General features: G+C 32.0%; 16 protein-coding genes and 2 pseudogenes across 21 annotated transcripts; 10 read left to right on the top strand and 8 right to left on the bottom strand.

Moving 5' to 3' along the window:
* Window positions 1-4344: 4344 nt before the first annotated feature.
* LOC123881896 (pyrophosphate-energized vacuolar membrane proton pump) lies at window positions 4345-8944 on the top strand. Its single transcript, XM_045930651.1, has 8 exons — window positions 4345-4816; window positions 5952-6526; window positions 6626-7005; window positions 7123-7209; window positions 7299-7629; window positions 7708-8118; window positions 8235-8294; window positions 8441-8944. The coding sequence occupies exons 1-8, from the start codon at window positions 4567-4569 to the stop codon at window positions 8648-8650; spliced, it is 2304 nt and encodes a 767-aa protein (XP_045786607.1). The 5' UTR covers window positions 4345-4566; the 3' UTR covers window positions 8651-8944.
* Window positions 8945-16167: 7223 nt separating this feature from the next.
* Window positions 16168-18982, top strand: LOC123881895 (arogenate dehydrogenase 1, chloroplastic). The gene is made up of 2 exons (XM_045930650.1): window positions 16168-17431; window positions 17687-18982. Exons 1-2 carry the CDS (start codon window positions 16317-16319, stop codon window positions 18645-18647), a joined length of 2076 nt encoding a protein of 691 aa, XP_045786606.1. The 5' UTR covers window positions 16168-16316; the 3' UTR covers window positions 18648-18982.
* Window positions 18983-21521: 2539 nt separating this feature from the next.
* LOC123881892 lies at window positions 21522-23850 on the bottom strand (annotated as a pseudogene).
* Window positions 23851-24260: 410 nt separating this feature from the next.
* On the bottom strand, window positions 24261-27628 carry LOC123881894 (protein SRG1-like). The gene is made up of 4 exons (XM_045930649.1): window positions 27225-27628; window positions 26636-26883; window positions 25883-26210; window positions 24261-25588 (listed from the first exon to the last, which is right to left on the bottom strand). The coding sequence occupies exons 1-4, from the start codon at window positions 27456-27458 to the stop codon at window positions 25346-25348; spliced, it is 1053 nt and encodes a 350-aa protein (XP_045786605.1). The 5' UTR covers window positions 27459-27628; the 3' UTR covers window positions 24261-25345.
* A 445-nt stretch (window positions 27629-28073) lies between these two features.
* LOC123922697 lies at window positions 28074-33064 on the bottom strand (annotated as a pseudogene).
* LOC123881891 (probable anion transporter 6, chloroplastic) lies at window positions 32948-39865 on the top strand. Its single transcript, XM_045930648.1, has 15 exons — window positions 32948-33550; window positions 33675-33820; window positions 34877-34976; window positions 35409-35461; window positions 36147-36221; window positions 36332-36412; window positions 36547-36608; window positions 36849-36913; window positions 37367-37482; window positions 37841-37877; window positions 38377-38472; window positions 38839-38980; window positions 39089-39141; window positions 39259-39345; window positions 39434-39865. The coding sequence occupies exons 1-15, from the start codon at window positions 33185-33187 to the stop codon at window positions 39533-39535; spliced, it is 1581 nt and encodes a 526-aa protein (XP_045786604.1). The 5' UTR covers window positions 32948-33184; the 3' UTR covers window positions 39536-39865.
* Window positions 39866-42261: 2396 nt separating this feature from the next.
* On the bottom strand, window positions 42262-45315 carry LOC123881890 (heparanase-like protein 3). Of its 2 annotated transcripts, none has more exons than XM_045930647.1 (9): window positions 44837-45315; window positions 44611-44647; window positions 44310-44493; window positions 44049-44194; window positions 43723-43959; window positions 43445-43634; window positions 43238-43363; window positions 42881-42980; window positions 42262-42798 (listed from the first exon to the last, which is right to left on the bottom strand). In XM_045930647.1, the coding sequence occupies exons 1-9, from the start codon at window positions 45080-45082 to the stop codon at window positions 42487-42489; spliced, it is 1578 nt and encodes a 525-aa protein (XP_045786603.1). In that variant the 5' UTR covers window positions 45083-45315; the 3' UTR covers window positions 42262-42486. The 2 variants fall into 2 exon arrangements, with proteins under 2 accessions (XP_045786603.1, XP_045786602.1); XM_045930646.1 differs by having other exon boundaries at window positions 42262-42801; window positions 44837-45314.
* A 7685-nt stretch (window positions 45316-53000) lies between these two features.
* LOC123881889 (prostatic spermine-binding protein-like) lies at window positions 53001-55276 on the bottom strand. Its single transcript, XM_045930645.1, has 3 exons — window positions 54994-55276; window positions 53621-53673; window positions 53001-53518 (listed from the first exon to the last, which is right to left on the bottom strand). Exons 1-3 carry the CDS (start codon window positions 55195-55197, stop codon window positions 53191-53193), a joined length of 585 nt encoding a protein of 194 aa, XP_045786601.1. The 5' UTR covers window positions 55198-55276; the 3' UTR covers window positions 53001-53190.
* Window positions 55277-59012: 3736 nt separating this feature from the next.
* Window positions 59013-60057, top strand: LOC123881888 (triphosphate tunnel metalloenzyme 3). The gene has a single exon (XM_045930644.1). The coding sequence runs from the start codon at window positions 59269-59271 to the stop codon at window positions 59872-59874; it is 606 nt and encodes a 201-aa protein (XP_045786600.1). The 5' UTR covers window positions 59013-59268; the 3' UTR covers window positions 59875-60057.
* Window positions 60058-64859: 4802 nt separating this feature from the next.
* LOC123881887 (triphosphate tunnel metalloenzyme 3-like) lies at window positions 64860-71091 on the top strand. 3 transcript variants are annotated; one of them, XM_045930643.1, is made up of 3 exons: window positions 64860-65617; window positions 70154-70294; window positions 70793-71088. In XM_045930643.1, the coding sequence occupies exons 1-3, from the start codon at window positions 65013-65015 to the stop codon at window positions 70812-70814; spliced, it is 768 nt and encodes a 255-aa protein (XP_045786599.1). In that variant the 5' UTR covers window positions 64860-65012; the 3' UTR covers window positions 70815-71088. The 3 variants fall into 3 exon arrangements, 2 of the variants coding, with proteins under 2 accessions (XP_045786599.1, XP_045786597.1); XM_045930641.1 differs by having other exon boundaries at window positions 70154-71091; XR_006799632.1 differs by lacking the exons at window positions 64860-65617; window positions 70793-71088 and adding an exon at window positions 69619-69877.
* A 6504-nt stretch (window positions 71092-77595) lies between these two features.
* LOC123881886 (protein S-acyltransferase 24) lies at window positions 77596-85878 on the top strand. 2 transcript variants are annotated; one of them, XM_045930639.1, is made up of 13 exons: window positions 77596-78248; window positions 79064-79204; window positions 79349-79461; window positions 81187-81266; window positions 81389-81552; window positions 82305-82443; window positions 82534-82633; window positions 83705-83759; window positions 83951-84028; window positions 84180-84278; window positions 84894-84972; window positions 85057-85205; window positions 85302-85878. In XM_045930639.1, exons 1-13 carry the CDS (start codon window positions 77982-77984, stop codon window positions 85770-85772), a joined length of 1935 nt encoding a protein of 644 aa, XP_045786595.1. In that variant the 5' UTR covers window positions 77596-77981; the 3' UTR covers window positions 85773-85878. The 2 variants fall into 2 exon arrangements, with proteins under 2 accessions (XP_045786595.1, XP_045786596.1); XM_045930640.1 differs by having other exon boundaries at window positions 78126-78260.
* A 2476-nt stretch (window positions 85879-88354) lies between these two features.
* Window positions 88355-97171, top strand: LOC123881884 (F-box/LRR-repeat protein 14-like). 2 transcript variants are annotated; one of them, XM_045930637.1, is made up of 16 exons: window positions 88355-88626; window positions 89025-89348; window positions 89459-89587; window positions 89696-89903; window positions 90170-90316; window positions 91145-91219; window positions 91535-91606; window positions 92145-92216; window positions 92471-92542; window positions 92666-92737; window positions 92940-93011; window positions 93469-93540; window positions 94031-94174; window positions 95520-95591; window positions 96071-96217; window positions 96663-97171. In XM_045930637.1, exons 2-16 carry the CDS (start codon window positions 89154-89156, stop codon window positions 96845-96847), a joined length of 1734 nt encoding a protein of 577 aa, XP_045786593.1. In that variant the 5' UTR covers window positions 88355-88626; window positions 89025-89153; the 3' UTR covers window positions 96848-97171. The 2 variants fall into 2 exon arrangements, with proteins under 2 accessions (XP_045786593.1, XP_045786594.1); XM_045930638.1 differs by lacking the exon at window positions 96071-96217 and having other exon boundaries at window positions 88364-88626.
* Window positions 97172-98306: 1135 nt separating this feature from the next.
* Window positions 98307-99516, top strand: LOC123922696. Its single transcript, XM_045975395.1, has 4 exons — window positions 98307-98520; window positions 98613-98774; window positions 98870-99129; window positions 99349-99516. Exons 1-4 carry the CDS (start codon window positions 98385-98387, stop codon window positions 99514-99516), a joined length of 726 nt encoding a protein of 241 aa, XP_045831351.1. The 5' UTR covers window positions 98307-98384.
* Window positions 99517-104236: 4720 nt separating this feature from the next.
* LOC123922695 (protein ALP1-like) lies at window positions 104237-105505 on the top strand. Its single transcript, XM_045975394.1, has one exon. It carries the CDS (start codon window positions 104237-104239, stop codon window positions 105503-105505), a length of 1269 nt encoding a protein of 422 aa, XP_045831350.1.
* Window positions 105506-106084: 579 nt separating this feature from the next.
* On the bottom strand, window positions 106085-109278 carry LOC123881883 (calcium uptake protein, mitochondrial-like). Its single transcript, XM_045930636.1, has 7 exons — window positions 108782-109278; window positions 108106-108173; window positions 107762-107985; window positions 107587-107670; window positions 107258-107465; window positions 106793-107089; window positions 106085-106706 (listed from the first exon to the last, which is right to left on the bottom strand). The coding sequence occupies exons 1-7, from the start codon at window positions 109125-109127 to the stop codon at window positions 106515-106517; spliced, it is 1419 nt and encodes a 472-aa protein (XP_045786592.1). The 5' UTR covers window positions 109128-109278; the 3' UTR covers window positions 106085-106514.
* Window positions 109279-114923: 5645 nt separating this feature from the next.
* On the top strand, window positions 114924-116177 carry LOC123881882. Its single transcript, XM_045930635.1, has one exon. The coding sequence runs from the start codon at window positions 115181-115183 to the stop codon at window positions 115958-115960; it is 780 nt and encodes a 259-aa protein (XP_045786591.1). The 5' UTR covers window positions 114924-115180; the 3' UTR covers window positions 115961-116177.
* Window positions 116178-121899: 5722 nt separating this feature from the next.
* On the bottom strand, window positions 121900-125918 carry LOC123881881 (protein NUCLEAR FUSION DEFECTIVE 4). The gene is made up of 3 exons (XM_045930634.1): window positions 125172-125918; window positions 123438-124321; window positions 121900-122922 (listed from the first exon to the last, which is right to left on the bottom strand). Exons 1-3 carry the CDS (start codon window positions 125493-125495, stop codon window positions 122436-122438), a joined length of 1695 nt encoding a protein of 564 aa, XP_045786590.1. The 5' UTR covers window positions 125496-125918; the 3' UTR covers window positions 121900-122435.
* A 6914-nt stretch (window positions 125919-132832) lies between these two features.
* On the bottom strand, window positions 132833-134801 carry LOC123881880 (uncharacterized serine-rich protein C215.13-like). The gene is made up of 2 exons (XM_045930633.1): window positions 134072-134801; window positions 132833-133449 (listed from the first exon to the last, which is right to left on the bottom strand). Exon 1 carries the CDS (start codon window positions 134691-134693, stop codon window positions 134097-134099), a length of 597 nt encoding a protein of 198 aa, XP_045786589.1. The 5' UTR covers window positions 134694-134801; the 3' UTR covers window positions 132833-133449; window positions 134072-134096.
* Between the last annotated feature and the right edge of the window lie 1477 nt (window positions 134802-136278).

Here is a 136278-nt window from a genome sequence, read left to right as displayed (position 1 = left end):
ATTTCATATTTATATTATCGTAACAAAATAAAATATTCATAAAAAAGTTATTACCTCTTCATTTATATTATTTTAAAAATCTAAAGTTTAAAAAGAATATTTCTATTAATGACTTATTATATTAAATATTGTTAAAATTATATTAGTATAAGAACATTTAAAACTAGTATATAAAAATATATCCAATTATCTCTCATGAAAAAGGGATAAAAAATTATTTTAATAAAAGATATATAAATATGCCACAAAAGGCCCCAATATATTTTTATATGCTCCATCTGCCCCAAAATATAAGGGAAAATTGGTCAAACAAAGTTGATGTATCTAGTCCAAATTTTTAATCAAATACATCAACTTTATCTGACCAATTTTTCCCTATATCTTGGGACGGAGGGAATATAATAATAATAATAAATGATTAGTCAAAATGTTCAAGAAAAATGTTTAGTCAAAATAATAATAAATAGTTGGTCAAAATAATAATAATAATAATATTTTTACCAAACTATTATTATAATTATTATTATACCTAATTAACTAGCAATAGACCCGTGGTATCGCATGAGTCATAACGTTACGATATTTTTTCAAGTTATAGTTTTATAATCAAAATTAGAAGCAAATGTTTTTTAAAATTAGATGTAGTTAATAAGTATCTAGAATTTTGTTGAAAATATGCAGACAAATATATTTTTTGCAAAGTGTTAATTATGAATTTTGATTAGTTTTAAAGGCAGACATATCTGAGCATTGGAAAACGAAGTTAGAACTTATCCCGCATAAAATAAGTTTTTTGAAATTTTTTAATTTAGAACTTATCTCATATATGATAATTATTTTGAAATTTTTATAAGTTAGAATTTGTCCCATATATAATAATTAATTTTAAATTTACATAAGTTCGAAATTATTCACTATAAAGTAGTTTTTTTTTTAAAAAATTATAATTAACTTGTCTCACGTTAATAAATATTTCTCAATTTTTATCAGTTAGAATTTGTCCTGCAGATATAGTTAATTTGGAATTTATAATTTAGAACTTGTCTCACATATGATAATTATTTTGAAATCTTTATAAGGTAAAATTTGTCCCGTATATGATAATTAATTTGAAATTTATATAAGTTATAATTTATCCCGTATAAAATAGTTTTTTTTTTTGAAATTTTTATAATTTAGAACTTGTCTCATATATGATAATTCTTTTGAAATTTTTATCAGTTAGAAATTGTCTCGTATATGATAGTTATTTGAAATTTATATAAGTTAGAACTTATCCCGTATAAGATTTTTTTTTTAAATTGTAATTTGTTATAACTTTCTCACATTTGATAATTATTTTAAATGTTTTACCAATTAGAATTTGTCCCATATATCATAGTTAGTTTGAAATTTAAATAAGTTAGAACTTATCTCGTATAAAATGGTTTTTTTGAAATTTTTATTACTTGTAACTTGTGTAACATGTGATAATCATTTTGAATTTTTTATCGTTGATAATTTATCCTGTATTCAATAGTTAAACAAAAAAGAAGAAGATGAATGCTATAAAAAATGCAAATTAGAAAGAAAAAAAATGTGATAGAAAGCAGAGAGAAATGAAAGATATGAAAATGAATGAAGATATATAGAATTTTGAATAAGTGATGAGGGGAAAAAAGTTTGAATTTGAAATTTGGTGAGACATTGAAATAAGTGAAAAGATGTCACATGTGTTTGTGGCTTAAATGACTTAGTTAGAAAAAACACTTTTCCACTCAAAATGAGACAAATGGCTCATGTGGCTTGGTTAGAATGTAAATGTTGGTTTGATATAGCACTTTTCCACCCACAATGCATCAAATGACTCATATGGCTTGGTAGGATTAGAAATTGTGTGTACTTTTAGTTCAGTTATCAAATTTTTTGACATCAATTATCCTCATTTGGGACACATGGCAGCAACTTACGTAAGGGTAGTTTGGACTTATCCAGAACAATTAACTTTTTTATATAGATTAGATGTTATTAGAATAAGCAACACTAAGTCCCCATGAGCTTAACTCGGTTGGTAGGAACATCATTCTATATGTGCAAGAGCCCACTTATTTACCTTTAAGGTGAGTTTTTTAGTCACTAAACTACTTGAAAAAAATAAAATAAAATAGACAACACTAATTAGTAATTAGTATTTTATTCAATTTTTTCTCACATGGGTCACAAATGTGGAACTTTTTATTCGAGACATTGTCGTACATTAATAGTCTGTTTGGTTGAGTGGAAAGAAAGAGGTAGGAATTTTTTTATAGAAATCAATTAATGAATTTTGACTGCTACCAATTGTAATATTTCGTAATTAATAACGATGTCTCCGTGAGCATAACTTAGTTGGAAGATGCATTGCATATTATTGTAGGGACCGGAGTGGGAGCCATAGTGCTCCCACATATTCATGTTCAAAAAAATGTGAAATTCCAATCACTAGACTATTTTACCACAAAAAAAAAAGGCTTATAATTATGCAGAAAATTCAACAGGGAGGGGAAAATCTAACTTGTGTGCTCCACATGTTTCTCGACAGAATCATCACCAACGAAAGTGAAAACTCCGTACCAATATAATGGTAAAAAAACGATAATTTGTTTTTGGTGCAAGTCAGATGCAAAATAGTTTTTTTTTTTACGAAAACAATTATTATTTTTATTTACACTAGCGGGCCACTGCGTCTGCCTGTGTCTAACTTATGTCTAAAAAAAATATGCCTTATGTTATGGTCAATTTGTTAATAAAAAAATTTTGGTGCTATAAATAAATGTTTCTTAACAAAAATCAAGGGTATTGTTAATATTATGAAAAGTGCACGCGAAAACTCATGTATTCTCTTTATATACTACTCCATGATAGTATATAAGCAAAAATCAACTTAGGTTAATTGTATAAATGTATCTGTCTTATAATATAGACCAGATACATTATATGCAATGAATCTAAAAATATGACTTTTGCTTATATATTGTTACGGAAGATGTATAATATAGATATAGATAATTTTACGTTTATATACCTAATTTTTTTTTTTGTTTTTATTTTACTAAACCTATATAAATATTTAAAGTAACACTTAATATGAATCGTAGACCAATCCTATTTGCGATATGAATCGTTTATAGATGATTTTTTGATTTTAAGCTCAACCTTGTTGATTAAATCGAATCATCATAAATGTAATAAGTGTAAAGTAAATCTCAATGCCTAATTACCAGTATCATTAAATTCATTTATTACGGAAAAGAGCCGTCCACGCAAGCAATTTATCTGATCAAATCAAATACCCAAATAAAAACATTTTGTTATTCACACACACACAAAAAAAAAATTATAGTTAATTTAGATCACTACTATATAAGGTAAATATTCTGTACACATCTTATTTAGATATGTATCGATATACTACTAATTTGGATGATCATGATTTTACAATTAATATTTTATATAAAGAAATTAATAAACACTATTTATGAACTTATTATAATTGTCAATGTGTACCCATAATTTACCATAAAAAAATATATCCTTTGACCAATTTTTTTTTTAATAAAATCATTTTTTTTGAATCAATAAATAAAATCATTTTTAAATTGAAAGAAAAACAAAAAAAAAGTGTCAAAATATAATTCACTAATAATATCAATATTATTAAACTAAACAAATATTTTTATTAAGATTTGAATATAAGACTTCGTGATTCTACGAAGTTTTATGTATTACTTATATGTCTACGAGCAAAAAACCAGTACACGGTAAAGTGAAAAATACCGAAAATTAAACTAATCGATGATTAATAGATGACTTAAAACCAATACTTTAGAAAATTCCTAAACCTTTTTCTATAGAGTTAACAAAATAATAAAAAAAATCAGTCGATACTAAAAAAAATTAGAAGAAGCAATAATGAAAAATGCACCTAAGCAATAGCATAGGAGTAATAAAATTGACAAAATTATTAGGAAAATACTAAATAGTGCCCTCGAGACATTGGTTAAGGGTGCAAAAATAGTAATTTGGCATTGAAGTTTGTGCAGTCAACTCCTCGAAAGTTTAAAAAGTGTTATTTTCTTTTCAAAACTTTCTGTTTTTGGTTTCATTAACCAGTGCCCCTGGGCACCGGTTAGCATGACCCAAATTATTATGCTGTCAATTTTAAAATTGACAAAATTATTATTTTTGTCATAAAAAATTAAAAAAATGTCAATTCTTTTTTTTTTTTAGATAAACATAATTGTCAAAAATATTACGAGACACATTCCAATCGTCCATTCCCATCAATTAGTAAAATTAAATAAATTAAATTTATTTAACAATAATAATAATTTTATAATCTCAACCACACACAAATACACACACTCTCTCTCTCTCTCACCCGTCATCATTCCAACCCTATCTTCTCTCTCTCTCCTATTCCTTCACATATATAAAACCCTCATCACCCCTTATACCAATTCTCACTCTCACCCTCTTCTTCCTTCGTTTCCGTTCATTTCGTTTTCTTTCTCTCCCCCAAACCCTTTTCTCCGCCGTTTTGTAACCATGGGAGCTGTAATTCTCCCAGATCTCGGTACTGAGATTTTGATTCCTGCTTGTGCTCTCATTGGAATTCTTTTTGCTCTTTTTCAGTGGCTTCTTGTTTCTAAAGTTAAGCTCACTGCTGGTATTGATTCTGCTTCTGAACCTGCTCCTAAGAATGGTTATAATGATTCACTTATTGAAGAAGAAGAAGGTATCAATGACCATAACGTTGTTCTTAAATGTGCTGAAATCCAGAACGCTATCTCCGAAGGTATAATAAATCACTTTCTCATACCCTAATTTTTTTTTTAAGATCTAGAGCTTATGATTTTTGTTTCTTGAATCTGTGAAGATGAAATTGTTTGTTGAGTGTGGATTTGAATTTTGTCGGTTAGATCTTGTTATCTATCTGTTGTAGATCTGAGTTTTCACTGTGAAATCTGGTGATTTTTATTTTAATTTTTAAGTGATTTTTTGTTTTTCAGTTTGTAAAATAGGTTTTTTTTTCACTGTGAAATCTGGTGATATTTTTTTTTCATTTTTATTTTGGTTTGTTCTGATGAAATCTTAGATATTATTATTAAACGTGCTAGATTATATTGTCTGCTCTAGAACATGATTTGAACAGTTCATGATTTATTGATTATTAAAAGGTGACTGGTTGTTGAATTTGGACCCACACGTCCAAATCTTATACTTAATTATAGTAATTTTGCAATCGAAATTGATTTTTGGCTTAATTTTGGTGCCGCTTTGTTTTACTTTACCTTTGTTATTATATTCATTTTTACCTCACGTTAAATATTTATTATTATAAGTAAAATATTTACTATTATAATTGAAAATTCATACTAGAGACCTAATTTATATTGTTTGATAATGTAGTGTTGTGATTTTTTGCATTATGTATGTATTTGGCTCCGATCTTTTGTTTTTGAGCAGTTTGTGTTTTATTTATTTATTTAACTATTTATCTGTCTGTTGATACATTGAAGAAGACCGAGTGATTTCCGACTGATGTGTGTATTTGATTTTGATGCTCTGTTGTTTTTATTCGCTGTACATTTGTGAGATTTATCATATGTTAAATCTAAATTGCAACTTAAAATTTGAATTGATTATCAAATGTCAATTTTATCCCCTAAAACCCTAGTCTTTCAGTTTTAAGTTAATTTGCTTTTAGTATTAATTGAATGAAAATGATTTACAGAGCCAATTTTTTTTTGGATGAAAATGAGTTACAAACTCAATTTTTTTTATTGAAAATGAGTTACAGATCCTTTGTTTTTAATGAAAATGAGTTATTACCATTGCTTGGTTATGTTTCTACCTTTTTCTCTATGTTTAATGTTTTGAATATTTTATATAGAAATGCTCAGTTATTTTTGGTGTTTGATTCTTTACAGGATCAACCTCCTTCCTTTTCACCATGTACAAGTATGTTGGAATCTTCATGGTGGCTTTTGCCATTTTGATATTCCTTTTCCTTGGTTCCGTGGAAGGATTCAGTACCAGCCACCAGCCTTGCACTTACGATGAAACTAAGATGTGCAAGCCAGCTCTTGCCACAGCCCTTTTCAGCACCATATCATTTGTGCTTGGTGGCATTACATCAGTTATTTCTGGTTTCCTTGGAATGAAGATTGCAACTTATGCCAATGCAAGAACTACCTTGGAGGCAAGAAAGGGTGTTGGGAAGGCTTTCATTACCGCATTCAGATCAGGTGCAGTTATGGGATTTCTCCTTGCTGCAAATGGTCTCTTGGTTCTTTTCATTACCATCAACCTGTTCAAGATTTACTATGGTGATGACTGGGGTGGTCTTTTTGAGGCCATCACTGGTTATGGTCTTGGTGGATCATCTATGGCTTTGTTTGGAAGAGTTGGTGGAGGTATCTATACCAAGGCTGCTGATGTTGGTGCTGATCTTGTTGGCAAGGTTGAAAGAAACATTCCTGAGGATGATCCAAGAAATCCAGCTGTGAGCAACTACATCCTGAAACTAGTACTCTTATCTGTATTATAAACATTTTTTGTTTTCATTATTGGCTTATGTCTGTTTGAATCTTTGTGTATTCAGGTCATTGCTGATAATGTTGGTGACAATGTTGGGGATATTGCTGGTATGGGATCCGATCTATTTGGTTCATACGCAGAGGCATCTTGTGCTGCCCTTGTTGTTGCTTCCATCTCTTCTTTTGGAGTGAATCATGAGTTCACTCCCATGTTGTTCCCTCTCATCATCAGTTCCGTGGGCCTCCTTGTTTGTTTGCTCACCACCTTATTTGCAACTGACTTTTTTGAGATCAAACTTGTAAAGGAAATTGAGCCAGCATTGAAAAAACAGCTTGTTATTTCAACAGCACTAATGACTATTGGAATTGCAGTTGTTAGTTGGATTGCACTCCCATCTACATTCACCATCTTCAATTTTGGAGAGCAGAAAGTTGTCAGGAACTGGTAAGTTTCTTAATCTATTCTTAGGGGTCACTTATTTGGTTAAGTAATCAGATGAGTTCTAGTATATATTAATAAATGAAATGACGAGTACTCACTGGATTGATTTTTACTTCGCAGGCAATTATTCTTGTGTGTCGCTGTTGGTCTTTGGGCAGGGCTCATCATTGGATTCGTTACTGAATACTATACCAGCAATGCATACAGGTAAGCAATTATGGATTATATTTTGCATTTTCATCGTCATTCATGTAATTGATTAGATGCTAACTAGACTTTCTTACTGTTTTTTGCAGTCCTGTGCAAGATGTTGCCGACTCCTGCAGGACTGGTGCTGCTACCAATGTTATATTTGGCCTTGCCTTGGGATACAAGTCCGTTATCATTCCAATTTTTGCCATTGCAGTTAGTATTTTTGTTAGTTTCAGTTTTGCTGCCATGTACGGTGTTGCTGTTGCTGCACTTGGAATGTTGAGTACCATCGCTACCGGATTAGCCATCGATGCATACGGTCCAATCAGTGACAATGCCGGAGGTATTGCTGAGATGGCTGGAATGAGTCACAGAATTCGTGAGAGAACCGATGCCCTTGATGCTGCAGGAAACACAACTGCCGCCATTGGAAAGGTTTGGTTTTCCTCTTCTCTTTACCTAGTTCAATCTATTTCATTCATGTTCCTGATGTATAATGTTACTCTGTTATAGGGATTTGCTATTGGTTCTGCCGCTCTCGTGTCTCTTGCCCTCTTCGGTGCCTTTGTGAGCCGAGCTGGTATTACTACAGTTGATGTGCTAACCCCCAAGGTTTTCATTGGTTTGCTCGTGGGTGCCATGCTCCCTTACTGGTTTTCCGCCATGACAATGAAGAGTGTTGGAAGTGCAGCCCTTAAGATGGTTGAGGAAGTTCGTAGGCAATTCAACACCATTCCCGGTTTGATGGAGGGAACTGCCAAGCCTGACTATGCAACATGTGTTACTATCTCCACCGACGCATCTATCAAAGAAATGATCCCACCTGGTGCCCTAGTTATGCTAACACCCCTTATTGTTGGGATCTTTTTCGGTGTTGAAACACTGTCTGGTGTCCTTGCTGGATCTTTGGTTTCTGGTGTACAGGTAATTAATGTTTGGTACCCACTTCCTTTTATTATTGTCTGCTGCTTCTAATACAATCAATCTATTTATTTGTTTATTTATTTATTTCCTCACTGTGGTTGTTGTGTTGATTACAGATTGCCATCTCTGCATCAAACACTGGCGGTGCTTGGGATAACGCCAAGAAGTACATTGAGGTACATATTTTATTGAATTGCTTGAGCTGTAGGATTCATCAAATGTGATACTATAAGATATGATGTTATTTTATTATTATGATTATGATTATGATGAATGATGATTAATATAATAGATACTCATCCATTTGGTGTTTTAATAACAGGCTGGTGCCTCAGAGCATGCAAGAAGCCTTGGTCCAAAGGGGTCAGATCCACACAAGGCAGCAGTTATTGGTGACACCATTGGGGACCCATTGAAGGATACATCCGGACCATCACTCAACATTCTGATCAAGCTGATGGCCGTCGAGTCTCTGGTGTTTGCTCCTTTCTTTGCAACCCACGGCGGTCTCCTCTTCAAAATTTGGTCATAGAGAAAACAAAGAGAAGAGCATCGTCTGTCCATCATCGGTCGTCTCCCTTCTAGCCTAGCAACCATGACCCGTGGCCTCTCTTTTTTGTTAGTTTGATGGCAATTTCTTTTCTATTTTTTCTTTTCAATTTTATTTCATCCCCTCTCCCCTCCCCCTCCCCCCCCCCCCCCCCTCTCTTTAGATCTGAGATACTTAATTAGGCCGAATCTTTTCCGCGTGGTCATTTTCTGTAAAAGACAAGGTTGATGATGACGATCATATTTTACTGTCTTTGCCCTCGTGGTCATTTTTCAATATTCCTTTTCATATCTCCAATTTCACATTCCTTCTTTTATTCATTATCGATTAGAATTATAATATTCTTGCTATTCACATATGGTCATTTTTTAATGCTACGTGCATATATTTACATTTTCTATATTCAATTATTAAAGTATATTTTAAAATGGTCAGATTCTTACAAACAACGTTTTTATATAAAATAATATTTGTGGCAGCTGTATGTATCTTACCTTTTCTTAATGCGTAATGCGTAATGCGTAATGCGTGATGCGTGATCTCTCCATAAAAATTAGACAAAGTTTGTATATTTTTAGTATACTTAAAAATTGCCTTGGACAAAAGCCAAAACCCCTTAACCATAAATTCAAATCCTAGTTTTCGTTACGTTGAACAAAAAAACAAATCCCTAGTACACAATAATTCAAGGTATTTGGTTTGTGTATTGGTGCTCCGAGAATGCTCCAAGATTCTTCCTTTCCTCTTCGTCACATTCAACCTTCATATTCCTCTCATTGAGTTGTTTTTTGTTGTTATCTCCTTTATGGATGAGTAGGGATCTTCATCTTCACCTCTGATTACCAAATGCTGCACCTCACCTTTTCTGTATTTTTTAACTAATTTTCAAATGTTTTAAATGTTCAATTTCACTTATGTTCTTATTTATTATGGGAGAGAATTTAAAAAAAGTTAGTTAAATAAGGGTGCGCGAGAAAATAAAGAGTAATTAAATAAGTATATACATGAAAAAAATTTAAATTTATAAGAGTATTAAATGTAAATAACTATGTTAAATGTGCTTCATTGGTTTGTGTAATTTTTTCAAAGTGCTTCTTATAAAAAGGACCGGAGGAAGTATAAATTAGATTTTATGCTATTTTATAAGCTCATACTAGTCAAAATTGTATTTTTATAAGCTATTTTATTATAAACTACTTTTATAAACTTATAATAATATATAAAAATTACACTGAAAAATAAACTGGTCCAAATGGACCCTGAACATACCCATACTAAAAATATATAGGGGGTGTTTGTTTCAAGGTTAGGAATAATATTCCTGGGAATATATGGGTTGAAATAAATATACCCATGTTTGTTATAAGGTTGACATGAAATTATTCCTGGATATGAAGTTTCCTTGGAATAAAATAACTTCCAATAACTTCTCTTATTCCCAAGGAAATGGGTGGGAAAGAAAAGTTCCCATGAAAATGGGAATACATTTTAAATAACTTCCAATAACTTCTCTTTTACCCACTTTTATCAATAATTCCTAGGAATGTAGTTAATATGAACCAAACATGTTTTTTTAAAAATACCTGGGAATAAAGTTCCCATTATTATTTCCTGGGAATATGATTTCTGGGAGTAAAATTAACAACCTTGAAACAAACGCCCCCATAGGCTTAATTAGTCTTTTGGTCCCTTAAAGATATTTTAGGTTTCACAATGGTTCCTTAAAGAAAAAAAGGTTCGGATTGGTCCCGTAAACTTAAAGACACATTTGTTTCTCAATTGGTCCTTTCTGTCAATTTTTTACCAAAAAACGTTAGTTTTAATTGACTGAATTGTGGATGTCATTAAGTGTAAGTGGTTCACCAAAAACCTTATTAATTTTTAAAATTTTAACCATTTGAATTTTTCGTTATATTTGGAGTTAAAATTTAACGGAAAGGACCAATATGGCAAACATATATGTCTTTAAGGGACCAATCCAGACATTTTTTTCTTTAAGAGAACATTGTGAAACCTAAAATATCTTTAAGGGACCAATAGACTAATTAAGTCAAATATATAATACTTGTCGATTAGCAAAGGAAGAAATACAAAATGCTGAGTTGAGATCCTCTCCATTTCTTATGTTTTCCATTTCTTTCATTATCAAAGTTTTTAAATATTTTGGGGTGTATAAATGACATTTGGACCCACTTGATGTCATATTTTTGCATTTATATTCTCAAAACTATATAATAATGGAGGAAATAGAAAGAATTGAAAATGGAGAGGATGCTACTCCAAAATGCTTATGAGCTTATCCTATCTTTTTTACACAATGCCCAAAAATTTAAATACACTTTATACAACACAAAACAAGTGGATCCTAGCTCCATAACACAGATCTAAGATCTAGCGACTACGTAACTGAAATAAATAACAATCAAAGTCATAAACGCTAGCTGCTATGGCACTCATTCTGTCGGTTAGATTAAAATGATCACTTTTTTGATCACTCAATATTTTTTGTTACATTGTTGATCACTCAATTTAATTTAAACAAAAATAGACTATTTGACAATAGTGGATACCTTACAAAAAAAACGAATAATTTGGGAATGAGTTCCCCAATATCTTTATTTATTTTAAAGCCACATGCGTCCAAAATGGCCCCATGCATATCGTATGGCCATATGAAATCATGAGATACTAGCGGTCCAGTGGCTATGGAACAATCAATGTAAAGTCTATTGACACAAATAACTGCATATCCAAAACTTGCACTATTCAGATCTCACACACACTCATATCACTGTTGTTTGAGAGAGTAATATGCAACTAGCTGCTTATCCCAACAAACTTTCACTTTCACCTATATAGTTCAACTATTTATCATGCACAGTGAGTAATAATCCAGATAATTTCTTACCACTAATCACTCATTTGTTGATTAATTTTGTTTTTTCCAACAAAAAAAGTTTATCCTTAAAACAAAAACTCAAAAAAGTTTATGTATTTATTCATTTTTTAATGACTTATCTTCAAACTAATTTTGTCTTACTATTGTCTCGTCCTTATATTAGGGTCCGGCATAAGACATACATAACCCGACCTAATTATTCATTTTGGGTGTGTGTGATCTGTTAAAGGGTAAATATTGAACAAAACAGTACAAAACAGAATAGCACAACACATGGCAGAACAACACAGAACAAACTTTTGGGATATTAAACATTTTTTTTGTCTTATACGATATTTTGTTAATAAAATGATATTTTGGCATTTTAGACAACTTGTACCGCGAACAAAAAATTGTGTTGTAGTTTAGTGAGGGACAAAAAAATTTGTTTTTGTCCTGTCCATTGCCTCCCAGTTTGTCCAGTTCTTGAAATAGTTTTAAAATCAAACACAGTATAACTACAGTTGTTCTGTCCAGTCCCTTATGTTTTAGCAGATTGACGGATATTACTTTCACTCACAACTTTTTATTTTGATAACTCTCAATTAAGTGTTAATGAGTATATTTTAATTACCGATAATTTTTTTTTTTTTTTATAAAAAATCATGTACTACCATTTACTCTATATAAAATTTGTGCGGAGGATATGTTTGATTTAAAAAAAAATGCAAAAAATAGGCCTAAAGCTATTGAGGAGTCTAAGGTGCCTTGCCTTATCCACGGCTCACTAACTACCACAAGACTTATTTTTTAAACTGTTGACAACCATCACATAGAGACATTACGCAGCCTAAAAATTTAGACAAACCACAATTTTCTTTTATGACCCTATCTATTTTCTCGTGTGCCATATGAATTTATTATCAAAATATTTCCCTCGAAAAATAACATATCTTTATAACGTCTGCTACTTAGCGAAAGGATAAAATAAAAAAGATATAAGACGTGTGAGAAACTCTTAGAATAACAAAAGAAAATCTCTCATCATTAAACCTCAAGAGCCCACCAAAAAAAGAAACAATCGACTATTTAGAAAATCCACCAAATTAGCGTCAATTCAATTCGCCAAATCATAATCAAAGAAAATGTCCCTTTGAACGATCGAAACCACATTACTCCAAAGACAATGTGAACTTCCTAAATTTATCTTACTTATACAAAAATTAGTAAGCCCCTAATTCTTTCGGATGTATTAAAATTTAAACTGTAAAGGTTAAGCCATAACTCTAACTCCTACAAAAATACTGTACAAAATCAACAAACAATAAAGATTTAATATGAGCCTAACACAAACATTGCTTATTAAAAATCTACTTAGATCCTTCTTTACAGAAGAAGCCAAAATATCCACACAATCACACATTTATAGTAAGCCATTAGTCTTACTAGAATATCGCGTGTCTAGTAAATTTAACATTAGAGATAACTCATCAAATAAGAGATGAATCATAAATGTGTCTTATACATTATACATTTATACAACAATAATTACAAAAATTTGTAAACTAAGCTCGGTCTAGTGGTGAGAGGTTTAGATGATATGTTAGAGGTCCTAGATTTGATTCTCAATTTAATTTAAACAAACTTTCACTTTCACCTATATAGTTCAACTTTTATCATGCACAGTGAGTAATAATCCAGATAATTTCTTACCACTAATCACTCATTTGTTGATTATTTTTGTTTTTTCCAACAAAAAAAGTTTATCCTTAAAACAAAAACTCAAAAAAGTTTATGTATTTATTCATTTTTTAATGACTTATCTTCAAACTAATTTTGTCTTACTATTGTCTGGTCCTTATATTAGGGTCCGGCATAGGACATATATAACCCGACCTAATTATTCATTTTGGATGTGTTTGATATGTTAAAGGGTAAGTACTGAACAGAATAGTACAAAACAGAACATCACAACACATGATAGAACAACACAGAACAAACTTTTGGGATATTGAACATTTTTTTGTCTTATACGATATTTTGTTAATAAATTGGTATTTTGGCATTTTAAACAATTTGTACTGCGGACAAAAAGTTGTGCTGTGGTTTAGTAAGGGACAAAAATTTCTGTTTTTGTACTGTCCATTGCCTCCCAGTTTGTCCAGTTCTTGAAACAGTTTTACAATCAAACGGATATTACTTTCACTCACAACTTTTTATTTTGATAGACTCTCAATTAAGTGTTAAGGAGTATATTTTAATTACCGATAATTTTTTTTTTTATAAAAAATCATGTACTACCATTTGTTCTATATAAAATTTGCGCGGAGGATAAGTTTGGTTTAAAAAAAAAATGCAAAAAATAGGCCTAAAGCTATTGAGGAGTCTAAGGTGCCTTGCCTTATCCACGGCTCACTAACTACCACAAGACTTATTCTTTAGACTGTTGACAACCATCACATAGACATTACGCAGCCTAAAAATTTAGACAAACCACAAATTCATGATCCATTATTAAGTGCCATATGAATTTATTATCAAAATATTTTTCCCGAAAAATAACATATCTTTATAACGCCCTAATGCCCACTACTTAGCGAAAGAGTAAAATACAAAAAATATAAGACGTGTGAGAAACTGTTAGGATAACAAAAGAAAATCTCCCATCATTATACCTCAAGAGCCCACCAAAAAAGAAACAATTGATTATTTAAAAAATCCACCAGATTAACGTCAATTCAATTCGCCAAATCATAATCAAAGAAAATGTCCCTTTGAACGATTGAAATCACATTACTCCAAAGACAATGTGAACTTCCTAAATTTATCTTACTTTTACCAAAATTAGTAAGCCCCTAATTCTTTTGGATGTATTAAAATTTAAACTGTAAAGGTTGAGCCATAACTCTAACTCCTACAAAAATACAAAATCAACAAACAATAAAGATTTAATATGAGCCCTTTACCAAAAAAAAAAAAAGGATTTAATACGAGCCTAACACAAACATTGCTTATTAAAAATCTACTTAGATCCTTCTTTACAGAAGAAGCCAAAATATCCACACAATCACACGTTTATAGTAAGCCACTAGTCTTACTAGAATATCCGTGTCTAGTAAATTTAACATTAGAGATAACTCATCAATTAAGAGATGAATCATAAACGTGTCTTATAATATTATATATTTATACAACAATACTTACAAAAATTTGTAAACTAGGCTCGGTCCGGTGGTGAGAGGTTTGGATGGTATGTTAGAGGTCCTAGATTTGATTCTCGGCTCCATCGTAAACAAAAAAAAAAAATTTGTAAGTAATACTCCCTCCGGTCCTATATGTAAGGAACACTTTAAAAAAAATATTGGTTCTTTTTATAAGAAACATTCTTTAAATTTATTCTTTATTAAATAGATAATCCTTTGTACACCCTTATTAAACGGTATAAAATGAAACATATTCTAATGTTATGCATTAATTACACAGATACATTCCCAAAATTAGTTTTGAAATAACACATAGTAACATTTTAGAATTTTTAATAAAAAAAATAAGCATACTTAGTATGTGTGTTTTTTTCAATGTGTTTCTTATATATAGGATCGGAAGAGTAGTAAGATACACTTATGACTAGGGTTGGCACAACACTAAATGAAGCCTAAATCAAATTTTAAAGTGAGCCCTTTTACTTAAAAAATTAATACTTTATTTAAATTATTTTACTTTTATTTAAGTTTTATTTTTCGAAACAAAAAACTTTATTAAATTATCATAATTAATTTTATTTAACATTTTTTTTCAATTGATGATAAAACAAATATATTTAATCATTATTGAGACGTTGTTGATCTAAAATAAATTTTTGTTTATTCTGATTTCAATATATAGAGATTTAAAAATTATGTGTCCGTTTGATCCCCTTATTTTAGCCTTAAAAGTTACTTTAAGAATAAAGTTGAAAATAAAAGCTTTAAACTTAAAGTTAAAGTTGTTTGGTATTTATTACTTTTTCCAATTTAATTATCACTTTTAAGTTAAATTTGTTTGGTAAAATAGATTAATAACTAACTTATCATAAATTCATGATCATCTAAATTTAAAAGATAATTATCCTAATAATATAACAAACTTAAAAAAAAGATAATAACAATAATAATAACAACTTAAAAAAGTTAATTATCATAAATTCTTATTCTTTTATATGAAAATAAATTCTTTTTTTTTAAGTCACTTATATTGTGTTTTTTGCCTACTTCTCCTTAAAAGAAGTAGAAAAATAACGTACCGCTTGACCTAACTTTTTTTCATTTTATTTTTCCTTAGAAGTAAAAAGATAGGCCAAACAATAATTTCTAAAAGCTCTAGTAAGAAAAAAAAAGCTTCCATATTTTAAGAAAAATTATAATATATTGTTAAACATATCATTTAATATTATTATAACAATATATAAAAAACCAACTTTTAACTATTTAAAAAAAAATTACCAAATAACTTTAATTTTAGTTTTAAAGCTATTATTTCTAACTTTATAATTAAAACAGCTTCTGCACCTAAAAAGATAAGGCAAACGGTACCTTTAACTTATACATAAGGCCAATATTTTTTTTGAATTTAGCTTATAAATAAGGTCCTTGGGAGAATGACATATAGGACACATTTAAAATATGTTGTATGAATCTATTAAATAGGAACCATTCCAGTTCATCATATTTATGACATTTAGTCCCTTTAGTAAAAAAAAAAAAAATATTCCCTAAAAACCACACCGTCAAAATGCTCGGAGTTTCAACCTTTCATCCACCGTCGTTGAAAACGTCGTCGCATTCAACAATTTCTCGCCTGAACCCTTCATTCCCATTCCCTTCCTCAATTTCCCCTTCTCTCAACCGCTCCACCACCACCAAACCTCTCGTCATTCGCGCCATCGACGCAGCTCAGTTATTCGACTACGAATCAAAAGCCGCACTTCAATTCCGCAACTCCCAAAAGCTCAAAATCGCCATTATCGGTTTCGGTAACTTCGGTCAGTTTCTCGCCACCAGCTTCGTCCGTCAAGGTCATACTGTTTTAGCTCATTCCCGTTCCGATTACTCCGCCGTCGCTCAAAATCTCGGCGTTAAGTTTTTCCGAAACGCCGACGATCTCTGCGAAGAACACCCCGAAGTTATTCTTCTCTGTACTTCAATAATCTCAACTCAAAATGTTCTTCTTTCTCTTCCATTTAAACGACTCAAACGCAATACATTGTTCGTTGATGTTCTTTCCGTCAAAGAATTTCCTAAAAACCTTTTTCTTGAAGTGTTACCAACCGATTTCGATATCCTTTGTTCGCATCCTATGTTTGGACCTGAGAGTGGAAGCCATAGCTGGAGTGGTCTTCCATTTGTTTATGAGAAAGTTCGAATTGGGAATGAAGAAAATAGGGTTTTGAGGTGTGAGAAGTTTCTAGATATTTTTGGTAGAGAAGGGTGTAGAATGGTGGAAATGAGCTGTGCTGATCATGATAGGTATGCAGCAGGATCACAGTTCATAACTCATACTGTTGGCAGGGTTTTGGATATGTTGATGTTGGAATCTACTCCTATTAATACTAAAGGGTATGAATCTTTGTTGAATTTGGTTGAAAATACTTGTGGGGATAGTTTTGATCTTTATTATGGTTTGTTTATGTATAATAAGAATTCTTTGGAGATGTTGGAGAGGTTGGATTTAGCTTTTGAGGATTTGAGGAAACAACTCATTGCTCGTTTGCACGATGTTGTGAGGAATCAGTTGTTTGAAGATGTTGCAAAGGTCCAAACTTTACAAGATAATAACCATTTTGCAGTGGCCAAGTATGCCCAAAATGGAAATGGATCTGCCATTGTATTATCCTCCAATAATCAGAGGTATTCATTTTTATAAAAGTTAATTCTGTTTTATTGCGAGTAACTTAACTTTGTAGCTCTGATTTCTGCTGTTTTCTTATGTGAATTGGGCTTTATCTTCATGTGATGTTAATTGCAATTCAATGAGTAATAATTAGTAGGGATTAATGACCATTTATGGGGAGCATTTAAGACGCTGTTTTTATTTTTGTTTTCTGTGAGGTTGGTGTTTCAATTCTTGTCTAATTTGTAGTTGCATTTTATGCTAATGTTCAGATCTGCTGATGCCATACTTCATGGTTATTACAAGTCAAATGGCCAGTCTGATGACAGTACGAAGCTCAAAATAGCGATTATTGGTTTTGGCAACTTCGGTCAATTCCTTGCAAAAACTATGGTTCGTCATGGACATAAAGTGTTGGCATACTCTAGAACAGACTACTCTCATGTGGCTCAGGAATTGGGAGTTTCCTATTTCAACAATGCAGATGATCTCTGTGAACAACACCCTGAAGTGATTTTACTTTGCACTTCAATCCTTTCCACAGAGAAAGTTCTTAAATCATTGCCTCTGAAGAGGTTAAAGAGAAGTACTTTGTTTGTTGATGTACTTTCTGTCAAAGAATTTCCAAGAAACTTGTTTCTTCAACATTTGCCATCTGATTTTGATGTTCTATGCACTCACCCTATGTTTGGGCCAGAGAGTGGAAAAAATGGGTGGAAGGGTCTTCCTTTTTTATTTGATAGAGTTAGAATATTAGGAGAAGAATCAAGAATATCGCGGTGTGATCGATTTCTTGACATCTTTTCCAAAGAAGGGTGTCGAATGGTTGAAATGTCATGTGCCGAACATGATTGGCATGCCGCTGGATCACAGTTTGTCACACATACCACAGGAAGATTTTTAGAAAAATTGAAGTTGGAGGCAACACCAATAGACACAAAGGGATATGAGACTTTATTGAGTTTGGTGGAGAATACTGCTGGGGATAGTTTTGATCTGTACTATGGTTTGTTCTTGTATAATTTAAATGCCATGGAGCAACTGCAAAGATTTGATCTGGCTTTTGAGACATTGAAGAAACAGCTTTTTGATCGTTTGCATGTTATCTATCGCAAACAAGTATTTCAAAATGAAGAAAATGTCTGTGATTTTCCAGAGAGGTCTATGTTCCCTGAGATATCAGAAGACAGTAGCGTGGTATCATCCTTTTCAAATGCTGTGGATGCTAAATGAGATTGATTTCCTAGGTTTACTTGTAATTGGTAATTGTTGCAGGCCCTGCTTATTCTGTTTGTATGTTATTATTAAGTTAGTTAGTTTATAAATGTCACTTCCAATCTTTCTATAAGTTCTAGATCGAAATCAAAACAAAAATGATTCCAAAGTTTTGGATGCGCATCTTTAATTCTTAGATATGTCATATGTGAACTTGCCAATAATTTTTTTTTCTTTCTTTTTTTGCATCAACACTTACTATAGCTCATGGTTCATATTTGTTGTGCCATTCTTATTTATGGCATTGAACTTCGACTTGAGAATTGTTAATTTGAAGAGACGTATTCAAAGAACTCTAGTTGAAAGCTTGGTATCTTTTGGAATGATATTGACCCTCTTTGTTGTCTGGATTCTATTTGATTTAAGGCTACTTTTTATTATTGTTTTATTTGGCAAAACTAACTCTATTTGCTTATTCTTTTGGGTGTGTGCTCGCAGGCACATATCCTCTTGTTCTGTGTGCAACATTTATTTGGAATTTGGCAAAACTAATCTATTTGAGAACCCAAAGTATGCTGGATATGATATGTCAACTCCATTTGCTTATTCTTTTGTGCATCTCCATCTCTACTTGTGTTTATTGTTTATCTTTTCGGAATGTTTCCTCACCCGTTTATTGGTTTTGTGAGGTGTTTATCCCATTTTGCTTTTCTAAGTAGGTGATCCACCGGCTTTCATGTTTCTAGTTTGTATCCCGCCAGAAACTAATCAACAATTGTACTATTATGCACCGGCTTTCATGTTTCTAGTTTGTATCCCGCCAGAACTAATCAACAATTGTACTAATATGCACGACATGATAACAATAAGTAGCTAGTAGCTAGGTGATTTAATGGCAAATTGCTGCACTGGTTTTATTTTAGCTAACTATTAGTACTATTCAGGTTGCCTAACATCATTGTTTATTTGATTTCTTATGTTTTCCCGAGAACATTATTGGTGTGAATGTGATTAGGTTAACCTCGATTTGCCGTTTTAATTTTTTTTTCTGAAGAAACTTTTTTTGGAGTTTTATATTGTTGAAGGGAGCTGGTCTAAAATACAGTATCTCTTTGATTTGTTTAAGATTGCTTATTATTAGAGCTGTGGTCCATATTCTAAGTGATGCCACAAATTGCGGGTCAATGTGGGGTGTCACTGTCTACTGGGGAAAATCAAGAACATATGCTACTTTTTTTTTATCTTGGAAAATGTCTTTTGGTGTTGGTATGCAGGTTTGGAACTAGCAATATTATATATAAGAAATATTTCAGATCTTACTGCTGGAGGCCTGAATTAATTAGATATTGATTTTTTTTATGTTTCTTTTTTAGTAAGATTACAACTTGTACATGTTTTTCATCTAGTTATCGTTGACATGAATTCACTACCAATTCAAACCTGCACTAAATTTTGTTTTGCAAAGCAATTTAAACTACCTACTATAAGACATGTCATTGTAGAAAAATGTTGTGTGTTAATCTGAAGATGTTTTTAGTGTCTCAACAATATTGAATTCTCTCTCTAGTCAAATTCCTTCATTCAACCATGTCCGTCAATCCGTGTCAAAGACAGTAGTAAATCAGTCAATAATTCATGCAGGATCTATGCTAAAACTATGAAGTTTGATTATAAATGACTATGAGTAAAGATGGCCATGTACATTTTTACTGGTTTGAAGCATTTACTTGTTTGATACTCTTCTGTTTGGATGTTTGTTAGATCCTATGGCTTGCTTGAATATTAAGAACTATGATTGATGAGGGTTATTTGATTGCTGCAATTAAATTGGTTTAGGTATATTATGGACTTTATGACAAATCACTGATAATTTTCATTTTAGTTTGATTTTAATGTGTTTTAAGAATATGAGTCTATGGCCACTAAGACACCTTGACTGAATTTGAAATATGGAGTATGAAATATATGAACAGTTGTTCTCTCACAATAACTGAACTACTCATATCTTTGTTTTCATTATTTGATCAAATAATCTAAACATTAATAGTCTAATTAACAACAAATCATAATTATCTGCAATTTTCTATATAGTACTATGAAGTCAAGAGATTTTTTGAAAACGTTTTTAGATTTTTCAAGTAAATAATCATTTTAGTCTTTGAATGTGTGAGTCGTTATTACTATAGTAGTCTTACGATGTATCCAAATTATCAAATGCTCTGAACGAGACACAATTAGTTAACTCCAGTGATAACGTCCGGTGCAAGAGGATACTGGTATGGCGGAGACATGTTTTCAGTGCAGCGGTGTATGGTGGTGAAGATACCTGCAAAAAAAGGTTAACACTCTTATGCTTAAGTCAATATGAGATCGTTGAGTGAAAGTAGAAAATAAATGAATTGTACCTTGGAACGTTTGCGTTTACTGCATAAATAACTGTGATTACTAAGAAAAATGACTGAATTAGTGATAATTGAGCCGTTGCTTATGAGTATTGGCCCAGTTCGGAACACTAAATATATAGTCTTTGTTAGTTTGTTACTTAAAATATTTCTTCACTTAATTAAATTGATCCATGAAATTACTGATAGAAAAACACACTTAGAAGATATTTTTGTAATTTTTAATGCATTCAGTATGGTGAATAGCTAGTGAACAATTATGAACTAAAATCAGCCATATTTTTCACATGCTATGATCAGAGAACTATATCATAAGGATATTTCCTTTTCAAAATATAACTTGTGAACTATATTACATGATAAAACCCACCTCATGTCTTTGTCAAAAGTTTGGCTGTCCCTTTACAACAAGAAAGAAAGGCAATAATTTTTCTTTGCAATAATTTTTCTTTGTACATTGGCAAAGTAAAAGACAAAAGAAAAGAAAAACATTATTGTATTGAATTGATTTCTTATTTTATAATACATAAAATTAAAACATGCTACTAATCTCAATCATTCATATCTTTGTTTCCATAGTTTTTGACCATATATAACCCAAATATTAATGTGTATTCTAACATTAAATCATTGAGAATTTAAATATAAAACAGTCTCAAGTGCTATTTTCCCCTCTTGATAGCATCTATAATTGATATCACCATAATTTTTCACATTTCTATACAATCTTGGACGTGTCTCGTTTATTAAGCCTTCAACAGGTCCAATTTCATTCTCTGGTTCTGGCTCATTAAATATTACAATAGACATCCTCAACTTTTTTGTATTTGTCACAACTCTGTGCATTGGACTCTTGAATATTCCATTACTCATGATCTACAACAATACCAAACTACAAATTAGTATTTTTATTTTACCTAAATTGCATCTTTGACAATTAGGTTTGAGTTTGGTCTGATATGTTTAAAAAGTTTTAAGTTAGCTTCTTGCGTTACAAGTTAGTTATTTTAGTCAAATTTCTGTTTAAATCATCCACGTGGTTACCAGAGTCCCATATGTGGATAACTATAGGAGGGTGCCACGTGGATGTTTCAGATAGAATTAACTCAAAAAGTTTGACCGAAAAGACAAACTTATACTAACATATCAACCAACTTAAAACTTTTTAAACATACAGACTTGTTATGAATTTGGCTAACCAAGATTAGGATCTTGTTGAGGTTATAAAACCTTATTCACCTACCTGCATTTGGTCACCAAGATTGACAACAAGAGCATCAGGTATTGTAGGAACATTGACCCATTTATCATCTATGAGAACTTGGAGACCTTCAACTTCTTTGTCTTGTAATAGAGTTGTGATTCCTGATCTATCAGTGTGAGGTTTGACACCAAGAACCAAATCAGGTCTAGAACAACGTGGATAGAAGTTCACCCTAGCTTGTAGTAATGATTGCTTCCCAAACTGGTCCAAGAAACTACCTTCTTCCAAATTTAGTGACCTTGCCATACTTTTCAAGAGATAATCCATCATTGACTTAACCTTGCTAGAAAACTCTTCTAATGTTTCACTGCATGATATTGGAAAAATTAAACTCAATAATAATGCTAGTTTGGTTTTTTAGGACATTCAATGAGAGAATGAGATATATTATATTTATACACATGTGAAGGGTGGTACCTGAAATCACTAGGATTTTCTGGCCAAAGAGCAAGTCTTCGTTTTTCTTTTGGAAAAACTCGAAGAGTCAAGCGATAAGACCAATCAAGAACTTGATTCTCCGAAACTACCATATCATTTCCATATCCTTCAGATTCATTCGAGCCCGAGCATACTTCTGTTTTTCCTCAACCGGAAGTGCAAAAAAATGTTTTGCAATTTCACGTACTTTGTCAAGATATGAAGATGACATGCCATGACCAATTGCCTATGCGTAGAAGTATACCAAACATAGTTAAGTTACATTCATAAGACCAAAGAGGAAAATAAATCAACCTCCCAAACACTTTTCAGGATCCTATATATCACTACTATAAATTTGTTTAGTGGCGAATATAGTAACAAAATACTTGAGTTTATCTAGCGAACTATTTAGCAACTGTTTCTTATAATCGGTTGCTAAATGAGTTTATGATTAATTTAGAGATTGATTTGCAAAATATTGCTAAACTATTGATCACTTAACGTTAACGATTGATTTAGCGATTGATCATAACTTTTGCAGCTTAATATCTCTCAATGAGCACTCTAGCTTAATCTTAACATTTTAATTAGAATAACCTATGAAACTTAAGTACTTATACACATACAAATTAAGTTATTGTAAATCCAGACTCACCTGGAAGCATCCAGCTGAACTTATTAGGGCAGATCTTAGCTTCTCTAGCTCAGCTTGTGATGAAAGAAGACTTACATCAATGATAGGTATTGGAATCAGTGTTGAAGAATCTTCTTTAGATCCAAAACTATTTCCTTTGACTAAATATTGTGATGGTGGTTCATCACCATCCATAGACATTTCTTGGATGCTCCTTGGAACTAATTTTTCCTCTGAAACAAGCAAATTGCTAGCCATGTCTCTCTATCTGTGAGTTACAAATAAGATGAACAATCTGAAATTTTGTCAGTGGTATCTTTCTTCTCTTAATCAAATTGATCCATGAAATTACTGATAGAAAATACACTTACAGATATTTTTGTAATTCTTAATGCATTCAATATGGTGAATATAGCTAGTGAGTGATACTGCCTGACACAATTATGAACTAAAACAACTCATATTTCTCACATGCTATATGATTACAGAACTATATCATAAGGATATTTCCCTTTCAAAAAATAAATTGTGGACGATATTACACGAAAAGCCCACTCACGACTGTTAAAAAATCCCACATCGGTTGCGAGATGGCCTGAATATGTGTTTATAAGTGAGAGCAATCATCACATTACAAACCGGTTTTGTAGGGATGAATTAGGTCCAATCTCAATTTTAAGATGGTATCAGAGCCTCCTCTACGATCCACTGGACTGCCTGCTATCAAGTTCTGATCGGACCATCCACCATTTATATTTGTGCCAAAAGCACTACGAGAGGGGGTGTGTTAAGAAGTTCCAACTCTCAATTCTAATAACGTTCCACTTCATGTCTTGCCTGCCCTTTTACAAGAAATGCAATAATTGAATGCAGAAAACATGAAGATAGATTTTAAATATGTGTATCTTTGTTTTCTTTTGGTAGTAGTATTGTTTTAGCATGCAGGTTTTGCTTAATTTATTCTTAAGTCAAGTTTGCTGTGATCAAGTAGATGTATAAGTATGGAGCAAGTCTGATTTTTACTCTAATAGTAGGTAGTGATCTATTCATGGTATAACCTTTGGCTATTTTAACTATTTGAATGAATGAAATGTTTTAGCTTCGACAACAAAAAATTTAAAAATACTATTTCCACTCTTAATTATTTTAGTTTCTTACTTTTATTTAGTCCTAAATTTTTAATTAAATTTCTTATCTTTTACTTTTTTTTTTCTAAGATATTCTCAAAAAGGTAGATCAATAAGCGCCCCAAAAAAGAAGTTAGAAATATGTAGAAAAAGTAATACAAGTTGCATCTGCTAACGAGTAAAGCCAATCACGACATTTAGGCAAACTATTCCGACAACCATTAATGTGGTGGTCGTCAAATTTGTTCTTACATTGATGGTTGTGGCTCCGCGTCGGAGGCCTATATATCGCTTTCATGCTAAAGGTTCATGTATCTAATCTCTAAGTATACTCTCCCTCTTCACAAACAACCGTCCAGACGCGACGTTTCACCAACCCCACCTATAAAGTTGTTTTGCAATTTATTATCTATGACTATTACTATCATTCTTTTTCTTTAAACAACTAATTCTGCCGAGATTAAGCTGTAACCTTTAATATGTTCAGAATAATTAGAGATTTTCTGTCTGGATTATGAGCTTGAATTCTATGTTGGGTCACGAGGGGACAATCAAGGGATCATCCACATTGGGCTCAGAACAACCTCACAAGTGAGTTGGACACCATACTTTAACCCAAAACCTTAAGGTGTTAGGTTTATGGGTCTTCTCACTTATAAATTGTTCAACCTCCACTTTTCTAAGCAATGTGAGACTTAACTCATACTTGCCACAACATTCTAGTTACCAGGTAACTTGAGCAAAAATAAAAGGAGTGCAGGTAGGTTTCTGTCTCTCAACCATTCATAGTTTTTTACCAGATAACCCGAACATTGAATCATTGAGATTTTAAATGTAAAATAGTGTCACTCTGACTTATGATGATCATATTAATCTGCAATTTTGACCGTCTCAAGTGCTATTTTCCCCTCTTGATAGCATCTATAGTTGATATCACCATAATTATTCACATTTCTATACAATCTTGGACGTGTCTCGTTTATTAAGCCTTCAACAGGTCCAATTTCATTCTCTGGTTCTGGCTCATTAAATATTGCAACAGACATCCTCAACTTTTTTGTATTTGTCACAACTCTGTGCATTGGACTCTTGAATATTCCATTACTCATGATCTACAACAATAACCAACTACAAATTAGTATTTTCATTTTAACTAAATTGCATGCTTGGTCACTTACAAGGTTTGAATTTGGTCTCATACATTTAAAAAGCATTAAGTTAGTTTCTTACGTTACAATAAGTTAGTCATTTTTGTCAAATTAATTTCCGTTTAAATTGTCCACGTGACTTAAAACTTAAAACTTTCTAAACATATCGGATTGACTTAAAACCTAAAATAAACTTGTTATGAATTTGGCTAACCAAGATTAGGCTCTTGTTGAGATTATAAAACCTTATTCACCTACCTGCATTTGGTCACCAAGATTGACAACAAGAGCATCAGGTATTGTGGGAACATTGACCCATTTGTGATCTATCAAAACTTGAAGACCTTCCACTTCTTTGTCTTGTAATAGAGTTGTGATTCCTGATCTATCAGTGTGAGGTTTGACACCAAGAACCAAATCAGGTCTAGAACAACGTGGATAGAAGTTCACCCTAGCTTGTAGTAATGATTGCTTCCCAAACTGGTCCAAGAAACTACCTTCTTCCAAATTTAGTGACCTTGCCATACTTTTCAAGAGATAATCCATCATTGACTTAACTTTAGTAGAAAACTCTTCTAATGTCTCACTGCATGATATTGGAAAAATTAAACTCAATAATAATTGCTCTATATATCGTAAAAAAAATAAAATAGTTGCTCTATATATTGTAGTAGTACATTGTTCTATATAATGCTAGTTAGGTTTTTTAGACCATTCAACGAGCAAATGAGATATATGACGACAATATGATCTTATTTATAAGTGTTGGGGAGTCCGGGGGAGCTCGGGAGAAACAATGGGGTCAATGCTTCAGAACCATAAGAGAGAGAGAGACGCCACATCTCCACCCAAAAGCTTAAGGCATTAGGTTAATGGGTCTCTCTCTTATAAATCCAACATTCTTCCCATACATAGTCGAGGTTGAACTTAACCACTCACACTTGAAACCCAACAAAAAGATGATTGATTATACGCATTTGAATTCACTACGCTGTTAGAAAAGGGTAATACCTGAAATCACTAGGATTTTCTGGCCAGAGAGCAAGTCTTCGTTTTTCTTTTGGAAAAACTCGAAGAGTCAAGCGATAAGACCAATCAAGAACTTGATTCTCTGAAACTACCCTATCATTTCCATATCCTTCAGATTCATTCGGAGCTCGAGCATACTTCTGTTTTTCCTCAACAGGAAGTGCAAAAAATTGTTTTGCGATTTCACGTACTTTGTCAAGATATGAAGTTGACATGCCATGACCAATTGCCTATTATAGTAGGAGTATATCAAATATAGTTAAGTCACATTTCTAAGACCAAAGAGGAAAAAACAAAACAGCAATATAGTAACCAAATATTTGAGTTTATGTAGTGACCAATTTAGCAACCGTTTCTTATAATTTTGATTACTAAATTAGTTTATGACTAATTTAGAGACTGATTTACAAAAAACTGCTAAACTAATGATCACTAACGTTAGCGACTGATTTAGCAATTGATCACAAATTTTGCAGCTTAATATATCTCTTAATGAGCACTCTAGTATAACCTATGATACTTAAGTACTTATAAACATACAAATTAAGTTGTTGTAAAAATCCTGACTCACCTGGAAGCATCCAGCTGAACTTAGAGCAGATCTTAGCTTCTCTAGCTCACTTTGTGATGAAAGGAGACTTACATCAATGATAGGTATTGGAATCAATGTTGAAGAATCTTCTTTAGATCCAAAGCTATTTCCTTTGACTAAATATTGTGATGGTGGTTCATCATCATCCATAGACATTTCTTGGATGCTCCTTGGAACTAATTTCTCCTCTGAAACAAGCAAACTCCTAGCCATGTATGTCTCTTTGTCTGTGATTTGCAAATAAGATGAACAATCTGAAATTTTTTTAGTGATAACTTTGACCTTTTTTTCTTCCTCTCTTTATTTATGCCAACTTGCTTTCAATAAAAATAAAAAGAATTCTTTATTGTTTAAGTTATGTTTTCTAGGCATATCTTCTTTTTATCCTCATATATATAATCTTTCCTTGCAAGTAACTTAGCTATAGGCTTCTTATTTTAACTAGCGGGCCAGGCAGGCGCGTATCGCCCCTGCTTGTGTCTAACTTATGTATAAAATTTGTGTCTAACTTATGTGCAAAAAAATTGTAGTTATAGAAAGTTAAGGGCAATTATGGAATAATGAAAAATCTATCTCAAACTCAAGTATCCTTATTTTATATATTGTTATAAATTTATTGTTAAGTGTTATTTCAAATGATAGTGAAGGGCAAAATGGACCAAAAAAAGTCAGCCCAAACTCCCTCATCCCCTTTATATATTGTTATAGATGATAGAAATGTGAATTGAAAATGAAGTTGGGGTCATGTATTTTTGCTATACAAATAAAGTGTTTCAATGGTTATATTTGAAACTATGTCGAACATCACTTCTCTACGATTATTTGAACTTTGGTAGATCACACAAATAGTCAATATAACATTTTTGTTTACGAGTCCCTCCTGAACATAACTCGGCTGGTAGGAATATTATAATGTACATGAGTCAGATAAGCCTTTAGCAGCCATTATTCATAAATGCAAGACATATACATTAATATTTTCGAAATAATTATAGAGATGTTCTATATATGTCTATGGAGATTCAAACATGAAATAGTCTCACTAGTTATCTGCAATTTTGACAGAATCAAGTGCTATTTTCCCCTCATGATAGCTCTTATAGTTCATTTCACAATAATTTTTGACATTTTATTACAACTTTGGATGTGTCTCATTTATTAGGTCTTCAACAGGTCCAATTTCATTTTCTGGTTCTGGCTCATTGAAGACCTTCCACTTCTTTGTCTTGCAATACAACTGTAATTCCTGGTCTATCAGTGTGAGGTTTGACTCCAAGAACCAAATCAGGTCTAGAACAACTTGGATAGAAGTTAATTCTTGCTTTCAATAATGATTTCTTCCCAAACTGCTCCAAAAAACTACCTTCTTCCAAATTCAGTGACCTTGCCATGTTTCTCAACAGATAATCTATCATTGACTTCACTTTCATACAAAACTCTTCTAATGTTGCACTGCATAATATTCACAAAATTAAACTCGATAACAACGTTTAGCTATCTCTTATTCGGCCGCGAGGTAAGTAAAGTCTGACTCTGGCCAACAATTCTTTCTATTATAAATCAAACTCAGATTGTCCCAAATATTATACACAATTGAATTCATCCTTGAGCAAATGGTAATACCTGAAATGATTAGGATTTTTTGGCCAAAGAGAAAGCTTTCGATTTTCTTTCGGAAAAACTTGAAGAGCTAGACGATAAGACCAATCAAGAACTTGCTTCTTTGAAACTATTATATCATTTCCGTACCCTTCATATTCATTTATGACTCTGGCATACTTTTACTTTTCCTCTACTGGAAGTGCAAAAAATTGTTTTGCAACTTCACGTACTTTGTCAAGATATGAAATTGACATGCCATGACCAATTGCCTATATTGGTAGTAGCATGTATGTCAAATATATATAGGTTTGCAATACTTATTTTATATAATTAATTTCTTTTGACTATTATCCACAAAAACATATTGGTACATGTTCAAATAAGATTAACAATTCAAGTAAGATTAATGAGAAATATTTAGTTGATAAAAAATCTCAAATATAAATTAAGTTTATGTCATTTTTGATCTCCCTATTTCAATATTATTTTGTCGAATTGGTCATCTTATCTTAAAATTTGATAATTTTGATCTCTATTAGATATTTTGTTAAAAATACGATAATTCTGACTCACCTGAAAGTATCCGACTGAAATTAGAGCACATCTTAACTTCTCTAGCTCGTCTTGTGATGAAAGAAGACTGACATGGGTATTGGAGTCAATGTTGAAGTTTCTTTAGATCCAAAGCTATTTCCTTTATCTAAATATTGTGATGGTGGTTCATCACCATCCATAGACATTTCTTGGTAGGAAGGATATTGTTGGCCATGTCTTTCTCTCAATGATTTTCTAATTATGAGATCAACAATTTTAACTGTTCTAAATGATAATAAAAACTTGGGTAAATGATCATTTACCCCCGTGCAAAATAAGCAAATTTTCGTTTACCCCCCTATGCAGATTTTTTTTCTGTTTACCCCCTGCAAAAAATAGATTCACTCATTTTGCCCCCCGCGTGTACAGCAGGACATGTGAATGTGCAAATCTGCTGACATGGCTTGTACACGTGGGAAAAAATAATTAATATTTATTTTTTAAATTCCACGTCGGATAATATATTTTTTTTAAAAAAAATTCCTACAAAATATAAAAACGGATTTCCTTTTTTTTTCCCAAAAAAATCCTACAAATAAAATTTTTTTCCTACAAAATTTTTTAAAAAATTTCCTGCAAATTTTTTTTTTTTTTTTCCTACAAAGAATTTAAAAAAATTTCCAACAAAAAAAAAAGAATTTTCTTATTTTGCTCCCAAAATAAAGTTTATTTTCAAAATAAAAATTTTAAAGATTTATTTTCATATCTTTTTGAATTAAAAAAAACATGATCTTTATTTTTTAAAAACAAAACATTATTTTTTTGTTAATCTCTTTGAATTAAAAAAAATAGAAAAAGAAGTTTTATTCGTGTTTTCCTCTTATACCAAAATCATTTGCCCTAGAACTAGAAAAATAGAAGGAAGCAGAAGACAATAACGAAGTAGAAGACGATTCCGGTGATTGAAGAAGACGACGACGAATATGATCACGACGGTGGAAGCAAACCGGCGAAGATTCTGTTTTTTTTAAATCAAAAAGATTTGAAAATAAATTTTTAAAATCTTTATTTTGAAAATAAACTTTATTTGGGAGAAAAATATGAAAATTCGTTTTTTTATTTTAGGAAAAAAATAATAATTTTGTACGAAAAAATACTATTTGTAGGAATTTTTTAAAATTTTGTAGGGAAAAAAAATTTATTTGTAGGATTTTCTTTTAATTTTGGAAAAAAAAAATCGTTTTATTAATTTTGTAGGAAAAAAAATTTAAATTTTTTTTTTGAAAAAAATATTATCTGACGTGGAATTTAAAAATAAATATAAATACTTTTTTCCACGTGTACAAGTCACGTCAGCAAATTTGCACAATCACATGTCCTACTGTACACACAGGGGGCAAAATGAGTGAATCTATTTTTTGCAGGGGGTAAACAGAAAAAAAATATGCATAGGGGGGTAAACGAAAATTTGCTTATTTTGCGGGGGGTAAATGATCATTTACCCTAAAAACTTTGAACCTTTTGATGATCTATATTATTTTGCTGATCACTTGCTTTCAGTATGATCCATACTTTATGTGTATTTATATAAAATTTTCTTAATCATTGTTTAAATCCTAGGGCCCATTGATGAGATTATGATCTTTCTTTCTCCCAACTACTCAAGAGATTTTTTTTCAAGAAAATAGTTATTTAATCATTAAATGTTTGAATTATTGTTGTTAGTATTATATCAAAAGTAATCTTGTAATTTCAATATATTTAAAGACTACGAAAATATTATTTTACATAATTAAGAATTAATTAAAATGACTTAGATTTTTCACACATGATATTTAGAATTTTTCTCTTTTCATCCTCTTGTTTTTTTTCTACATCCCGTTTTTTCATTTTTGTTCCTGTATAAAAACTTCGGAACACGTTTTTTTAAAGTTTTTCTAGTTTAAATTCGGGAAAAATTCAGAAAATACATTCTGAAGTTTTTTTCAAGGTGAAAAAAATTCGAAAAACTTGTTCCGAAATATTTATTCAAGGACAAAAATAAAAAATTGGAGGTAAAAAAGAAACGCGTGGGTGGAAAGAAAAATCTTCCGATATTTATAGCATGAAAAAGCCCACCAACGGCCCACCTCATGTGTGGGTCTGGAGTTTGTCTGCCAACTTCCAACAAGGTAACTAATTTTAGTTAATTTGTTCTGAATTTTTAAAATTTTAATTAAATCTTTTATTTTTTTATGGCTGCTCAATTTAGTTTTTGAAAAATGTAAAATTTAAATTAGCCTCTGATATTTTTATATTGATAACAAATTAGTCTCTAGTTCTTTGTAATAGAAGAATTATTTTGTCCCAAATATAAAAATGTTATGAATTCATTTGAGTTTTATTTTTATTAGAGAATTAATTGAAGTGTAGAAAATTGTGAGAGACTAAAATGAATTTTCATTCATTATTTTTTGTGTCACTTCAAATGAAGCTAAAATTAGAAGTTTTGCATTGAAAAATACAATTTTTACACTTTTAAAATGTTAATTATTCCACTTTTTAAGATATAGGTGAATTCTTCGATATACATTTTATTTAATGTATACCGGTACACTTGCTGATGTAGACAATTGTGATAGGTTCACAAATAGTGCTTATTAATTTTTCTAAATTAAATACTATTTGTTGACCTATTAGAATTAATACACCCCAGCAATGTACCAATACATGTCTAAATAAAATGTGTATCAGAATGTTCGCCTATATAATATTTCTATATTTGTCTTTTTAATCTATGCCCAAAATACACTCTTTAGTGTTTCCTTTTTTACAAGCAAACTTTTATTAAAGAGAGTAATCTAGCATAAGATCTACAAGCTACTCCAAAAATAGCATACAAAATGAGCACCCACGTTTGAAGCAATGAATTCGGTGTGATAGTTTATATATGATTGGAGTTCACGTGTCCCAAAAGGAAGAGCTTTGGAGCTCCATCTCCCTCTATTTTAAGACAAACTTTGAGTTTGAGCAGGGAGGGTGAGATGACAAACAAGAGAATCGGCCAAAGGCATCTAACATCTCATCAGAGAAGTGGTTTTAATATACTAAGGGGTTGCCTTGCTTAAAGCTTGTGGGCGGCCCTAACGTACAAAAAAAAAAAGTAGTCCTATTTGAAAACTAAATTACAGTCCTTGTAGGTGCGATATTGAAGACATAAACTCACACCGGGTTCATTACTTCCGATGCGGGACTCCAAGTTGGGCTCATGAAGTCCAATTTGCAAATGAAAATCGGTAACATATGACGGATAATTGATTACTACTATTTATGCCCGTGGATACCATCTTTAGATATAACTAGATATAACTAGTTCTTCGAACACTAACCACGTTCACTTCTCTATCAACACTCGAACTTTGGTTGGTCGCACAAATAGTCAATATAAAATTTTTGTTCACGAATTCCCATAACCATATATCTCAATTGATAGAAATATTATAATATACGAAAATTGAATTCAAAATTTTCCAGTTATTCATTTTAATTATTCATTATAAATGAGAGAATTTATCACAAAAAAGAAAAAAAGAAAAATTGTTTCTGGAACTATAAAACAAATTGTATTGTGTGCTATTCAAATATTTCCTTTTGATGTGAGCCACAAATAGGATCTCCTCCGTGGCTACCTTGCATTCTCCCATGACAATAGAAGAACATCATTAGCACGCCTTTGTCTTCTGTTATGTCATGGCAGCAGTGGCTACAATCCTTAAACACAACCTTAATTTCATTCCTTCTTTACTTTCTCAAAATTCATCAGAATGACCATTTTCACTCTCAAACCACACAATAAATCATGTTTCTTTCCCCAACCTCAAAGAACACAAAACACACACTCACAGAACCCTTTTATCAAAACCTCGTTTCAACGCTTTAACTTTCACTTCACACCTTCCAAACTCATCCACAGACACAGAACAATAGTACTATGTAGCACTCAACAAGACATCAAAGAAAACCATAATAAAGTGTCCAAAACCAAAACCAATGTTCTCCCTGACCATGATGATGTTGAACAACAACTAGAAGGTTTTTCTTTGAATTGGCCACCATGGAAAAATCTTCCCCTAAGATACAAACTCATAGGCACTACTTCACTTGCCTTCGTTATATGCAACATGGACAAGGTTCTTATACTTACTTTATTGTTCTTTTTCATTATTGTTACAAACCCAGAACTCAAAATTCATTCTTTATGACTATGAGTTTGAATGGTACTGTTAGTATTCTCTGATGTTTAATTGGGCACAGGTGAACTTGAGTATTGCAATAATTCCATTGTCACATCAATTTGGATGGAACTCGTCAACCGCAGGGTTGGTTCAGTCTTCATTCTTTTGGGGTTATGCATTGAGTCAATTGCCTGGAGGTTGGCTAGCCAAGGTTTTTGGTGGCAGGTTAGTTACCACAGTCATTCATTACAAGTTTTTTTTCCTATGTTCTATCCTTGCTTAAAGTTGATTTTTTGCTATTCAAAGATTTCTCTATTTTATGTCTAGACTCTAGAAATTTAAAGACGGATAGGGCTCATTTACAAATGTAGTTGTTGTTATATAAATAAAGGTATAACTGCATGGGAATGACGGCATTTGGAGTTGACTTAAGCTCTGTTTGGATAAATAGCTTAATTAAGCAGTTATAACATAAATGATTATCATATAATTGCTTATGTATAATCCATTTCTATAAGAAAAGGAAAAAAAAGGTCAAATTGTTTCCATATAAGCTCTAAGCTGGTTTTATATTCTATCCAGGAGAGCTTATGGATATGTCATAAGTTGTTTCTCTAAACTCTCCCAAATAGTCTCACAAGTGTTTCTGCCATTAGATAAATTCAAATAAGCTAATCCAAATAGTCCCCCAAGGGCTTTGAATGTGGCTTATTGAAGTACTGAAGTATTGTTTGTTCTCTTTGCTAAAATAAAAATACTAACTATTTCGAAAGATAGTGTGGAATTTAAGTAAACAAAGCTTAACTGAGGTGGCATAGAATTAGTAAAAGAATTTTCCATTTATTTTTGGTCTAAGTTTAATTTACATCATGGAAGGAAAAGAGCAATTGAAACCAAATTTTGACATGTATTCACTGTGAAAAAGAAAGCTTTTCCATATTGATGCACCTATTTGACAATTATCTACTCCATATGTCTCCTCTTCATAATGAATATGATGCATACATGTTAATTGTAAAAGGCAGGAAGATTATTGAGTTTTGTTCCTGAATGAAGTTTAAGTGTCTGGCAATAAATGATTCAGGATTTATGGACCAAGGATACTGATATATTTTGAAGATATGTTTTCTTTAGATGGCATTTAATTTTAAGCTACTATATTATCAACAACATTGTCCAAACAACCTCTTTTGTTGACATTTATCTCATTCACAGTTGGCACTAAATATTTCAGTTTGCCTTTTGGGTTTATGATGTTACCCTGTCATCATTCTGTTTCAGAAAAGTTCTTGAGGTTGGAGTACTGGTATGGTCGGTGGCTACAGCTCTTGTTCCTTTTCTTGCTGGATATTTGCCCGGCTTACTATTGACAAGGATTTTGGTCAGTTATTTCGTTTTAACTTTCCACGCCCCCTTTAATGTATACTTTTGTCTTACTTTGCAGATCTAATATCTGCTTATGCGGGCAATATTTCCTGTGGTCTCGTCATGTAAAACTTTTATATCTATCTCTCGCTTCATAAATTTTCTCCTCCTATTTAGTGTCCGTGAATAGAGATAGACCAAAATTTTATGTGATAAGGTCCAGTGAAATTGTAGTCGTCAACTTATGCATATGAATCCTTGGTTGATGTCACAGAATGCCATGGTTTTATTGCATTGATCTTTCCACTAGATGTTCTACTTCTATGTACTAGTGTTAGTGCTATTCAGGTTCTATTTATGTGCATGTGTTTCTATTTAACATAAACCTTGGTTGCATTTGATATATTTTTCAACATTATTAAGCAGTTTCCTTCCATTGTATATCTAGGTTGGGATAGGTGAAGGTGTTTCACCATCTGCTGCTACTGATCTCATTGCCAGGCATGTAAACATTTACATACATATTTGGTTCACTCTGATGTTTTGTTAATTTGTATTACTCTTTTATTATTTGATATATTTACTTATCTTCTTACTTTTCTTGTCAGCATGTTGGTTTTAGATTATTGTCTATTTTGGTTACATTGGAGTCAATGAGGTTTGAACCTAGGACCTCATGCATACTTCCCAAAACCCCTCACCACTAGACCAAACCTAGTGGCTTAGATTATTGTCTTTTGACCATAATAGTTTAAAAAACTTAGTTTCTTGCCTAAACGTTTTGGTGGAAACTAACTTGAAGATAATAATCCAAATGAAAATAAAGATGCAGAACACTAGGGAGAATTTTGGTGAAGCTGAACAAAAATGTTTTAACCATGTCACATTCTATCCATCTATCTCCCTCCCAAAATGGATAAGAATATCTTGCTTAAAGAATTTAAGGTTAGTTCCTAGGTGAGCACACTGTTTTCTCCTTACCGAGGCTAATTTTAATCAAAATGAAGTCTTTTCGATAACATTGACTTCTAATAAAATTGTTGGTTCCTGCCTCAGCTAACAATTTATTGAGATGATTTAAACTTAAGTTTGTATGTTTGTGTTTATATTCGATTCTAGATCCTTGTCTTTCAAACTGTAAGCCAAAAGAGTAATTTTGATTGATAAGGTTCGTCACCACTTGCAGGTCAATACCATTGGAAGAGCGATCACGAGCAGTAGCATTTGTATTTGGTGGCTTGAGTGTTGGAAGCGTTATGGGGTATGCAATTTCTAGCATGTTGTAGAATATAAATGGGAATAATAATCACATAAGATTGTAATTTATTTTTTCATTATCTAACCTCATTTCAACACTGTTATATTTGTCAGGCTTCTTTTCGCTCCTCCCATCATCCAAAATCTTGGCTGGGAATCAGTATTCTATTTATTTGGTCTTTTGGGGGTTGTTTGGTAAGTAGTAATTACTAATATGCCATGGTTTCCACATGTCTACTAATTCTGATAGCGAAGTTTCTCCAGAAAACATCTTGTGTTACAAATCCAAGAATTTGATTTGACTTGTGTTATTGCCATGAACTTTGAAGGTTTTTAGGGTTTCAATTTCTCGAAGGAGGTGAAACACGACCAGCTACAGAATCTCTTACACGTAAACACTTAATCTATTTAAATTTACTCCTCTTTTTCAATGCTACCTCTAATACTTCATGAGCAGACTAGCTCTCATGATCTGTGACTATGCCGCTCTTTATATGTTATGCTTTGAATGTTGCCTGCATGTTTATAAATGAGTTGCATGTGTTGTTCACTTCCAAGCTTTTTTATTCTTTTTGTTTTCTTATTGTAAGGATTGTGGTTTAATTGGCTGTTTCTCACTTTTCACTTACAGTATCCCAGGGAAACACGACACAATCATGGCAAACTTCTCTGAAAGAAATGAATAGCTCTATAAAGGTATAGGTTAAAATTTTATGACAGTTTTGGAGCTTATTACTTTGTCTTCTTGAGAGGGGGAATACTACCCTGATCTGCTTATGGTTGGCTTGTTATTTATTTATAGATTATATAAAACACCTAATGTTATTTATTATAGATTATAGAGAACATCTTTATCTTTTTTAGGGATTCAAATTGTAATTGGATTTATGTATAAATTTTAGGACCTGAAATGCAATTCTCTGAAGTAATTCCAAGTATCCTAAAGAGTTTAGTGCTAGATATCATTTCATTTGGCATAATGTTACCCTAACATCTTTTTTTTTATCTTGAAAATAGCAGGACAGAAATCCTTTTTGCCCATGTTACTATGTTTGTGTGTGTATCTGTGTAAAGACTCCACTCGTTGAATCTTTTTCTTGGTGAATACTTACAATATACTCGTTTTTTATGTTTTTGATTAAAATCTAGGATGTACCATGGAAGGCCTTTTTCCAAAGTCGTGCTGTATGGGCAATGATATATGCTCATTTCTGTGGTAGCTGGGGTCACTATACCTGTCTTTCATGGCTTCCCACATATTTTAGGTAACCTGATTTCAGTTTAAGAATTTTCTAATATGAAAGAAGTTAAGAGTTTTATGGTGGTTTGGTAACAGTTCTTGCATATTTATGCATCAAATTTGAACTTCTTGTAATTACATGTCTAAACCTCGGAAAACCTCTATCATTACTTCACAGATATTGCACCAATGTTTAATGCTGACCACCGACAGCCATTGAAATTTGGTCATACATTAAGCTTGGTTATATATGAAAAATTATATCAAGAGATTAAACAATTGTGGTTTACATGATCACTTGTCATACAGAACATTTTTATAGCATTATTTACAGTTTTGACCCAATGGAGAATCTGATTCTTTCATATCCATATGATGTGTAGTCAGGAGCTGGACCTAAATCTGACAGAAGCTGCATGGGTAAGATTAATACTTATTTTTCTTTGTCGGTTTAGATAACCATTTTAATAGTTTGTTGTAAATAAGTTGTATAAATGGTTCAAAACTCATTACATGGAAAGTAGATAAAAAGGAAGTTACATATAAATTGGCATGTCTTATCCTACCCTTTGTACCCTTTACATATAAAAGGAGTGTTTATTACATTACTTTTGAAATAGAGATGAAAAAGATCAGATTTTTGAGAATCGGGTTTTACCATTGGTCTTACATTTTGATGTGAGCATTTCATTGGAGTTCTATTTTCCGAGACAATATTTGATTGCTACCATTTTTTTTGTTCTTGATTCCTACCATTTTATTACATTGGAATGAATATACTTTGACTTATAATCAAATATACGATAATTTGAATTAGAATTTGTTCTTAATTGTGTTTAATGGCATTCTTTTGAGAGGAAACAGACAGGACCGAGGCCACATACATACTGAGAATTGATAGTGTTCTTAATCATTTCAGGTGTCTATTCTTCCACCTCTGGCTTCAATATTTGTGACGAGTATTGCATCGCAGTTAGCTGACAGCTTGATTTCAAAAGGAGTTGAAACCACTACGGTATGAGAGGCATTGAAACAACACTAAATCAATTATTTGTTTTTTATTATATGAATACTTATTGTTCACCATATCAAATATGTTCCTTATGATATACTCTCTCATTCCTTTTTAACGGTCGTTTTTTAGAAAAAAAGTAGTTCCAATTTATTTCTCTATTTTCATGCTTTGTAGCCATGACCATCTCTATTGCTAAATTTGCCATTGTAACAGCACAAAATTCACCTAATTAGAGATACACATAGTACATGTTTTGGCTGTAGATGGAATGCAAATGTGTCACTGACAACTTACAAATTAGTTGAACATATTTGCCATGACTTTTATTCTTAATTTCATCAGTGCCTGAATTTATCTTAAATATAGGTTCGAAAGATCTGCCAATCAATTGCGTTTTTATCTCCTGCAGTCTGCATGACTCTTTCATCACTGGATCTAGGATTACCGCCTTGGGAGATTGTAGGCCTTCTCACAGGTGGTTTAGCCCTCTCAAGCTTTGCCTTGTCAGGTACTAGTTAACCCCGTAAAATATAATTTGTCCGATTTTTAATATAATAAAAAAATCGGATCATATACTTTTTTTGCCTTGACTATATGTATTTAATTGCTTCTGCAGGACTTTATTGTACTCATCAAGACATCTCCCCAGAATATGCAAGTATACTTCTGGTATGTGTGCTTAGCGCGTACACTTATATCATACAAAGAAACATGTGTATCTTCACATACTTGTATTTAATTGTATCCGACAAATCTGACCTTTTTTATACTTGTATTTTCTCTCAGGGTATAACTAATACTGTTGGGGCTGTACCTGGAATTGTAGGTGTAGCCCTCACTGGTTATCTTCTTGATACAACTCATTCATGGAGTGTAAGTTGTTGCTAATCATAGATGTTTTCTCACAATGTGATGCATATCATTCGGTATTAGATTTGAAATTCGTCTTTATACCATGCAGATATCACTATATGCACCATCAATCTTCTTCTATTTGAGCGGTACCGTCGTATGGTTAGCGTTTGCCAGCAGTAAGCCTCAAACTTTTTCTGAGGAAAACTGATCATTTAGTTCAATATTTCGAGGAAACCATATGATAAACTGATTTTTGACCGAGGGAGTGTATATCTGTTTGATCTACAAGTCAAGATCATTTATTTATGTACAAAGAAATGATAGCATAGCTGCATAGGTAAATTACTGTTTGCTTCTCCAATTATTTTTTTCTTTCAATCATAGCATATTATAGAAGTTGTATACTTATAATCAATGATGCTGATTGGTCACCATAAATAATGTAGTGACATGTTGTAATCTTTGGAAAGTGACTACCTATGGCAACAATTTTTATATATATTTTTTTCAATTGTAGCTTATTATAAGCAGTTATATATTTTTAATGGATGATGCTGGTTGGTAAAAAAAAATGTAGTGACATGACATGTTGTAATCATGAATTAAATGTGTATGAGAAAAAGACTCGCTACCTTAAACTAGACAGCCAAGGAAACCAATTTTCGGTTTCACCTAGTGTGCCATTGAGCTAGCTAGCTGCAAGCTAAAATAGCAGCATCTGGTATACGAGCAAATACAATAGATAGAGGATCAACTGTTATTGGCTTTGAAGAGATCACATATACATGATTTAATGGAGGAACATCACCAGCTTATCCTTTGCTGTTTAAGGCCGCTTTGGCTTGTCCATGTTTAGAAGCAGTATTATGATACTTCACTCACATATTCCTTTGCACAATGTGCACGAGTTCTGATCTTCTTTGTTCCGTAGAATGTAGTTGACAGGACGCGTCCTCCCAGGAATCGGAGCCAAAGAAGAGCACTATAGTAAACAAACCAGATAAATAAATCTATTAATGTCATAAAATAGCATTATGATTTATGGATTTACTTCAAATAGGACCTTTAGCTAAGTGTGACAGGCTATTAATGAAGCAACACGGTAACCCAAAAATCTCATATATCAGCTCAGGAAGAATGACACGCTAACGCAGAACCGAATCAGTCCATAATTAATTCTGATGCTCTTTCTTTAACCATGAAAATCATTTTTTAGCATCTATAACAGTATGGATTTGGCATGAAAGTAGTGGTATTCGATAAACCATAGTTTTCTCCTATCAAAGTCTGTCTATGGTATGTTTTGGTGCCATAAGTAGCTGACATGCCAAGCTGATTCAAGTACCTGCATTCGATATGATTATATTGATAAAACATTTTTAAGGAAATCCTACTGATATATTGACAAATGCATCAAAAACAAGATGATGGCCACTATTGTGAGCACCTCCAGCCTCACCAACCCATGCTTTAGCTGTTATCCTGAACTTTGAAATACATTTTTAAGGCTGCTGAAAGTGCCATCTACTCAATCAAGACAGTAAGTTTGATTGAGAGAAGGCACACAAGTATTCTCTGCATCCTCAAAACTGCATTAGTTTAGTTTTTCCTATTCAAGGATTTCAATTTTCTACCGGGCAGGGCAATTCATGTTTAGGCTTTATGAAGCCGGAATACTCCAAAATAGGAGAACACATGTCGGGTACGTATCAGAACTGATGCTCTTAATAGATTCTAAACAGTTCGATTTTAATCTTGAAGAGTGTCCTATTTTCCTGAGGTAAAAGTGTGTGCAAATTTCCCAACCCCCCAAAAAAAGAATTCATCTTCACTGAGTTGTCTAGGACTAGCTCAAGATTGCTACTTAATCCTAGATTAAATCAATAATTTGTTCTAAGGTTGGAGCCATATAAATTATTGTTTTTTAAGTCAAAGACAAGGAAACATACTAGCATGTAGCTTCATATATTTGTTTTTAACTGTTGGGGTTGTACCTGGAATTGTATGTGTAGCCTCACCGGTTATAATCTTGGTGTATTCTGGTCTAGAATAGATGATCATTTTATTCGGAATTGAATTTAACGTTGTGTTACGCAGTTATTGTTTTCAGCCGTCCGACTTATATCAACGGTTGAGATTGTTTAACTATGTTAAAACTTTGATCCGTCCAATCTCAAATCAACAGACGTGGTTGATACAGTATGAAACTGCACACGTGTTTATTACAACAGCAGATACAGGTCCCATTTATTCATGTACAAAGAAATGATAGCATAGCTGCACTGCATAGGTATATTACTTTCTCTTCTTTCTTTTTTTCATTCAATTTTAGCTTATTATAGAAGTTGTATATTTTTAATAGATGATGCTGGTTGGTCACCAAAAAAAAAATGCAGTGACGTGTTGTAATCTCTAAGTCAATTATTTGTTGATGATGTACTAACTTTTGATGCTTTTGTTTCAAGTTTCCACCATATAGTAGAAGACAATTTGAATAATGTCAACATTTTTAAGTCATTAATAATATCTCACCAAACTTCCATTTCCATGCAATAATTTTTCATTCTTTTGTCCTGTCATACTATTTCTGTAGCGTTGGTTGTAAGATAAACTGGTCATAGATAAGGTACACATGCCTCTGATTGTCCTTGAAATTCCCTTTTGTTGATTTTCTTTATTAAAAAAAAAAAACATTGCGAATAACTTTCTGCAGCTAAAATGGTCGCGAGCTATAAAATACCGACAAAGACAGAAATACTAAACATGAGATAGGTACGTAGACACCGATAATAATGGCTTACGAAAATAAATAAAAAAGATTAAATGTAATCACATGTTTCAGTGTCATGTTAGACACCAGACACACCTTTAATATGAAGTGTCGGTACTACATATCAAACACTAAATGTGTGTGAAAAAAGGATTCATTACCAATGGCAAGAAATTGAATGTCACTTTCAATTTATAATGAAATTTACAATTGTCATAATGAACTGAATAGTGCATTGAGAATATGTAAAACAAACCAAAACCATAGGGCTTTGCCCTCCAAACAATCTAACAATAGTACTTTCTTGTATTCTTCTATGTTGTATTTTATTACCAACCACCAAGCGAAATCGATTTTCGGTTTCGTCTAGTGCCATTTGAGCTAACTAGCTAGCTGCAAGCCTTAACAGCAGCATCTGGTATATGAGTAAATACAATAGAAAGAGGACCAACTGTTATTGGCTTTGAAGAATCAACATATATAGGATTCAATGGAGGAATATCACCATCTGAGTTTACACTTAGAATGTTTCCATTTAGTAACATAATTTGGCTATGTAAATTTCCATCTTTTGCTGTTAAATGGTACTCTCTTCTCTGTGATCCTCTCAAATGATAGTAAGGTTTCTCGGCAAACTTTAAGGCCACTTGAGCATTAACAGTGGTGCTGTTATCCAAGTTGAGAAACAGTATTGTGACTCCCTTCTGTATAAGAGTGTCATCAAATTAGATTTCACAAAATAACATCTACTAAATAATCGCGCTGATACAAAACTTCACTCACGGATTCTTTTGCACAATGTGCGTAAGTTCTGATCTTCTTTGTTCCGTAGAAGGAAGTTGACAGGACACGTCCTCCCATGAGTCGGTGCCAAAGAAGAGCACTGTGAGAAAGAAATCACGCAACTCTATTAATGTCATAAAATAGCATTATGATTTATGAACTTACACCAAATGTGACCCTATATCCAAAATAGGACCTTTGACATTTGACAAAGTAGCAGACAATTAATGAAGGAACATGCTAACACAGAAAACTCATATCAGCTCATGAAGAATGACAGATACTAATGCAGAACCGAATCTGTCAAAAATTAATTGCGGTGGTCAATCTTCAACCATGAAATTCAATTTTTAGTACCTATAATAGTCTGGATTTGGATTGAAAGTCGTAGTATTCAGCAAACCATAGTTTCCTCCTATTAAAGTCTGTCTGCAATATGTCCTCGTGCCATAAGTAGCTGACATACCAAGCTGATCCAAATACCTGCATTCAATATAATTACATCAGAAAAACACTTTTAAGGAATTCCTATTGACACGTCGCGGGGAGTTATGGTATACTAACCAGAAGCTGTTGACAAATGCATCAGACACAAGATGACAGCCACTACTATAAGCCCCTCCTGCTTCACCAACCCATGCTTCAGCTGAGGTTCCTGAATTTTGAAGTACATTTTTAAGACCGCTGAAAGTGCTGGCCACCCCATCAAGATAGGTTGGGTCAAGAATTCTTTCGACCAAGTGATCATCAATTCCTGTGTGTAAGTAGCTTTCTGTTATAATCGGATTCACGGAAATTAGAAAAAACATGTGAAATTTTTATCCTGTTTTTTTGAAACATACCTGCTCCAAGGTTATAAATATGGTGGGTGACCGCATTTGCAGATTCGCCCGATTTGTTTAAGAATTCCTTAAACCAATTGGCAGCGCCATCGAAAAAGCCTCCAGGTGCAATGATTAGTGGTTTTGGTTCAACCCCTCTATATACATCTTGAATTATCTTCCTTAAAACAACTATATCAGAAGCATATTGAGCTGCAGCAACACTTGTTCCAATTCCAACTCCACACAATTCATTACCTGCACAATCGAAAACACTCCTTGTAATTTCCAATTTTCTATTCACCAAAAATAACTACAAATATTTATATAAAAAAAATTTAACTTACCGAATTCCCAACCATGAATATTGTACTTCTTGCTAACAGTATAACGAATAAAAGACTCGGCATTGGTGGGATTCCAAGGTCCAACAGAAACACCACCGTGCACAGATCTTCCGGCAAGAGCATTTAATCCAAATATAACTTTAACCCTGAAAAATACCAACCATTAATAATCTGTTTAGTCCTAAATCACACGCGCACGCTCACATACACACATGTTTTGGTTCTTTTTCTATTAACTTTAAAAGGAGAACTGATTTTTACCCTGCTTTTTGGAAAAAGCTGTTTAGTTCATCCCATCTTTGCATTGGTAAGCACCCTTGAGTGAAACTAAACATTATATCAGGTTTCAAAACAAATGGAGTACAAGGTTCCTTATTATCTGCAGTTCCATATGTGACTTTATCTTGCAAGGTACCACCCAATCTAATTTTCAAGGGTGAAAAAGCTGCAAAACATTCAAAGGCAATATAATAACTTCATAAACTCTCTCCAAAAAAAAAAAAAACAATGAAACAGGAATTGAATTGCTGTGAAAATAACAAACATGTGAATTTTTTCTTACCTTTTACTGCATTTAACAAAATTTTATTGTTGAGGTCCTGCATGAGATGAAAATTATAAGATGTAAATTTATGATTCCTAAGGCATAAATGAAAATTTTATGATATCATCTCATCATTAAGTGACCAAAAATCACAATTAATTAGTAGTACATAATGATTTTTTTAAAATAATTTGCAGCAACAAATTATAAAAAAATGATTACAGATTCATTAATGAAAGTATACCAGATTAAGCAAAGAAGCATGACCCCAACTGCATTTTCCCCAGTCACATTTCTGAGGTGGCCACCAATCAAGAGTAGCACAAACAAAATCATTATGAATCCTTCCAATAGGACATTTTCCATGAATGATAACAACCCCTTTCTCAGCTGAACTACCTCCTCCTACTATTCCATTCACTCCAATGAAGCTTAAGCTTACTAAGTAAATCAAAAAAACCATACCCAGAAGTAATTTTTGATAACCCATTTCCTGAATCAAGAAAAGTTAAGATCTTTATTGTTTTTTCAGAAATGGGTCAGCAAAAAGAAAGCCTAAAGAAGTGATGTTTTGTTTTTGTTACTGCTGCTGCTGCAGCATAGCATAAAAAGTTTTGTTTTGTGAATGACAACAAAGTTTGTTACAAGGAAGTTTGTTGTGTCTGTACATAATACAATGGCCTGCTACAAAAGACAGTACAATTTGATGTGTATATTGCTGGCAAACTTTTTGGTTATTTATATTTACAATGTGAGAAGAAACTCACTTTCACTCAGGTTGGTAGAAAATGTTTTTATCGCCCTATAATATAATCAGATTGCTTCTTAGGAAAATAATAGTATCTAAATAATGCATTGGTTCATTTCAATAAATAAATAAATAATTACACAAGTAGAAAAGGAAGACGGTCAACAAGTTGCGCGGCTAATGCATTTTTTATTTATAGAGTAATGTTATTTGAACACGCGAATTTTTATGCCGTGCACCAAGAAATGTAGATTAAAGAGGGAAAAAAATTGATTCAAAACTAAAAAAAATGAATAAATATATTGTGTTTAACGTGTTTTCTTTTAGTTAAGGTGATTAATTGATTAATTAGATGTGTATAATTGATTTTGGCATGTTTGATTTTTTTTTTTTACGCAACATGTTTGATAGTTCTCAAGTATAATTTATTCGATATTGGACTATTGTGTATATAAAAAAATTAGTTGAAGAAGATTATCCATATTATATGTCTTAACGGATTTTTTGACAGAAATTAATCACTATTAAATAACGACAGAAACTTTGTATCTATGATTAAAAAAATAAAACTTTGTGTAATGTTTCCTGTCATTATCAATAAGTATGTTGTTTTTTTTTTTACTTGCTTTAGTACTTAAAAAAAAATACTTCCAGTTCTTATTATAAAAAAAAATAAATTAATTTATAAAATGATTGTTGTATACAAGATAAATTATCTTTATTTAATATACCTTTTTTGGTTGGAGGAAGAAAATCTCTATCCATATGTAGTTCTTAGAAGAAATATCAATAATAGAACCTAATTTAATGAGATGGTCATCAATATCATGGTGGGGTAAGGATATTCTTTGTTGAATAGAAAGTACAAAGTTGATTAATTAGTAGACAAAACACATTTCTCATTTTCAAACCAAACGAAAACAACAGCATGATGACCTATCCATTACAAATACATAAAGAAGGTATGCTAACAACTATTTAATATTAAGATTAATATTTTTACTCAAGATTGTTAAAATGAAAATACAAATATTTTTTTATTTTTTTGGCTAATTAGAATGTGATTCATCTCTAGTGTTGGTATTGGGCAATGTCTGTAGCCGGCCGGTAATTGTTTGATTGAACCAGGGATGAACTGAGTGAGGAAGGCTCAACTTGATGGGTATAACTAGGGCACTATATATTATCATATAATTATTGGTAGTAAGATTGAGACTTTGCTTTTGATATACATATGATTTCAAGTTCTGTTATAAACATATTATTGGTTAAAATTGGGCCAGTTAACGCTTTTTTTAGTTTTCAGGGAATGATCCGATATTTCAGAGTTCAACTGTGAGGTAAATAAAGTCTGACCATTGTACCAAAAAAAAAGTCTGACCAAGAATTATGTTCACCATGAATTGAACTCGGATTCGATCAAACGAATCATTTTTTAGGAGCTCATTAACCACTTGAGCCCAATATCTTGGTTAGACCAGGTAATGCTTTTGTTTTTTTTTTTTTTTGGACAGAACCAGGTAATGCTTTTGTATAAACCATTTTCAATGAAATTTTTGTTTTTCTTGAAAACTAAGTTTGTTTAATTACTTTTATTTCTTTCAATACCCCATAATGTCGTCCTTTTATTTATATATACTTCCCCTTTTTTAATTAATTAAATAAATACTTTCATTTGATTTTCTTGTGATCTTTAATTTATTTTTTTATTTTTTCAGTACTAATGTTACTTTTATTTTATTTGTTCAATTAATATATAAGAGAGGGAAAAAATATTATTATTCATTTAGGAGACACTTTTCTAAGGAAATAAAAAGGTGTGAATGTGACTTTTAAATGCGAATAGCCAAGAAAAAACAATTAACTATAATGAGAATTGAGAAATCTTGTACAAAATTACAGCCTTATTCAATTACTTTTTGGATGGACTTCAAATTTGTTTTGTAGTATCCTGCATGACTGCATGTAATTTCCCTCGGTGTTTACACGACAATTCTCAAAGGAGGTTATTAAAAATATTTCAAATGATCATTGTATATTTATTTATTTATTTATTTATTTGAGTTAATGATCATTGTATATTTGTACCATATATAAAATGTTTTGATTATAATTTATAACCACCACCTTCTTTCATTATTCATTTCTTTTTAAAATAAATACTCGAGCAATAAAAAAAATATTTGATTATTCTTTTCAATTAGTATTAAGAAATATTTCAAAATGAGACCTATGTGTATTAATTTGAAGATCTTTTAAGAGAGTATTATTCATTTCCCAGCAAACACTAATTAAGTCCGCCAAAAGTATGTTGTTTTGGTAGGATCAATGCATACATACACAAATTAACCAATTGAGAGCTTGAGATGTTTCTCTATTTTTCAGAAGTAGTGAATGAAGTCTTTATTTATACAGAAATGTTACATAAACACATTTTTTGAACACAAGTTGAACAAATATACTGATTTTCATTTTTTAATAATACATTATGCTTATCGATTTGCGTGCATAACATTTTCCTTTTATATTATAATAAAATGTTGTATTTTTGTCAGACAGAATGTGTTTATATAACACGCCTCTTATTTATATGATCATCATACAATCCAACCCGTTCACGAAGACGGATTCGCGAAGCAAAAAATTCTAATATTTATCGATCGTTAGTTGGTTCAGTAATGATTGATGCTAGACTTGGTAGGGAGAATGATATCACAGTTTGATTCTCCGCAACTGCGATCGAAAGAGGACCAAAATCATTTGATGCTAAAACGGACTTTCGAATAAGAGATTAGGTGGACCAATAGACCGAATACCGTGTTGAAAAAAAAAATGTAATATTTAAGTTGAATTAATAATTTGGTGTCACCAATGCTAAGTATTTCAAAAAATTATATATAGTATATTAGTGACACTTGTTTGTCTATCTTTCATTTATATGTAATTATCTTGAATATATAAGTTGAATTTTATTATCATTATAAGCATTTATGTATAAGCTTCTATAGATTATTTTTATAGCAAAAGATAAAATATTTTTATATATATAAACTATTTTCATAAACTATATCAGAGAACTTATAAAAATAAGTTTAAGAAAACTTATAAAAATTATCATAAATGATTTTCAAAAATTCTTTCAAACAGAAAATTTATACTAATAGATAAACTCAAATATATCAAATAGACTATATTTTAATCAAGTAGATATATAGTGTGCATCTTTCTCATATCATATCTAATTGCCAAAAGTAACATTATCTAATTCATTATCTTTAGTTTGTTTGGGGTCTCAAAATTTGTTGAGCAGCTACATAAGGGCCATGTCCAACTCACACTCTGATCTATATTAACCGATCACATGATCACCCCCCAAAAAAAAAAAACTCTTTATAATTGAATGATTAATTATTGGGACCATTTTTTTTTTGTGTGTGCCCATTACATATTGAGTTCTAAAATACGTATATATCAAGAGTCAGGATCCGTTGACACCAACTAGTTTGACACCAAATGTTACACCTCTCAATAACGTTTTAACCGATATAAATTTTATAAAATCCACCGTTGGATTGAAAGTTTACATCATATAGATCATTTGTGTAAAATTTCAGACAAATCCAAAATCATTTGATATGCTATTGAGACACATAAAGATTAACGGCATTTAAAAAAAATACAAAAACCGTTAATTTTGATGTATCTCAATAACATATCAAATGATTTTGGATTTATTTGAAATTTTACACAAATGATCTATATGATGTAAACTTTCAATCCAACGGTGGATTTTATAAAATTTATATCGGTTAAAACGTTATTGAGAGGTGTAACATTTGGTGTCAAACTAGTTGGTGTCAACGGATCCTGACTCATATATATCAATCATATTTGCAACTTGACACTACTTTTGTGACTATGATGAATTGGTAGAATAAGATCTAAGCAATCAATTCAGATATTCAGCCATGGCTAATGTTTGTTTCTTAGATTAGTTAAGAGGGTATCATTGTTTGGTATAAAGTATTAAGTTCAATTTAAGCTAACCTTGAAAGTAACATATGAATTGAGACATGATCCATTTTATTTATTTTGAGGCTGTCACCCACTACACCACATCCATATTCACAATAACAACAATTAATATTTTATAGTATCTAATAAACGCATATAGTAGTAATATAATTGCATGCCGTTTTTAGAGACCTATCCTTTCCATTATCTAGGATTAGCTTTTCTAACCTTTCACCAAAAAGGGGAAATTTTGGTTGGAACCCATGGATTAGCTTTGTTTAGTTAGATTTTTTATATATACCTAACCAACACACTAATAGTCTAAGACAAACTTATAGGGATAAATTATGGCGTATAATTAAATTAGGAGTAACTTGTTCAAAAAAAATTAAATTAGGAGTAAAGGATGATGATTCCCTACTGTAAACTATTCACACAGTTTGAAACTGTATTAAATTTGAGTCATTCGTTCAAGATCGAACGGCTCTAGTGTTATACACGATTTTATGATTAAAACAGTCTCAACCACCGATTATAGGTTGGACAGTTGAGATCAGTTACAACAGGACTCATTTACTACAAGTAAAGTATAGTTGTTTGATAATAACTTTTTGACCTAATAATTCCACCATTTCTGCTAATTAAATTAGAGTGCATGTACATGTCATTTTATATTTAACGGTTAGTTTAATGACTAACTTTATTGAACACTTCAAATTCAATCAACTAATTCTCCACAATCAACTATCAACTACCACTATCAGCTAAGTTATCTTTAATCCGCTACTTTCTTACAAACGGAGTTTGATAATTGTTTTAAGAAGGAAAAAAAAAAGTATTTCCTTTTAAATAATAAGAAACATAAGTAGTATTAAAAAGTTTGAGTTAGTACAAATAAAAAAGAACTTGGCTTAGAAGGAAGATTGGTGTAAGTCAAAATGCATAAATGTCCCACATAGGTTAACTTGACTTGGACGTACTGTATTACTCTTAATTGTTACTAGTACCTTGGAGAAATGGCCAGAAGGAAAGTGAAAATTTATTTAGAAAAGGTTTATTTGACTTAGAAATTAATCATCATATACCATTGGGTGGGACAAAATTTTCAGCTTAATGCTAGAGCATTTGCTGCGTTAAGACAATGTTTCATTGTCAACTGCAATTTTTTCATTGGGAAAATATTGCCCACAATCCCACAATTGACTTTTACCTTTAAATTCACTAACTTTTTTGAAGAATTTAAGTTCACTAAGATACACTTGAATTACTTTCCTAGTGGTAAAGTCTTAAAATTGCAATTTAGTATGTGTTTAGTTACGTATCTTATAATATTGAGGTCAATCTCTTTGAGAACGGTTAGAAAATAATCAATAGTACTGTATCATTTTAATCAATAAAAATAAACCTCTTTCGCAATATATATTTTTAAAAGAAGTCCAGTAACTAATCACATAATGTGTGCAAGAGTCGAGAGTCGAGACTATTTGTTGCTAAAAACGAAAAAAGTTGAAAATATTTCAAATAGAACGGTTGCCTAAATTAAGTTGTTCAACTAATTCATCAGATTGGTGTTAAAAAAACCATAATATGCTTCAATTTAAAATTTGAATTATATTGACTCATATAAAAATGCCAAGCTTGTGTGTGTGAATGATTTTTATATTTATTAGTGCATCTGTAATTATGTATAATAAAGTATTGGTAAATTCAATAATTTGCTCCATTGCATACTCAAAAAAGAAAAACCTCCCTTACTCACATCTCATTATACACAAATTGTTTTTCTTCTGAAACAGCATAATATTAGTATTGTTAATCTTACATTAGGGTTGGGATTGAATACTCAACTTCGTGTGCACATTTAGATTTTTCTACTATAGCCCCTAATTTGAAAATTGAATTGTGTGCCATATGACATGAATGCCAAATACCCCAAAATTTTATCAAAATGATAATGTTAATTTAGAAAGCCAAAAAAAGTGTTAAAAGTTATGATTTCCGACAAAAATATTTTTTAATGTAAGATTTAAGTTAGATTTCGTTACTCACCTAAGTCAAAATTAAAGCTCGCAACTTTATTAATCATGAGTTGCATCGTTACCAACTGAACCAACTTTCATTGGTAGTTTCCAACTCCTAAACATAAATATAAATTGATATATAATTCCTAAGCCCAAATTAAATTGTAATGGAATCCATATAACACATTAAGGAAGGGAAAGAGATCGGAAAGCACGCAACCAAATTGAACGCCAGCGATGAATAATGATCTTAATGTAGACATTTCTCACAAAAGATTCTTTCCCCATATCAACCATAAAGCCTTTACTTACGAACATGGACACACTCTGGTTTGAGGTGGAAGTTAAGTACACCTTTGCAGGCACTGAATAAATCCAATGCATTACTGATCCTAAATATTAGGATCTTGCCTAAACATTTGGGGAAATGGTACGTGAAGTGAATGAAATAGTTCATGGACAGATAATAATAATTAGCACGAACCATGACACAAAAGCACATGCTGCAGTTTTATATTTACTGCACTTTCCTGAGACATCTTATTAAGAGATAGCTGGTATTTCACTTGCTTAAATTAAGAGTAGTAGCTTTCAAGACTTTTGTCTGCATTATTATTTTTCTTCCTTTTTCCAAGCTTGTGGTGAGTTGGGCAAAACACTTTCACGTTTGAAGATTTTTTAGGTAAAATTCACTGTTAGTACAACCTACCGTTACTATCATTTGAAGGTTTAGATTAATCCATGGCGGATTAAACTATCACCTATGTGATTACTACATTTTAACATTTTGACTCAACACTCTCTGTGACTTTCATCAAAACATTTGTTATGAGGGGCTTAAAGGTTACTTCGTTTTTTTTCTTAACAAGTTACATAGCTTAAGTCATGAGATAAAGCAATAACTCAGAACTAACCACCCAAAAATACATTTGCAAACATACAACTCTTCAATGTTCTACTCTATATTACTGTCAACGTAAAGGAAAAAAAAAAAAAAAACACGCTCTACGCTATATTGTTTTCAACATTCTTTCAAGTTTCAACAACTGAACATGCAAATTTTAGGCCACGAGTAATAAAAGTTCATCTAAAAATATAATTCATTTTTTTCACAACCATTGTTGCTTTCCATTTAACAAAAGGAGATGAGTGTATAAGCATTCTTCCTTGTCCACAGAACCCCAACAGTTTGGAGATTAGATTAAATCACATCGCAAAAGAGGCATGTATCTGGAAAAAATCCTAATCGTAAAAATGTATTGTTTCAAAATATCCCATGTCATAATGCTCATGGTGATTGGTGAATTTCAATTAATCATATTGCAGGTGTCACAATTCATGAACTTGGCGATCAAGCAGAAGAAAATACTTTGAACTTTGTTACCGCCCGTGCCCTACTTATATATGATAAATAATGCAGTATAAACACAAAAACACAAATGTGAGGGTTCACTCCAATTTTCTCTCTTTTATATACCACAAGACTGATGTAATTTCAATTCTATCTTTTAAAGGCCAATGTTAAAAAAAAAACTCATCCTTGGAAAGGAAAAAACTCTAATGACAAAATGTAAATCTAATTACCATCAAATTTGAAAGTCTAACAACAACAAAAGCGGCATAACTAGGACAAGCAACACCAATAATAATAACAGCAGATACATAATAATAACATAATAATCGGTGTTTGAAAATCTTAAGGTTAGCCATAGGCGAGATGGATCGACAGGTCACAGCATCCCAATAACTAAATGTTACTACAAAATAGAAAGTGCTCAAAAGGCAGGAAGAAAACAATTTACCTACTAGTATCAATCATTTCTTCCTCTTAGAAGGTGGCTGATCTTCATCTTCATCCTCGTCTTCGTCTTCATCCTCATCTTCTCCATCATCATCATTATCATCGTCGTCATCGTCATCATCCTCATCATCGTCATCACTCCCCCCTGCACCGTTAGGCACAGGATCATCCTCAGGGTCAGCATCTTCTTCACCTTCATCGCCAGAGAAGTCCTCATCATCTTCATCATCCTCGTCATTAACATCATCATCATCGTCTTCGTCGTCATCATCCTCTGTTTCACTGCCATCTTTGTTCTCTTCACAAGTATGGTTTCCCTTGTACAGTTGGTCTAAAGGAAACCTGATCAAGAATAAAAACAAATGAGGAAATTTGGATTTTCCAAATTTAAAACAACCATAAAATATTTGCATAAAGTATAAGGTATATATGTTTATTATTTACCTTCCATCCATTGGTGACATCAAATTGTTGACATCTGTAAGAAGAGATCCAGTCTGCAGAAAAAACAAACAAGAATCTTCACCCAATGCAATGTAATCAATTGTATAGTTAAGAGAATGTTTTAGTTCAACTTAGTGAAAAGCAGACTAGCAACAATCCCTATCACATACACAAAGCATGAGTGGACATAACTATACTGAGTTCAATATTGATTATGTGTGTACAACCTCAAGCAAAGATGATGCAAATAGACATTTCATAATAGTTGCAATTCCAACAGAAACTGTCAGATTTCACAGCAATGAGCGAGGAGAGAGAGAGAGAGAGAGAGAGAGAGAGAGAGAGAGAGACAAAATGACAAACGGGCACAAAGAAAATCTTGTATATAGTCATGGATAAAAAAGAAACATGTGGTTCACACAAAAACAATGTAATATCATGTTCTAGAAAAATCTCCTAAACTTAACCACAAATGTCTTCTTCGAATCCCTCTTGACACATTGTATAGTAAATTATTGGTGTTAATCAATTTAGAGGTAACTTTAAAGAGGGATACAACAGCATATCAGCTATACCAAGTGCCAAGATACATCCATTGTTGTCATCGTAGGAAAAAGCAGTTTGTTCAAATCTCTCTACACTATAAGCAAGCCTATAACACTTAGTACCAAATGGTGTATTATTAAGCAACAATAACAATTTGTTCAAATCCTGTATATAGTCGGTCATAGATTCAAAAGAGTAAAAGGTATACTATTTGACAAGCTGAAACTGCAGAACAGACACAGATGATAGATGTGATTCAGACACAAACAATATGAGACCCTATTCTAGAAAATTCTCCTAAACTTAGCCTCAAATGTCTTCTTCGAATCCCTCTTGACACATCGTCTAGTAAATTTTCGGTGTTAATCAACTTAGAGGTAACATTAGAGAGGGATAAAACAGCATATTAACAATACCAATTGCCCAGATACATTCATTGTTGTCAATCTAAGATCGTAGAAAAAAGCGGTTTGTTCAAATCTTGCTACACTACAGTGCTTCTATAAGCCTATAACATTTTGTACAAATAGTGTATTAAGTAGCAATAACGATTTGTTCAAACCCAGCTACAATATAGAGCTGTAGTGCCACTATAGCCAATATTTGACAACACTAATACTCATAAATCACAAATTGCTCAAATCATAAACCCTAACTCACACTGGTTAACAAAAAAACATTATAAAAAAAATACAAAACGTGTGATTCATGAAATAGACAAGTTGAACAAATTGAACAAAGAAACAGAACATCTAAAATAAAACCCTAAATTAATGAACGGTAAAACTAAACAGAAGTGAAATTGTGAAAGAAGAAGAGTGTTGTACCGATATGAGAAGGTATGCGAGGGATTTGGCGGTAGCAATGACAGTTTGAAGAATGAGAGCTTCGGCTATGGAGGAAACAAGCATCGTGTTGTTTGGAAAGGAGAGAGTTGGAAGGTCCGTTGCCGACATGGTGGTGCTGTGAATGTTGTGCTTCGTTAGAGAATCGGCGAGAGTGTGCGGGAAGGTCCCGTTAGGGTTTATCATTCAAATTGATATCGCCTCACCAAATTGTTTCATTCCACCTCACCTTCGCTCCGGAAACGTTTTTTTTCTAGCGTGTCGCGGTGTCAAAAAACCCCATATCGGTACTTTGACACTTTTTTTATCGTTGTCCGACATCTGTAAAATACTTGTACAACATGTGTCGGACAAGTGTCCAATTTTTTAAATTTTTTTGCTTATACTCTCATTAGGCACATATCAGACATATCTACAAGTGTTAAAAGATGTGTCGAAAAAATAATATTGATCAATGAGGGGCTGAAGACATTACATTTTGATTACAATATTTTTAGTTTTTTCTATAGTAAATGGATAAATAAAAGTAAAATATTATCATATCTTGATTTAAAACTTTTTTCAAGAAATAATTTGTTCAACTTAGATTTACATGTATATATTTTGATTCTCAATTTATATTTTTTATAAATATCTAGCGGTGTCGGTGTCCTGTATTTTTTACATTAGTGGTGTCGCCGTGTCCGTGTCGAGTCCGTGCTTCATAAGGCTTAATTAATCTTTTGGTACTAAACGTTTCGATTAGTTCCTTAAATTTAATCTTTTAGTTAAACATAGGCATGATAATGGGGCGGGACAGATGCATATTTTATTTTTCCCAAATTCAACTTATAATATTCGGATTTCCCCAAATTCATCTCAATTTTCAACGGATATAAAAAAGTAGGACCTCAAACTCATACCTTACAGATTTCGGGTATCGTATTCCGCTTCACTTCCATATGAACTTGATTAAGTTTTGGTAATTTTTTTATATTAAAAAGGGGTAAAAGTTTAAACTATTTTTTTTCAACAATATGATTTTTTTAAATAAAAAATATAAATAGGAAAAACTAGTTTATTTAATATTCAACTTAAAAATAAAAACAAACATGTGAATATAATAATTTTTTTACGGAAACAAGCTTAGTGCATTTCATTCATTGTAAAAATCTCGATACAAGGTGGCCAATAATCAAAAACTTTGTGACTAGCATATAAACGAGCTTCCTGAGCTAATTCGTGGACTACTCGGTTAGCTTGTCTCTGAACAGACCTTACAGTTATTAAATGAATTCAACAACCCCTTACAATTATCTATAATAACTCCAAACTCCATATTATTCCTATTTTTTCCTTCAATTTCTTTAACAACTTGGATGCAATCTGTTTCAATGTGGAACCTTTGCATACTTTAATGTTGCACTCACTCTGTTTTCAATTTGTTTCAACATGCGAATATAATTAAGACTTTGTTTAAACGTTTATAATTTAAAATAGGTAAAATGTAATTATATATAAGTGCGGACGGATACCCGCGAGTATGGATTATATTGTCTTGCCTAGTTAAAAGATCTTTTTCTCAAGTTCACGTGAAACAATATTTTAAGTAGTCTACCATAAATTTTAATAATTTTTCTAATTTTAACCATTTGATTTTTTGTTTTGTTGTCAAATGAAAGTCATTGGATCTTAAAGATCTATTACATTCAAATTGTTGTGATCTAGCCAGCTAAAAACAAATTTGAAAACAATCAATTTGAAAAGGCAATGGTGCTGCTATGTACCGAACCATGACTGAACAATTGTAAAACTTGTTTTTACTTTTCTTGAAGAAAAAAACTTGTTTTTACTTGATTAAAGAAAACTGGTGAATTTGATGGTGGGGCCGTAACAGAAGGGATGAAGGTAAGATGGATTTTTTTTATTTTGGTGAATTGAAATTGGGTTGAGTTGTGAGAGTTGTTTTTGGTGAAGACAAAGAGCAAGAGGATTTGAATTATTATTTTTTATTTATTTATTTGAAGTTGATTAAACATTTGGGTTTAATTGATGAATTTATGAAGAAGGAGATGAAGAAATGAAGAAGAATGGAACAATGAAAATGAATTTTGATTACTTCAAGTTTAAATAAATAAAGCTTTGTAGCTCAATTGACATACCATGGAAGTCAATTGATCAATGTTAGGTTCAAGTTATCATTATAATCGTCGAATTTGTTTTTTCGGTCGTAATGATATTGATACGAAATATCAAAAGAATAAAATAAGTTGGAGAAAACTACTTAGACTATGTTTGGTGGACTGGGTAAGGATCCAAAACATATTTTGCCACGGCCCAATAACTAAAGGCCCACGATGAGATAAAAGAGAAAGTGAAAATATATTTTATCTAGTGTTGAAAGTCCATGATAATCTCTATACACTTGTTTAATCTAATGGTTTAAATGGAGTTAAAAATTGTGAAACTAGTGGTCCATCATGGGCCATTTGCTTAACCAGTCCATGATAGCATCAGCCAAACACTCCATTCATTGTCTGTCACTCCCAAGAAAGAGAAAGAAAGAAAAATAAATAAATAAAAACCTGATGGATGAAAGTAAGATATAGTACAGTGAATGCATTATAGAGTCTATAGACTTGTTTAATCTAATGGTCACAAATTTTGGTCCAGAATGGACAAATACATGTTTTGGTGCAGGCTAAACGGGTCCTGGTTTTCAACCATTTTGATCAAAGTTGTTTGTTTGTAATACCCGTTAGAGCTAATTCAAACATTTTCTATGGTTTAATTGAACATGTTTATATCCCCGAAACTTTGTAACTTTTTTTTTTTTTTTTTTTGAATAAGCTAAATTAGCCCTCCCAAATTGGCGTCAGAGAGAATCGAACCTCAGACCTCAAGAGGAGCACACTCCCAGGTCCCAAGCCAATACCAATGCACCAACCCAAGTGGGTTCAACTTTTTCTTTTATCTAGTGTGTTGCAATTGCAAAGGTTCACCTTATACAGAAAAGTGTTGGCCTATTGCTAAAGATCCAACCTTTTATCATTTTCATTTCACATACCAAAAGAGATGAGACTAGAGCTGAGTATCGGTCGGTTTCGGTCATGTTCGGGTTGAAAATCACTAAACTGATAAAAATCGCAATCATTTAATTTGAACTCAATTTCAACCATCTATATCTTCAATTTGTTCGGGTCTCGGATCGTATGGGTGACATGTTTAATGAGTCGGTTATTACGGGTTATGTTGAAACTTGTTTACATCTAAAACTACTTCATTATTGATATAAAAAAACTACTCCATTATCCAAAAATTCCTAATTTTCGAAACTTGTTAACTGTCAAAAAATACCTCGTACACAATGCAACAAAAGATAGACGAACTAAATTAAAAAAACAAAGAGGGTGAGAAGCAATTACTTTGTTTCAAATATGTAGATCTAAAGACAATAAAAGATCAAGTAAAAGTGAAATAGAAATTAAAATAGATCTAAAACATATTTTAAAATATTAGAATAATTTTCGCACCTCATTCACCAACGTATTATAATTTATAAATTTTGTAAAACATAATATTTCTCTCTTATATAAAAAATGGATAAAACCAATAATATATGAGATTGAGAGGGTGATAAGGAAAAAAAAAGTTAATTTACATCTTAATAGTTAATAGTTGTTCGGTTGATTTTGGTTATGGGGAGACAAAATTTTAGTGACCGCACGTACCCGTATGCAACCGTTCATGCTCATTTTTTTCGCAATTGTTAACCCGAGACCCGACCTACGTCTGACCGAATACTTTAATGTGTTATCAGTTTCGAGTCAGGTCTCGAGTTCATGCTCGTCTCCGATAACATAAGACTCAATTAGCTGATACTTTAGCGAAGAATTGTTTTCATTAAACAAATGAAAATATAAATCTTGTTATACTCATCTAATCTAACGGCCAAGAGTGAAACTACCACCACAAATAATCAGAAAAATATTTAATCCTAGGGTTATAAATAAGCTTATTGCATCATCTTGTTGATTCAGTTCTTCAGTCACAAAATGCTGAGAAGAAAACCAACAAAAATCCAAGTCAAAATCGAAGACAAAGAAGAACTCGAAGAAGCTCGCCGTCGTAACGCCGCCGCCACCAACACCACAACTGGCGCCGCTTCTCTCCTCCGTCAATTCGATCGTGCCGAAGATCCTTCTTCCAAAGCGAATCGCATTGGTCTCTCCTCCTAAACTCTTCCTCACACGCGCCCTCTCTCTTTCCCCTTCCGATATGGAAGTCGAAGTGAAACTCCGTCTCGCAAACGCAGAAGCTCATCGCCACGTCACCACTTTACTCTCTCCCTTCCACGTCATCACTCATCGCCAACACAATCTCTTCTTCGATGGCGCCGATTCCGAACTCTCTTCTCGTCGTGCTATTCTTCGTCTCCGATTTTACGGTGACGATGAACGCTGTGTTGTTTCGCTGAAAGCTAAAGCGGTTATTGTTAACGGCGTTAGTCGTGTTGAAGAAGATGAGGAGGATTTGGATCCGAAGGTTGGTCGTGATTGTGTTGCTGAACCAGGGAAGTTGGGTTTGGTGGAATCGAGGATTTTGGGGAGGGTGAAGGAAGAATTTGGGGTGGTGGGTGAAAATGGGTTTTTGGGTTTAGGGGGTTTTAAGAATGTCAGAAGTGTTTATGATTGGAAAGGTTTGAAATTGGAAGTGGATGAAACTGATTTTGATTTTGGTACTTTGTTTGAGATTGAGTGTGAAAGTGCTGATCCTGAAGAAGCTAAACGTATTCTTGAGGAGTTCTTGAAGGAGAATGGAATTGATTATTCATACTCGGTGGTTTCTAAATTCGCAATTTTTCGATCTGGAAAGTTGCCATAGTGAGTGCATTTTCTATTGTTTTTTAATTGGATTGAACTATTAGTCTACAAGTTATGTTCTTGTAGTTGATAATTTGAGAATGTAACTGTTTGTTATCTTGCAACTATCATTCAGCTGTTAAAGTTACTGTTAATTTGATGTTCTTACTTCTATTGTTTAAATATGTTTGATGTTTCATTTCTATTGGCCATTGTCATTTGATTGATTTTGGATTGGTATTGAATTTGATTCTTGTGAATGACTGGTTCTTATGAGCGTTGTCAATCGCGGTTTGCAAAAAATAGTTATTTGGTCTAATTCCGCTATAATGAAGTGTAACAGCGGCTATTTGATAACACTTATACTAAACTGCATATTGCATAAAAATGTGGTTTGTTTAAAATTCAGCTATAGCATTATAGAGCCACTATTTAACATTACTGGTTTTTATGTTAATGCACAATCTAAGATAGTGTGCAAATCTTAGGTGAATGATATTAATAACCATTGTAGGATCATGGCTGATATGTATACCTTCAGCCTTTAGACAGATAGTTTCATTTTGTTGTTAACCTTACTTTGGTAAACTGCTTCATACAGTGTATAGTATATGTTGTTTAAGGTTTGAGACAAATTACTTATTATTGTTGTTTAAGAATAACGGGAGCATTTGATTTAGGTTTAGTTAGTTTTATTTCTATACATGGGGGCAAGGGAAGGGTATAACTTAGCAGTAGAGTGTCTGAACCCGATCTTCCCCAAACCTAATGTGAATTTTATTATTTTTGATGATGGGATTGCTTGTGAATGGATATGAGAGTCTAGGTTAAGAGGTCCATCGGTTTATTTTTCAATTTATCTTGTGGTCTGATACTTGGTCTATGGATACCGTATAAGTATGGACTATGGAGATCTTAATTTGATAGTGTAAAAGAAGAGAATTGTGTCTGGCATGGAAAGAAAAATGCTACCTGCTCTTTTCTAAAATATGTGATTAGTTGTAGTTATAGGTAGGGAAGGCGGCGGATGAATAACAATCGTAAGCCACAGGTCAGTCGGTATGAAATTCTGAACAAGGCAGCAGGTGACGTTTTTCCTAAATATTTTTTTAGATATTCCTTTCCCATTTTTAGTCAAATTAATTTTCATTTCAATCCACTCTCCTGGTAAAACCTCTTAATGCAAGTTTCCACCATCTTCTCCTCAATATTAGCTACTTCTTTCGTAATTTATATAGCTTGTGAGACTCACCCTTCTGTAGTTTTGTAACCTTCTCCCTCAACATTTTTCACTGTCATAACAAGATTTTGTATCCTCTCTAGTGATTAAGTTCCCCAGGTGCATCCTTCTCGGTTATTCTAGCCACTAAAGATAATCCTTGTATTTGGACTTGCAACTTAAAGCACCATGTTTGTATTTAGTGGTGGAGTACGTATAATATTTTAAATTATAGAGTTATAGATACATTGATATGGTGGAGTACATATAATATTTTAAATTATAGATTTATAGATACATTGATATGAAAATTAGTCGAGATAGTAAAATACATACTACCCTATGATCGAACCTGCACACTTGCTCGTGAAACAACGATGCTTAGCCATTGCGCCTAAGTGCAATCTGTGACCTCTCGGCCACAGTGAAGGAGTCTATGAGACCTCGCCACAGTGAAGGAGTCTATGAGACCTCTCGGCCACAGTGAAGGAGTCTATGAGGTAGTTCAATTTCAAGTGAAATACCCAACAACAAGCCCCAATTTCAAATACCATAATAAATCAGGGTTTCCTCGTGCAAAACTTTTTTTTTTTTGCTTCTTTATCTCATTTGTGTTTGACACTTTTAGCTTCACGACACTAGAAGCCGTGACCATCAAAGAATTCAAAAAGTTGTGCATAATAATATTGTGTTTTGCTATTCGAAAAGGTTTAGTGACGCAAATTGTTGTCAGCATACCTTTTATCTACGTGTAATTATCATATAATCTAAAAAATAATAATTAATAACATAATAATTACATGGGTTAATGAGTCTTTACCACCTGTAATATGAGTGAAATTTGCTTTACCCCCCTACAAAATATATTTTTTGGATTACCCCTTTATAATATCAAGATTTCATGGTTTACCCCCTTCGGTTGACAACTTGGATGCTGAATGTGTCAATCTGCTTATGTGGCATGCTGAGTTGGCTTTTAATTTAATTTTTATTAATTTATTTGGTGACATATAGATAAATGATTCCACCTAATTATTTAAGAAAAAAATGAAATTAAAAATTCAACACAAATGCATCGAAATTCAGCAAATTGAAGAACACCAAACACCTAAATCACTTTTTTAACTTTCCCACCTTCATCATCTAATTCATTACTATTTAAACCCATAAATTTGTGATAGTAATTTGTATGTTTGTATGCTTTGACAGTCCATAATTTGTATACTTGTGAATCTGTGATCTGTGATGTATAGTATCAAAACTTTCAAGCTACTCATTATTGCTTGAGAAGAGTATCAAAACCCTTCCAGCTGCATCTGACTCTCTTCGCTCTGCACTGCAACACATAGCTTGTACCTCTCGTATTCTTCTCCATATTTTTCTATTTTCAATTTAGGTATTCATCCATGTTTTTTGTATTTCTGTGTTCGATTTCATCGTGATTTTTGTTTGTTCCTTACTTTTCGTGTGATCCTTTCATCCAATTTTATTGTTCTTGTTGTTTGTTCTTCATATCAGATTGGGGTTTTTATAGGGTTCAGATCCGTTTTGATTCTATTGGGGTTTTCTATCTCCAGGAGATTGCAATCGCGGCTCCGTCGCTTGCCGGCCGCAGCTACTGCTTCATCATCTCGGTAGCAACTGCGAACATATTGTTCCACGATCGAGACACTTAGTGAAGATGATGATGATGATGATGATGCACAGTAAACTGTATTGAAGAAGATGAACAATGAACTGTTGTAATGTGTTTTAAGAAAGAAAAAAAAAATCTTTCCAAAAATATTATGTGTGTTTTTATGTTTTTCTTTTTCTTTTTTGAGATGGAAGATGAAGATATGTTAATATTAGGATTTCTAGGTTTGTAGATATATACTGTATATAGAAGATGAAGAAGATTACAATTTTCTGGAAAAGTGTTTTTCAATTTATTTTTCTTTTTAAAAAATAATATATAATTAATTTATCTATGTGTGATCAAATAAATTAATAAAAAATAAATTAAAAGTCCACTCAGCATGCCACGTAAGCAGATTGACACATTCAGCATCGAAGTTGTCAACTGAGGGGGGTAAACCATGAAATCTTGATATTACAAGGGGGTAATCCAACAAAAATATTTTGTAGGGGGGTAAAGCAAATTTCACTCACATTACAGGGGGGTAAAAACCTATTAACCCTAATTACATTAAGACTAAACTTCACCAAAACAATAGTTAGTGTTATTTTAGTTCACAATCCCTCCAAAATTTGTTTTTTATTCGTGCACTTTAAATATTTTTAGAGAACATGATAAATGAGTGAAATATATAAATCGAGGAAATTTGTTCAAACGATACAAATTTTGGCTTATTATAATAAAGAAGTATACAAAATAGTCGTGAAAAATGCCCCTCAAAATGTAAAATACATTTCCCTGACTATCAATTTTTTTTACATGTACTAGCTATTTTTTCAGTGTTGTCTAAGTTTGATTTATAAAAATTTAGTACTGTATTTGTTATATATAAAAAAATATGTATTATTTATCTAATATTAAAAAAATAACTAAATGTTTTTGGTATATTATTTGTATTTTCATTAATTTTTAATTAAAATTTGCAACATTCAAATTTCTAAATTAAAATAAAATTTGCAATTTTAGATAAGTTAAAAAATTAAATTCTCGTTCAAGAGTATTCAATTTCGATCTCTAACTTGAGCAATGAGCAGTACTTGAGTTATTATTATTTTTTTCTTAATATACGTGAGTTATTTTTTTGGAATATGACGCTAAAAGATAAAGAAGTAAACAAATAATTAAGTAAAAAACCTAAAAAATATATATATTATGCTATATAAAAAAATATTTGTTGAGATATTTATGCTATATAAAAAATATTAAAAACTATTAAAAAAATAATAAATTTGTTGAAATAAATTAAGATAAAAATGAAATTAAACATTATAAAAAAGTAGAAATAAAAATAAAGTGTACGTTGATAAATTTATGACAAATAAAAATATACATTTTTGGAAAATAGAAAATAAAAAATATTTAGAATAAATCTGAAAACGAAAAAATAATTTGATCCCTCCAATCTTTGTATCTCTTTGTTTAATTTAATATATTTTTCCTTTTGCTCAAAAAAAAAAATCACATCATTCAAAATAAAATCATTTGAAACCATGTGGTCAATGAATTTTTTTTATACACAAATCATTTAAGAAAATTCTGTTAAGGTATCTTAATATAGAAATTCAACATTTAATGATACAAAAAATTTAATACTTGAAAAGTTAAAATGCACAAATTTTAAAACATAATTTTTATTTTTGATTCCTTAATATGTGTCATATGTGCACAAGTTAACATTCTCCTAAAAATAAAACTTTTGTACTAGTGCGGAAATGTGAGACATGTACCTGGGACTAGACCTTGCTCGTAGAGAGGGGATCATGCATCTTCATGTTGAAAGTGACTCTAAAGTCTTGATTGATATGGTGACAAAGAAAAGCAGCTTTAAAGGAAACATACCCACTTTGGTCAGTCGTATCAGACAACTCTTGGATTTAAATTGGCAAGTTCAATTGTCACATATTTGGCGCGAAGGAAATAGAAGCGCCAATTGACTTGCTAAGTTCAGTTACTCTCTAAGTTCTTTTGATGTTCATTTTATCGAGTCTCCCCCTAAGAAACTTCAGAGAATTCTTTTTTACTACATATCTTTTGATGTTCACTTAACTATGTAGTTTCATTTCTTTTGGGCATTAACCCTATACTATAAAAAAAAAAAAACTTTTGTACAAGTTAAAAGTCAAACTAAACAAACCGTTAAACCGCTCCATATGTAACTTTCCCGCGGCTTGCAAAACTTTGTCCCCATTAGTTGACCAAAACATCAAAAGACATCGCCGTCGTAACAACGCCACCGGTGCCGCCTCTCTGTTCCCTTTCTCAAATGGAGGTCGAAGTAAAGCTACGTCTCGCAAACGCCGAAGCTTATCGCCACGTCACCACCTTGCTCTCTCCATTCCACGTCATCACCCATCACCAACACAACCACTTCTTCGACGGCACCACCTCCGAACTCTCCTCGCGTCACGCCACACTTCGTCTCCGATTCTACAACGACAACCAACGGTGTGTCGTTTCTCTCAAATCAAAAGGAGTTCTTGTCAACGGCGTGCGTCGTGTAGAGGAAGATGAAGAAGATTTGAACCCTAAAACCGGTCGCGAATGCGTTGCTGAACCGGGAAAATTGGGTTCGGTTGAGTCGAGGATTTTGAGGAGGGTGAAGGAGGAGTTTGGAGTGGTGGGTGAAAATGGGTTTTTGGGTTTAGGGGGTTTTCGGAATTTGAGGAATGTTTATGATTGGAAAGGTTTGAAATTGGAAGTTGATGAAACTGATTTTGATTTTGGGACTTTGTTTGAGATTGAGTGTGAAAGTGCTGATCCTGAAGAAGCTAAACGTGTTCTCGAAGAGTTCTTGAAGGAAAATGGAATTGATTACTCATACTCTGTTGCTTCTAAATTTTCAATTTTTCGATCTGGGAAATTGGCACAGTGAGTGAATTTTCATTTTTCTATTCTTTTGAATTGAACTGGTTTATTATAAGTTATGCTCTTGTTGTTGATAAATTAAGAATGTGTGATTTTTTGTGTTATCTTGCACCTATCGTTTATGTTAATCTGATATATTCTTGCTCCATTTGTTTACACATGTTTGATATTTTATTTTACTGAATAATCTTGTCAATGCCGTTTGTTAATGTTATCAATGTTGTCAATTGTTGATCATGAAAAATAGTAAAATAGTGTTAAAAATATGATTGCGTATGATTTTACCATGTTATCAATGTTGTCTTTTACTGAATAATTTTATCACTGTCATCGAAATCAGAATACTCATCATCAACTTCGCAATCAATTTCATTACCATACGAATCAATGACAGTAATTTCTTTCTTTTTCTGAAACTTAGAATTTCTAACTTTTTCAGCTTTCAACCTTTCAATTTGTCTGACTTTGTCAGCTAATTGTGGCATATCTCAAAGGTATTGAGTATCTAGTTTCTTCCTAATCGAATAATCTAGACCACCAGCAGCCATTTCGACTAGTTCATGCTCAAACACTTGAGTAACGCACCTAGCTTTAAGCAAACGAAACCTATTCAAATAGTCATCAACTGACTCTTGGTTTTTACGTTTAACACTAGCCAATTCCTTAAGACTTATCTTAGTTTGGCCCATGTAAAATTGTTCATGGAAAACTCTTTCTAATTGAGTCCAACTGTGAATCGAATTAGGAGGTAAAGTTGTAAACCAAGTGAAGACATTCTTAGTAAGCGAATTAGGAAAGTATTTCATTCGCAGATTCTCATTGTTCTCCAAATTGCCAGACTCGGCTAAGTACCTAGCAATATGTTCGACAGTGGACTCACTATAGTGTCTCCAGCAAACTTGGTGTACTTTGGGACTTTCCAACCCCTTGGCAACTCTGTCTGTAACACATATTCAGATAATGCAGAGACAAAATTAGGCCTTCGACATCCCATGTTCATGTCATTTTGGGTTAAAATTGTCTCAACTAAATTGGTTAGGTTGTTATGTCCAAGTAACTTATTATTTTGGACATCTCGAACTACCTCATCAGCATCTTGGTTCCTTCTAACCATAACTACCGGAAGATTTTGATTGACCTCATATGGATGTTGAGGCTCCTCTGCACGATTGGTATTTGCCCTTGATTTTGCAATGGCTCATGTGCCACATATGTTTGCCTTGGTTGTGCCGGGGTTGCAGACATTGCAGGCAATATCACTTGTGGGGCAAATTGGTTTAATATGGGTTGTGGTGCAGGTGGTGTGCCAAAAAAGTCAGCAATTCGACCCATTTGGTAAGCTAACATTTGATAGCTATCATTGGTATTTTGAATTAAAGGATTGAACACAGTACCAATTTGTTGCGTCAAAAGATTAACCATTTCATGGTTATTCTCATCCATCTGTTGTCTTAATGACAATACAGATGCATTCGTTAATGGCTGGGCAGTTACTCTAGGAGGCGTATACCTATAAGGCTCATATACTGGCATGGTTGAAAAACCAAGTGTAGGAGGAGGTCCTACCCCATACATAGGGTTAGTAAAGGAAGATGTCCTTGCGCGTCCATAACCAGAAGTTACCGACGAAAATTCCATAGTTGTTATTGGCATGGTTAGATTAGGATCATAAGAACTCGAAACCACATGACTAGAAACTATTGAAGCAACAGTTGTACTAACTATATTCGAAGTTTGCAGAGACGGATTAGATCTCGCGCTCGAACCTACTTCACTACTCATTGCACTAGAACTCTGATTCTTATTAGAATTATAAATCTGAGTAGTTCTGACCATAACCTAACAGCAGTTACAAAAAATTTTCATTTCAAATGTAAACTTTATCAAACAAAGCACAAAACCAGTCCCACTGGGCGTGCCAATTTGTTTACACTGAAAATTGGTAAACAAGCGCTAGTTTAAGTATTTAAACTTGCGAGATCAACTAGTAAATCTCAGGACAATTTTATGCTTGTTTGTTTAGTGAAACACGTTTGAATGTTCGTTAGAAATCTAACAAACACGTAGAGTTTATTTCTTGCACAAATAAATAAAGAAAACACTAATTCGAATCGCCTCAAAATAGCAGTTTCATAAGAAAACTTCAATTAAAACTAGAAAAATATTGTTGGAAAGTAACTTGCATTGAATAAAAGCAATTACAAAATAAATGGTTCACAAAACATACATTTTCTCTTCAGAATTCTGTTCGTTCGATCGCATGAGTATTTAGAATTTTCAGAGAAATTTTGTATAAGATTTTGTGACCCTGATTTCTAATGAAGAACTGCTATATATACCATGACTAAACAATAACCGCTCCAGATGATCTGAACGCTCCATGCCTTGCCACGTATACCCACGTTCTCCACGTTCGAATCTTCTTCCTTCTCAGCGCCAATCCTCTATTGGGCCTTTTCTTGGTTCTTTGGGCCGAAACTTGCTAACACTGTTGATCCAATCAGTCTTTCGAAACGCTTTCTGACACATACAACTTAAGAACGCTGCTTCGAAACCTCTTTCGAATCCTCCTTTCAATTGACACGCTTAGACTTCGAAGTAATTCAAATGCTAATTGCATAATAACTTAGCATTCAAACAATTGTTGGACCCACCACTTGAATTTAATAAATAAATACCAAATTTATGCCCAACAGACAAAATCTTATATTTTTAAATAAATTAAAAATGTTAAAGTCTAGCGACGGAATTTGTGAAGGAATAAATCCCTCACTAAAAATTCGTCATAAATTCACAAAACTAACAAATAATCGTTAGGGAGGGATTTGAATACAAGGACAAATTCCGTCACAAATTCCTCTATTAATTTTCAAGTATTTTAAAGTTGTTTTTTGAATATAAAAACCAATGAAAATGACCAAACCCCTGAATTATATGGCTGAGTTTCAAAATTCAAATCTCTCGTGTGTTCATTTCCTTTCCTAGATTCATCGATCGTCCTCTCGCGTGTGCATCTTCCTCCAACAACACCGTTTCACCGCAAAACCAAAACTCTCCGATTGAGTTTCAACCACCGCCACACAACGAAGAAGCGCCACCTCCTAGTATAGTTGTTGTAAGAGTTCCAAGTTTTATTTTCCCTAAAGTGTATCTTTACTCTATTTTTGAGTAATTTGTTTTGAGAATTTGGATGTAACTACTATTTTCAAGAATGTAGTTACTCTATTAAATTTATATGGATAAATTTTATGTATTTTATTGAATAATATATGATACTTATGGATGCAATTAAATTTATATTATTAAAAAAAAAATTAAAAAAAATCACATTAGAAAATGAAAAACTAGGTGGCTGATTTACTTTTTGTTATAAATTAGAGAGGGAAAAAATCCCTTACAAAAATACATTCTTTTAAATTAGTGACGAAAATATTCCCTCATAAAATTCCTCACTATTAGTTATGGAAATATGCTCTCAAGTTGAATTTTGGTTTACAAATAGTGACGGATTTGATCTTTGAGACGGTACAAATCCGTCGCAAACTGCCACGGATGTCAAAATCCCTCACAAATATTTTGCGACGCTCATTTTTCTTTACGATTTTGGTACCTCACTAAATCCGACGCTAAATCAGTTTGTGAGGGAATTTGTTGATTTAGTGACGGATTTGTTCCCTCTCGAAATTTGATTTTTCTAGTAGTGCATGCCATATCACCGAACCAAAGCCACGTCAAGGTTTAATTTGCTGACAGATCTCATGAGGGACTAAAATCTATGGATTTAAATTTTACATGGGCGAAACGAGAAGTTGTTTTTTATAGGGACTAAAACCCAAATCCGGCAATTTTATAAGGACTAAAAATACATTTTTTCCTTTAAAAAATTATTAAAATATATAAGGACAAATTAGTAAATTTAGTAGTAATTTTTTTTTTAAAAAAAATAATTAAATTTGTTATATATCTCATCAAAAAAATTAAATTTGTTATATTAAATTAAAAGTAGATAATCACATGCACATAATAATAGTCCACCAAAATTATAAATAATCCTGTTTTTCATATAAAAGATTTCTATATCTATGTAGAGTATAACAAACTTTGAAAAATTTGTGGATAGTTAGTTAAGTTAAAAGCCATTATAAAAACAAACTCAACAAAAGAGCTCATTGTTATGACTAAAAATATGGGAAGCAAAAGGAAAGAGAAGATGAAGGAGATAGCAAGTACGGAGGACCAGGTTGATCATGAGAGCCTCTTTAGGTATCACCTATTCAATACTCTCCTCTCCTTTAGTGTTCTTAATAATTATCTTATATATATGGATGAGTCTCAATATTTAGTTTCTTTCTACTAGGATAAAATTGACAGATTTTCATGTACTTTGTAAATTAAATTGGAGTAAGTGTTTATGTAGTAATTTTCATCTTTAATATATAAGAGACTAAAAGTATGTAGTTTTGTGATTTATAAGACTAAAAAGTGGTTACAATTATTTAACTAATGTGTTTGTTGCAATTATACTATATATATATGCAGTCAATCAACAAGGAAGTTCATTTGCTATGATTCAGATTCTAACTCACATCATCATGCTAAGAAGAAGAATAAGAACCAAAACTCAAATGGTACTAAGAGTTGTAAAGTGATTACAAATCCACTTCTCCTTGAAGACTTGAGGTTTCATATATTTACTTTTGTTCCTATTAACTGTCTGCTTAATATTCTATAAGGTATGTATGCAAGTCTTGGGCTGAAACTATTGGCAGCTCCCGTTTTACTGAAGCATATGGCCGCCGCCGTGGTGCACATTCTTCTAAAATTGGTCTTTACGTTGAAAATCACACACTAGGCCCTTGTTATTTCTTGGAATTTAAAGATTATGTGAGTGGCCAATTTGAAAGGACTAATTTGGGAACACCTGAAAGAATGGGACGTATAATCGGTACTTGTGATGGTATGTTGTTGCTTAGGAATAGTTGTAAACAAATGTTTTTGGTGAACCCCCTCCTCAAGTGGTGGCTTAGACTTCCTTTTTATCCCATTACTACTCCTCAACGATCTCCGGGATTTAGGTATCAAGGTGCTATAACACGTGTTCCTAGAACTGGAAAATTGAGTCTAATGATGATTTTGGTACAACATTATTTCAAATCTACATTTTGAATTTTGATTCAGGAAAATTGTCTCTTCATCATGAGATGGGACCTTTTGATTTTGTGGCTATTTGCGGTTGTAAGGTTTATTCATCTCTCATATTTCGTTTATGGATCAACAATCAAATTATCTTTCAAGTATATGTAAAGGTATTTTCAAACTATGAAAAAATGCATTTTGGTTACAACATCAAGACAGGACAATTGACAAAGATTGGGGACATTGACATGGGCGAATTTGAACTATGGCTTTACACTAAAACTCTAATTACATTGCCAGATACTATGATATAGCTAAGTTTCTTGGTAATATATTTCTCTTAGCTGAAAAAACAATTATTTATAGTTGCTTTGTTAGACTTTATTAATATTAATTAATCTTTAGTTTTTGCTTATTCTAGTGAATTATCACTTACCTTGAGACTTGAGAGAATGCATTCAACGCTTGCTTCAAGAGATACTCCATTCGTACCACAATATATGTCGTTTGAACACTTTTACACATAATAAGAAAGATAATTAATGTTGTACGGAAAAGAGAGATTATGAGTTGATTTACAAAATTGTCCTTCATTTATGGTATGAAAAAAATAAATTGAAGAATTGAAAGAAGAGAGAGTAATAAATAGTTAAGGATATAATAGGAAAAATAGCATAAATGTTTCATCGGTAATATAAAGCGACATATATTGTGGTACAATTTTTTTTCCCAAAGTGACATATATTGTGGTACGGAGAGAGTATGTTTTATGTTGTATCAATAGAGTGAAAATATCTTTCGTTTGTTCTCTTTCTGATACGAGTGTTTGTGAATATTTTTGAGTTTTAATATATAATTATTATTATTATAGGATATTAATATTTTGAGTTGAGGCTCCAAACTTTTGAGGCACAATGCCATCGTTCATCCTGCACCCGGTAAAGGTCGGACCTTTATATAATAGTGTTGGGGAGTTCGGGAGAAAACAATGAGGTCACTACAAGAAAGGGAGACGTCACATCTCCACCAAAAACTTTAAAGTATTAGGTTAATGAGTCATCTCTCTTATAAATCTAACATTATTCCCATACATGGTCGATGCAAGACTTAACCACTTGAAACCCAACAAATACATCATTTATTTCATAAATTTAAAGAAAAAAAAATGAACTCTTAGTACTTGATTGGTTTGAGTGATTTTGATGCGAGAGTTTGTAGATACATCACCTATTTTTATGTTGATGTGGCATTCCTGTAACATTTTTGTCAACAATTATCATATATACTATACTATAATTTTCCGATTAAATAAGGTTTAGCCCTCTCTACCTATTTGAAACAAAAATCTCCAACACAAATGTTCTTGCCGTCCCTACATTCAGTCAGCCACCTTTGACAGTGCTTTTGTCTATGATCGCATACCTACGTTTGCCATGGTGTAAGTAACCAACTATCTAGTGCATGCTCCGTTTTTCTATTCATGTGTGAGTTGATTGATACTCTGTTAATGCTTGTAATCTAAGGTTAACTACATCTCATTACAATGAAATTCATAATCAATTACAAGCCATAAATGAGAGCTTCAACTTACATTACAATCAATGTTGATGCTATGCTAGACATCAAAAGCCAAACATCTTGATATCTGATCAAAACCATGTTTGACCATCACAATCTCAGAGTTTATGCATTTTTGCATAACATATTAACATGTTGTCATGTTCTTGGCATCTACAACACAGATTTGGTACCAATCTTCGATCTTTATAAATTATGAACCCATCCAAGCCTAATTCACTAACCCTAATTCACCCAAACCTAATACCAAACCTAATAACCCATTTTTCCAAACCTTTTTCCAAACCTAATACCAAACCTAATTCTAACCCTATAATACAAAACCTAATTCTAACCCTACTCACCTTCTTTGACAGATCAGATGAGAAGACTGCAAATTTCAGTGTCAGAGATCTTCACATTCCTTTAATGCAATCTTCCATGTGTCCCCTCTTATTAAAAATTAAAAATCTAAAAATTCTATTTATGATCAGAAGACCTGCAAATTCCTTTCATGCAATCTTCCATGTGTCTTCTATGGAAGATTTCTCCCTGTATCTTCCATGCAACATTTCATGTGTCCAACATATTGTATCCATGTTTCTCTATAAATACCACCAATCAACTCATCTATCACCAACAAATCAATCATCATCTCTTTTGACACAAAGATGACTAACTCAGGTGAACATCTTTTATGCATATGATTTTTCTTGATGAAAGGGTAGATTTACTATTTCATTCTTATGCTTTCTTTACCAATTTAGTTTCAATTAATCTAAGTTTCTATGAATCTCTTTATTTTTATATAGGGTGACTCAATTCATGCAACTGTTAGGAAAAATTTTATCTCCCAATTTAAGGATCAACTTGAAGAAGGATGTGCTTATATTTTTGAAAAATTTATGGTTGGTAAGAATGATGTTACATTCAAGAGTACTCCCCATGAACACAAACACATGCTTGGTTTTTTTTCTTTCTTCTCTGTTTTAGTAAAAAAAAATTCATCCTGTTTATTTCTATTTTTTATGTTGTTTTGCAGTGCTTCTTGTGCCAGATTTTGCAGTGTTGCTTGCTATTTTTCTACCCTTGCTGGGCCAGTTTTTTTATGCATGTTTGCTGTTTTGTTGTCTTGCAAGTTAATGTTTTTATTCATTGAATCTGTTGCTGTTTTTTTTTTACTGCTTTTTCATGTTTTGTAGCTAATTATTTATGTAGCATAATTTAATTTGATGCTTGGTGCAAAAATATAGGATATTTGTTGCTATTTTTTAGTGTTGCTTCCTAATTTTTTTTAGGCTTACTGTACCAGATTTTATTTATTTTTATGCTTACTGTTGTTGTTCTTGCTTTTTCCCTTTTTTTTCTCTTTAATCTGTTAATTATTTATGATTATTAATAATTAAAAAAAAAACAAGAAACTGAAATTGGGGGAGGGGGCAGCGCTGCTTCTGCTGTCTATTTTTAAATTTTTTAACATATATTTTAATCAAATAAAATATTGTAATTATTATATAAATTAAAGTAATATTAATTATTATGATGTGTTTGTTATGCGAATAGTTTCTACTTATTGGATATGAATTTGCATTAAACAATATAAAAAATCCATTTTTAAAAAGTTAATTACACAATTTTGAAAAAAAATGTTGCTATATAATATGTCCCTTTAGGACACATATTAATATTAACATTTTTATAAATAAAATCGTATATCAAGTCTTAACAATTTTTTTAACTATCATATGCTAATATATTATGGCTTTATTTTAACTTTGAGTACAATATTGTGACTTTAGTTTTGCTAATACTAATAAATTTGTTTAGTTGTTACAGCTTGAAACCAATGACAAGAGAAAAAAGAATCTTCCCTATTTTTTGAACATATTGGATTAGCTTGAAACCAATGACAAGATGGAAACCTATGAGTTTGAGTTTCATAGTGCAAGTGTTTTGTTTGTCATTTTTTTTAGCTTCTTTTGATGAACATGAAATATATGAGTGGTTTGTAAAAAATTGAATCGAGACTATTTTTATGAACAAGAAGACTTCTATGTATACATGAGCAAGATTTGATTAAACAAGAAAATACATAGAGTAAGTGCTTCGGTAAATTAACTAATCTCCAATTTAAATCAACAATCATCATCTCCATCGCAACTATTGCCTTCACTGAGAGATGACAATTTTGATCGCTGATAAAACTTTTAAAATCACTATTACAAGTTATTACTGATAGAAAATTATTATTCACGGGTAGATGACAATTTTGATCGCTAATAAAACTTTTAAAATCACTATTACAAGTTATTGTTTATAAAAAAATTATTATTCACGGGGAGATGACAATTTTGATCGCTAACAAAAGTTTGAGAATAACTATAACAAGTTATTACTGATAAAAAATTTATAATCGACCGGAGACATGATATTTTTTATTGCTAATAAAAATTTGTGCCAAATAGATATGGTGTTCCAATCATGTTATGTCATTCTAACCGGTCTCACATATTCATCTATTCACTAATGGCCATTTGCAAAATGTAGATTCATCTACTTCTTCTAAGCCATATTCACTCAACTCTCTTTCTTAACTTATATAAATTTTAAAATAAGAGTTTAATTTGTATGCATTATCAGTGTAAAGTTTTTATACATGTCACGGGTCTTGGAGACTCCATTGTAAAACTCGGTGTGATGTTTCACTTGATTCACGTTATTATGACGGTCTTTTTATGTTGTAGGTTTTCCTCTGTATCAAATTCAAACTATCATTCTTACGATGAAATGTGTTTGTTTGTTTTTAATTTTATGTTGTTTATGTTAGTATCCAACTTGACTTCTATTATCTTTTGAATACTTATCCTAATTTTGTTGTGTTCATATGATTTGCATCTATATTTACAATGATAGATTATACCTAACTCACTTGATTAACAATATCCATGATTGAAATATATATGGTATTACTTATAAAAATTTATAATTCACGGGGACATGACAATTTTTTTGCTGATAAAAGTTTTAAAATCACTATTATGAATTATTACTGAGTAAAATTTATAATTGACTGAGCGATCCGACAATATGGTGGTTCACTTTTGTATTGTACTTATAATTTGGTTTTTAAGTTTGTTTACTCTTTTGGATGTAACAATGCAATTTACTTCTTGATTTTATTATCAATGATTATATGAATGATTTTTAATTTCACCATGTAAACATACTACTCATAAGAAAATTTGACCAACTTAATTTATACATGTCACGGGTCTTGAAAGCTCCACTGTAAAATTTGGCTTGACTTTTGTGAACCTTTATATTATCCCTTGAATATTACTACTTAGTCCACTTAATTATGTTTAATTTACCATGATCAACAATATCCATGATTGACAACAACCATGATTGACATATAAATGACGTTCCACAAAACCCCGTGCAACATCAATATTATTAGCACATCATGTACAATGAAAAAACCACCGGTTCGTCGGTTTTCCTCGATTTTGACCGGTTCATGCCGGTTTACACCAGTTTGTTAACATGTCCGATCCAATTACCAGACCAGACCGGTTGACCTTTGGTTCTCGGTTCGACCGACCGGTCCGGTTTTTAAAACACTGCTTCAAGAGTCATATACCTTTTTTTTTTGTCTTAGATGAAATGGTAATCCACTGAAATTAAATTCACACAATTGTGAGATCCCAGATTCGAACCCGAGTCACGACGTCCGACCTAATAATTCATAGTCATATCATCTTTAACACATGGAAATGAGGAATATAAATTGAGTATTATTTATCTAAGGCAAATGCTAACATGTGCCATAAGGGTACATTTTAAAGTGCAATTAATGAACTAGTATCTCACTTAATGTGTTTAAAAAATAGTAATAACCAAGTTTATTAATTAAATGATATGGTCCACAATATTTATTAAATAATTAAATAAATTTCAAAGGCAAATTGTGATACTTGCCAACTATCATCATATGATTACACGCGCAGATATATTATTTTGGTTCAAAAGCAGTTTTTTTTTGTCAATTTTTTTTTAAAGTTGAAAACAAAAAATTAAATTATAAGTATTATAAAATTCCAAAATATATTAGCAATTCAAAATCCAAAATAGCACTAACAATCATTCCAAAAAAAAAAAAAGATTATTAAGGATGCATATAATGCCAGACACGTGTAATCATGATGATGATGATGGTCGATAAGTATCACAATTTGCCCTTGTAATTGATTTAAATAATTAATAAATATTGTGGATCATATCTTTTAATTAAAAAACTTGATTATTACTATTTTTGAAACACATTAAGTAGGATACTAGCTCATTAATTGAACCTTAAAATGTGCCCTTAGGGCACATGTTAGCGGAACCCTTTATCTAATATTCAAAATTAATAATTAAATGTTATGCGATATTAATTGTGTTTTACGGTGTTATACATGTAATAATTGGTTGTATAAGGGAATTTTTGTGATTGATATGCATGACTCCAAAAGTCATATTTAATACACGAGAATAAGAAAATTTTGTATAATTATTAATATTTTGATTTTTTTAATTTAAACTTCATAATTAGTTGCTGGTATCATGCATGGAATTGATTAATGGTTTAACGGTGATTTTTATCAGTGTTCAAGTGTCATATTAACACATGAAAATGAGGAAAAACAAATTATTTATTATTTATCTAATAGTATTAAAAAAGAAACTAAATGGTCCCGTGAACTTAGCTCAATTATCAGGACATTGCATTATATATGGTAGGTTTTGGGGTTCAAAGTTCGAACCTTAGTCAACACACTTATCCGGTAGAATTTTTAACCACGTAGGCTACTTGAAAAAAAAAACGTTATGGTATATTATTTGTACTTTTATTAATTCTTTAATTAAAATTTGTAAAAATAAATTTCTAAATTAAAATAAAATTCGCAATTTTAGATTATTTTAAATTCAAAAATTAAATTTCCATTAAAAAATATTTAATTTTGATCTCTAACTTGAGCAATACTTGAATTATTATTATTATATTTCTTAATATACTTGAATTATCATTTTTATTTTTTTGGGTGAACGAATTATTATTATCTTTTTGATTATTAGTAAATAGTATTATTTTTTTATAATAAGTAAATAGCATTAATAGTATTAATTTTGATTCAAAAAATGACTGATATTTTTGATTTAGAGTTTTATGGATATGCACCGACGGTATAAAATAATTTTAAACAATCATACAATAAATAACTATCATTTTATCATGTCATAACAAGAAAGTGAGGTGAAGTGATGACAGAAAACATAGATGATATGGCCAAAGTATTTTTTCTATCGGTTAAAACTTAAAATTCATTATTTACCTAAAAAGAAAATGAGAATTAATGGTTTATGTATCTTCATTTGAATTCAATTCAATAATCATAATCATAATCTAATCGTTGGTGTTGTCGCGTCTTTGATTCGTTCGTCCTCAGAGGGTCAACAGGGACGGCCATCACCCAGACCCTCTCAATCATCATCCATCCCCCCCTTTCCACGAAAAACCCTAAAAAATTCAATCCCTTTCTTCTCCATTTCCCCTTAATAATAATAATCCTTATTCATAATCATTTTCAATTTCATTTTCATTTTCATTTCTTCGCCGCATACAAAAAAAATGTCATCTGAGATCGAGGTTGTCGAGGAGGTTCAATCTCGCCGCGATCAACAATCCACACCGTCATCTTCCGACGGTGTTGAAGTTTCCGAAGATAGCCTCCGGAACGACGTTTATACTGCGGCTGCTTATGGGGATTTGGAGAAGCTACATAGATTGGTGGAGCTTGAGGGCTTTCTCGTTACCGAACCTGATGGTTTGGGTTACTACGCTCTTCAGTGGGCTGCTCTCAATAATCGCACTGCCGCTGCTCAGTACATCATTGAGGTTCTTTGATCGGTTTGTTGAGTTGAATTAATTATTTGCAAGTTTGCTTTGTTTCCATTTTCAGCTTCAATACTACTTGCTTAATTATTGTTTCTTTAGCCCATATGATTAAAAGATAGAAAAGATTAAGTTTTTAATAATTGCTTGTTGCTTGTACTTTGAATTTGTGTGGGTAGCTAGCTTGGTTCAGCTTGTTGGTATTGTTTGTCTTATGTAAAGGGAATTGAATTGAATATGTTAGTTTTTTTGTTTTGTTTTGAAGAAGCTAAATTAGCCCACCCAAATTGGCACTAGAGAGAATCGAACCTGAGACCTTAAGGAGGAGCACACTCCCAGGTCCCCAATATCACCAGACCAACCCAAGTTATTTATGTTGCTTGATCATTGTTTGTTTACCCCAAATGATTAAAAGATAGAAAAGATAAAGTTTTTAATAATTGCTTGTTGCTTGTAGTTCGAATTTGTGTGGGTAGCTTGGTTCAGCTTGTTGGTATTGTTTGTGTTATGTAAATGGAATTGAATTGAATATGTTAGTTATTTTTTGTTTTGAAGAAGCTAAATTAGCCCATCCAAATTGGCACTAGAGAGAATCCAACCTTAAGGAGGAGCACACTCCCAGGTCCCAAGCCTATACCACCAGACCAACCCAAGTTATTTATGTTGCTATTGAATGTTATTGTGTGCATTTGTGTTTGGTTTTCGAGATTTTGAATGATAAGTATGGGATTATATGTTGATATCTTTATGTAATGGGGATAGTTGGTTGGTGGTTTTGTTTTGGTATTAAGTTGTTTTGTATTGGTGTTGATTGGCAGCATGGTGGAGATGTAAATGCAACAGATCATACTGGCCAGACAGCCTTGCATTGGAGTGCGGTACGGGGTGCTATTCAAGTTGCAGAGCTTTTACTACAAGAGGGTGCTCGAGTGAATTCTGCCGACATGAATGGGTATCAGGTGAGATTGATGTGGTTCTTTTTTCCTTTATATTTGAGAGATCAATGGGGGTAAATTATGTTAGTCTTAGATCGCCTTCCTGCCTCAAGCAGGGGAAGTGCTGCTAAATGTTAATTTAATTAGTTTTAATAAACTCGGATGCAGACAACACACGTTGCTGCTCAATATGGTCAGACAGCTTATCTTTACCATGTCGTCTCAAAATGGAATGCTGACCCTGATGTTCCTGATAATGATGGAAGAAGCCCCTTGCATTGGTAATTCATAAAATCACAATTCAACCTTTTTTCCTATTTACATGGATGTTTTCCTTTCTCTATTCGTCACACTCCACATTCAAGCACCCATTTTGTGAGATTATATACGAATCATTCTTTGCTCATTATGTGTCTTCTGGCAATGTTTCACCAGTTTCTGGTGTCATATTATTTTCCTCAAGCAAACTGCAAGTGTAGTTGGCTTGGTCATTGAAAAATAATGAAGCTACAAATGCATTTGGTAGAGTTTTAGTGAAAACATTATCTATGAATTTGGTCTCAATTTGATCCAGCTGAAAATAAATATTTGGAAACTCTTATAAAATCAAACAAGACTTAAATTTTGTCAGTTAATTCTTTAAGTATGTAGGCATTTTATCTGAACACAGTGTAATTTCTGGTCACATTTGTACATGTAATATAACCCATTAAGAAGGATAATGTTCAAATTGGTATGCATGGAATACATGATTTAAATTTCATTTGTAGCAATGCTAATTATTACAGCACAACTATAAGACCTACAATGTTGTTTGAGGCTCAATGTTTGGGCAAAATGATCAATCAGAAAGAAAACTCATTGTTGTAGAGATGGGCATGTTAAGATGGATGAGTAACCACAGGAGACATGATGGGATTAGGAATACAATTTTTTGAGAGAAAATTGGGTGATGGCAACATTTTTGGAAAAGACATGTAGAAGCTCCGGTAAGGAAAGGTTAGGCACATAGACGATAGTCCAATAATTAGATGTAGAAGGAGACTAAGAAAACTATGGGCCAACTGTTAGGAGAGATTTAGAGGTAATCAATCTATTTTTGGTCTTGATCACAGGGAATTTTGGCACTGTGTCATACCAACCAGCCAACACGACCTAGTGGTAGTGGGATAAGGCTTGGTTATTGTTTTTTTATTTATTTATTCATTCATCTAGTTTTTCTTGTGTCTTTTTTGTTTCTCAGAAGCCTAGATAATATCATAATGTTGCACTAATCATTTCCTTTTTAATTGCTTGTAAATGCTTGTATTTTCTTTGAGTGTAACAGAGTAGTTACATGGTTCTCTTAGTTACCTGGTTTTATCTATATATGAAATTTATAGATAATATAATACCATCAAAACAACAATAATTCAACATTTCATCCCTATAATAAAGCATCAATATTTTTAACTAGATAAATATTTATTATAGAATTTTAAATTATAAAACCAAATGAAATGGTGAAATAAATAAATGAAATTGCAAAAACAACAATCATACACGAGACATGCTAGTTTTTCTTCACAACAATGCTAAAAGCACAAATTTAGATTTTAAAACCAAATTAAACAAGATATAGAATATTGTCGACCAACATTTTGCATTTTAAGGTCAAACCAATGTAGAATTGTAATTTCGTAAACTACGAGTCAAATCAAGAGAGTTTACCTATTTTTTCAGTTAACTTGAACTCGTAAGAGCTTGCTAAAAAAAGAGTTTACATTGAGTTAACTCGTTTTTGTGATCTAAAATTGTAAACGGGCAAGAACTTACGAGTTAACTCTAGAGTTTGACAGCCTTGCATACAATGTTAGTTAATGACTTTCTTTTGTGCTATTTAATCTTGTTTCACATGCCCACACTTCCTTGGAACTGAAATTTTGAATGCTTATGCTTAAGTGAAATACATGCGAGTCTGCTTTTACAGTGCTTGAATTGATATTTCCCTTCTGGCTTCAATTTAGGGCTGCTTACAAAGGTTTTGCTGATTCTATACGTCTTCTTTTATTTCTTGATGCACATCGGGGTCGTCAGGATAAAGAGGGTATGTTCTAATGCTCTACCCTGAACTCCTTTTATTGCGAAATTATTTACGCAGTGATATAAATTATGAATTATTCTTTGACTTTAAATGCTTTATTCATCTATTTTCCTTATTTTATTCAGGTTGCACTCCTCTTCATTGGGCTGCTATTCGGGGTAACTTGGAGGCCTGTACCGTGTTAGTACAGGCTGGCAAAAGGGAAGACCTGACCATGACCGATAATACTGGCCTTACACCTGCACAGCTTGCTTCTGATAAGAATCACAGACAAGTTGCTTTTTTCCTTGTAGGTGTTTTATAACCAACATATTTATATTTGCTTTGTAATGCCATGGAATTTGCCACCATCCTTTTGATTTACCCCCATTCCCCACACAGTTTTGAGAATGAGACTGTCTGGGTTTCCTGAAAAGATTTGTGTTAATTGAATTTGTAGAATAAGTGCTTGCTTCAATGGATTTTGTGTGCTGCCTTTGTGAAGAAATGCATTTGCAGTGTTAATGTTCAAATTGTACTCGACATTCTTTCCCATTGGCATTAGTAAATATGGACATGCTTCTGCAATAATACACATTGACTTCTGGATCACTACCACAGCATTAACCTCCCTCACCTCAAGAAGATATTGTTTAAATAGCGAGGCATGCACGCTGATTGTGCGTTGATGGTTTTATACTAGTTAATCATATTCTACCAAAAATAAAATATAAACCCCACTGCTCTTTGTTGTTTTATGCGAGTATGGTCGTCTAAGGGTTTTCCTCTTTCTCTGACTATTAGACTGCATCGTCCATCTTATCTTTCAAATGCTTGTATTTTCTTTGAGTGTAACAGAGTAGTTATCTGGTTAAAGGTGTCAAATCTGCATCACTATTGTGGATTTGCTTTTTACTTTCTACATTTACGTTTGCTGCTTGACAAATATCACCATTTTACTTTGTTGATTGATCATAGATCTTCCAAATATTTTCACTATATTTGGTTCATATATTGGCCAGTTATATTTAATAAGCTTTTCTCGCTAAATCTGTTATGTAGGGAAATGCCCGAAGGCTGCTTGATAAACGTTTTGACAATAACAGCCGCCTTGGAAAGATATCTAAATTAGGACTTGCTCCTGTACTTTGGTGCATAATTTTTGTGCTATTGGTCACCTATATTCATTCGGTCATCTTGGGTATCTACCTCGGCTTCCACATCTGAAATCAATTATGTGTTTGTGTTTTTCTAATGGCTGTCTTACTGTTATTTAATTTTTTTTCTTCAGCAACAAATATGCCAAAGCTGACAGCTGCAAGTGGCCTTTTTGCATGGTTTGGAGTGTTACTTGCTACTGTTGGATTGGTGATGTTTTATAGGTGTAGCAGGTGAGTGTGATGGACTTAAAACCATCCAGCTTCTCTTATCTTCCAGGCCATTAATATAGTATAAGGACCAGTGCTTACTTTCTAAAAACGTAACATGTTTCATCTTTTTAAGAGACCGTTTGTAGATTTTCTAGAGCTCTTATGTAAAAACTCAACAGAGTTTTTCTGTGTATTTTCCAATTATGATACAGTAGTAATGTATGATATAACATGATTTTAAAAATGAATTTTTGGCAGTTTGAGCATGCAATTATTATTATGCAGCCATATAAATTTAACAACACAATTCTTAGTTAACTGTTTTGGTGATACTAATTCTCCTTTCCAGGAGTTGTATAGAGGAAATTGTTTTCATTGTATTTTGTTGGCTGGCTGCATAGATGCATACAAGTGGTTTGGGAAAATTTGCTTCATGTGTGTGTAGGGGAATGTCAGTTCCTCATTTCTGTGCTGTGCTAAAGTTAACAACCTTCACATTTTTTTATCATCCATATTCATGTGATGTTTAATGTAATAATCACCTTTTGGTTGCTTCCGTAATCATTGCTAGATGATATGTCCATTTACATTCATGTCTAATATAATGTAGTAATTATCCTTAGGGTAGTTAGATAGTATGATTATTTATGAGTATCATGAATATGACTGAAATCTGTCCATCTAAAATCCAACGATGCTTGCTTTTTGGGTATATTTCCCAAGTAGCTTCTATTTATCCTTTTGGTGAAAATTTCTTAAAATCAATCTTGTAATTATTTGATGTGTATTGGAACCTTTTCAACAATTTATTTCCTATCGTTTGTGTTCAAGTTCTCAAGATAACAATATTGGTGGAACTCCAAGGCAGCTGTGGTTTTTAGTGTATGATGGTCAATACATACTAAATAATAATATATGCTGTGAACTTTACCCACAAATAGACATGTATAGCAGCCGTTGATTTTTCAGTTGCAGATTATTTGAATATCTATTTACAATTTGTTTCTTAAAACCTGCCTTTTTCTAAAACGATTTTATTTGTTTTATTATTTAACTGTGTTTTCTTAATATTTCCCGCTTTGTTTTTGACAGCAAGGATCCAGGTTATATCGGAGTGAGTGATGACACTCAGAATATGAAAGATGATGTGAGTTTTATTTTGCTATTACCTAATTTCTACTTTGACTCCAGCACTAGTGCACTACCCCCACCTGCAATATTTCACTTTAATTTCCTTTTGCAGTTTTTACCTATGAGCGTGTCAATCTCTTTATGTGTTCTAAATATAGATTAGGTTTATGTGCCAATGACTTAAAAAGTTGAAATGGTTTATGGCAGGAGCCTCTTTTGAAGATTGAGATAAATAATCCTGCTTTGCTAGCTGGAAATTGGTCCCAGCTTTGTGCAACATGCAAGGTAATCTATATCTATCCTCTTTTGGTTTTCTTTCAATTTTCTGCACGAAGCCTTATCACTAGCAATCAATATCTTGCACACTCTTAGCTATGCATGCCCGTCCATGCTTTACTTATGATTTTGTACTAAACTTTATGTTGCTTTTTTTTAGATTGTCAGGCCTCTTCGTGCAAAACATTGTTCTACATGTGATCGTTGTGTGGAACAATTTGACCATCATTGTCCCTGGGTGTCCAATTGCATTGGCAAGGTACTTTTGGATGAACTTTTTGTTTACCTGCTTTTTAGTTTTAGTTAAATATTTTAAGGTTTCAATTTTGTCCTTGACTTTGATGAAAAAAAGAGGTTGGTGGGCAAGGGAAAATACTGTATTATTTTTTTGACAGGAGGCAAGGGAAATTATTAGTCTCATATTGTTTTTTCCTTTGCAAATATGCTTTATACACCAAATAAAATTCAAGTATGGATACGTAGCATTCCACATATCAATATATAATTTCATTAGTGCACCTTTTAATGTGCAAGTCTTGTTTACTGATACATTTGGCATGGGGATCTATGCCTCTCTACGTTCAATAATTTCATTAGTGCATTAGTTGACCGTTGAATTATTTGAATTCATTTTTACAACAAACCATTTGTCCAGTAAATCATTTTTGTAAGTTGGGCTATACTATTAATCTTTATCTCACCTTCTTTCTTACTAGAGTGATGAAAGTGGTTCTGCTAATCCCCCAATGCCATTTTTATCTTCTTTTCATTATCCTTAATTTTGAAAAGGTGGTTTTATTTTTCTGACTGATTGAATTGACCGGGTTTTATTTTCCTGACAAATATCCTGATTTGTTACATTTTATGATTGCAGAAGAACAAATGGGATTTCTTTGCTTTTCTTATTCTCGAAGTTTCAGCAATGTTGGTTACTGGTGGAGTTTGTCTTGCAAGTATGTGTATTTTGAGACATAAGAGTTGCTTTGATAATTTTTGTGCAATTTAAAAAGCTTATAAAACCAAAATTCTGAATGCAGGAGTACTAACTGATCCACTGGCTCCTTCTTCGTTTGGGACATGGGTTAATTATGTTGGCAAAAATCACATTGGTGCAATATCATTTCTAATTGCTGATTTTTTCCTCTTCTTCGGAGTGTTTGCTTTGACAGTTGTTCAGGCTAGTCAGGTATGTCTTACTAGCCTATCAGTGCTAAAGAAATTTCGTTTCTTCTGATATAACTCATGTGTCTCTTTCACTTTTTGTTTTTCTTTCTTTTCCCAGATATCGCGCAATATTACAACAAACGAAATGGCAAATATAATGCGGTATAGCTACCTCAGAGGTCCAGGTGGTAGATTCAGAAACCCATATGATCATGGTATCAAGAAAAACTGTTCTGATTTCTTGATCAACGGGTACAATGAAGATGTGGAGTATATCGAAGAATCAGGTAACTCAGAGGAGGGTGTAGGAATGACACACATGGCAAGGAACTCAAACGGAACAAATGGAGACTCGCATTCTCATTCCGATTATCCCAAGGGCAACGGAAATGGTCATGTTGTTATTAACGTGAATTCAAACAGTACCAACTCAAAAACACATCATGGTCAAAATAGTAATGGTCATGTTCATTCTTCGCATTGTAGTCATAGTAACCAAGGCAAAACAAGAAATGAAAGCATTCCTGTGGGCTTAGGTCTTGGCCTCGGACGAAACACTAGATCTGTTCCAGTTTCATCCTCATCATGATAATTTCATGTCTGGTTGTATCTAATTGTAATGTATCATTATCATAGGCAAGCATCTTGTTAGATTATGTAATTCAATTTATTGTGGCTCTTTTGTACCATGCCCATGTTCAATCTTGTGCCTTTGATGTATATTCTTTTCTCTACCCTTTGTTTTTTACCTTCCTTCTTTTATAGTAATTACTAATTTTAGTTGCTATATATTTTTGTTTTATGTACAATTTGAGTTGCTATTAAAGCTTATAAGCCGTATAGTCGTCATAGGATTCAAATATAGTTAGAGTTAAATATGTTTTTCGTCACTATAAAATAATAATATTAGGGCATAATAGATGCATGATAAATTATAGATTTGTATATTTCTATTTCTACTTAGCATTTTCCTTAATTTAAAGTGTCCAAATTAAATTACTGTAATATAAATTCAACGTTTTTAGAGGTTCTTTATATTTTTAGTTGAAAATACATTTAAATGATTTTTTTAGTTTTTCAAAGTTTACAATCATAAAATTTTTGTGGTAAAGTAGCAATAAAATACGTGTCCTTTGCTAGTCCAACAAGTATTGTTTACGTTAGTCAAAAAAGTATGGTTTACGTTAGCTAAACTTGCTGACTCACTGCAATAGTCATATTTTTTTCTTCAATACCCCATCCGTCCCATTTTATCAGACTTACTTTGAATAAATGCACTATTTATATGTCTTGTTTTGATCATATTAATATACGTGCAAAAGTCAACGATGTCTTATATTTTGGGACGGAGAGAATAAAATACTAAGAGTTGTAGTTGATTATAGCATAATGAAGTGTGGCTGTATGTGGTTGTAGTTTACTTCATAATATGTTTAATTTTTCACTCATGATATATACTAGTATGTAGGGAAGGGATAGAACTTAGAAGTAGGATGAACTAAATAAGTATTAAAAAAACTTGTCATGTCATTAAAATTTAAGGTAACGTCTTAAAAATTATATTAAAAAAAATAATGGTAACGTCTTAAAAAGTTTATTTCATGTCATAAGTATGTCATACAATCTTTCTTTTTAAATAGGTTAACGAATGTTGTACCAAAAAAGAAAAAAGGTTAAAGAATGATAAATATGGTTTCCCTGAACATTAATTTTTTTTTACGGAGGACACAATAACTTGGTAAAAATATTGCATGTAATACGCATGTCATGAAGTGTGTTTCAAGGACACCTAAAAATTCAAATACTACAAAATAGTAATTGTATTAGAAATAAGTGTATTGAAATTCTTAAAAATTTAAAAATTATTCTTTTCAACACAAGACCGATAAAAAGTTAAGTTCAAGGAGATTTATTATTCAAGTTATTTTAAAAGTAAAGGAGCTACTGCTAGCATGCACCAAATTAAGCACGAAGGAAAAACATAATGATGTTTGAAAGTTTCAACAATAATAATTAGTTGAAGCAGCACTTCTTTGAAGATAGATTATAGGAGTCCTAAGTCCAAGCTGAAAGTTAGAAATAGCGGTTTGACATATCCCTCACTGGATTTAGATATGATAATTAAAGTCCCAAATTTGGTTTCGTCATCGTGGTGGGAGGAAAAGAAGCACACTGTATGTATATGTTTACAGTTCCTCGAACCAAATTAAATTATGGTAAAAGTAAAAAACAACTATATAATTTTTTTTTATATTAAGAATAAAGGTATAAAACTCAACAAAATTACGTATTTTATTGTCACTAAATAAGTAGTAAAATCAACCATGTAAAAGAATGTAGGATCATGCTAAAGTGTGTCTCCGTTGACACTGTTTAAAAATTTAAATATTAAACTTTTTAAATAAATATTTTTTGGAAAATGCTAAATAGTGTCTCGGAGTACTCATTAATGATGCAAAAATAGTAATTTGATATCGGAGTTTGTGCAGTCAACTCCTCAAAAGTTTAAAAAGTGTTACTCCGTATTTTTTTTTTCAAAACATATCTTTTAATTAGAATTTTTAGAGTTTCTTAAAAGGAGTTTAGGTTTCATCTATTTATTATTTTTTCATTTGTACTCTATTAGTGGATCCCACTAATTGGTAGACACATTAATCTTTATTTGTATAGTGTCATGTCATTCATGTCTTCAACACATCATCAAAATTGACTATAAAATTGAGTGTGGACCAAAACAAAAATTAAAATAAGGGACAAAATATATGACTTTTAAAAATAAGAGTAAAATAAGAGATCAAAATTTCAAAAAATTGAAAATAAGAAAATCAAAATTGCATTTAAGAAAGAAAAAAAATAGTGAGAATGATATTCTATTGTGAAAATACATTGTGTTTGAACTTAGCCCACAATTTATAATATGTTTTTGATAAACCCGATGATTGTTACTATTTGCTACTCCCTCCGATCCTATATATAAAAAATGTTTTACTTTTCTAGGTTGGAACTTGGAAGCTTGGAGCGGATTTGAGAATGAGGAAAACGACATCGTTAGCAATTGGGGAATGATCCAAAGTCCGAAATGCGGAAGAGGCGGACAATGGGACCCACATGAAGTAGACCCCATCTTTCTCATTGTTGTTCTTATCCGATTCATTCATTCATTTCTATATTTCCATTTATTTCTCCATAATCATAATTCATAATCCATAATCCATAATCACTCACTCACACTTCACTCCCTCAAAACGCAACGCAACAACAAGTACCGCCACATGTCATTCATCACCCGCTCCTACCTTTTTCCTTCTTCTTCTTCTCCAACACTCCTTTCTCTCATCACATAATCAAACCTCTCTCTCTCTCTCTCTTCCAAATCATTTTACTGTTTCCGTTTCTCTTACTCCACCGGAATACGTTTTCCGATCATCACTAAACCTAATCAAGCAAGTGAACCACCTCTTTTTCTTCTTCTTCTTCATACTTGTACTTTTATCTTCCATTTTTAACAACAACCATTAATTAATTAATTAATTAATACTAAATATTAACTAAATATCTTAACGTACATATCTTCACTCTCACTCTCTGTTTACCTTCAATTAATTAATCAATCTTCATCATGTTAATTAATTTCATTGGAGTACTTGATCAATAATCTTCTACTACTAAACAAAGTTAATCATCATGTTTTTAATTTAATTTTACTTTTCTGTTGTGCTAGTTGACACTATTACTATTAATTTTATTGGACTATTTATTTGTTTGTTTGATCATAACTGTGGGCTATAGTTTGTTTGATTTCATAACTGTGTGCTAATTAATTTTATTTTTCTTCATGCAGTTCAATCCCTAACAATATTCTTCTCAAAATGGGGGAACTTTGACTTTCTTCTAAATTCATTCATTAATTCATGAATTAATTAAGTGATATATACTGTAGTATCATAGAAAAAAATTAATTAATTAAGTGATGGGGGGTATTTGTTCAAGGAAGAGAAATCAACATGTTATAGAAGATGATTTACGCAGAGGAGTATCTTCTAGAAGGTACTGTAGAAGTGCAAGTACAAAATGGTTAGGAGCAAGAAGTTTTAAGGCTAATCATTCTCCTGGAGGGGGTACATGTCCCTCTCTTATGGATTTATGCATAAATAAGATGCGTCAGGTCAATGTTTTTATTTTGCTTAATTGTTTTCTTGTTTGTTTCTCTTTCATTCTTTTCTTTTCTTTTGTTTTCATATAGTATTTGATCCAAGTTATTATTATATGTAACAGGATTTTCATAAATATGATTCCTTTTCCATTCTTCCAAGAGATATAAGTCAGTTAATCTTCAATGAATTGGTGGATTCTCATTGTCTTACAGAAACATCTCTCAATGCTTTTCGAGATTGTGCTCTTCAGGTACTTACTTTGTGTGCAAGAGGGTTGCTGAAATTGCCTGTTTTACTCTGATTTAAGTACTTAGAAGAAGAAGCTTTGGTTATTAAATTGTTGTGTTTTTGGTGGCAGGATGTTTACTTGGGTGAATATCTCGGAGTGGATGATGGTTGGATGGATGTCATTGCTTCACAAGGGTCGTCTTTACTTGCAGTTGATGTTTCTGGGTCTAATGTCACAGACAATGGACTAAGACTCCTAAAGGATTGCTTAAATCTTCAAGCTTTGACCCTCAATTACTGTGATCAATTTTCAGAACATGGACTCAAACACATTAGTGGTAGGTAGAGTTTGTCATTAGAGTTTTTAACCAGAATATATATAAACTATAAATCGTGTACTGTTATTTTTGTCTTCCCTTTTTATGCAAAAAAAACAAACTACTATTGCAATTTTTTTGATGTCTTACTAAAGGAATTTGGAGAAATTCACTCATAAATGTTTAACCTTCATTGGTTGTTGTGCAATATTGGCCCTATTTTACACAAATAGATATGAGAGTCCTTTTTGATTAACATAATCAATCAATGTAAATTTGTTGCATAGGTCTGTCAAACTTGACTTCATTGAGTATCAGGAAGAGCTGTGCTGTCACACCTGATGGAATGCGTGCTTTTTCCAGCCTAGTTAATTTGGAGAAGTTGGACCTTGAGAGGTGTTCAGATATTCATGGGGGATTTGTTCATTTTAAAGGTTTCTATTCTTGATATCTTGCTAAGTTATTTATAAGAAGTTAACTTCCTTGTGTATTTGATGTTGTTAAAAACCAACCTCACATCTAGTAATCTGAAACAATATAAATTTTTCTTAATGTATAGTTAGGTATGATATATGAATAGTTAATTGGGCAGTTAACATGAACTTTATCAGGCTAGAAGATGATATTATTGTTATTGCATAAAACTTCATCTAAAAAATTTGTTTTGTTTCTTGATCGTCTCTTAAATTTCATGAACTTTATCAGTTGACATGAAGGTATTTTGCTGGTTGTCTGTTGTAAATTTCAAATGCATCTGATGAATTTATAAATATTCTTTGAATCAATAACTATGGTCTCACCATCTTTTATCAACTGCTTAATATCACACTCTTTTAAATTATTTTAGATGAATTATCATCACTATTTTTTAGTTTGTGTCAACAGCATCTGGTTGGTTGGTGTCATAGCCTATGGTTAATGGCAATAATAAGTTCTACAATGGCAAGAATAAGTTCTATATAAAGTCAACGAACCTTTTTATTATACAAAAATGATTATGGGGGGACAGCAGGGCTGAGGTCAGGGTATGCCAATTTAGGATATATTTGACTTCTTATAGTGGACTGCTAATAAGAGCCGATCTACGGATCATGACGTCAAAGGCTGTTTGATCTTACCACTTGAGCCAACCTTCATTGGCTTCTTATACAAACTTTATTATCTAGATACTATTAAATGCTTTCCTGCACTTGCCTTGCTTTCAAAGAAACTTGGTTTTGGAATTACTAGGTTATAGATTTAGTTCCTTTATTCTCATACAGGTCTGAAAAAGCTCGAGTCTCTTAATATTGGATGCTGTAAATGTGTTACAGATTCAGACATGAAGGCTATTTCAGGTATTGGTCATGCATTTTTTTTTATCACAGTAGTTGCATTGCATGATACAAATATATAGAAGTTGTTTTATTTTTTATCACAGTATGCTGACAAAATTCATATTTTCATGATACAATATATAGAAGTTTTTCCCCTAATTAGGTAGAAGCAAAATGTTATTATGGTTGATACTTTATACCTGAACATATGGTCTTGTAACTTAATTAACAGCTTCATGAGATTACCTAATTCAATTCTTTCTCTTCGTACTTTTAGATGCAAAAAGTTAGGCCATGATCAGAGTTTGAGTTTACCGTTAGTATGAAATGTTTCAGGTTTTATTAATTTAAAGGAATTGCAAATTTCCAACAGCAGTATTACTGATCTTGGGATTTCTTACTTAAGAGGTATTTCCGCAGTCTTTGTCATCCATTACAAGTGTTACAACCAGACTATAGCAGCTGCTTCTTTTTTATGTACATCAGAACATGTTTAGTTGTTAATATGTTAGAATATAAAATAATATCTCATAATATCTTGATATTATGTTCGAATATATTGGTTTCTCTCCTATGATCAGTTTCCAATTTAGTATCTTAGATTATCTCCTAGGATTAGTTTTCATGTTTCTTAGTTACTTTCATGATTTCCCTATTTAATTAGGATTTGGAATCTTTTTGTATCACTCACTATAACTAAGGGATAAGTACTTAGTCTTTTGTATCAAGTTATTATCAATAGTATTGAAGTTCTTATCATTTCTCTCTTCTTTGAGTCTAAAACCCCTAACTTTAACAGAAATACACAATTAATGTTCTTTCTCTAGTGTAAATATATTATTCTCTTACTATCATCAAAATGGAGTTTCAGTTTATTGAATAAGTTGTAAAAGCAGTTTCCTTTATGTATAATTACATTGATTGGATATTCCTCTCTGGATTACAGGTTTGCAGAAGCTTACCACATTAAATGTTGAAGGATGCAATATCACTGCTGCATGTTTTGAGTATATTTCTGGTAAAAATAATCACATTTTATTCTGTGTCAGTTCATTTCTGTTGATTTTAGACATCAAATTTGTTCTGGACGTTGTTTTGTAATGCTTGAACTTTCCCTCTAATTTATTTAGAATATTAATGATCAAGCCGGACATGCAATTCATGTAGTGCTTACTATATATCTGATCTTGGCATCTCATATTTACTTATCACTGTTCCAGTGTCCGAAATTTCATCTGTTAGTTCATTAATGTGTTTTTTTCTCATGTGCAGCCTTAACTGCCCTGGCATGCTTAAATCTCAACAGATGTGGTCTTTCTGATGATGGATTTGAGAAATTTTCTGGTAACTTGAATATATATAGTGACCCTATTTGAGGATTTTTAATGCCTATGTCCATACTTCTTACTTCTAGGGATGACGAAACAACAATTGCTCAGTTTACAACACATTCTCCCTTTCCTGCAGGTCTTACAAGCTTGAGGAGGTTAAGTCTTGCATTTAACAAGATTACAGACGCATGCTTAGTTCATCTAAAAGGTTATTCATACGTCTACAACTCTTTTAAGAGCTACTATTTTTTCCACAAGCTGCTTCCCTATGTTGAAGAGATACATGATTTGTACCGTTTGTCTGTGGATGTATTTTTTTTCTTTTTCTTAATTCTTGCCACCACCTCCCAATTTTCAGATGCTAAGCGCACATTTGAGTATTTGATCTTGAATTGGCTTCTCTTTGGCAGGTTTAACTAATTTGGAGTATTTGAATCTTGATTCTTGCCAGATTGGCGATGAAGAGCTTGCTAATTTGACAGGTTTACTACTACGTTTCATGTTTTCCCTGTATATAGATTTGAATGGTCATTACATTGTTTAAAGCTTAGGTAGGCTTGATACAATTCTTTAATGTTCCTACATACAATAGATCTGAAATGGGTCCATCTTTGCCTCAGACCTTTCAATAGAAAGATTTAGAACACCAAGTTTCCTCTAGATCCACGCTTATATTGAACTAAATTATCATGTTATAAATTTAAAGAACTATTTGGTCTTGACATTGTGCTTAGAATATTCATTACATCTTGCATATTCTGGTAGTTTTAAATCATGTTTGATTGTTATTTGTTTCATTAATTTTGTTCTATCATAATGTTGTCTTTGAAGGGAAGAAGATTCTGTTTCTTCTGAATATCTATAAAATTTTAGGAGTCCATGTTTTGTATTTGGAAGTATTGCCTACAGTATAAAATTTACAGTTATTTGTTCTTTCAGGCCTCTCTCTCTTGAAAAGTCTAGTGTTGTCTGACACTGAAGTTGGAAACAACGGGCTTCGATATATATCAGGTTTGTGGAAACAACCCTGTAAACTGTAGTTATCAAATGAGATTTTTATTTTTGAAATCAGTGTGATTTATTTTTAAACGAATTGAAATCTGTGTGAATTTTTTTGTTTGAAACGAAATCATCGAGTTCATTGGCAGATAAATTGAAATTAGAACATATGTTTCTATACGTATTTTTATATGTTTGACTGCTTGTACTACGAGGTATTCTGTGTTTAATAGGATATGGTTTGCTTCACTGCTTCAGTACCTTGACATTGTGTGGTTTGAGGCCAAATCATGGAATGTGATCAACTGATCATAGACTGTTGTATATTATGTTGAAAGATAAATTTCAGAAAGCCCATTTAATTACACAAATATAAGTGAAGTTTTGTAAAAAGAAAATAATAATTTGCCAATCTGCCTAAGATGTGGTTGCTGTGCGCGACATTTAATTCACAGACACTGATTTTAATGCATGTGAAAATTGGTTCTTGCTTTTTGTCCAGGTTTAAACAAACTGGAAGATTTGAATCTGTCATTTACCTCAGTAACTGATAATGGCCTGAAAAGACTCTCAGGACTCACAAATCTTAAGTCACTTAATCTGGATGCTCGACAGATAACTGATGCTGGACTCGCAAATCTTACAAGTAAGCATTTCCTTGTGTATACTCATTACATAAGCCATGTCTTTTTTCATGTGTATTAACCTGCCAACCTTTAAATTTCGGTGCTATTTGTACGAACGTTTTTGTATATGTATGGAGGGTACTGCCTAGTGCTGAGAAAGCAGCAATAATAAATCATCAAACATGGCCCAGTTTCTCTGACCAATTATTTTACTTACTATTATTCCTTTTAGTTTGTTTTACTCTTTTTAAAAATATTTTGCATATCTAACACTGCAGCATGCAAAAGTTCCCTATCTTGTTTTTTTAATCGGGTCATCTATGTTGAGTCATCTTAATGTTTCTCCCTCTTTATGATCCCTTGTGAGTTGTACATTAGTATTTCTTCTCTTTCTTTACTTTCACATGCTCCATTTTTTCTGGGTGGATCATCTAATATTCTCTTTCAATGATTGGTTATTTTTCTATTATAAATATTTTACTTTTTATATTACCATTTTAGAAGTCTAAAACTTTCTAAGTAACCATTTATTCCCATTGCATATTTGTCACATGCTATTTGGATACAAAAAACTTTTGTATTGGATCAAGTGTTTTATCAGGTAGAAACTATATCTGTCAGATCACAACTCTTTCTACTTAAGCCCTTGTACAAAAACCATGTTTGAACCTAACTCTGGCCCTATCTAAACTAAATCTTCAAACACGACATGATGGCTTGCCTTCAAGTAACAATCCATATTTTAGCACTTGGCTCTGAGATTCTACCTCTATGGAATCAAACCTCCAGTTCTATCCATCTCTGGCCCACCTGGACTTACTGAGGCAGGATGATGGCATGCAACTAACAAACCCTTTCCAGCACCTGCAGCCAGTAGTTTGTATCTTTTTTGGAATCAAACTCATGACCTCGGCTCTCATACAAATTTTTGCATGGTGTGCATACCAGTAGGCGAAAAGCTATTGTAGTTAGCTAAGGCACCACTCTTCTTCAACTTAAACCTATCAGGAAGCTCTGCAGTTTAACCTGACTCTGGTCCTATATTGCCAAGGCAAATTGCTAACCAACAACATATTGCAGGTTTTATCTTTGGTTTAGATATTTCGTCGAAAGTTTTTAATTTTAGAAGCGAACCTTGCATGAAGTGAATTTTATGCAAAACTAAACCAAACCAAGATACTTTTACTCTAAGCTGACCAGATCATGACCCTGTTATGAGTTGTGGGCAATAATGTAGATTTTTTTCTTAACTTTTTAATGTTTCAATGTGCATATTAATTTGTGTGAGCTGTAATTAATTTTGCGTCTGTTAGTACTTAGTAGCTTCAAATGTAACTATCTGATTGGCTCTTGTGTCTTGCATAGGTCTGAGTGGGTTGGTAACATTGGATCTCTTTGGTGCCCGTATTACCGACTCTGGAACTACATATTTACGATGTATGTATATGCCAACTTCAGCCTATTGTTGATTTTCTTCGTTCATTTGGTGTATGCTTGCTGAATATTACTTTAGATTAAAATACCTGATTATAAATTGTCTCTGTAAATTGTACTTCAATATCTAAACCAAAACTAGTTAATTTTAATCTACACTTTAAATGAGAATGCATGAGTAAAGATAAGAATACTCAACATTTGGCATGCTGTTTTCTTTTTTTAGGCATTTGATGTTTATCATATGGGTATTGGGATGCACACATTTGTTATATATTCACTTAACATGAAGAATTTAAAACTGCTGACCTGCACAAACAAGTCTTTGCTACCCAACGAGCCGGTTCTTTTTTAATTTTGGATCGGATGTATTCATGTTTCTTTTTCTTGTACCGAACACTAATTTAAGTAATGGGAAAACAATCTTCTGCATAAAATTATCTTGGTGGCTTAAATGTTATTTCCTTTTTTGCATCATGCAGCGTTCAAGAACCTGCAGTCCCTTGAGATATGTGGTGGATTATTAACTGATGCAGGCGTGAAAAATATAAGAGAAATTGTTTCCCTGACACAGCTAAACCTTTCCCAGAATTGCAAATTGACAGATAAAACTCTGGAGTTAATCTCTGGTATTTTCTGCATGTCTTCATTTCTGCATATCTTGCATCCTTTTTTCAACAATAATGATTTGAATGATTTGTCAGATGTAATACAGACACTAGACTGTAACTTGAATGTCTGGTAGCCTATTGTACCTTGCTAATTCAAGTTGAGTAATGAGTGTTAATTAATCACCACATGTAGCGAGGGTGCAGCTGGTATACTAACTTAATTTCATGTGCAAAAGGTTAAAATATTAGCTGTAAGCATTGCATGAACACGTGTAAACCCATTGATCATGGGTGATTAAAGTCTTGCAGAATCAGAAATAAATGAAAGAAAAGAAAAAGTAGATGGAGAAAATCATTTGTTTGCGTTGCTTTTATATTCCTTGCTTGCCCTGTATTTTGACCAAATAAAGAGGTTTGTTTTGATTTTGTTAACGCGTGTTTGTGTATCTATATCTGAATACAGGAATGACTGCACTGAGGTCGCTAAATGTTTCAAATTCTCGTGTAACAAATGAAGGACTGCAGCATTTGAAGCCTTTAAAGAATTTGTGCACTCTTTCCTTGGAGTCTTGCAAGGTCAATGCAGCTGAAATTAAGAAGCTTCATTCAACTGATCTTCCAAATCTGATAAGCTTTCGGCCAGAGTAGACCAGGTGATCGAGAGAATTCTGTTCTTTGCCTGGTGAACAAACAATATTCTGTACATATTTATAGCTGCTGTTTTGGATACTTATAAAATAATATTAAGCGAAGATGAAAGGCAATTTCTAAAAAATGTATGTATAGTATCAGGCATGCAATAATGTAATTATGCTTTATTTTGCATGTTTATATTCCGTCTAAGAATAATTTTACATATATCTTTTTCTTTTCTCCCCGAGGTGTATATGCCATGTGCACTATCTATGTGTTCTGTGCCTTATGTAATAATAACATTGCATTCTCATATGTAAATATAATGTTTAAACCAAAGTGACACTGTCCACTTTCTATTGTTTGTTGATCCTTATAGTCATGGTTGTTTTACCCTTTTGGTTACTTGCTAGTCTTAAGCTCCATGTGAGAAGCATATGATAGTTACTAGTAGTATTTTATGATTCTGAATAACATTTGATAAGTTGTCGCCATAATGTCTGGGCGATTGTAACGTCTGTTTTTTTGTATGCAACTATATTCTTCATACAGCTTGTATTTGTCAAGTTTACACTGTCAAAATTCACAATGGTCTTTGGCTTTAGAATTCACCATCTTAAAAAGATTAAAGTTGTATGTCACCGAGTTGCACAACTATACAGTGGTTTCAATGTGTGCAGGAGAAACATGTGTTCATTTATTTAAGGTTTTTTTCTGATATATTTTAGTATAGCTCCTTTTAAGTCCATCTTTTGGAACACTTTGTTCCCTTCATCCTTCAAACTCATGAGACATAGGTATAAATGATAGAGATTTACTTTTTGTGCCCCTAGAAATCCTCACACGCCCCCTGAAATTATCAAACTAACCCCCTCGCTTTTTAGGATGCGAACTGTAAGTTCGCACTTTAAGTAGCAAGTAACATTACTTTTTATTCAAATTCAACGTCTCCACCTTCCTTGAATGATGAAAAATATTAAAATGCAAACACAGTTTGCATCCTAGGATGTCTTTAGTAAATAGTCACAATAAATAGTCTTGGTATGAGACGTTATCACAATAAATAAATAAATAGTCATTGAAATTAAAAAGTATGTCTTTTATTAATCATTTTAATCATTACATATACCAATTGGAATTCAAAAAAATTTATACATACGAATCTAATAGAAATAATTCTTAGTATTATTAAGACTAATAAACAACATCAATGAAATTGTTTTGGATTTTCGTGGGCACGTTCTATTAGAAGTGATTTCATAATATTCGAGTCCTTACTTATTTAGTTTAACTTTTAAATGTGTTTTTTGTTGATTAATTTAGTAGTATTAAAATTACAAATATAAGAGATATAAAGATGTGTTTGTCATTGATAACGCCAACAGCTCTCAAATTGAGAGACCAAAGTCCTAACATACTATACTACTACTATAGTACTAATATTATATTGGCGCGCTATTAAAACAAACAAATAGTAATCAATTGTTCCATTATCCTAACTGTTACTTTCATCAAGATTTCACCATATTCTTGATTTCAAGATTTCTCCAAGATGGTGATTCCCAAGTTTGAAACTGTGTTTGAAATCCTACGCCCAACTGGTTGCATCATCAAGTTTCTTGCTGTTTATGATCAACCCAATGCCTTCATCCAATTCAACACACTGAGCAGTCGCTATAATCATCCAGGTTTGTTAATTAATCTTTGTGCTAAAGTTAAGTAAATTAATTAATCTTCTTTTTCTTCTTCTTCTTCTAATTCTTGTGCATATATGTTGCAGTTACACAATGCATGGAGATTCCAGCTGCTATGAATCTCTTGCGGGAACATATCCATCTTTTTGATGGAATCGCGATCGATATTCGCTTGGCTGAACTTAATGGATACGAATTTATTCGATTTGTTAAAGCGGAAAATATTGATCGTGAACGTTCTGTTTGTGGTAAATAAATCTACTTCGTATTAATCTTTCTTTAAATTATGTCTCGACAAAATCTTTACTTAAATTAATTACTGATCTGTTTTATTATTAATTAGTGACATATGATTGCAATGATGCTGCGGTTATAGCAAATTTAGAGAACCATGTGAACAACATTGTGGGTGGTAAGTGTTTTATTACTTCTTTGGGTACCAACGATGAGCCTGCGCCGCCAACAACGCCTCCAAGAAGTTGTCTTCGAGTATCAAGATCTTTGGGTACCACCAACGATTTGCCTACGCCATCAACAAGTCTTGTTCAAGCCATGAACGATGTTACGGCTTTCGCAGCAGCACCACCTAATGTTTTGACTCAGGTTTAATTTTCTATTCATTTAATTCAATATTAAAAGTTTTACATATACAGTATGTCTAATCATATTCCATATTATTTAATAGTTTGGGTTTTTAAGATATCTAATGTTAACATTATATTTTTTGACAGAAATATCTAATGAACATTATTAAGATTATATGATTAAATGAATTATATTATGATTCAAATTAGGAAGCAATAATTTAATTTTGATGTGTAGATTGGTGGTGCTTCTCAAACTCAACTTGATATTCCCCTTGAGATGACTCGTGTACAAGTAGTTCCTGTTGATTCAATTCGTGTAACAACTACTAGTAGTAGGACTCTTGAACGTGACAATGCCAAAGATGATAGTGTTTCAAGTTCAACTAAAAAAAAACATATATAGGTAAGGTAACCTAAAAACTGCTTTTAATTAATTAACATTTACTTCACATTTTATGTTTAAATTTAAGTTTTTGAGATAATTATTATAGATATTTAATTTTTTTTACAATATTTTTTGTTGTTGCAGATTATATGGAAATTTGGTGAGAAAGGCTTCCTGGAATGTCACATATTGTTCAAAAGTTTGAAAAAATATGAAAAAAAAATAAAAAATTCAAGTAGGACAATTTTCTTGATGTTATGTACAGTATCATTTTGCATTTTTTACATTACATTGAAAAACCCAACTGTAATTGTGAATGTTTGTCCTAAGTATTATCAATTCCAAGTGGTTAATGTAAGTACATTATCTAATATTTGTAGTAGTAATTGTTGTTTTGCTATCTGATTCATAGCACTTTTTTTTAATAAGATCAGAGCTTGCTTGAAATAATTAAGGAAAATACACATATGCAGCGCAGCGAGCCTCATTGCCTTTTTAGTGCTATTTGTTTTAGGTCTTTAATTGTATTAATTAGAAAAAAAATAATGATATAACCTTATGTATAAAATGTTTTTTTAAACCAAAACAATAAATTTGAGATAGATCGCTTAGCTTCTTAGAATTTGATTTTCCATCACAAAATATAAAGCTAAATTGTCCCTAAGAGTTATATTATAGTTGCATGTCCAAACGAGATATCGAATTCAAAATCTTAATTGAAGTAGAAAATATATGTATCATCTCATCTAAACGTTTTCGAGTATTTTCATTAAAGGAGAAAATTACATGAATACATAACCCACAAAATTGGAGAAAAATATAAGAGGTATACACATTTCGGGCCGGCCCGTTCGGGCTTCATCGGGCCGGGCTAAAAAGCCCGGGTAAAAAATGGGTTACCAAAATTAGTGCCCGGTCCGGTACGGGTTGTCGGGCTTTCGGGCAGGCCCGATTCATTTTTAAATTTTTTATATTACTTTTAGTGATCGAACTCAACATTATTAATACGATCAATAATTCTCGCGTGTCTTATTTTTACTCATCAGCTATCTACATGTTTCTCGCGCGCCCTATTTTTACTCATCTGCTGCCTACGTGTTTCTCGCGCGACCTATTTTTACTAATCCGCTACCTACGAGTTTCTCGCGCCCTATTTTTACTCATCCGCTACTTACGAGTTTCTCACGCGTCGTATTTTTACCCATCCGCTACCTACGACTTGCTCGCGCGCCCTACTGTTACTCATCCACTACTTAAGAGTTTCTCGCGCGCCATATTTTTACTCATCCGCTACCTACGATACCTACAAGTTTCTCGGATGCCCTATTTTTACTCATCCGCTACTTAAATAGTAAAAATGAAAAATTTGAGGAAAAAAACCGTCTGCTACTCAAGTAGTGGATGATATTTGAGAAACTCGTAGGGCGGCAAAATAAATTATTTATATTTATTTTTAATTTTAATTTTTTTATTATTATTTAATCGGGCTTGCGGGCCGCCCGGTGCCCATTCGGGCTAGCCCATATTTTAATCGGCTTTATCGGGCCGGGCTAAAAAGCCCGGAAATAGTTCGGGCTAGAATTTTCAAGGCCCAAGCGGGCCGGCTCATTCGGGCTAGCCCATTTTGACAGCTCTACTAGCCGCACACAAGGAACAAAAAAATATAGTACTACCTACTAACTACTAAGACAATGAAGAATAAGACCCATTTATAAATAGTCGTACACTACTACTATAGTCTATATATAGTACTAGTAATCAATTATAGTCGTTACATAATCTCCCCCCAACTAACTAACTAACTATCTTGCTTGTTAGCACAAAATTTAAACTGCAATTTCGTGATTCTTCCTTAATTCCAAGATTCATATCTGTGATCATCATCATGGTGATTAATTCGTCCGAAATATCCCATATGCCAACTTTGCTTCATAACCTTCACTCAAAAGGCATCAGCCTCAAATTTTTTGCAGTTTATCATGATCGCCAAATCAAAGAATTCGAGAATCTGTGTAGGAACTATCATCATCAAGGTTAATTTCAATTCTTCTTCTTGATTAATGTTAATCTTTTACATGCATATTAATTAATTATATTATATGTATGTAATATGTTGCATGCATGCAGTAACACGCAGTGTCAACGGTATTAAATTAGCTAAAGGTTTCTTGCTGCAAATTAAGAATTCAATTAATGGTATAGCGCTTGATATTCGCATGGCAGAATTTGATCGATATGAATTTGTTCATTTTGTTCAAACCCAAATGAATCTTCCTCTTTATGGTACGTATCTTATTAATCTTTCATTTAATTAGTAGTATTTGAACTGATGATTATGATATATGTTAATGTATGTATACTAGTGACATATGATTGTAATGATTCAACAATTGAAGAAAGTTTATTAGAGAATGCAATAAACCACATTCAGGGTCATGCTAATTCTTGGATTGCATCTTTGGGTCTACCACCAAAGGTTTAATTTTAACTTTCTACTCATTTTTTTATTTATTTTAAATGTATTGCATCTTTGTTTATTATATAGTTTCACCTCAAATTTTAATTTTGATGAAATTTTCTTAAATTTCAATTAATTATAGGAATATGAATTGGAGAAAAATAGTTTAGAGACTAAAATAATATAGTTTATTCAAATTATATTATTATTAAGATTAGATGATTTATATAAACTTTTGCTTTGCAGACGAGGGATCAAGCTACTCAAACTGAATTTGATGTTCCCCTTGAAATATTTTCTGATATATTCAAGCCTGTTAGAAATGAAAATCATAGTAAGAATGGTAATGAAAAAGGTCCAACACTAGCATTTTTGAAGAATCCTAAATATGATGATTCTAAAGTTACTGGTGTTTCCACTCAACTTTTTCTTGGATTACCTGAAAAAGACAACAATGATGATAGCAATAAGAGAAAGAGAAAGAGGAAACAAGGATAAATAGTGCATATAGGTAAGGTAACATGTAAACTCATTTTAATTAACATTAATGACCTCACTTTAATATTTAAATTTAAGTTTTTGAGATCTTTGTTATAGATTTTTAATTATTTTTTGTTGTTGCAGAATATATGGAAATTTGCTGAGAAATCCTTCCTTGATGCACATAATGTTCAAAAGTTTTACAATTTTTATGTAGTTCAATTTTCTTGATGTATACCTATCATTACATTCAAAAACCCAATTGTAATTGTGAATGTTCATCCAAAATAGTACTACCTACTAAGATTAATGATCTCGTTTCGTCTCATTGGCACATTTGTTTGTTGGAAATTAAATATAATTAAAGATGCGAACTCAGAAAGTTATACACAAATTAAGCCTACTTTTAATTATTTGTTCAGGGAATGAATGGTTTATAGAATTGCAGACAAAAACAATTGTCACAAAGTTTCATCACAAAGCAGGCAACTTTAACATCTCATTTGAGGGCTTAGAAATGCTGACACAAAGTACAAGTTGTGTGAGCTAACAAAGTACACTCTGAGGACATTGTTCGTCGAAAAAATCAATCAATGTCGTGTCAATCTGTGCAGATTGTGTTAGGTGTCAAATCCATATTCCGAGGACAACGTTCCTCAAAAAACTCCTCAGAAAATGAAATTCCAACTAACATTTTTGCGAGGAAGATTGTTCCTCGGGAAGGAAAAAAGGTCTATCACAATTACCCGGGATTTATGTTCCTCATAAAATGGTTGGTTTCTTGTAGCTATACAATCACTATCAAATTTCATACACAACTTCATGAACATAGTAGTAATCACCCTATAGGTGAAGCTCAAATTTTGAATCACTAACATGAACTCCGACATCAGACACAACTTAAATAAGTTGACATAAGTAATAATTTGACAAAATTGTGTAATTGAATGTAACTAATGTCGCATCGAATACCAAACACGCCTTGAGTATGTACTGTAGTTGAAGGTTGAATATGTCAACTGATTTGTGGTAAGGGATAAGAAGTTAAAGGTCTTTGATAAAGGAAAAAAAATTAATCTAACAACTAATTACTAACATTGATTGGTTTTGAGCATCCTTTGGCCTAGTTTCCTGCATGTTTTGTATAAATGTGGAAGGAAGGTTACATACTGAGACAAACAAAATAAATCATATTTTGGCTTTTCAACTTGACATCATCATAAGAACCACTATCTAGAAGTGAAAATGTACTAGAAATGGGATACTCACATCACTGTCTCAATTTTTATGTTCGATGCGCTTAAGTGAAAATCTTAACTTGTGCCCTTAAACCCATCACTGTACTATAAATTTAATATGTTATGTATCAATTATTTTTTAAACAAATTATACAAAGAAGTTTATCCAAAAAAAAAAGAAGAGTTTATATGAACAGTATCCAAAAAAAAAATTATATGAACATTCATCATGTTCATTACTCCCTCCGTTTCAAATTACATGACATTTTAGAAAATTTTATTGTGGAGACTTCGATATAAGGTCGCCTGTTCGGCATACTACTGCTCTTTGGCTCCTTTACTTTAGTTCATCATTTCTTTGCAACTCTATTAATCAACCTCCTCTCGTTATCGTTTGACATTCTCATTCCTTCATAGGCGCTTTAGAAATTCCATTAAAAAACAAAAGAATTCCTACGTGTCTTGCCAACTCATCATTTTGAAGTTAAAAAAAAATGAAAAAAGCCTAACTTTTGCACATTTATAAAGAACTCAACAACAAAGACAACAACCATACACCACCATGGTTGCAGCAAAACACAAACCACCGAAGAAGAAGAAGAAATCATATACAAATCAAAACAATCTCTTTGCATTAATCTCCAAAGTAACACAAACCGCACAATCCTTTCTCTCTCAAAATGACCTTACACTTCTCCCTTCACAATCTCTCATTCTCGATTCCTTAATCTCTTCAACTTCTCACTCTCTTTCTCTTCTTCTCAAACCCTCACACCCCCTTTTTCTTACCTCCACCCCCCAACACAATTCCTGGTTCCACCGCTTCATTTCCTCCACCTCCGTCTCCGATTCACGATGGCTCGACGCTTTCCGCATGTCAAATCCATCTTTTTTCCATCTCCTCGATCTTCTCTCCCCTTCACTCACTTCTTCAATTCCAAACATTTCCCCTGATTTTGCCCTAGCCGCTGCCATTTTCCGATTAGCTCATGGCGCCGGGTACTCCTCCGTTGCACGGAGATTCGGAATCTCTCCTTCCGATGCTTGTCGCGCCTTTTTCGTTGTTTGCAAAGCTGTTAATGATAATTTAGGGAATTTGTTCGAGCTTCGTACTGATTCGGATAGGGTTGTTGTGGGTTTTGGTTTTAATTCACTTCCCAATTGTTTTGGGGTTTTGGGTTTGGCTGGTTTTGAAATTGAAGATGAAAGTTTGAGTAAAAATCGTTTTTTGATGGTTCAAGCATTGGTTGATTCTGAAGGTAGATTCTTAGATGTTTCAGCTGGGTGGCCGAATTCGATAAAACCCGAAACAATTTTGCATGAGAGTAAGCTTTATCATGATATTGAAAAATCAAAGGAATTGTTACAAGGACCATCTTATAAGCTAAATGATGGTAGTTTGATTCCTCAGTATATTTTGGGAGATTCATGTTTTCCTCTTTTGCCTTGGCTTTTAACACCTTATAATAGAGTGAATGAAGAAGATAGTTTTAGTTCAACTGAAAACGCGTTTAATTGTGCTCATAATCGTGCAATGGGGTTGTTTGGCGATGCTTTTGGGCGGCTTCGTACTAGGTGGCAGCTTCTGTCGGATTCAAGGAAGTGGAAAAGAGAGTGTGTTGAGTATTTGCCGTTTGTTGTTGTTACTGGTTGTTTGTTGCATAATTTTCTTATTAGATGTAATGATCCATTGTTAAGAGATAAAGGTGTGAGTTGTGTGGAAAAGGAAGGGGATGATGGTCTTGCTTCTGAGGGAGTGGTTGATGAGAGTGCGGCGAGGATAAGGGATGCACTTGCTTTGCATTTGAGTAAGGTGAGCCTCAGAAGATGAATGCTTGGTGATGGTCTATGTATTTTAATGTTTAACATGTTATTTTGGAACTGATTGTAACATTAAACAATGTATGGCTATTAAGTTTGAACTTAATCCCCTTTTTGTATAGCATGATGCCATGTTATAGGTTATTAATTAAGTTATAATATGCTAAATTTGTTGCCATCAACGTATGTACATGATATGCTAATATTGATGTTGCGAAACAATATGATTGTAAGAAAATTGGTACCAAATCTCTGTTGTAGATGGTAAGAACTAACAAGAACTAAGAACATGACAACATGTTATGCAAAAATGCATCAACTTTTGCTTCCAATTAGGTTAGAGAGGGCTCAACCCTGAGTTTGTGATGGTCAAAAATGGTTTCGATCAGATGTGAAGACGTTTTGGCTTTTGACTTCTAGCATCAAAATTGATTCTAAGTTTAAGCTCTCATTTATGGCTTACTTGATGGCTTGTAATTGATTCTGAATTTTATTGTAATGTGATGGGTATATTTCCACTATTTCCTTGGTAATTGCATACTCAAGCAATTTGTTAACTTCAACCCATTTTTAAGCAAAATCAATTTTGTTAAAAATCAGTTTTGTCACTGCACACACTATAGTCAGTCAGACAAGAATTCATATGTGGAAAACAGACTTCAAAATGCTCTGAAGTTGCAAAGAATGAGATGTAGTTAAACTTTTGATAACTAATTTAGTCATTGTATGTTAAACCTTATGTTACAAGCATTAACACCAAGGTAAGATTACCAAATTTGAAACAAAAGCTAAGAGAAGCAACATTTGTGATCAATATGTACAAGTATCAACTATCAACACACGAATCTGTACATTTCTGAGCAGACAGAAGTCATGTCATCATAGTTTGACAAGTGTCATTGCAAATCCCATCTCTACAGGATTGAACTAGAAGCTGCATATGGTTGAATTGAATCCATTCCTGTAAAATAAAAATGCATGTCCCACCCTTCTTTTAGAGTTGAAAATGGATGTTCTGCTCATGAACATTTACTAGTTACACAGTTCAACCAACATGATATCATACTCCTTAAGCCATAACGTGATGTACCGTCTTCTCTCCTTTGTGTAACTCGAATAAACTCGCTCGCACTTAAGCTTCCATCACGGTTAGCATCAAACACATGAAAAATTATGTCAACTACGTTATCTGTAACTTGGACACCGCATACCTGCATGAACATTACATGATACCGTAATAATATTACTACTATAAATTTATTTAATTATTTCACGCATAATAGGGAGTTGTTAGTACCTGAGACGCCGCTCTTTGAAAATCATTTTTTCCCAACACTCCATTAACTTTTCCATAACTGAATAAGGCTAGAGAGAAGGACTGTAACTTCTTCCGCAATTCAGCGAAAGCTTTGAACTCCTCAAATGTAATTCTTTTTTCTCGTATGTCTGGATCATTGTCTAATTCGTCGACCCTGTCCAGAAGTTTGTTTATGTGATTGATGTCTGCAGATGCAACCAAGGACAGTGCAAAATCTTTGGCGGAAATGGTTCCTTTTTTATTGTAATCATAATGAGAAAATTCTAATCTCAAGATCTGCAATTTAATTCATTATTAGAGCAGGTAATATAGTTATGGACTAAAAGATCTTTGCAATCTTTAAGGATACATAATAATGCAGAATCTAACTAAAATTCACAAAGTTATCATGGCAGATCGTGGAGAAGCTGCTGCAAGAACAGTGAGGTTGAGAGGCTCACATACCTCATCATGCAGTTGTCTTAAGAATTGAACAAATTTTTCATGTTGTAAGCAATCCGTTCCATCTTTACCAAAGAAATCTTCCAAGAGACCGCCATTTTCTATCGAAGTTTTAATGCCGAGACGCCGTCCGTCTCTGTGGTTAGCCCCTTGTCGGTTTTGAGATCGCATCAAGGCCATCACTTTCTTGAATTCTTCCTTGTCTATTTCCCTGTTGACAACACAATAGACAATGTTCAATGAAAATTTCACCAACAAAATTGAAGGCCAAAACTTGATGTAGTTTGCAAATATAACTAGCTACATTTTCGAAAGATAAAGAGAATCCTTACCCGTTATTGTCGATATCAAACATTTTAAATGCCACTGAAAAGCTGGATTCTGGTATGCTGAGAAGAGTAACAAAAAATATGTACCTGGTGTCGAAAAAACAAAAGTTTTATTATCAAAAGTATATAGCACATGAACTTTGTATCAATGTGATCCACCTTTCAAGCAAATACTCACTCTGGAAAAGAAATGAGTCCATCACTGTTTGTGTCAAAGAGCATAAAAAATTCAGAAGGAGCGCATTGTAACGTGCCAGGAACTTGTTCCCCTCTCAGAAAACCTTCCCTAACACGGCCTGATTCGGAAGGAGGAAACACAGGAACCACAGCACGCATCAAATCTGCTGGTGTCATAAAAACCTCACCACCAGGGGCTTTATTCGATGCAAAGTACTCGAATACCTGAAATCAAACAAGGTGCTAGATATTAAAAAATTCCGTCTTAACAATTTGCAGAACAAAGAAACAAAAAATGGTGCCTAATGATCATTAATCAGACTCATAATGACAAAGATTGATTACCTTTTCGGGAGGACTCTGCAAGCGAATGCGTTTTTCATAATTGAAGAACACTCTTCTTCTATAACTGTCTGCAGTAGCACAGAAACGCAACGAAATTATAAGTGTACGCACCAAATCAAATTAAACAATTAAACTGCCAAAATCCAAGGTTCAAATCCATACTGCTAACAAATTCTCCCTAGCAAATTAACTACTAACATTTGCCTATAAAAAAACTACAAGAATCCTACATCCATAATCTTCATATCCCTAAGATTCAATTCAATAATGTTCTATATAATCCTAAATCCTTAAAAGCTAGTAAATCTATTATTTATTCCATGAAATCTATGATTATAAATTAAAGACTAACTAATATACGAATAAAAAAAACATTTGGCATTGCAAATTGAAACCCCCGAAAAAAGCAATTTTAATACTAAATCAATAAATAATTGTAACTTCATAATTTTTTTGCTGAACGGGAGCATCCCTGCGCGCAACTTCAAAGATTATCTCCCAAGGTAATTGAGATCTATTTAAAGGATTGATCTCTTCAAACAAATGTTTTTCAATACGCACCAACCAGCTATCGAGCATTGTAACCAAATAACTTGATCAATTAAGTCATAAATAAATACTAACAGATTCAAACTAATAAAAATTTCAAACATAAGGGAAAGAAAAGGAAAATTACCATTGAAGAGAAACTTGGATTTATTTTCATAATTTTGTTGAAACTGATCTTCAGTAGCATAATCAGAGAATGAATGCAAAGAGTTATTAGCACCAGGAGAAGATAAAGAAGAGTAATACCAAAAACCTAAGGTAGAACCAACAACCACAACCCCAGAAGTTATTGATCTAAGAAAATACTCAAAATCTCTGACCCTTTCATCACCACCATTTCTGAGCCCACCAAAAGAGCTCAATGTAGAAGAAGAAGATGATGATGATGACGTGGGTCGTTGTGATTGGGTACACAACAACCTTATGTTATGTCTTAGAGACTGTTGGAATCTTCTGCCCCAAGAAAACAACATGCTAAGGTTGAGTTTTGCTTCAAAAAACTAAAACATGGAACAAAAACATGGGTAAATAAATAAATAAATGAAATGTTACTACTTGTTTAGGTTGAAGGTAGAAATTTGAGGTTGTTAAGAAAAACGTTTGAGTGGAAAAAATGAGTGATTTTTCATAACATACGTATGACTTTGACCAAGATATGGTTTGAACAAAACGGATTCAAAGGGAAATGTGTGGACTTTATCCATTTACTCAAATTGTAAATTTGTAAGTTACTAAGTCTTTTTTGTGGTCGTAAATATTACTAATTTTAGCTATATAAGTAAAAGTTTAATCATTTTTATATAAATATCATAAAAAAATATTTTTTTTTTTATATTTGAAACTCCTACATTTAAATTTCTTTTGTTCTTTGAAACAAATAGATTATAGAAAAACTGTTAGGATTAGTTTTTCATTTTAAAGCTAAAAACGATTTGTTTAACAAAATGATTTTCTAAAAAATCTATAACAAACACTATTAAAACAATAAAAATAATTCTTTTTCGGTGAGACCTACTCTACCCTTTCATAAATTGAGGGTATATGCCCATCAATCAATAAGAACAAACCACATGAGTGGATTTATATGTGGTACCCCCAAAAAACTTGTAACAAATTTTTGAATTTGCACACGTGAACTTGCTTATAGCTTGTTCTTATTAGTTAATGAGTATATACCCTCAATTTATGAAATGGTAGATTAGAAAAAACCTTCTTTTTCTTTAAAAAAATCTCAAACAAACCATCCATATAGGTCTATATCAATGCCAAAACATATTTATGCAACAATTACGTTATTTGAACAATTGGTCAAATTTAAAATAAATAAAAATTGGTCAAAAAAATTATGTTATTTGAACAACAAAATAATTAACATTCTGATGTGGCATGTGAGTTGAGTTAGTCAAAATTAGTGGGGTTATCCTTTCATAAAATGGACTTAAATTAGAGGATAAAAAATACTATTACTACCTCTGTCTCTAATTATAAAACCTCATTGAGATATTGCAGAGATTAAGAAATTGAGTTGTGACATTAAATTTATTGACAATTGGTATTGTTTTTATAATTTTATCCTTCAACAAAGAGAATGAGTTATTGTTTTTCTAAAAAAAATATTGGCAATTGGTATTGTGAAATTATAAAAATATTTTTTAAAAAATAAAAATTGATTTTTTCTTTTAAAAAATCCCAAACAAACACATCCATAATTGATCCATATAAACACAACATATTTATGCAACAATTATGTTATTTGAACAATTTGTAAAAAAAAGTGTTATTTGAATAACAAAATAATTGATATGTTCATGTGACGTGAGAGTTGACTTGACTAAAATTAGTTGAGTCATCCTTTCATAAAATGGGTTAAAATTAAAGGATAAAAAAATACTATTAAAAGAATTAAGGATAAAAAATACAATATAACATATTGTTTTTCATCTAAATTTATATTATCGTGACTATCTGAAACATTAACGTCTCCATCTATCCATTTTGTGATTGGATCCTCTCCTTCACTCTCCTCTCCATCTCTCTCAATCCTCTCTATCTCTCTCTTAATTTCAATCTCTCTCTTCAATAAATTTTTTAAAAATAATAATGAGAGAGAGTGAGATTAAGAGAGAGATAGAGAAGATTGAGAGAGATGAAGAGGAGAGTGAATAAGAGGATCCAAATCCATCAATTTTCTAGTGTGCTTAATTGTATACCTATTTGAATAATGCTAGCAACACACTCTTTAATAAACACACTCCAACACACTCTTTTTTATTGGTTGAAATTTACATGGGTCCCATAAAAAATGTGGTCCCATAAAAGAGTGTGTTGCTAGCACTCCTCTACCTATTTTACATTTGGTTATGACTTTTATTGACTTAAACTACACTATCGTTTGACTCAGCTTTTTTTTACCATTTCTTTTGAACTTAAAGTTATCCAAATTTTTTTTATAGTGATACGATATTTTTTTTATAACAATGGGGCCTAAGCCAAAAAAAAAAATAGACATCAAGCGAGTGGGTAAGGATCCCATAACACGAGATAATGGTAATACCTAATTTGAGTAGTAAATGACTTATAGTAAATGATATTCAAATCCAACTATAAACATCAATTGTTAGAAGCGCATCCGCACTTGATATAAATAATGATACATTCTCATTTTTTGTCTAAGTTGTATAGTGGTTTGACTCACATACTATAAGTGTGAAGATGTGAAAAATTTGAAGTTCGAACCCTAACTTCTTTAATAATATTATTTATTGGTAGCTACCAATTGAGATATCATTATATGACCTTATTTTTTAAGTTTTAAGCAATAAAATATGAATTTAATTTATATAGTTGTTAAAAATTACAATATATATAATTTTATCTTAGTATCCACATATATAATCTAGTTTCGTTAAGGGTGGATAAGTGGAGTAGATGATTGGAGCTCAAATCCCGACCCCTATCTCTTACATATATAGTGTAACGTTTCTATTAATTGACATATGCTCCCGAGGACTCAAAATATATTTTATGTCATAGTGATAAATAAACTTACCTGTTTTAAATTTAAATATACATTTAAGGTAAATTCTAATATGGGTCACTTCATCAAGTGGTCCATGGTGGGCCAGTCATGAATAACATTATAACGAATACGAATTTTACAAAATCCACCGTTGGATTGAAAGTTTATATCATTTAGATCATCCATAGAAAAATTTAGAAAAATTGAAAATCATTTGATATGTTATTGAGACACATCAAGATTAACGGTTTATTAATTAACGTAAATCTTGATGAGTCTCAATAACATATCAAATGATTTTCAAAAAATTTTAAAAAATTTATGCATGATCTATACGATATAAACTTTCAATCCAACAATGAATTTTGTAAAATTCATATTCGATAAATCACTTGTCCACGGAGGTGGTCAACGGTAGCATTGGCCTATATTTAAAGGTTTATATTTATGATGACTATTTAAATGTAGCTGAAAATGCAGATGTAATTTTTAAACAAGTAATGACTAATGAAGGTGTACGGGGAAGTAGAACTCTGAGTTAAGGAAGGAACTACTAGTAGTATATTGTCCTTTTACCTTTTTCTTCCTAAAAAACCAATTCACCATTAATATTTCACGTGATATAAGTTGGATTCACCTATGTTCATACCTATTTCTCTGTCAATTCCAGTCCAGCTAATGTACATAATTATCAAACACAAACCTTAATTCGAAGGAAGTGTGTTCTGGACAAAGATTTATAAGTAAGAGGTAATTCTCGTCTTATAAGTCGTTTATTTTGTAGGGTTGAGTTACACTCAGCTCTCAATTCTAACATGAGTGTATAAATATACGAGGGCAATCTCACCCTTTGAGCTAACTTTTGGGGTTGAGATCCAAACATATTTAAGATGATATCAGAGCCTCTTCATGATCCGTTGGGCCACCTGCTTAACGGGTTTTTGATCCGTCCATCCACCATTTATATCCGCGCTTCAAGCCCAATAGTGTTGGACACGATGAGTCTGTTAAGAAGTCTCACATCGAATGTGAGTAGGCACGGACAAAGGTTTATAAGTAAGAGGCAATCCTCTCCTTACAAGCCGATTTTGTAGGATTGAGTTAGATTCAACTCTCAATTCTAACATGAGTGTATAAATATGTAAGAACAACTTCACCCTTTGAACTAACTTTTTGGATTGACATCCGAACATATTTAAGAGGAAGTAAGCAGATGACATTTAGTTAGATGAATCAAAGGGTAATAGTAACATTTAATAATTCAGTTTTGTCCAATAATTTATTTATTTTTAACCATAATATTTGTTTGTAGTTTACATTGCAAATCCAATAAATATTTTAAATCACATTATTTTTATTATTATTACTATGTTATAAGTATGAAATTTATACTGTCGTTTAATAGTAAATAATTTTGGTCGAGAAATCTATTAAAAATAGGTAGATTATTTTCTCCAAATTGAATTTTCTTATTAAGAAAACTCAATATAATAAAACTGCATCAAAATATATGTAGTTAATATTTACAAAATATAAAAAAAAAAATATTTTTAATACAAAATTTACCTTTTTATATCTTAACTAATATCCCGAAGTTACTCATTAGTATGACCCATAAGAAAATAATGACTACATCCTCTTGCAACCCAAAATTTATGTGAATGTGAACCATGTCAGAGGATGTAAACTATACAGTACTAGTACTCTGTATCTAACTAAACCTTTCCTATGGCTAATTAATGTCCATGGTTTGCCTATAGTAGTTTTTTGTTAACCATTGGTGTTTGACTTCTACTAAACGCTATAAAAATACTTCATCCGACTTTATTTATAAGTAAAAATTACTTTTTAAAATTTATTAAGCAACTGATGTATATCTAATTTATAAATATAGACTAAATGAATTTGTTGTTCAATAAATCTAAAAAATAGTTTATGCTTATATATAAGGTTGGAGGGAGTAATTCTCAAATTGATAATGAGACATCTCATTTTTATTTTATACAAAATTAAATTGCCTCTCGAATGAACAAGTTCACAATTCGACCGCGCAAGTTTTTTTAGTTATATTTTCAACTCTCATATTTTTCAATGAACTTAAAAATAGTTTTTTTTTTTTCTTATGTGACTGAAGAAAATATTCATCACTTATATATTAGAAAGACTTTATGTACCAAAAAAAAAAAAACAATTGTGACTTGTTCACAAGTCTTAGTTCAACTGGCAAAATAATATCGAAATTATTAAGTCGGACGCCATGATCGAACTCCAAGTGTGAATTTATGAAGGTTTAGTCACTTTGTCTATGTACTAAAAACAAGACAATTGCAACTTTACTTACTTGATAGATGATTTAAATTCACTGAACCATAGCAAAGACCCACAATGTATGCTTGACACAAAAGTTAGGTTACGGTTTATGTTTCCCTCTCGTTTTTTTCTTGTTAGTAGGACTACCGTTATTACTGTTATTAATTAGATTAGATCCAATTAAAGCGGGCAGGTATATGGTTTGAATATTCAAGTGGAAAGGAGTCATTTTGGACCATTAAGATTGAAAATTTGTGTAGTAGGTTACCAAATTGATTTGTCGTAACAACTTCCTTTTTCTTGGGCCCCTTTTTACTCTCATAAGTCATAAGCTAACGTGGTTCACCACTTATTCATAAAGACTCACTATAATTTAGACTACTATTCATGTTTAGTGAAAAGTTACCTACACATTATTTGTGATACAAAAAGTTTAAGTGACCTAGCTTCTAACACTAATAATTACGTGAAAGGGGATCTCAAAGTTTAAAGATAACTCTTAGTCACTCTTAAGGCTTAAAAGAGATTTAAATCCACATTCATATAAGATATGAACCATTTATCAACTAAATCAATTATAAATTTGTTAGAATATCAACTCCAGTTTAAATGAATAAATATATGAAAAATACAAACAAACACATGATATTTAATAATAAAGTTAGAACAATCGTACCTATATTTTTCTTTAATGCAGAGTGATCGTAATTCTATCATATAACTGCAACTACGCCCCCTCTCAATCCCAGTTCAATTTTGCGCAACTGCGATCGGGAGGGACTGAAACCACTTTATATCAGAACTGACATCCGAACGAAATTAAACTGGTGGTGAAAAAAAAAATACAACTTATATTTAAATACTTATGTCTAAATTACAACATTAACCCTAAACCGCACCTAATAAAATCGAAAGGTATTTTTATAAAATTATCACAGCATGTAGCATATTGTTAGCCAAAACTTTCCACACAACAAATTATTGGCGGTTGTCATTCTCAACCTCAACTACCAACCAAAATTTATCAAAAAGACAAAATAACTCCATAACTAGGTACCTATTAATTGTCACTGCTCATTATTTTCAAAAACCAAAAAATAAATAGCCATATACCCACCACATTTATCCATCCTTTAGCCAAACCTCCTTATCTATATATCACAATCCTCACATCTAACCTTACCACAATAATCAACCATGGATTGGTTCTCATGGTTATCAAAAACCACTCTTGATCATTCTCTCATCTATGACTATGGCCTCATCTTTGCTCGAAACGAGCTTCAATTAGAAGACGCAACATACTTCAACCACGAGTTTCTACAAAGTATGGGAATAACAATTGCCAAACATAGACTAGAAATTCTCAAACTTGTCAAAAAAGAAGAGGTCGAATCACTACGACCGAAAAACTTCTCCGGTGTCATCAAAAAGTGTTTCAAAAAATGCATGAGCAAGTTTGCTTTTCGCGAAGATAATGTTAAAAGGAGCATATCTTCACCGGCGGTTCTACCCGATCCGAATTGGTATCAAGGGCAAAAATGGAAAGGAGCATTGATCAAGGAAGAGAATATTCAAAAGAAACCTATGTATAGAAGTAGAACAATGCCATATTCAGGACCATTAGATGGAAGAATGCATGAGAAGAAAATGATTAACAATAAGGCATTGAAATTATCTGGACCAATTGATGGAAGATTGATGAATGAGAGAATGGTGTATACTAATAGAAGCCCATTAAGAAGTAAGCCCATTGATGGAAGATTCACTGGAACAAATCAAAGTCCAAGAGTATCTGGGCCTTTGGATGCAAGAATGTTGTTTGAGAATAGAAGCCCAAGAATTACAAGGACTTCTGTTGAAACTGATAGCCCAATGGGCTATAGTAGTCCTTATAATAAGCCCAAAGGTGATTTTGATTTTGATGATGAACATTCACTTTGGCCTACACTGTTTCAAGATCTTAATCCAACTTGATTATTCTTTGTTTTGTCTTTGTTTTCTTGTGTGATTCTATGGTGAGTGAAGAAAACACCTTTTTTGTTTCTTCTTTGAATTAATAGTAGTTTATAATAGTAAAATAGTACTAGCTAGTGTATGAAATCTATTGTTTTGCTGAAAAAAAATGCTTTCTTGTATTCATTCTCTTGTAGTTTTCCAACTACTTTGTTTATACATTATTTTGTTTGAGAAATTATTCGTTGACATCAAAATTTTGATGAATATTGTCATTTGGTTTGTGTGCGTAATTTTGAAATGTGCGCAGATTTGTAGAAGATAAAAAGTAGAAAAAAGATAGATAAATATTTACGGTGTCACATATGATATGATGTATGTATTTTCAAGTTCAAATAACACACATTTATTTGTTTCAACAACTATTCATTTAACATATGACCTCTTTTCTCAATGGTTGGTTGTATAGGTCATATAAACAATATCATACATTATAAAGTAACTTTGTCCCAATTGTAATTGTGTTTGATGATGAAATAAAGTGTCTTAATGTCTTTTATACTTAAAATTGAGGTTACTTAATGTCTTTCAATGCTTTGATTTATTGTTTTGTGAGTTGTACTTGGAAGAAATTGAAATAATTAAGCAGACATGATGTTGAGTTGTTTTCAATATATTACTACAGGAGATGGCCACAGATAAGGTGATTTTTTTTTTGTCAAAATAAGACAATTATTATTTGTACTTATTATTTGTTTTCAATATATTTCTTCCATAATTTTTAAAAACGGCTCACGTATAAATTTATTTTTAAATATTTATCAATCTAGACACGAGAAAAAAGTTCTCCATCCACATAGATAAATCTAAAGGGAAATGTGTGATCAAACCATGTATCTGATAAATTCAATATCTTTAATTTCCACATGAGCAGAAAAAGATGATCGTATTGAGTCTCCTTCCTTAACACGGAGACAAGGTGATACATGAGAAGGAATGTTTGAATGCCTCTTCTCATATCTAAATAGAGATATAAAAAAGAGGGATTATAAATATGTTTCAGCAAGCATGCAAATAAAAACAGGATATCATAGTCTTAAAGGAAAATACCTCTTATACTTCTTAATAAAGTGAAGATAATTCCTTCTAACAATATATAATAGTCCTCTTGTCAATGTAAGTTCCTATTTTGAAATAAATAAATAAAAGGCTAAACATTAGAAGCAGAAATAAACGTACTCCTACGTTCAGAAGGGTCCGGACACGAAAAAAATTCAAATTTTGGACACAAATATAAACAAAAATCAACTACTTTTAAACTAATTAATACTACTATTTCTAATATACCCTTATTTAATCATTTCACTTTTCAAAAGTTTATGTGATTTTCAAGGCATAAATCACTTTTCAAAGGGTAATATAGTAAACTTAACTCATATTTTGTATTAAATCAAGAAAATTAACTACATTTAACTAAATTTCTTAAACACCGCGTAAACGATTATTTTTTCTTATATTTGTGTCCGGAGGGAGTAATAGTGTATATCAAGAGGATAATAATTAAAGTTGTAAGAACCGAATTTTTAGTTAACTTGTTTTGAATAGGTGGAATTGATTTACGTGCGAGTTAATGTCATATTAAAATTATCTTATAATTTTAATTTATTTAATTTTGAATTTAATCTAAAATTAAGAATTTTATTTTTAATTTAAAAATTTAAGTGTTATAATTTTTTTAAAAAATTTGATATGGTCCAAAGACCTACTAATATAAGGAACATCAATCTCATCATTCACTTGTGAGGCAGTCATAATTTAGCTGTCTATGGTCGGTCCAACACAAGATATGACATCATGAAAATTGAAATTTAGACCTTGAGGGAGGACACTATAAAGTCTTAAAGTCTTCACAATTAGATCAACTCATGTGGGCCAAATGTTATGAATATTATAGAAAAATTAATGTATTAGTATTAATTTTAAATTAAAAAAAAAATCAATTTTGAATATAAGATAATTCACACCCAATAGATTTTCTCTCATTCTCATGAACTAAATATGACTATAGTCACGTATATTTTAATAATTTTAATAACAATTAACTCCAACAACTATATATACCCCATCAATATATCTTGTAAAGAATAACATCTCTCCAATTTTCATGTATTAAATATGACTTTTAGAATTATTCATGTCATATGAAAATGAATATTATATATGTATTTATAATTTATTACATGTAAAATTTAACCCGATTATTTTATTTTTACAAAATCGCTATTACATTTATGTATTGATTAATAATCACATAAATTTTGTAATATTCTATTATTTTAACAAAACATAATTACTTATACGTTTAACCTCTCACTTACTTTCATCTATTCTTTTGTATTTGTATTTTCCTTTATTTCTTCTTTTCGTACAGGTGCATACGAAACATTATTGAGAACAAACGAGTACAAAAAATTATTATCTCTCTATCTACTAATGACTCTCTTTGTTCCTCTGTTTCCTATTATAAGAAAAATTTACTTTGTAGGATAATTAAATAATTGATGTATTTTATCTATAATATAGATCAGATACATCATTTATTCAATGAACCTAACTAAAAATCCTCATAAAGAGGAGGGTTATATTGACTCCAAGAGTAAGTTATAAAAGCTACTCCAAATCATGACCTTTGATTTTAATTTCAATTAATGGCTAAGATTGATTGATCATAAAACACAAAGTGAGACTTATTTTTTTATTGTATTGGAAAATTATCAAAACATACCTTAAATAGAAGAGAATGAATCATTTTTTTTTTTGAACCAAACTAGAGAATGAATCAATTATAATCATCAATTGAGACTTATTTGTTGATCACATGGGAAAACAAGAATTCCACACACTCTGAAATGGTGTAACATTAATCGTTTGACAATCCTGCTTCTTTTCATACAATTTTTTACGGTATGCTTCTTTTCTTTTCAATTTTACAAGTGTACCATTTTTTTTGTGGTGTATGCTTTTTTTGTTACAATATTCTCTTTGCTCCTACTTTTCTTTTCTTGTTATTAGTTCAATATTTTTTGTTTTCTTTTTTTACAAATTTGAACAATAGGTTAATTTAATAATTTAATTTGTAATGATTTTGTTGAAGAAACAAATAAGTTTTTAGTAATGGATGTCAATGTTTTTGAAGAGATTCCATGTAATATGTAAGTAGAAGTGGAAAAAAAAAACAAGGGAGGATCTTGTTTTGACAATTAATGATTATAATTAATTCATTCTCTTCAATTTGAAGAATGTTTTGATAATGTTCATTTTCTAGTGTGATAAAAAAATAAGTCTCATTCAATTAATTATTATGAATCAATCTTAGCCATTAATTGAAATTAAAAACAAAGGTCATGATTTGGAGTAGCTTTTATAACTTACTCTTGGAGTCAATATAACCCTCCTCAAAAATAAATTATTTCTTATAAAAAGAACAAATGGAGCATACTATTATGAAAAGTATCTACGTGTCAAAAAATGCTAATTACCTCTTTATTTATTAATTAACACATACTCCCTCCGGTCCTTATTATAAGGAACAGTTTGACAAAAACACACAGACCAAGGAAACCTATTTTTTTTATTAAAAATTCTAAAATGTTATGTTTAATTCCAAAAATAACCTTGGTCTTAATTGATTGTTGTCTCTTGTAATTATCAATATACTAAACCACTATTCTTAATTCCAATGTAACTCCTCCTATACATGGTGGTAGACCATTTATGTGACTCTTTGTTTACTAAAATTTGCCTCCAATTTTTTTGTATAGGAAATGTGTGTAATTAATGTTAAGCATTGGAATAGGTTATATTGGAGTATACAATTCAATTCAATAAGGGTATAAAAGGAATTACTTATTTAATAAAGCATAGATTTAAGGAGTGTTCCTTATATAAAGGACCAAAAAAAAAATCCAAACTGTTCCTTATAATAAGGACCGGAGGGAGTACTATTATAAAAAATTTAGCATCTCTCTAGATATTTATTACTAATATGATTTTATTTTATTTTATTTTGACAGATTTATTATATTAAAAATATTTGTGTTGTTTATAATGATAAAGTTGAACTTTTGAATTGACAAAAAATAATACTGATTTTTTTATAGTAGATGAAAACGTCGAGTTTAAGTGATTTTACCAATTTTACATGCTTATGTAAACTAATTTTAACTTACGATTTCACTCAAAATAATTTTAACTCCGTTTTAACATGAAAATTATAAAAACGAATAATCAAACTTAATCATGACGTAAACAATGATTAAAAGTGTTTTTTCTTATAGATATTTAGAATCATCGACCTCTAACCAAGAGATGAATTTCAAAAAGTAAACGGGTAGTAGCATATAATTTTGTTTCCTAGGTTACCATTTGCAACTATTCAGAAAGTAAATGGATAGTAGTCACTTATGGTTAAACCATAAGTTAAAAGAAGTAATTTTGGTCTTAAAAGTCATTTATAGGGCTGAGCACGGTTCGGGTTCGGTCGGTTTCTGGTGAAAAACCCTCGGTCTATGGAAAACTGAAATGCCAATATCTAAGCCCGCTTCCAACCATTTCTGTCATCGGTTTGTTCGAATGTCGAGTAGAGCAGTTGACGGGTATTTTAGGTTCAAACACTAGAAAATAAGAATGTCATTTTCCATTCAAATACTAGAAAAATTGCCTTTGTAATACACAAACAATATTCAAAGAAGAAAAAATGGAAACAAAATACTTTGCACAATGAGCAACCATAACAAACACAATAGAAACAATAACAGAGGAAGACACCATATCTAAGTATCACGCCTATTGCAGAGGAATAAACCATGGAATAAGAACTCTCCACCTATTCATTAGAAGATCAAAGATGACACAAAATAAAAGAAATATTCACCAAAAAAGAATGGGAAAGAACAAATAGAAGAGAAAATCCAGTAGCAAAAAAGCCTCAAGTGATGTGTGGTGGTTGCCATGAGATTGAGTTTTTGAGAAGATGCATGGACAAAAATTGGAAAGACATACTTCTAGAAACTCAAAAATTTAATGGTTAATTTAATGGTTCTTTTTGGATGTTTAATTGTTTAATTTAATGGGTTTGTTTAATTTAATACTCCCTTCGATCTATTTTATAAGAAATTTTGACCAATTTTCAGATATTTTAAATGTTCAATTTCACTTATATCCTTATTTAGTATGAGAGAGAATTTAAAGATAAGTAAGTTAGTTGAATAAAGAGTAATTAAATAAGGATATACATGGAATAAATTTAAATGTATAAGAGTATTAAATGAAAATAACTACTCCTTCCGGACACAATTATAAGAAAAAAACACTTTTTAGATTCATTGAAAAAATAATGTATCGAGTTTATATTATTGACCAGATACATTACTTTTTTAATGAACCTAAAAAATAATTTTTTGCTTATAATTATGTCCGGAGGAAATATGTTAAATTTGCTTCTTTGATCTGTATAATTTTTTCAAAGTGTTTTTATAAAAAGGACTAAAGTGAGTATACGATTCTTCCATAAACTCAAAAAAGGTTCATTTTTTGTCTTGAAAGAAACACACAATCCAAGCATCTCAGCCATTCATATGATACTAGATCAATGATGGTTCAACTGTCCACGTCACTGAACCAAGTGAAAAAGCTATTCTTCTTATTTTTGTTTTTTTACTAAAGCTGTCTTTTTTGACAGAAGCTGTCTTTTTTTATTAAAAATACAAAAAAATCACATCTTTTCCTTAGAAAAATTCCATGTAGTCAGTCTTTAGCAGTAACCCAGAACAACAACTAACAGCGTCGTTCATAACTGCTTTCTCAAACCCGTGACCCGCCAACCCGGTAGGAACCGCCTTCGGTCTGCCCAGGCCTAGTCACTTATATACTCAATAGTTGTCAAATAACTGATTATCCCATTTCTAACAATAGTCAATACTGATCTTATAAATGTGCAAAAGGCATGCCACATATAATTTACATTTTTCTCTCGGAGAAGAAATATTACAACACTTTAATCTTTAACATTCATATAAGATTACATATCAGATCATTTAACATTCTCACTTCTCAGTGTCAATCCAATAACCCTACCTAACATGCATACTTAAAAACACATTTTCAAGGTGAACAAATACCAAATTCTCAACATGATTACACCAAGCCAGTAATTCCATGCGCGTGGAGCCAAAATTTATCGCCTAATAGCAATACTGGTGATCAGCCATTTATATGCATTGCAGTAATAGCACACCAGGAAACACACCTCAATAAACCGGACATGGATCCTCTGCAACTGGATGCAGATTAGTTAGATTAAGATATTAATCTAACGATCTGCAGTCGGCTGTACCATAAAGCTAGATGCTAAGGATCTACTTTGCAACTAAACTTAATGAATATGAACTAAGGAGTGATCTTCTTTATTGATTATTCAATTCAACTTCACTCTACTTTATTGGCATGACATTTGAGGTAACCTAAAAGAACCACCAGCATAAAGCATTTGATAAACAGGCTTAATTCTTATAGTCAAGATAATGCTCGAAATGGTACCAGCAACACAAACAGCAGCAAGTACCAAAAATGTGACCTTAAAACAATCAGGACCAACACACGAAACACTTGCAGCAATGAGACCAAAACCTTGTTGCCTTGCCAATTCGTTGTCATATATACGCCCTGCTAGAAGAGCCGAGAAAAGTAATGCACCAAGTGGATTACCTAATGACATGAAGTTGAAAAATAATCCAAAGTGCTTCAAACCAAAAAGCTCTGAAACTGTTGGAATCAGTATGGAAAATTGCACTCCATAGCAGATGCCAAGAAATCCAACTGCTGGATAAAGGGTTCCTTTGATGGCATGTGCTAACAGAAGGTACACGATTATCATCACTATCTGTGTGCATGTCATCCAAACCGTCCTCGGGATTGTTTTCGTCCTGCATATGGAAATGGTTAACACTCAACATAATATACATCATTTTTATTGCATTACTTTTACATGATTTCATTTTTAGATTATACAACAAGAAACACACACACTTCTAAACACTGAATCTGTTAGAATAGCAACCTGGTTCAAAAGATATGAAAAAACGCAAATAGAGAACACATGATATTTTATTATAAAGTTTGAGCTTATGTCTCCGACTATAGTACCTTTCTATTAAATACTATGGTGCTGTTTATATGAGTCATACCCAACAAAATCACATACACTTTTAAAAAAAGGTCCCCAATAGCAATCTAAACCACAACATCAAAGTTTTAATGCCTCTACCACCAAAACACAACTGTGATTAAGGTTGCATCAGCTGCATTTAACCATAGTACGTTCAAGCCTAATATCGTTTGCAATATCAAAGATTACGGCTTGAACAAAAGTATAGCATCAAGTTCATATAAACAGTTATAGACCTATTCAAATTTTATCTGATATAAGCCGTAAAATTACCTGACAAAATGTTCAGAAACAACTCCTCCACCAAGTCGACCAACAAAATTGAAAAAGCTGAAAACTGAGAGTAGGATGGTGATATCTTCTACACCTTGAGCAGAACCTACTTGAGCCAGATTATTAATAACAGTAACACCAGTTCCAACACCGACAAAGTATACAAAAAATAACAGCCAGAAATCAGCCTTAACCAATGCCTCAGTAAATGTAAAATCTTCCCCTCTTCTAGGCCTTCTCTTTTTTGAAGGTACTACTGCTCCTTCACCCTCAGCAAGAAGTAAATCAACCTCAGATAAACCACCAGCATCGGAGAAACTACCAAGTGCAGTAGCCGACGAAGATTGTAAAAGGGGTTTTGTGTTTTCTTCTTTGCCTTCACTTTGCTCATATAATTCTGATTCAGTGACTTTTTGAGGAAACAATGTCATCTTTATAGGGATAGCAAGAGGAGCCATGAGAAGAAGAATCATCAAAGCCACCAAAGCATAAGACACAGTGGAATTTATGTGAAGAATGTAATCAAGTGTGGTTGTTACAAGTAAATATACACCTAAAGCCACACTTGAACATTGAATGAAAACAAAATGCCATTTTTCTGAAGAATTCTCACCAGAAACCGGTGTACAAGGACGAATGAGAAACATGACAGTGAAGCACAAAACAGGAATGCCGACAGCAAGAAACAATAGGAAATTAGAAGAAGAATTATGAAGAAGTGCCCTGTAGATTTCTGTGAAAACTGCAGCACTGATCCCTCCATAACCTTTCAATATTCCGGCAACTGTGCCTCTACTGACAGGGAAATTTCTCATGTTGGTCACAAGAATGGCAGTGGTTAACCATGCACAACTGTTGGTAGCAATAGCAAGTGCAAACCATAGCTGCAAATATGATAAAATGTGAACAAAAGAGATTAGTTTCTTATTTAGGTGTATGCACATGTAGTTCATATATTTTACATACATCAACAACCAAATTTAGACAATATCTGTGACAAACTTTTAAGTCGTTAACGCAATTCAAATATACGATTATTTATGTTTGTTAGACAGATAACATATACTAGATGTCGAAACTCATTAATCACCATCGTAACTTCTTTAACCACAAATTTCAGGTGCTTAAATCTACATGTAGTTGAACACCTGTTAAAAACTAGTCCAAATCCGTGGTTAATGCAGTTACGTTGGTTTATAATAATAAGTTTCAACATTTGATATATCCATTAACCATCTACTGAACGTAATTAATCACCTATTTAAATTGTGGTAATCACTTAAAAAGTTGTCTAACTATTACAAACACGAAACTTAAAGGACAGCAGGACCAATTTTGCCAAAAAAAATGTGACTACATATGAGTTTGTGGTAAAGAATGAAGAGTAAATGAAGCATAAGCAGTTTAATTATTAATATTTATTTCAATTATTAAATGAATAAATCTAGTAGTGCCAAGAAATCAAAACTATATATGGGTCAAGGAATACATAAAATTAAATAAATAATGGAATCTCCAATTCAGACAAGTTTGATGTAAACTATGCTTATTCACAACATAAATAAATAAACTCCTTAGTTTTGTCTTTTCCCACTTCACTCATCTCCTTAGGTTTCAGATTTGTCTTCCTCAGATCAAGATTTTATATAAAGAAATAAAATAAAAATTAAATAAACAAACAAACAAAAAAACAGAATAAATAAAGCAAAAGAAGAAGATGAAGAAATTTGTTACCAAAGGATAAGGAAGAGAAGGAAGTGTTTGAGAAACAGAGAGCCATAGAAGACCAAAACCAAGGAAAGAGAAGATAGCACCAATGAAAAGCATAAGCCAAGGAGGGAACTTGTTGCAAACAATACCAGGAAGAAGACCAACATTTTCACCAATATCATTAGCTACACCAAGAAGAGTAACTTGACTTTGATTGAAACCAAGAACAGATTTGAAAGAAGTTGAGTAAAGTGGGAATGTGTATGAATTTCCTACTGCTATTTGAACCCATACTGCAGCTCCAAGTCCTACCCATGGTGGTCTTGTTCCTCCCTTCACTTTCATCATTGATCGATATCTAAGCTTCTTGTTTTTGTTTGTTTATGTGAACAAGACTAACTACGACTCAAAGATATTGATGAAGTGAAGAAAACAAGGAACAAGAGGGAGAGCACAGAATAAATGGTCGGTGTCAGAATCTGAGGTATATGTGGCATGTGAATGTGTACATAGTACTTATACAATTATATTATTCATCAAGTAAACAATATCTCATATATTTATACGATCGTAATTTGGTTTAATGGTGATTGACATTAAACTTGATTGTTTACGAGACTATTTAATCCGGATATTATTTTTGTAGAGCCACAACAAATCCAGATTCTTTTTGTTCACACAAAAAGTTCAAATACTTTTTGAAGTCGACCTTAAAAGAAAGTCGCCATAGAGCCACCTACCACCCATTCAAACTTTCAAGCATTTTATTTTGATAAATATTTTATGTCTTTTAACATTAAGTAAGTCAATTTATATTATTTGTAAAAACAAACCTTAAATTTTGAAGTCACTAGGTTTAGTATAGTGGTGAGGAGTTTGAATAGTATACAGGTCATGTGTTCGATCATCACCTCATTGTAAATCAAAAAACAAAAGTTGATACAATCGGTAAATTTCAGTCTATAAACGCTCTCTTAAAATTCAATTTTCTTACAAATATGGATTTAGAAAATTTAAGGTGTTTGTAAAAAAAAAAAAATTAAGGTGAATAAAGTATAAAATAAAATAATTCATGTTATTATTGCAACAATTTATGAATAAGTAACTCAACCGAATTCTATAATAAACTATAAACATTCAGGGGCGGATGCAAGTAATAGGTACCGGGGCTCAAGCCCCCACCAAAAAATTTAGTTTTCCTTTAATATTAGTAATATATTTTCATAGATTCATATTTGTATTAGAATTCAATTCAACTACCACTTTATTTTGTTAGATTTTTAGCTTGGATCCTGATTTTGATTATATTAGTCGAGGTCAGCCTTAAATATTAATATCTAACCAAATAAAAAAGATAATTTCAGTAAATAAATGCTTATATGATACTTTTTCAAATTGGAGTATCTATTTGGAATTGGATTATTTCATATGAGAAGAATCTCCAAAGCCAATTTGGCATATTCGGAAAGGTATCAAGGATACAAGACCGACCAATAATTGGAACTTTGGATTAACAAATACAATACTGTTGGTTAAGAAATCCTGCATCAGTTGCAAAATGGTTTAAATAAGTGTTTATAAAGTAGAGACAATTTTTATCATATAATCCAGTTTTGTAAGGATGAGTTAGGTCAAATACTCAATTTTAGTGACGAAATAAAAAGCACAGATGATATGATTAACTCATCGTAGATTTGCAGATGGCCATGCCATAGAAGACTTCCTCTTGTGAAGCCTGGATTTGGATCCTATGTTGTTGCGAAGACTTCACTATCATAATTTCTTTAATTTTAATTTTTAGTTTATCTCTCTTCACTCACAAAATCACTAGGTTACACTCTTGTTGGCAGGAGATGATCCATATTTAAAGGTTTCACTCATATATGATAGTTTGAAAAAGTATTTCTTCGATTTGACATGATCTTTAGGACATAGGATTGAACAACTTTGGTCCAGGGATAGACAATTAAAATTTTAATTTTAGACTTCTAACAAAAAATATTTTTTAATAAATATAAAGGTTTATTTTGTATACGTAAAAAATGACTCAAAATAAAAAAAAATTAAATCATACTCACCGTAAAAAAATTATTGGTCAATCCTTGTATTGGGCTCTTGATGGTGAAAAAATGGGTTGATTGTATTATAATTGTACCATGATTTCTTAAAATATCAAAATTTCGGGACAAAAATAAAAAGTAAAAAGACTAAAATTTAGAGACTTAAATGCATTTTTACTCCCTATTTTGAATAAATAGAAATTTTACCCCCTTATTTTAAAATTCGAAATTTTACTCCCCTATTTTAAAATCCTGAATTTTACCCCCTATTTTATAAATTTTTGGATTTTGCCCCCCAAAAATCTGCATCCAAGCCTCAACTTCAAAGCTTGGCACATAACTGATAACTCAATTTTGATCAATAATTCACCAAACTGGTACCAAAATAACAGTAATCGAGTTAGTTTTCCACAGAATCAAACCCACTAAATTTGAAGTTACAGAGAGAGATTAATTACTGTTTTAGTGAAGGTTTGTCCAAATTAATTATCGTATGGACCTACTACTGATATTTTCGTCATGTCTCTCACCTTGTAGTTCCGTTTTCAATAGTATTTACATGTCTGAAAAGCTAACGAAATTAACCTTGTTGGCATTTAAATTTCATCGAATTTAGAGTTACGATGCGTTCGGTAGACAATATTGAATTTGAAGGTCATAAGCAGAATTTTGCAGAATTAGTAACTGGATAGGTCTGCACTAAATCGATAAATACTCTCCCTCTGTAACTCCAAATTTAGTGGGGCTTGATTCTATGGAAAGTTAACTCGATTACGATCATTTTGGTGAATTATTGATCAAAATTGAGTTATGTGCGAAGCTTTGAAGTTGAGGTTCAGAAGCCGCTTTTGTGCAGAATTTTGGGGGGGGGGGGGCAAAATCCAAAAAATTATAAAATATGGGGTAAAATTCAAGATTTTAAAATAGGAGGTCAAATTCCGAATTTTAAAATAGGGGGTAAAATTTTGATTTATTCAAAATTGGTGGTAAAACTGCATTTAAGCCAAATAAAAAAGTAATTAACTTCTATTTGTGTTTGGATGACGAAATATTATGAGAAAAATTAGTGACGCACAACGCACCTGCCTGGCCCGCTAGTTACCAATAAAAAATACAATAAATTTATATAAAAATAAAACATAAATAATTTATTTTCAAAAAGTATAAAAAGGTTGGAAACACTTTAAAAAAAAAAAGTTCCGAAACAAACCAATAAAAAACTCAAGAAAACAATTTTTTTTTAAAATAAAAAAAACAATGAAAAAACTAAGTATTAAAGAAACTGAAAAAAAAAAGGATTTTTTTTTTAAAAAAAATCCAGTATTTAAATTAATATAAATATTTAAAATATATTATAATTTTATAATTTAATAAAAAATATATTAAAATAAAATGGTGGTGGTCAACCCCAGAACCACCGGCCAATGCCGGAGCACCACCATTGGCCACAGGACCTCCGCCGTCAACCACTGTTGGTCACCGGAAAATTTGGCTCCTGCCACCATGGACCGCAGCGCCGCTGCCGGTGGTCCGTCGTTGACCGGCAGGCACACCACCACCTTAGTTTATTATTGAAAAAATAAATTTTAATTAAAAAAGGCATTTGAGCCAAAATAAAAATAAAAATTGGGCTTAGTGAGTATTTTGGCCTACCAAAATTTGAGTTGTTTTTACTTTTTACACCATTTCATTGAACAAAAGAAAAATAATTATTTTTAAAATAACAAAAAATCCATTTAATTAATTAATAAATATGCTATTAAGAAATAAAAAAAATTATTAGATGGATTGAATGAATATCCATCCATTTAAAATATCATAATAGATGAATTGGATTTTATCACTAATTGATGGATTTGATTGGATTCTTGGAATGAATTTTAATGAGAAACTTGCTCTTTAGTCCCCCCTATATTACTCTCAGGCCCGCGGTTCAGACCAAAATACCCTTACGATGAGTTTTGGATTTTATAATCCAAAATTACATAGTTTTGGTACCTAAATACCTAATTACCGAACCTAATTTATACGTAAAAGGGATAGTGCAATATAATCCAGGCTGATATTTCCAAATTCAACAATGATAATATCATATTAAAGAAGATTGACAGGAGAGGACACCATACATTGAATAGCCACTGAGTTCTTAATTTTCCTTATGACATAACAAAGTAAGCTACTGTCTCACATAATGAACAAATATAAGCCAAATAAGCAAGCTACACCCTCTTTGGAACAGTGATCTAATCAATTCATATCGCTACTTCGGGCTCCAAACAATGTGGGAATAAACTCTGATCTGCGTTTGCACCTATAAAGACCTTCACCGTGAATTGAATTCATGAAAACATTTCTTCCTTTCTTCACCAATATCAGAGTATACTTCAACCGATGGAAAATTAAGATATTATGGTAAGAAATAAAAATATAATTGTGAAAGAAAATTACCAATTAGAGTAATAGGATCGATTTTCTTTTTGACGAAGTAATAGGATCAACTTAATTATTGTATAATCGATTTTTTTACCACACCAATAATTAGTGCTTGTTGGGTTAGACACACGCTACCTAAAAACTAAATGTGAACATTACATCTCAACTACTTGAGTAGATTAACAAACCGATCGATGATTATTCAATTCTACCTTACCTCCTATACTCTAAACTTCACCGAATTCTTGTAATTAATCATAATGCTAAGTAATTTTGAAGTAATGTTATGGTTAATTATAATGTTCAAGATTAAGTTGAATTATTAATTGAAAGAAAAAAAAAATGCTAGTAGTGTGAAGCAGTGAGTGACATGATGACATGTAGGGTGTATACACAACCGATGTTCAACTTGATAAATGACATGATATTGAAAAAAGAGTAAAGACACGTCCTACTCTAAAGTTACAATTTACAAACCTTATCTGCTTATCCTCTTTTGTTTTTTCACAATAAGCTCCTTACAGCTGCCAGTTTTGAAGGCTTACGCTCCTGCAGGGTCATATGAATCATGAATGGGGTCCCTTCCCTTTGTTCCTGTGATTATGTGTTAACTTTATGTACACTTTTTTACATAGAAATTGGGTGTTGGTCGGATTCAAAATCAATTACGGAATATGTCGATATGGCTCTTGCCATAAACTTCACGGAATTCATATACGTAACTTATTTGTATTTACTATTTAGAAATTTTGATGCACACAAGTTTTTTCTTTATTTATTAACCCTTCCGTTTCAGATGAAGAGGTGATAATTTATAAAATTCCTTAGCAATAAGTCAATTCAAACAAGCCATATAGTTGAATGACAAAATTATTTAGGACCTCTTATTTAATTTAATTTTTTTTATAGGTAAAACAAAGCTATCATCCGCGCACAACTACAAAGACTAATCATCTCGAAGTAACTGAAATTTCGTTGATCTATCCTAACAAATGTTTCTATTCTCCATTCGCACATGCCGAAAATGAAATACAGAACCAAATAGTTAACGAACACAAATATCAATCACCTGCATCACACTATTTTGGTTCTCTTATTTAATTTTAATAGTTTAAAGACTAAATAGTTTAGATGAAATAATAATTTAAAAACTTATAATTAATTTTAATAGTTTAGGAACTAAGTCGATTATAAAATGATAATTTAGAGACAAAAGTGAACGTTATTCTTGAAAAGATATAGGAAGGAGAATATCTTATCATACAATACTCGTTCAAATAGGGAGTTATGGATGAATTTACTTTTGAGTTAGGAGCATAAGTATTTGGAGTTCAGATCCACTCCATTGCCTTATCCTCCATTTCCCTCCAGTCCATTGTTAGATTTGTGACATGTGGCAAAAAGAAATCTAAAGGCAGAAATTAAAGAAGGCGTTTCTTCTTTCTCTCTGATACGCTTCCTTCCTTTTCTTCTTCGTGCATCAAAATTCATCTCTCCGCCGCATCCGCCGCCCATTCTCTCGCCGTCTCTGTTCTCCGTCCATTACTTTGATCAAAGCGGCAAAGCTCTCCCTAACATCTTCTTCCTTCATAAAGCAGAAGAAACCACAGTTCCACAACATCACTTACACAATCCAAGTTACAAAACAGAAAATGCTAGATATCACCGTCGTCGTGTTCTCGGTGGTGCAAAATTTTGTCTCTTTTCATCTCTTGACGTCGTCTCCAACACACCTCTTCGTCGCCTCGTTCTCCGAGATCCAAAACATCGTCACAAATGGAACAGATCTTCGCCGTGCTCTTCAACCCTAGCCGGCAGTGGCGGCGAATAATTTTCTAAGCTGTGTTAGCATCGCGGTTGTAACTCATGATTTTAATTGACAATTACTCCCTAAATTGAAAAAGGGAAGCTGTAGTGGACTTGAGAAGCTAATTTAACAATTAAATCAAAACAGTGATGCAGCGGTGACGGTAACACAGTGTGGCGGCGGCGTTGGGTAGTTCATTACGGTGGTGGCAAGAAGGCAAAGAGACAGAGATATGGTGGTGAAGATAGAAACCACGTTGTTGTTAGTTCACACAAGTGTTTCTATGTGATTTTTAATCACAGCCATTAAAATTCTTAATTGCCACGTGTCCTTAATCAGTAGAAAAACTGGAAGGAAATGGAGGATAAGGTAATGAAGTGGATCTGAACTCTTTTTTCATACCCCTATCATACTTCTAAGTACAGAATTTGTTCCAAAATCTTCGTAAGGTAGACTATGGCTGATGACTTTTATTAATTATTCTTTTCTTTTTCGTACTACTATTTTACTAAGTAAACAACCAACAACTAGCATCTTACAAATTCTCCTATTATTAAGAAAAACTCTTCATTGTTGCTTATTTTTATATGGAGTACGTAGTTCAAATTTATTATTAAAAAAAGTAAAATTAGTGCTAACAGTATAGATGTCAACGGACCAGAGGTTGAACGAAAGATATTTTACCACTTTGTTCTTCATCATTTAAAATATTTCTTAGTTTTGCCATCATTTCCTATTTTAGAGAATATTTTTCTCCCATTTCCATCCTATATATAAAGTATTTGAATATATACTTATAAATGCTATTGTAATAAAGTGTTCAAGAATGAGTGTTTACGAGATGGAAGATAAAATTCACTCATCATCCTCAAAACTCTCTCGGGGACTTTCTCCCTCATTACCGCGAAAACAAATTTTCCGTATTTGAATCCCCAAACCGAACAATTTTCACATAGATCTTTATTTACAAAATAATTTGACATCCCTAAGGACATGAAAGCTTTGATCCCCAACAAATACAGTGATTGTTTACTACAAGGTCAATCAAGACCTTGATTCCATCGTGTTATTTATGAGGATTACATAATCGTCTCCTCCTTACCAATGATTAAGGCTCTTTCCCGAGTTTATAAAACATCTTTCGAAGAAGAATTCAGACATGTAATCTCAAAAGTAAAGTCAAACATTTTACTTTAAAAGTAAACAAAAGAGAATCTCCGAAATTCAAACTCCAACTCGTGTATAATATATGTAATGTTCATACCAACTAAATTAAACTCAATTAACACAATTAACTATTATAATTAATTGATTTATGTATATAATTAAATCCTCCTTGTATTTTTGTTGTTAGAAAAATTCTCATTGTATTTATTTAGTATTTATAGTATTTTTCTGGTAACCACGCCCCTGGTTTCAACAATAATATTTGTTTTTGTATTGAGAAAATTTTAATATTAGTTATCTCTTTAATTAGTTTAAATAAAATATCAAATAATATCTTATATTTTTTTTGACACACAAATAATATCTTATATTATATAATATATATTTTGTTGTATTATATTTTCCTCGTATAAAAGTTATTTTTATTTTTTATTGTTTCACTATGTAAAATTTATTTATTTATTTTTCCGCTTTTCACCCGATAATAATGTTTGTATCTTCTTCAAGGTTCTTTCACTTTCTGTACTCTTCCCATGATACCACATGGATGTCATTTTCCAGAATTCTGTTCAGCACCATTCATCATTCCATACTATCATCTAGTACTAATCTAATGGTATACATCATTCTTATTTCTTAGTACTCCATCTTTGCCTTTAGCTTGGGGTTTGTATGTAATGGATCCACCATCATGATGAGTCATCATCCATAAAAAAACAATCACTCTGTTTTCCTTTTCCACAAAACTTTATACTGTTACCATAATTTCATCCAAATCCATCCATCTTCCACCTCATCCATCATTCCCCACTTGCCTCCCAACATATCATATTTCCTGCAAATCAAACATATAAACAAATTATTAGATATTCAATATTTATATTTAAATATAAAAAAGACCACCAAAAATAAATTAAATCCAATAATCAATATCAATAATAACATATATAAAATAAATAAAATAAAAACATTACGGAAAAAATTGGAATACACTCTGTACAGAAACAATTATTGAAACGAGTACACGCACACAACGAACGGAAAAGTTTACGATAAACGTTACGGCTTGACGGAAAAAAAGACGAACAAACGGAAACGATAAAAAAGGAAAGTGCAGTGGAACTGAAAATTAGAAGAAACGTATTGATAAGATATTAAATTCAACATCACATAAAAAGTTTGACTGAACTTAATTTTGGATTTAAACTGAGAATTAATTAATTATATTATTACCATCATTATTATATTTTAATCAAAATTGTTTTTCATGAAATTAGGTCTAGAAGAAGCTCCAAGAACAGTCATCAATGGCTGCCACTATATTTGTTTGTTTCAATATGTACACAAACAAGAAGAAACGAAGCACATAATAATCACTTCTCGCTTCATTTTCCGAAACCGATTTTCGGTTAGTAGATCTGATTATCTTAATCCAATTCGGCGAGATCTGGCTCTACCTTCAGCGGTGGCCGGAAACCGAATTCATCTATCTTCAGCTTTGCTCATGACGGAGAGTCTACTAGGTCTTGGATGAAAATCTCCTCTCCTTTTCTGCTGATGCGAGGAAGGTCGAATCAAAGCCGCAAGCGCTCTTTTCACGAGATCTCCTTCAACACCACGAATTCTAACTAACGAATTCGTCATAGCAGATCTACGCGCGTTAAGCCGATTCTGTGAATACGGTGTCGTGGTGGCGCGTGAGCCAAAGCCTTTATGAAGACTACAACGAAACGAACCAGGATGAGTCGTAGGAGAACACATGCAAGTTCGTTTCGGTTGGCTACTACTCTGTTTCTTAACACCGGTTTGAGGTACGGCGGAAATAGACCGGTTCGGTGAAATTGAACGGTCTAGTGAGAATCGAACCGACGAAGAAGATACAGACGGTGATGAACCGTATAGACTGACACGTGTCGGAGAGGTAGAGGCTCGAAAAAAAGTTGAAGAACGAGAAGTGAAACTTGAGGTTGAAGATGCGAAAGCGGAAGAAGATTGTTGTTGTTGTGAATTGGAGAATCTAGGTGAAGGTGAAAGGGATCGAAGTACAGTGGTTCTTGATTTTCTAGAAGATGCCGCCATTATTTTTTTCTTTGAAGAAAAGAAAAAAGAAGAATGGTGTTTTTTTTTTTTTATTGTTTTTCTTTTAAGAGATGGGTTTGAGTCTCTGGTTTGGCAAACCTAGCTTTACTCGAGGTATGTATATATAGGATTTTGAAGAAGTTTGAATGTGACTGGATGTGCACTGTGTGGGGTAAGATTCGTGATATTTTCTGCTTGGTGCATTTACTTTGTGGAAATTATGTTGGTGGCCCCTTGATTTTTTTAAAGCTCTTTTTGCTTGTTAAGGGTGTCTTACTCACTACGGTTTAAAATAAGTGTCCCAATTAACTATATATAATATAATATTTATAAAATTTACTTTAATTATGTATTTTTATTATTAATTTACTTTGACTAGTATAGATATTTTTATTTTCGATGAATATCTTTTAAATATTACTTACTTTTTTTTTTATAATTCCTCTAACCTTAATTATAAGTAAATTTTGATTTTTCAGATTCATTGAATAACTAATGCATATATTACCTTAATTATAGACCAAATACATTGGTTATCAAATGAATCTAAAAAGTAAAAATTTGTTTATTTATAATTAAAGTCGAAGGTAGTAATTTTTAATAATATATACCTAAAAATATTATTGGTCAAAGTTGTAAATTAATATACGTGCAATAGTTATTCAAAAAAAAATGTAATAGTCAACTATAACACTTATTTAAAGACAGAAAAAATATTATGATAACACACATTATTAATTACCACAAGTGGTAACAACAAAATATTCAATTTTGAGGAAAGAGTAAACAGTTTGATTAGATCAAATTTTGAGGAATGATTATATTTTTTAGTACTACCGATTGTTAATTTAGTGCTTAAAACAGGGAGAATAGTTAAAAGTTAAAACAAAGATACATGTACATACATGTGAGTAAATCGCCAGATTCTTTACATTACAATTTTTTTACAGTTAAATCACAACCAATGATAATGTATTGCTACATGTGGTCAAATTTAATTGAAGGGTTAGAATGTCTAGCGGAGACCAACTCTTTCTGTACATACATATATTACGTTAAGGTTAAATGTTTTATTTTTTTAATTTATAAATTACTAAATTAGTCTCCAACTAAGTAAAATACTCTCAAATAAGTATTTGACTCTATAAATATATATTTTAATAAGGTTTATAATTTTGTTAAATTTTATTCATATTAGTCTTTCAAAAAATATATGGGGACTAAATTAAAATATATAATTGATTAAAAACCATAATTTTTTGGTACAATGGCAAGAAACCAGATTGATAATAAGTTATAAAATACAAATACTTAATTGATTGTAACTAATTAGATTAGATATAAGGAGCAACTTGACATTTTAATAGATTTAGGTTTTGTTTGGATTGGTGAAATAAGATGGAATGAAATGAAAATGGGTGAATTAGAATAATGTTCCATTGTTTTAATCTGAAAAATAATAATGGAATAGGATGAAAATATGGAATAAATTTTATCTCATACCCACCTCATTTCACTCTTCATCCCATCTCATTTCACTCTACTCTATTCCGTTCCGCTCCATTCCATTCCATTATATTTCATC

Source organism: Trifolium pratense, linkage group LG4 (genome assembly GCF_020283565.1).
Source record: "Trifolium pratense cultivar HEN17-A07 linkage group LG4, ARS_RC_1.1, whole genome shotgun sequence".
NCBI lineage: Eukaryota > Viridiplantae > Streptophyta > Magnoliopsida > Fabales > Fabaceae > Trifolium > Trifolium pratense.
This window is presented reverse-complemented; position numbering and strand designations above follow the sequence as displayed.

Coding starts and splice junctions, on each gene's coding strand:
- LOC123881896 (XM_045930651.1), top strand. CDS start 4,567: ATGGGAGCTGTAATTCTCCCAGATCTCGGTACTGAGATTTTGATTCCT. Junction 4,817..5,951: donor CCAGAACGCTATCTCCGAAG/GTATAATAAATC, acceptor GATTCTTTACAG/GATCAACCTCCTTCCTTTTC. Junction 6,527..6,625: donor ATGATCCAAGAAATCCAGCT/GTGAGCAACTAC, acceptor TTGTGTATTCAG/GTCATTGCTGATAATGTTGG.
- LOC123881895 (XM_045930650.1), top strand. CDS start 16,317: ATGCTCGGAGTTTCAACCTTTCATCCACCGTCGTTGAAAACGTCGTCG. Junction 17,432..17,686: donor TTATCCTCCAATAATCAGAG/GTATTCATTTTT, acceptor GCTAATGTTCAG/ATCTGCTGATGCCATACTTC.
- LOC123881894 (XM_045930649.1), bottom strand. CDS start 27,458: ATGGCTAGGAGTTTGCTTGTTTCAGAGGAGAAATTAGTTCCAAGGAGC. Junction 26,211..26,635: donor GAAAATCCTAGTGATTTCAG/GTATTACCCTTT, acceptor AATATCATGCAG/TGAGACATTAGAAGAGTTTT. Junction 25,589..25,882: donor ATCTTGGTGACCAAATGCAG/GTAGGTGAATAA, acceptor TTATTGTTGTAG/ATCATGAGTAATGGAATATT.
- LOC123881891 (XM_045930648.1), top strand. CDS start 33,185: ATGACCATTTTCACTCTCAAACCACACAATAAATCATGTTTCTTTCCC. Junction 38,981..39,088: donor CTCAAGCTTTGCCTTGTCAG/GTACTAGTTAAC, acceptor TTGCTTCTGCAG/GACTTTATTGTACTCATCAA. Junction 39,142..39,258: donor AATATGCAAGTATACTTCTG/GTATGTGTGCTT, acceptor ATTTTCTCTCAG/GGTATAACTAATACTGTTGG.
- LOC123881890 (XM_045930646.1), bottom strand. CDS start 45,082: ATGGGTTATCAAAAATTACTTCTGGGTATGGTTTTTTTGATTTACTTA. Junction 44,494..44,610: donor TTTGTTAAATGCAGTAAAAG/GTAAGAAAAAAT, acceptor AATGTTTTGCAG/CTTTTTCACCCTTGAAAATT. Junction 43,960..44,048: donor TATTCATGGTTGGGAATTCG/GTAAGTTAAATT, acceptor TCGATTGTGCAG/GTAATGAATTGTGTGGAGTT.
- LOC123881889 (XM_045930645.1), bottom strand. CDS start 55,197: ATGATAAACCCTAACGGGACCTTCCCGCACACTCTCGCCGATTCTCTA. Junction 53,674..54,993: donor TCGCATACCTTCTCATATCG/GTACAACACTCT, acceptor TTTTTTCTGCAG/ACTGGATCTCTTCTTACAGA. Junction 53,519..53,620: donor ATGTCACCAATGGATGGAAG/GTAAATAATAAA, acceptor ATTCTTGATCAG/GTTTCCTTTAGACCAACTGT.
- LOC123881888 (XM_045930644.1), top strand. CDS start 59,269: ATGGAAGTCGAAGTGAAACTCCGTCTCGCAAACGCAGAAGCTCATCGC.
- LOC123881887 (XM_045930641.1), top strand. CDS start 65,013: ATGGAGGTCGAAGTAAAGCTACGTCTCGCAAACGCCGAAGCTTATCGC. Junction 65,618..70,153: donor CGATCTGGGAAATTGGCACA/GTGAGTGAATTT, acceptor ATATATATGCAG/TCAATCAACAAGGAAGTTCA.
- LOC123881886 (XM_045930639.1), top strand. CDS start 77,982: ATGTCATCTGAGATCGAGGTTGTCGAGGAGGTTCAATCTCGCCGCGAT. Junction 79,462..81,186: donor GGAAGAAGCCCCTTGCATTG/GTAATTCATAAA, acceptor GCTTCAATTTAG/GGCTGCTTACAAAGGTTTTG. Junction 85,206..85,301: donor CAGTTGTTCAGGCTAGTCAG/GTATGTCTTACT, acceptor TTCTTTTCCCAG/ATATCGCGCAATATTACAAC.
- LOC123881884 (XM_045930637.1), top strand. CDS start 89,154: ATGGGGGGTATTTGTTCAAGGAAGAGAAATCAACATGTTATAGAAGAT. Junction 92,543..92,665: donor TGGATTTGAGAAATTTTCTG/GTAACTTGAATA, acceptor CCTTTCCTGCAG/GTCTTACAAGCTTGAGGAGG. Junction 93,012..93,468: donor AGAGCTTGCTAATTTGACAG/GTTTACTACTAC, acceptor TTGTTCTTTCAG/GCCTCTCTCTCTTGAAAAGT.
- LOC123922696 (XM_045975395.1), top strand. CDS start 98,385: ATGGTGATTCCCAAGTTTGAAACTGTGTTTGAAATCCTACGCCCAACT. Junction 98,775..98,869: donor TCGTGAACGTTCTGTTTGTG/GTAAATAAATCT, acceptor ATTATTAATTAG/TGACATATGATTGCAATGAT. Junction 99,130..99,348: donor CACCTAATGTTTTGACTCAG/GTTTAATTTTCT, acceptor TTTGATGTGTAG/ATTGGTGGTGCTTCTCAAAC.
- LOC123922695 (XM_045975394.1), top strand. CDS start 104,237: ATGGTTGCAGCAAAACACAAACCACCGAAGAAGAAGAAGAAATCATAT.
- LOC123881883 (XM_045930636.1), bottom strand. CDS start 109,127: ATGTTGTTTTCTTGGGGCAGAAGATTCCAACAGTCTCTAAGACATAAC. Junction 107,986..108,105: donor TGCAGAGTCCTCCCGAAAAG/GTAATCAATCTT, acceptor GTTTGATTTCAG/GTATTCGAGTACTTTGCATC. Junction 106,707..106,792: donor TTCAAAGAGCGGCGTCTCAG/GTACTAACAACT, acceptor ATGTTCATGCAG/GTATGCGGTGTCCAAGTTAC.
- LOC123881882 (XM_045930635.1), top strand. CDS start 115,181: ATGGATTGGTTCTCATGGTTATCAAAAACCACTCTTGATCATTCTCTC.
- LOC123881881 (XM_045930634.1), bottom strand. CDS start 125,495: ATGATGAAAGTGAAGGGAGGAACAAGACCACCATGGGTAGGACTTGGA. Junction 124,322..125,171: donor CTTCTCTTCCTTATCCTTTG/GTAACAAATTTC, acceptor TCATATTTGCAG/CTATGGTTTGCACTTGCTAT. Junction 122,923..123,437: donor GTTTCTGAACATTTTGTCAG/GTAATTTTACGG, acceptor TTCCATATGCAG/GACGAAAACAATCCCGAGGA.
- LOC123881880 (XM_045930633.1), bottom strand. CDS start 134,693: ATGGCGGCATCTTCTAGAAAATCAAGAACCACTGTACTTCGATCCCTT.